At 39.4% G+C, this 144,179-nt stretch overlaps 1 protein-coding gene, 1 long non-coding RNA gene and 1 pseudogene across 2 annotated transcripts; 2 read left to right on the top strand and 1 right to left on the bottom strand.

Annotated features, from left to right (window-relative positions):
* Positions 1 to 14,182: 14,182 nt before the first annotated feature.
* Positions 14,183 to 14,940, bottom strand: LOC101445008 (casein kinase II subunit alpha pseudogene; annotated as a pseudogene).
* A 33,213-nt stretch (positions 14,941 to 48,153) lies between these two features.
* LOC131279443 (uncharacterized) lies at positions 48,154 to 94,480 on the top strand. The gene is made up of 2 exons (XR_009186791.1): positions 48,154 to 48,235; positions 94,108 to 94,480. It is a non-coding gene; the product is annotated as an uncharacterized lncRNA (long non-coding RNA).
* Positions 94,481 to 94,908: 428 nt separating this feature from the next.
* DMAC1 (distal membrane arm assembly component 1) lies at positions 94,909 to 101,301 on the top strand. Its single transcript, XM_004459090.3, has 2 exons — positions 94,909 to 95,263; positions 96,103 to 101,301. Exons 1-2 carry the CDS (start codon positions 94,990 to 94,992, stop codon positions 96,165 to 96,167), a joined length of 339 nt encoding a protein of 112 aa, XP_004459147.1. The 5' UTR covers positions 94,909 to 94,989; the 3' UTR covers positions 96,168 to 101,301.
* Positions 101,302 to 144,179: the final 42,878 nt, after the last annotated feature.

Raw genomic sequence — 144,179 nt, 5'->3', positions numbered from 1 at the left:
GCTAAATATCCTACAATGCAAAGGACAGTTGCCTGAGCCAAGAATTATCCAGCCCCAAATGCCAATAGTGAGGAGGTGGTGAGACTTTAGATGTCAATTCTGCATAAACCTGGCCAAGCTATAGCGATACTGCAGAAGCTACCTCTGAGTTCTGTGTCCTTGCTTTAGTTTTTTTTTATTATTATTATTTTAAATAAATAAACCACAGAAAGAAACATTCAGAGTGGGAAATGTGGCACACTGAGATGCTAATCAAGACTTTTCAAATCTAATCAAAATGGGGGAAGGGTGGTGAGAGAAGGAATCAGTAATTATAGCATTTCTGAACTGGAGGCAAGAGCGAAGCCAGCCAGAGAAGAGTATAATTTAGTGCCTAATCAATTAGCTGATTGGATTTTCCATGAGATTGGGCTTGAGGCCCAAATAGATTATAGTGTTGATCTTGGCACATGTATGAGCAACCATCAGTCATGTATGCAGCTGAAGTGGGAGGATGTCAAATTGTTAACAGCTTCTGTAATAATTCAATGAATTAAAACAATAGGGGCAAAGTATATAAAACTCCTTAACACAAGGGAACTCCAAGGAAAAACTGGCAGATAATTCCCATCTCACTGTGTTGTGTTTGTGGATTGTAGCGCATATGGTCCTGCACCAGGGGTTGTAGAACAGTGAAAGATTCTAACACCATATGTGTGGAATTCCTGAACCTTGCAGAGAGGGAAGGAGCTGGGAAAGCTTGTCCTTGAATCCTGGACTTTATGGTCATTTCCTTCCTGGCTCAATATCAGGTTTTGTCCAGTCCATATGGTATTTTTAACTTATTGTATTTTCCTTTTTAATGCAATTTTCTTGAAGATTTTAATTGCTTATTTCCAATACTAATTTCCATTCCTGTGAATACAGAGGAAGTAGATTTGCTTCCCTTTCAATAATACAAAAAGAAAACAATTATGAAAACTACTCAGCATGAATAGTATTTAGTTATCCAATGAAAGGCCTGTGCTGTGTCAAATATATGCACCTGTATGCATATGCATATCTTTAAAATTCTGTATTCAGATTTGCTGGAAGGAAATGCACTATTTAAAGCTTAAGCAACTATTGTTATTTATCTATTAGTTTGGAACCTGTGGATTTTGAAGGACACAATTTTCTGCCTTTATGGGAACTCTAATACTTCTCCCTTTTTACATTAATCAGAAATAGTTAAGGATAGCAAAAGATCCAGAGGATGAGGTAGTAGACTCTTTAGGGGATACAACCTGGAGATGTTTTTAGAGATTTGGCTATAACAACATACGAAGGGAAAAGCAAAACGTACTGAAAAATTAAAGTGACTGATCATCTAAAGCATTTCTTCCTCCAACACTGTCAACTCTATTGGCCCATTCCTTTTGGCTGTACCAGCCAAGCCAGCAAATTATCACACAATAGTAGTAACTATAGATGCCTTGTAAATTCATGGTCTCTAACCTGAGTTGTGTCCCTTGGCAGTTTCTTCTCCCATTCCCATCACTTGCCATAGCAAACCTTCAGCACCTGCCTCCTCCAGCAACAGATGATGAGATGACTGTCTGTCTTGAACTAATTTGTTCCCATCTCCTCTGAAACCTGCCATGCTCCAACAATAATCTCCTATCCATCCTACAACTTCCATCTACCCTTCTATCAGGCTCTCTTCCCATAGCCTATAACATGTTTAGGTCTAATCCACAGTAAAAGCTATAATCTTCCCTTTTACCTGGGTCTTCCCAACTTTCTCCTTCCCTTCTCATCCACAGTTTGTATTAGAGGACTGTCGTAGTCTCCATTTCTCCTTTTCCCACAAACCATAGCAATCTGACTTTTCTTCCCATCACTCCACTACAGCTGTTCTTGCTAAGGCCACCAATGGCCTCCCTGTGGCCCATTTCCACAAACCTATTGGGCAGATGTTGTTCGTCCTTAAACCCTCTTCTGCATTGTCACTCTTAACCCCTTATTCCCCTTGGACCCTTCTTTTGCCCTGGCTTCTCTGATATTTAGCTGCTGGTTCCCTTCTACCTCTCTGACTATTCCTTCCTAGCCCTCTTTGTGATATTCTCCTCCTCTGTCGTTGACCTACTACTCTTTTTCTCTTCAGCCTCTGTGGTCAATTTCTCTCAAGTTCTTTTTTTATTGCTATCATCTGTATGCTCACAAGTACTGCAATTTTTTCTGGAGTTCCCATACCTCCTTTGAACTTAGACTCATAGAGCCTGTTGCACATCTGGTTCTGTACATCTGAGGCCCACTGGCCTTTCAAATTCAGAAAATTAGAATCTGAATTCACCAAATGCATCAAATTTCTTATAACCTGGCTTTCTCACCTTCAATAAAGTTTCTTCTCCCCCTATATGGAGTCTAAATCCATGTGGGCATCTAAGTTTGACATATGGAAGACCACTTAGATTCTCATCTCTCTCTACACACATCCAATCATTAATTTCAGCTCATTTTAACCTGAAAATATTTCTTGAATGTTACTCCCTTTATGTCTCTACAACCATTGCCATATTTCACACTCGAATCATTGCTCTTGAGGACTACAGTAATGGCTGTCTAACTAGTTTCTTTGTCTGTGGTTTTGCCTCCATAAATCCATTCCACACACTGCTGCCAAAGGAAGCTATTATGCAAATATAACTATGGAGCCTTCAATGGCTCCCTACTACCTGAAAAATTAAGTCTATGCTTCTGAGCATGACACATAAGCCTCTCAATGACCTGGTTCCCACAGATCTCCTCTGAATTTCCTCCTGTTGTTCTCCAATTCACAGTTTATGCTTTTCTGATAATGATGTGCTTATAGATCTCTACACATATGTCATGCTTCATACCTCTGCAGGTATTCCTCCTTTCAGGGACACTCTCCCCACTTTCCTCTTAATAAACTCAAAACTCATCTTTCAAGCTCCAGCTCAGCTCTCTTATTTCCCAGATGGTCTAGAAGACAGAAGGTTGGGCTACAAGTTCCATCCTTTATTTTCTTAACATCCCTGATAATATTTCTATATTACCATTTCATTTTTTAGAAGTCTGCGAAATGTCCTCTAGGCTATAAGGTCCTCAAGAGCAAGATCCATTTCTTACACAAATATCTGTCATCAGCATCACATGTGAACTTAACTATGTCCTGAGGTTGCTTTGGATATGCATTTAAATCAACATCTTCTCATAAACGGACAATAACTGGAAAACTGTCCTATTATTCTATGGGCAATTTTCCCTTTGTAGTTTTGCAATTTCAATGTCTTCCTTTATATCTAGAATAAGAAGCAAGTAAAATCTTCTTAATACCTGCCCTAAGCGGGTTCGGGCCTTGTTGCCCTCATTAAAAGAATACTAATGCTAAAATAATATGTATTTGTCTTTACTAGGTTGACTCCTCTTCATTATTTAAACCTCATTTCAAATTTAACCTCCTCAAAGAAGCTTTCTAGGAATCCTGAATATGAAAATTTTACCTGTAGCCTCCTTATCTCCATCTCATTAATCTAATTCATTTTCACCAGAGAACCTATCAAGTCAGAACTAAACGTATTTTTTTGTATTTTTATATCTTTACTTTTTCCCATCGAATTAGAAGTTCCATGAAGCCAGGACCTTTTCTATCTTGTTTCTTGCTGCATCCCAAATAGTTTAAGCATAGTAGGCACACAAAACTAATTTTGAATGAATGTGCTGATAATTGAAGCATTCATAACTTTATAAGTTTGGTGGGGGAGATTACAAAGACATGATTCTTGCTATTGAAATCTGGCAAGCTAGTTGGAGTGTTGAAGTTAACTGTGATGAAATTTTCCAGAAATAGGTGAGACAATAGAGATGATGGGTGTGTGATGTTGATCAGGCCTGGAGGCCACAGTGGAAAATGTGATTGACCAGGACTTAAGATATCAGGGAAGGAGCAGGTTCCTATTTTGTCCTCACTGAATAGACAGAATTTAAAGGAGTATAGAAGAGAGTGAATGAAGATAGGGAGGCTAACATGAAGGATAAATTGACATTGACATGAGACTGAAAAGATAATAATTCTGACTATAGAGGGTAGCCACAATCAGAAAGTGGTAAGAAAATTAGCTTGGCTAGGCAAGGTGAAGCAGGTGATGAAAAGACAGATTAAAGTATGAGTTAGTAGCAAAGTGGGAGCCATGAATGTTTCAAAGAAAGGATATCTAATAAATGAGAGGTTAGTTCATGAAAAATTCACCCAACAGTGCTAAGCATGGTGGATTCCATGGTAAAACTGGTAACTTATCTCGCCTGTGGTCTGGCCTTACATCAGTTCATGGCTACCTCCTTTCTCATGGCTTAAGGCATTGTTGAGACTCCTCACAAGACTTCATCACTTGATACAAGCTCAGTAGCCATGTCAGGTGGGTGAAGTATATTCAGCATCTTCTTTCCCTTCTCTTTCTTTTCATTACCTCTTTCTCAGTACAGAACCTCATACTGACCCCAGTTTGAACTAGAGTCCAACCCCCAAATCCCTCACCACACACTTGCTACTTAATATCCTAAAATATCAGGGTTCACTTACCAAATCCATTATCAACTCACAATTACTGTCAATTGTCCCTAACTCGATGTCTCATGTCATACAACTTTCTGGGAATAAGCATTCCCTTACTTAGGAGGTCTGGGGATCCCGGTAGAGTAATCAGCTAGTTCAGCCCAAAGTCAGGCTTATTGTCGAAGCAGATGTCTAAGTTCCTATAACCTGGCTTCTACCTTCTTTCCCATGTTATCCTGGGTTGGCCACATGTATCTGTTCATAAGTGTCTTAAAATATTTAATATTATTAGAACCAGGCTGCTTAATTTTAAATTGGCAAGAAATTATTGAATCCATTATGAGCTCTTTTGAGATGACTAGACTACATGTAGTCCAGGTAAAACTAAATCATGAAAACACATAGAAACCATTTGAAATCAAAACTACTTTTCTATGACAAAATTAAGCTATAACTCAGAGGAACTATCCAGAAATATTTGCTCTTGTTAAAACAGGTTCACACTAGAGCCTGCTGGCTTAAAACAATTTAATCCAGTTTTAAATTGGTCATATTTGAACTAGTTCAATGTAGCTGAATTTAGTTCAAAAAGGCAAGAACCAGTTTAAGCCAGTTAAAACATCCCTGGGATATAAAATTATACTTTTTACAGATATCTTTGAATCCCTAGAATATAATTCAGGACTGAACAAAGAGTAGATACTTAATGCATGTAGCAGAAATCATGAAGACCAAAATAGGACTTCTGAACATTAATCAGGGGGCAAGGGCACTACACATCCAAAGACCGGGACTAATCACAAGGCTTCTGCTCACTGAAAGCATAGAAGTACTCTGCTCAATTCAGTAGCCACTACTCACATTGTCTACCGAGCACTTGAAATGTGGCTAGTATGAATTAAGATGACCTCTAAGTGTAAAATACATTGGTGTGGAGAAAGTGGCCATGGTGGCTGCTGGGTGTTGGGAATGGGAGGAAGAGATGAGATGTGGAGACGTTTTTGGGACTTGGAGTTGTCCTGGGTGGTGCTGCAGGGACAATTACTGGACATTGTAGGTCCTCCCATGGCCCACTGGGTGGACTGTGGGAGAGTGTGGGCTATGGTGTGGACCATTGGCCATGAGGTGCAGCGATGCGCAGAGATGTATTCACCAAATGCAATGAATGTCTCATGATGATGGAGGAGAATGTTGCTATGGGGGGAGTAGTGAGGTGAGGGTGGGGGGTTTATGGGGACCTCATGTTTTTTTAATGTAATATTAAAAAAAAAAAAAGGAAAAAAAAGTGTGAAATGCACACCAGATCTCAAAGACTTAGTTAAAAAAATGAATCATCACATTCTTAATTTTTTATATTGAAAGGTAATATTTTCGATATATCATTTAAATAAAACATGCTATTAAAGTTGACTTATGTTTCTTTTTACCTCTTAATGTGACTGCTAGAAAATTTACACTTATCCCTGTGCCTGTGATTATATTTGTTGGGCCGTGTTGGTATAGAACCGAGGCCAGCTATGCAGCATCCTGCCACTGCTCACTCGTTAGAAGTGTCCATCAGCATCAAATCAACACCTGCGCTCACAACAGGCCCGGAACACCTTTCCATAAACATCAGGAACAGACACTTGAGTAAGTGGCATTCTTGGATTCAAGAACTATCTTACCTGTTTTTCTAAAAGAGAAGCACCCCTATCACTCCATCTGTTGACAACTTCTCCTGCTTTCTCTTTATAAACAGTTTCCAAATCTGCTCTTCTCTCTCCCTCATCCACTGTATCAGAGCATTCTTTGCCTCACAAACTCCCCTTCCCATTTCTAATATTTATTTTTCTTTTCCCTCTGCTTTATGAGTATGCTTTCTGTAATGGAAAAATAACAGTACATTTAAGTCAAGACCACAGGCAATTTTTGACCTCTGTGATACCAAGTCTCTGCCTGGACCACCATTTTGTTTTTCATATTTCATTTAACCAACATAGTGATTACTACATGCCAGGCACTCTTCTAAACACTCTACTAACTCATTCAGTCCTTCTAGCCACCTGTGAGGACTGTTCCGTTATTGTCCTCATTTTGTGATGAGAAAACTGAGCACAGAGAGGTTGCCACTTGTCCAAGATCATACAGCTGGTGAGTGACAGAGCCAGGATTTGAAGTGTGCACTCTGGCCCCAGGTGCATGCCCCTACTCAGATATTTAACCTCCTGCTGGAGAGGTGGCCTTCCTCCATGAATGGCTTCATCACTCCAGGACTTGTTCTGTCCCAGGCAAGGATGAGCTACATACCTAGGTCATTTCCAAGCTTTCTCTTGAGCTTTCTTTTCTTTTCTGATTCATTTGTCCTACACCTCACTGTGTCACAGTCCTTCCCTCTCATTTCCAAAATAATCCAGTTAATCCAAGACCTTAACAACACTAAATAATGCCAGTTCCTTGAATTTGTCAAGGGTTTTCAGTTTAAAAAGCACTTAAAGGCACAATTACAAATTACCAGTGTGTTAATGAGAGGAGATGTGTTCCTTTTAACTCTGATTTCTGAGACACCAACTCATCTCAGAGAAGTCCTTCTGATGGTGGGACTTCCGGCATTCTGAAGGGTCACTGAGTGGGAGAGCATTGGCATCTCTGGGAACGTTGCCTGCTCTCCCACATTTTCATTTATTTCTATTTTCTTTCATTCATGTATCCATATCCTGTTTTGTTCACAAAGGGATGTGAGGCAGCTTTCAAAAATAAATCCACTCTAACAGATTAAATAAATAGATGAGGAAATTGTGGCTGTTCTCCATGCCCTCTGTGGCAAGGATCCAAGCCCTTATTCCAGCTGCCTAGCACTGCCATGAGTGCCTGGGGAGCAGATGCACAAGGAAACTCCAGGCACGCATATGCTGCGCGTTTCTAGTAGGTTGCCCCAGCCAATCTGGTGAGCAGAACCAGCACCCTGGTGGGTCCTGAGTAACCTTGACTCCCTTGAAAGTTAAGTCTAGAGGCCGTCATAATCAGCCGATCCACGAGTCCTTACCTCTGAGCTTTATTCAGATTCTTATTCAGATTCTTATGTGGACTTCCAAGGCAAGGGCTATTCTAGTCCTCCAGTCTCTTGAGAGATATAACAGAAAAAAAGGAGAAAAAGAGGACATAAATGTGATGAGGGATAAATGTCTCTCATTGTGTTTTGCCTACAGTTTGGCTAGACGATGCACTGAAATCCCCCCTACCCCAACCCCAACCATGGTAGCCTAATTTAGGAATGTCAAGCACTGACCAAGAATATCAAGAATTAACCGGAGTTCCTTGCTGATTAAATAATTAAATAAGGGGATTCCATTTTGACATTGAACTCTTAGAGCTTCCCCTTCCTGGGGGTGGAGTTAGGCCTTGAGGATCTCTTTGGAATTGCAGCCACTGGAAACATAATGAGGGGCAACTACTCTGGGAAGGAAGAGATTATACATGGACAACAGGGACAAAAGGTGGAATATAAAATAAAGCGGCTCTCCTTACGGGGCGCACTCCTTGCGTGTGGGGCTCCCCTACACAGGGGACTCCTCGCGCGCATCAGCACTGCGCACGGGCCAGCTCCACACAGGTCAAGGAGGCCTGGGGTTTGAACCGCGGACTTCCCATGTGGTAGACAGACGCCCTAACCACTGGGCCAAGTCCGTTTCCCAAGGTATTTATTATTTTTGTAAGGTGCTAAACAACATATTTCCACAACTGATAAATCACTGGAGTCACTAATAAGTGACATTTGGGTTGTATACTTTAGTGATTCACTTTGAAGAAACAAGCTGAAATGGTCAGAAATGAGTGCCATGACCAATCAAGTCCCAGACATGGCAAAGTTGTGGGGAAATAGAAACTATGAGCCCAGATGGGGAAACCAACTCCTCTATGACCTTTTTGCCTCCACTGCCTAGTGTCTTTTTGGAGGGAAGCAGAAGGACATGTTCCCAGGCCAGCTCTCCCTTCCCCAGCCGCCGTGCTCTCAGACAAGTCCTGCCACAGACTTCCTTCCTAAGAACATGGCAGGGAGCCTTGGGACTATTGCCTTGGTGAGGGCAGGGATGAAAAACCAGAGCCCTTGGGAGACCGGTAATTAGTTGCCTGAGGTGGGTGGTGATGGTATGTGGGAGTCTGACGTTTACCCTATTCAATTTATTCACTTATGAAAAGACAGATCGAGAACTTTGGAATGAAATCTTTAAGAGGACCTCATACACTATGAGAGACAATGCCCCAAGGACCTTAAGAAGGAAAATGACACTCAACTCTCCAGGAACCAGGATGTCAAGCATTAACCTGAGCTTTTTGCAGATTAAGACGGCAGTTTGTTACAGCAGGAGACCCAGAAAAATCAATACTGCTACAATTACCTCTACAATATGAAAGCACTGGCCAACAGAAGTGCTCTTCTGAGATTCCATTTCATGCTAAAGGCCAGCCCAAGAGGTGAGCATTTCAGCTCCTACTTCTTAGAGCTCCAGAATGCTAGCAGCCTTGCAAGAGAGACTGCAAGGCCTTCCTTGAGATCCTGCAAAAATGGCCATGGAACTGTCGCTCTCAGACAGTCTCTAGCCAGAGCAAGCCAGGACTACATCAGAAAGTACTGTTTGCGTTGACTGCGACAATGCTGCCCATTCTCTCCAACCACCATCCCGCTGAAGGGCATTCCTCCCCTCCAGGCTAGGGGCTAAAACCTGACATGCACTTTCTCAAATTGGAGAGATTTCAGGACAGCTACACTGTGCCCTGTGCTCTGTGTAGACAGTGCACTGTGACAGAGCTGAAGGAACCTCACTGCCAGACACATCCAGGGGACTTCCGTGCTCCCCACCCGGGACACCCTTGAGGTCACTTGACTCAGCAGACATGACAGCATCAAAGGAAGGCCACACTGTGTTCCTAGTTCTTAGAGCACGGGCTGGGGCATCGTTCCCCTACCCTTTCCAATTGGCAATTTCAGGAAGGCTAGTGACACGTTTCTGACATCTAAATGTCATTCCTCGTGTTCCTGCTATGCTTTCCTTAAATTCCTTCTGGTTTTGATCTTAGTTCACCTGGCCAGTTGGGATGAGGGAGCACGGTGGCCACAGCTGCCCCTTTTAGGTGGTTGAACAGGGACTCCTTTGGTAACCTTCAGAGAGCTGATGGGAGGGCAAGGTGTTTTCAGGGGTGTTGGCTGGTGAGGGAGACATGTCTGGATCTGTTGAAAGTGTAATAGAACTTTCCAGCTGAGCAATTCCACTTGCACTCCATATCCTGTCCTGAATAAATTAATAGGAAGTACTTAGAAAGGACGGTTCCTGCCATCTGACACTAACCCCTGCCTCCCTCATTTCCTGGATGTGCTATGGGACAGTGAAGGAACACTTTCTCTTAACAAGCCAGTGCACTGGTCCGACTTCAATGGTTCATTGTTTAATAAAATGAAAGACTGGTTTGAAAAAAACAGGAAGCTACTCAACAGAAGGGCCACTGAGGAGAGAGGTTATGAAGGCCTTGAGAAGATCCCAAGAGAAGCTGCTGTGGATTTCCTAATCCTTACAAGGCCTGTTGTAGCCTTAAAATAACTCCTCTTTTTATTTAAACTAATTGGAGGGGTTGGTTTTCACTGACACAAATCAGCCCTGACTAGAGCAAAGGTAGTAAAATGGGCAAATATCGGAAAGTCAGAAGAGCCAAGAGGACAATCTGGCTTCGAGTAATGGAAGACTGAGGAAGTTAAACACATTGAGGGACTGGAGTAAAGCTTCGATTGAGCTACATACCACATTACTCTTTTTAGACAAAAGTATATGTCTTCTGGAGAAAGGTAATTTAATTCAAGTGATAAAGGATGTGGGCTCTTAAGCTAGTCAGGGTCTTCAAACTAAGATTCCAAAAGGTTTGTTTGGTTTGGGTAAAACTGTAGTGATAAAATTGCCTTGAAGGAAGCTCAGTCTTTTGTCAAATCAAAGCTTCAAGAAAGAAGTTACTAGATAGACATGTGCCATTTGAGTCCAATAGTCATAGTTTGTGGTTCTATATGATACTTTGGAGCCTAGTAGTTTCACGATAAGATCACAACCAGGGGAACAGGTGGAAATCAGTGGTTGAGCACCTGCTTCCATGCATAAGGTCCTGGATTCAATTCCTGGTACCTCCTAAAAAAATAACAATTGGAAAGAGAAAGAGACATGATTTAAAAAAAAAGAATCACAACCATACCAGTTTCAAGAAAAACATTTTTAAAATCTCAAAAAGTGTGTAAATAAAAAAACAAACAAACAAGAATACCATTAAAATGATTTCTTGACCTACTATTGGGTTGCCACGTGCAATGTGAGAAACACTGATTTCCTCCAGTCAATGGAGGAAGTGCTTCCTGAGCGAGTGGGTGGGAAAGCCTCCCCTTCACAGTCGAGTGCTGGCTCTTCCCCCAGGATCTTGCCCCCTTCCTCTGTCCTCAAGTGCAAAGCATCCTAACATTCTTACTGGCTCTGGATTGCCAAGAGATGCCCTGAGTCCGCAGCTTCTATCACCTCCAGAATCCACTCCCGTCACTCCCAATAACAGAGCGTTTGGGCGAGGTCACCTTCCTAGCAGCAGCTTGTTGTACAATGTTGCTCAACAGCAGCAGGGTCCTCTGGGGAAACAGAACTGATAGGAGCTATCCGTAAATATTATGAGATTTTACAAAATTGCCTCACATGGCCATGGGGATGCACAAGTCCAAATTCTGTAGGGCAGGCTGCAAACCAGGAAGTCCGATGAAGGTCCTCAATGAATTCCCCAGGAGAGGCCAGCTGTCTGAAGCAGAGACAGGAATTCTCTCTTCTTTTTGTTTTAACACTTTTATTTAAAAAAATATTAAAGGCTGCCATGGCACAACTTCTTCCCAGCACAGTTATGTTTTCGCTCAATCAAATATAATTCATTATAATCAATAAATCAAGGGGGAGGGAGGGTCTGACTCAAATTTTTGAAAAGAATGTCTTCAAGCGAAGTTAAAAAATATTTCAAACAACCTGTCAGAGAAATTGCCAACGCAGCTGTCTTATGTTGTGTTCCATTTCCTGCCCTCTAAGCAATGCAGACACGGGTAGTGCTGAGAAATAAAACGTCCCAATACAAGGTATGCAGATGAGGTAATTTATGACATAGAAGTTGTTACTCTGTAAACCCTTGCCCCTGCCATCCCCTTCCCGCCCCCATCCAGTTGGGTCTATTTTTGTTTGTTTTTTTTCATGCTTCAGCGGTCACTTCTTAAGTAGCATTTAAAAAATATGTTTATTTTAAATGGCTCTTGGGTGGCATTTCAGAGTCCTCTGCCTTGACCATCCACTTCTTACAAAGGTCTGATAGGTTTTAGGCCGTCCAGCTGTCTGCAGCTCCCCACATCAGCCTCAGCTCCACCTAGATTCTCCGAACTACAAGGGTGGGGTGTGAAGTCTTGATTTACAACCCCTCATAACCTCCAAAGAAAGAGTTCATTAGTCATAAATGTCCTGTTCAAATCACAATCCCATGCAAACGTAATTACGAATTGCATCTCTGGCATACCTAGTGCTTTTAGCTTCTGCACAAATTCAACATGGTAACCCTCACAGCAGTCCAGGGCATAAAAAGGTCAAGTGCAATAAACATCCACTGTAAATGTCCACAAGGAAGAAAATCACCCTACCTGAACTGTCAGAATGTTTCCCCCTCAGCACTCCCTCTGGTTGAGAAGCGTTATAAAAGGAGGCTTTAACTTGATCTAGTTTTCCATCACATTCACTGAAGTCACCACCTTGATAAATTAATAAAGCAAAGGAGAGTTCCAAAGTTAAATAAGTTCATTAAATTCAATTCCCCAAACAACTGTTTATCTATGACACCCAGGTGAAAAAGGTTTGTGAATCTATAAATAAAGTTAGGAGAATGGGGACCTAAGACTTTAGGCCTTAAAATATGTTGGAAGAATTTTTCCTAGTACTCACAAGCAGGTACTGTAATGAAAGAGGAGGAAATACAGAGCTGATGTATTTGCTATTGTGCTTAAAAAACTAGGCTTCCTTAGTGAAACACCTGAAAAACTTAGGTGGCTGGATTACAGTGGAAAATCCACTTAAGCACAAAACACACACCCAAACTGGTGACTTTTTCTATCCCTAATCCCTGAACTGCTGGGACACAAAATGAGTTTTATGGCAAAGGACCCTTAATCTCCAGAGATGCTTTGGCTTGTGGTGTTTTTTTAAGGTGTCTCTACCCTGCCCAGTGCCGGGGGTCAAATGAGGGGTGTATAAAAATGGGGGCTTTGGGACGCCCCATGGTACAGGGCTTCAGGTCACTCAGATGCCAGCATGAGGTGTCCACCCAGCGAGACCATTTCACAGGGAATTTAACTCTAAACTTGACAAAGAAAACCAAACGTTTATTTACACCAAAGAATTCCAACACTGGATCTTTCCCATGTGCAGGGCAAAGTATTATATACATACACATAGCAAAGGTGGCAGGGCCATAACAAGAGAGTTTATAGTTTTCCCACAATTACAGGTGTACTTTTTCATTTCATTGGCAGTAGTGGCTCCTCATCTGCCCCCAGATGCCATTTGCATGACTGAGGGGGCAGACCTTCTCACTGGATGCCATGAGAAAGACAGGGAAGTTGGGAGGAAAAGAAGGTAGAAAGCTTAAAATTAAACTCTCATTGCCCGTTAGCTCTTCAAGAGTTGCAAGCATAAAACCTATAGAGACAATGTTTGTTTTCTTTTGGAAAAAGCAAGAACAGATGTTCAGTAACTAACTGAATTCAAAATGGCCAAGTCAAAGAAAACTGAGCATGATTTTACCTTCCCTCCTACTGTCTACAGAGCACAGGATGTTGAGGGAAAAAAGGAGGAGAGGACAAGGTAAGGAGTCTGGGATAGAAGGTATTACAACTTTAACTCTACTTTGAAAATTTAAATTCTAAGTAAGTTGGAATTAGGGTTAGTTTGATAAGACATGACTCATAATGAACAGAGGTTTTTAGAACTGCTCTACATGTTGAGTAGATTTTCAATATCTCAATGTAACTAAAAGATGCTTCCACTAGATTCACAAGGACAACCCCACTGACACTCTTTGGAGAAAAGTGATAGAAGCATATAAGTGACTAGCAGCATACTGCTCTTATAGGTTGGGTCCTCTCTTCCTCCTCTTTCTTACCTTCTTCCTTCTTCCCACCTCCCTTGAGAAGCTATGTCTTGATAATCTCTGGAGAAAAGCACGGAATACAAGTCCCTCAAACTGTGGGCTGCTGGGGAAGCAATGGTGGAAACGGGAAGAAATCTCCACCCAAACACAGCAGCTGGGATCGAGGCTAGTTCACCTCTGTTCTTAAGTGATGAGGAACTGAATTTGGAAGGGGAGAGAAAAAATTGTCTATGAACTACTCCACCTGCAGGTAATTTTTCAGGGAGTCCCCTGAGTTGTGAAAAGTTCAAGTTAAAAAAATAAAAGAAAATCGTCCTATTATAATTTTTTTTGACTGAGCTACTATAAATCCATAAGCAACAGTTCAGACAGTGCTTCTGAAGTGTTTCACCCCTCCCCGCCAGGCGCAGGCTGCACCAGGGAGAGGAGTGGGCCGCCCACCTCTGTTCAGGCTGCAGGAGACAGAAGGGACCCTTACTGCTGAGCAGCAGCAGCTGGAACAGGCGTCCCAAGGAGGCTGACAGTAGCAGTCACTGGTGAGCCTGCCAGAGGTCCAAGAGGTGAAGGGGTTGGCACTGAAGACATCCCTGAGAGCATGTGGGCCCTGCTGACAGGCGTACTGCCCCCAGCATGCTGGACGAGCCCATTTGGGCCTGGCCCTTCACGACCATGTAGAAATAGGGGTGCTCCGTGACTCTCTTGCAGTGAGCCGCGAGTGGTTGGATCGCAACAGCTTGTCCAGAAAATCCAAGGCCTCAGAGCTGACAAGATGCTGACTTTCACTGTGAACAAAGCATTCCCATGGCTTCGGGAGTGTCTCCCCAAAATATCATTGACACATGGATCTAATTCAATGCTGTATTTGTCAATACAGTCACAGAAATCTTCTGTCCCCAGTACCTTGGCTATGCTCACCAACTGATTATAATTATCATGTCCATGGAAAAACGGCTCCTTCCAGAAGATCATGCTTGCCAGCACACAAACCAAGCTCCAAGTAGCCAAACTATAATTGTACATCTGATAGTCTACAAGTAGCTCAGGACTTTTGAAGTATCGGGAAGCAACTCGGATATTATATTTTTGGCATGGTGGTAAAATTCAGCCAAGCCCCAGTCTGCTAGCCACAGCTTTCTATGCTCATCATCAATCATGACATTATGGGGCTTCACATCTCTGTGCATAATTCCCATGCTGTGACAATAATCCAGGGTCTTCAGAATCTCATACATGTAAAATCAGATATCATAGCCTGGTATAATTGCTTGAAATTTGTGTTCTAATACTAAGGTAGGGGTTCATGACACAGGGCCTTTTACAATGTCTGCCAGTGTAATGATGTTGAGCCTGCCTCTCAAATTCTCTGAAATTTTTATTTCATGCTTGATTTTCTTCTTTACTGGCTTTAGAATTTTAACTACAACTTTATCATTATTTGTGTTGTTGACGGTTTCAAATACCTCACTGTATTTACTCCAGCCTAATTTTTGGCTGCAGCAGCCAGGACAGTAAATGACAGTACACCACCCTGTCCAGCTTAGACATGTGCTCACTGAGGTCGACCAGAGAATTTGATGGCATTAAGAAATATAAAATTCCCCTAGATCTGCTTCTACTATCTGAGGCATCATGCCCACAAGCTAGGCATTGGCTAATCTCATTGAAATAACCTGGAGAAATTATCATCATCGTCTCAACAAGCTCTAAATTTACAAAGAAATGACTGTAAAAGAATGGATGAAGTACTGCAGGAGCTCAGTCATCTTCTTCAATAGGACAATATTGTCCAAAGGATTTTCCTTGGCATTTAGAAATAGGGGTGAGAATTTTCTCTTTTTGGTATCCTTTTTTTGCATTAGTGGGCCTCCCTGGAGGTCTCAGCATTACTCCATGTTAGGTCCACACCTTCGAAGTTATAGCTTCTAGATTACAGCTTGGTTTGCTCTCTTTTTTTGGAAGAATGAGCATTTTGGGAAAATATCACCTGTTTATCTTCCACAGGGCATTCCTAAGCGATCACATGCACTGAGGCCTCAATAATAAAGACTCTATACTTTTGGAGTTCACACCTCCCTGACCCTGGTTCTGTCTCCCACAAAGATACTTGCATTATGATGTCCATACCCAATCAGGACTGGGAGTCCTTAGGATCCCTCCTTGTAGTAATATTCCTAGGAATGCTTCTTGGTAAGCTTCTTAAAAGCTTTCTCTATCAAACCCTAACAGCCATTTCCCATTACCAAACCACAGCTCGATCTTCCTTCAGTCTATTACTGACATATTTAGTTTCCCTAATATAATTCCCAGGGTATCACAGAAACTCAGACTTCTGAGGTGACTTACTGTGCTCTCCATGAGTTGACAACTCTATGCAACAGCATTGCCCCCATTTAATACTGCCTTAGTGAGAATTAACTAGAAATAAACTTTCATGGACCTGGCAGGATGCCTCCCACCCTACCCCCAGTTATATTTTATGTAAAGTCCTCCCGAGATTCTCTCTGGTATTCTCCCACAACCCTCTGAAAAGGGCACAGGAGATCTTTATACTGTCAATCCTACTAATTTCCTGGCTCTGTTTCTTCCCTGTGATTCGCTCTGTTGATTTGGAACCTTCTCTCTTTTCATTGATTTTTTGCCCTTTGGCCATTTTATCTCAGCTTGAGTCTTTTCTTGCTCCTTCCATGTCTTATCTGCAGAGCTTTGGAAACACCCATCTTTCACCCAAGATGATGGGGGCCTTGGAAGGGAGCACCATCAATGTATCAACATAGCTCTGGCTGTAGTTGATTGCAGAAAACTGATGAGGCTGTAAGGTAACCATCTAGGCAGTGATTTATGTACTCTGGGGGTCCATAATCCCTTCCAAAGTGTACATGGAAACAACTAATTCAAAAAGTATAAATTTCCTGATAATCAACTTCCAAGGATACATGTTCCAAAAATTAATGTGCCTCAGAGTACACCTAAGTCCAAACTTCATGATATTCTCCTTTCCCATTTCCCCTTTCACAATGCCAGAGGATCTCACTTTCTAAAAATAAATATATACATAAGCAAATAAATAAATATAAAGCATGCCTCTCTCTTGTCCTGAACATAATGATAATGTATGACCCTGGATGTGAAAACCTCCAGATAACAAAGAGGTAATTTGAAACATTGGTATCTGTGAAAACTATTTCATAAAAGAACTTTGTAACTTTCCCCTTGTAAAAAGGGTATAAAACCTATTTCTGACCAAGGTAAGGCATGATACTGAAAACGGAATATTTTGGCTGTTATTGGTAATTTCTGAATTTTGGTAGGTTGTGAAGTGGGGTGGTAGGAATAGTAACACATTTCAGGTATGGCTTTCTCTCTCATTTCATCCCTTGCCTACTGTCTAAGAATGCATTTTTCCTGAGAACAAGTCTTCTAAGAACAAAGCAAGGAGAACATCATTGTCTTAGCTTTTATACCCAGAAAGCAGAGCTTGAGTCAAAGTGTGAAGGCAGCCTGTCTAATTTCATCAAGGTATTTGATCAAGGCAATAAACTCACAGCCAGTCTTCATCCCTTACTGATTTTCCTATATACCTTAAAATTGGAGTTCTCAAGATGTGTGTGAAAAGAAAAGCTAAGAAACATAATCTATTAGGAAGCAAACTTTCTCTGCCTTTTCACCATTCTCAGAACTAATGAAGAGCTGGGTGGGTATTCTTTTCTTTTGTTTAAAGATCTATTTATTTATTTATTTATTTATTTATTTCTCTCCCCTCCCCCCGCCCCACTTGTCTGTTTTCTGTGTCTATTTGCTGCATCGTCTTCTTTGTCCACTTCTATTGTTGTCAGTGGCACAGGAATCTGTGTTTCTTTTTGTTGAATCATCTTGTTGTGTCAGCTCTCCATGTATACAGCGCCATTCCTGGGCAGGCTGCACTTTCTTTCGCACTGGGCAGCTCTCCTTATGGGGTGCACTCTTTGCGCATGGGGTTCCCCTACGCGGGGGACACCCCTGCGTGGCACGACAGTCCTTGTGCGCATCAGCACTGCACATGGGCCAGCTCCACATGGGTCAAGGAGGCCCAGGGTTTGAACCGTGGACCTCCCATATGGTAGACAGATGCCCTAACCACTGGACCAAGTCCCCTTCCCTGGTATTCTTATTTTCCTGTGTTTTACCATTGGTCCATGTGCCAGTGGCATATTTTATATACTTTTGAGGAAGAGAATCTAAAAAGCTCTGCTTTTATTTCTGACATATAACCATGACACATCTGAGCAAAAAGAATTTATAACAGAGGAAACTCAGTGTTTCAGATTCTCTTAAAGGTTTATGATCATAGAACATTTCAGCTAATTTTAAATTTTATTAATTAATTAATTTATTCATTTATTCTTTTATTCATTCATTCATTTTTAGGTATGGGGGCAAGTGATTGAACCCATGACCTAGTATGTGGGAAGCTGGTGCTCAACTACTGAGCCACATGGGCAGCCCCAAGTTGATTTTTTCATTGGTTTACTGGTTGTTTGTTTTTGTTTTTAGGAGACACCAGAACTGACCCCAGACCTCCCGTGTGGGAGGGAAGCAGGCACTCAATCACTTGAGCCATATCTGCTACCTAAAATTTAAATATTTATACTTTGTTACTATTTTCCATATACCTTCAGAATTACCCTCCATGGTCCTTTATCTTTCTTTTGATCCTACAATGCTGACCTTAGAGGTTAAAAAAAACAAACAAACAACAACAACAAAAATACTTGACTCAAAAGGCTTTCTGTTCTCCTTAGGCACCAGCATGAGCAGCACTCAAGAGACCAGAAGGAAAGAACAGAGTGAGTCAGGATTTCTTTTCTCCTGTCTCCTGGCCCTTGGTTGTCGCTCAAGTGAGGGGCACAGCTTCTCCCAAAACTGCCTTCTCAACATGAGTCTTTCTCTTCTGGGCTCCAGCCCTTTGGGCCAAGCTCATAATGACTCCATTGCTGCCAGCTCAGAGATCCTGCACTAATCTTGTGGTTCCTGTTACACTCTGCAGACAACTTTGTTCCTAGCCTTCTTCAATCTATCAAAATTTGAGTGCATTACCTACATTTGGTGGGATCTTGAGTGATGCATATACATATTCTTGTAACATAGAAAAATGATAGGGTAATCAATAAAAGGCTTTCAAGCATAAAATATTGTAGAATGGAAATAGGAGTTCAAGGGGAAGGAAAGAGAACAAAATAAAATTATAGTGTGAAATTCTACTTGCATCCTAAAAAGTGCATGAAACATAAATAAGCCACTCAGTGAATACCTATGTATTAATCACACAATGCAAGAAACAGAGTCTCAACAGAATCCGAAAACCCCTTTTGTGGTACTTCCCTAATCACAGCCCCCTCTCACCCCAGAAATGTAACCACTACTCTTTCATTCACTCATGTTCTAGCCCAATGCAGCATGATAATATGAATGATATTTAAATCAAACAAGTTCTTTTTTTTTTACTCATTTGAAGTGTACAATTTAATATTTTTAATATATCCACAGCATTCTGCAAACATTACCACAATCTAATTATTGAACATTTTCCTTTTTAAAAAATTTTTTAAAATTTAAGTTAGTAGATCGCAAGGAATGTTACATTAAAAAATATAAAAAAACAAGAAACGTAAGAGTTTCCCATATAACCCACTCCCCACCCCCTACCACATCATTTTTGTAAATTGTATTTTTTTGAAGATATATACATCACACAAAAAATGTTACAGTAAAGAATATAAGAGGTTCCTGTATACCCCCCATACCCCCTTCCCCACTCCTCCCACACCAACAACCTCCCTCATCATTGCGGCATACTCATCACACTCGGTAAACACATTTTGGGGCCCTGCTGCACTACACAGATAATAGTTTACTCTGTAGTTCGCACTCTCCCCCAGTACATTCAGTGGGTTATGGCAGGATATATAAAGTCCAGCATCTGACCCAGCAATATCATTAAGGACAACTCAAAATCCCAAAAATGCCCCCATATCACATCTCTTCTACCCTCTCCCTGCCCTTAGCAACTACTGTGGCCACTTTCTCCACCTCAATGCTAAAATTTCTTCTATTACTGGTCACAATAATTTTATAGTAGAATATCAGTAAGTCCACTCTAGTCCATATTTTATTCCTCCATTCTGAGGACCCTGGGATGGTGATGTTTCCTCCACCTCTAGATCAAGAGGGGGCTTAGATTCCACATGGATGATGGATGCAATTCCTTTGCCTACAGTTGTAGGCACTCTTGATTCCCTGGTGTGGTGGTTGACCATCTTCACCTCCTGTTAGCTGACCTGGGTAAGTCCAATGAACCAGAGAGTAGGAGTTGCCACTCTGCTGAGGCTCAGGGCCCAGCTGGCACATGGGCAGTCCAGAGATTCAAGTCTCCTGAGTATGGACCATCCGTAGTGCCAACCACAGGTTCAGTTATATTCCAATATAACTGGCCAGAAATTAATTCTATTTATTTTTCCCTTAAGCATGCTTATGGATTTTCCTTATGCTCTCTTTTCTGTTATGAAGGGGTACAGCTCCAAGTATTACACTATGCTTCTCTAGTTTTCTTCCATGATCCTCTGTGTGCTTCTAGTCTACACTTATCAAAATTGTATTGCAAATATTTATTTCCTTGGCTGCCTCTCCCACAGGACTGTGTATACCTTGATGGGAGGCACTGTGTCATGTTTATCTTTGAAACCCCACCACATAGCCCAGAGTGTGACACTAGTAATGGCTAAATGAATATTAGTTAAATGAATGGGTGGTGGATTGGAGGGATGGATGGACCGATGGACTTAAGACCCCGTTGAGCTCCATATTGGGTCCTCCACTGACATTCCTCACACCTGTTGTCCAGAGTATTGTGGTCATGAAAATACATCAACTTATCTTTCTGCACCAGAAATATTAGCCCTCTTTTACATGCTAGTACATTCAAATTGCTTCCCCAGATGATGGGCAGTTTGCTTACCCCCACTCCCCACTGTTCCCTTTTTAATTAACTAGACCCTCTGTGGCCTTTTCAACCTATTACCAGCCTCTTCTCCTTCTCTTCTGTTGCCTTCCCTTCCTTAGCACTGCTTTCCTTTCCCTTTTTCTTTCCTCTGCTTTCTTATTTGCATTTAGTAAGTGAATGAACGCAAGGAGCTGGCAGCTCTAGTTCAAAGTAGTTCAAACTCTAATGCATTGCTCACGGTGATACTAGAAATTACAGGCTATGCCTCACTGTATTCCATCGCAAATAAGCATCTAAATACTACAACAGTCCCTGCTTATGTAATTTTAAGGCTGTAAACCAGAACAACAAGAAACAGACATTGTCCTTTATCTATTCAGCTGACAAGAAAAAGTCTGAGGTTGAATTGCAGCTGGTTGAGCATTCTAGCACAACATTCAAGTTCTGACTTTGGGGCCTGAGTAGAAGGGAGGCATTCAGAAAGCAATCCTACCTGCTATACTTTCAACCTGACAATGTATTTTTGTGATTAAGTGCTTTGTGGTATGTGTTTGTGTGTAACTATTGCATTTGTGTGTGTGTGTGTGCATCTTTGTTGAAATATGAATATTTTCTTTCATTCAGCTTGACTGTAAAAACCAGGTCTCTGAATCGCCTTGGGGTACTTTTCAAATTCCCTGTGATATCACCCAGTTGCAATTATACACACTCATTTTCTAAATTCTGCAAAGAAGATTGTTGAATTCTCTGTGACATTTACCATAACTGTAAATTTATGCTGTGTTTTTCCTTCTCAAATCCTTATTCCCTTTTTGAAAGCCTGCTTCTCCTGCCTCCATGTCTTTAGTGTTAAATGCTTTTTGAAATTGTTCATTTTCATTATCAGCCATCTTGCTCCATTTTGTTTGCCACAGAATTATTCCATATTCTAGGCTGATTCTTGGCTGTAAAAAGAGAATACCATTATCTGAGCTAGGATTCTGTCTCATACATGTTCAGTTTAGTTCAACAATACCAAAATCTTACTCAGATGGATATACTATGCTTAAATCCTAAAGCAAAAGAAATCCAGAGCATGACACTGTCATCACTCCCTCACAATTATATCTTACTAGCATCCCACTTAAACCCCTCTTGTTTCTCTATTACTTAGACATGAATTCTCACATTTTAAGATACCTTAAATCCCCTAGCAAGATTGTGACAATTGCAGATTGCATCCTACTCTTAGAGATTCTGATTCAAGAAGTCTGGGTTGGGGCCCTGGAATCTGCATTTCTAACTAATGCTTCTGGGGGTTGATAGAAGAGGTACATAGGTCATATTTTGAAAAGCACTGACTACTGGGTAAGATCCAAATTCTTTAACATTGTACAACACTTTAATCACACACCCCCTATCTATCCCTCTCTTCTCATTGGCAGACACTGCACTAGACATCTACAATCCGTCTTTGCTGATCTTCTCACCACCCCTCAAAAAGCCCCATACCTTAATCACTTCTTCATCTTTGCTTATGTTCATAATCTCTTTCCCTGAGCTCCAGGGGGATACCTACTTGTTCTTAACCATCTATTTCTGATATCCTCTTCCTTTGTGGCAAAGGCTGAGGCAGTCACTTAATTCTTTGTGAATGAATGAATGAATGAATGAACAATCACTTATTAAATACTTGTTAAAATTGCTCATAATCTCAATTACTTCTCCCAGTCCTACAAATACCATTTATTCTTCTCATTTTACAGATGAGGGCATCGAGTGTTGAGACTCCCAAAGTTTTAATACAAAACTGCTCGGTACTACGACAGAGAATGAAATCTAGCTCCAATTACTCCTTCACATTGAATGTTCTTTTCCCTACCTGTATTCAATTTCTAAGGCTGCTATAACAAAATACTAAAAACTGAGCAGCTTAAAACAACAGAAATTTATTCTTTCACAGTTTTGGAATCTAGAAGACCAAATCCAGGTGCTGGTAGGGCCATCTTCTCTCTGAAGCCTCTAGAGGAGCCTCTTCCTAACTGCTGGCAGTTACCACCAATCCTCAGTGTTCACTGGCTTGTAGATGCATCACTCCCGTCTCTACCTCCATTAGCACATGGTGCTCACCCTGTGTGTCTTTGTGCTTTCACTTGGCCTTCTCCTCTCTGTGTCTGTTTACAAATTTCCCTCTTCTTATAATGACACCAGTCACTGAATTAGGGCCCACTCTAACTCAGTATGACCTTTTCTTAACTAATTACATATCCAAAGACCCTATTTCCAAATAAGGTCACATTATGAGAGTCCAAGTGGACATGAGTTTTTGGGAGGACATGGATTTGGGGGTACACTCCCCTTTCCTGACTTTTATCACACTAGTTTACTGAGTTTCCTTATTTTATTCATGATTCACTGTGACCCTAACCATACTGCATTGTACTTAATCCTTTATGGGCTTCCCTTCCCACCAGATGGTGTCCTCTTCAAGGTCAGGGGTCAGGTTTCCTGATCAGCACTAGGCAGAGTAGACGTGCATTATTTTAGTCAAATTAATCAATGAATGATGTCTGTCTTTCTGAGCTCTTATTGTGGAGGATGTTGGTCAATTTGGAGCCACTCAGTGTGCATTCCTGTTTATAATAGCACCCTGACTTACTTCTGGGATATTGCCTTTTCCCCATTGTATACAGTTTTGTTGGGATTATAAATCTTGGTAACTCCCTTCCACAAATGGAACTCAAGGATTGGAGAAAGCTCGAAAATTCACTCATCTTAGCAATGGTCCTAAGTCCTGACCAGACTGTTCAGTTTGTGAGATACTTGCATGGTTCCCTGACTCCTGTTTTCTAGAACTCTTCTGCTTCTTGCCTGTCCTCAAGCCCCATTCCCCAGCATCCCTGTGGATCCTTCACTCCCATGCAATAAATTCTCTTTTATTAGCCAGAGACAGTTTTTACTGCTTGCAGTCAAGAAGCATAACTGAAAAGCCTGTTCTTCACAGAAGCCATTTTAGCTTTACTTCCTGCATAGCATGTTTTTTATGTGCAACAGAAACTTATGGGATAGAATCAAATAAGTGAAAACTGTGTATTACTCTTAGGACTTGAGCTGTGATAAGCAACCCTTAACATCAAAATGCTTTTAAAGGCTTGTTTTGAGTTGATTGTTCATGATGCCCCTTCTTATAGAAGGGGAAGCAGAGTTCTTACTCACATTTTATGAGTCAGGTCATTATGATATCCACAGGCAAAGTAAATTTGTGATGCATTCTTGTAAATAGCAACAGTGGTCACTGAATTTGACATCATTTACCCAGAGGGAATAATAAGATTTTATGAGTTTTTGCCAATATTTGCTTACTTGTACATGTGATTAGATAAGAACAAGTACTTTCTTGGTGCAGAGATTCTATAGGAGAAAATAAAGCAGTGGAGTTCATTGCATATTAATAATAATAAAAATAAAAATGCTATGGAAATTAATGTACTTTGAAAGGGAGTATTTAAATATCTAGATGGAAAGCTCAGATTTGAAAAGTGTTTTGTTGGTATATGGAATAAGAGATGAAACCATTTTCAATAAACCTAGTGGCTAATAAAAACTCTCAAAGCAAATTTTATTCATCCATTCATTCTCTGAACCAACAATTACTGAACATACATGCTGAGTACTGGGAATGAAAAGATAAAAAAAACACAGTCCTATAGAGGCAGTATTATATGATCTGAGTCTAGATAAATGACCATGTTGTCTCATCTCACATGGCTTGGTACAGTGGAAACCTTTTTAATTCCTATTTTTAATTCCTATTTTTTTCAAACAATAATACAGCAAAAGTATGTAGTTAGCATCTTCTCTGAGCACATTATTATGCTAGATTTTTTTTTTACATAAAGTTATAGACCTATCAAAGAAGCCTAAATCATAGTTCCTGCCTTAGGAAAGGTTATGATTCATTTAGTGAGCTAATACTGAAACATTAAAAAAGCGACAGAGAAGAATTTAATGGAGTTCATATCTCAGTAACCAATTGGGTAATACAGGCCACAAGTACTGTAAGAATTCAAAGAAGTGAAGTTAATTTGTGTGAGGATCTTTAGGGAAGACATCATGATGGATATGGGACTCAACATAGAGTTGAACAAACAAAGTCTCAGAGCTGGAAAGGAGCTTAATGATATCTTGTGACCACCCCATCTGTGGTGACTTGGAGTTATGAACCCCAGAAAAACATGTTCCTAATCTTCACCCATTCCTGTGGGTGTGAACTTATTGCAAATAGAACCCTTTGAAGATGGAATTTTCAGTTAAAATGTGGCCAACTGAATCAGTATGGGTCTTAATTCTGTTACTGGAAACTACATAGTGAAGGCCAGAGAGAAAAAGTCACAAAAAGCCAGAAGCCAGAACTCAATGGAATCCAGAAGGGAAAGGAGAGGACATTGCTATGTGACAGAAAAGCCAAGGATCACCAGCAGCCAGCTGCAGAATATGACAGTCTTCAGGGATTTCTCCCTGCCTTGCTGACATCTTAATGGTGGACTTCTACTAACCTCAATACTGTAAGCCAATAAATCCCTCTTGTTATTCAACCCATAGTATGGCATTTGTTTTAGCAGCCGTGAAACTAAAACACCACCCATGTCCCACATCCTCTCTCCCAATTTTACAGATTAAGAATTCAAGACTCAGGAATATTAAGTGATTTGTCTAATGTAAACATCTAGTGAGATACAGAGCCAAGATCAGAGTCCAAATCTTAAATGAGGTAAATGAGACTATGCAAGGGAAGTATGGGATGTAAGAATGGATAGATGGGATGATATGACTATGAAGGTCTTTGAAAGCAGGCAGAGGAGTTAAGTCTTGAGGTTGTAGGAAGGGAGGCACAATTAGAAAATTCTGAGCATACAATGGTCCAACCAAATTGGGAAGGGGAGTTGTGTTGGAAAAATGAAAAATAGGAAGAGGAGATTAAGGTTAGACAAATTGAATTTGAGGTCATAGCAATGAAAATGTCCTACAAACAAATATTCACCTCTTTTTTTCTTTTCATCTAACAGTTCCCCTTTTAATCATATTCATATATATATTTCAGTGCTGTTAATTGTGTTTACAACATTGTGCTACCATTACCACCCATCCACTACCAAAACATTTCCACAATTCCAAATAGGAACCCTGTACATTTTAAACCTTAACTTCCCATTCCCTATCCCTATCACATCCCCTGGTAACCTAGATTCTAGATTCTGACTCTAAGACTTTGCTTTTCTAATAGTTTCAAATCAGTGAGATAATGCAATATTTGTACTAATGTGCCTGGCTTATTTCACTCCACATGATATCTTCAAGGTTCATCCATATTGTTGCATGTATCAGGAGTTCATTCCTTTTTATGCCTGAATAATATTCCATTGTGCTTATATGCCACATTTTATTTACCTATGCATTGCTTAATGCACACTTGGGTTGCTTCCATCTTTTGGCAACTGTGAATAATGCTGGTATGAACGCTGGTGTGTAAATAGCTGTTCAAGTTCCTGCTTTCAATTTTTTGGGTATATACCTAGTAGGGGGATTGCTGGGTCATATGGTAGTTCTATATTTAGCTTTATGAGGAACCACTAAACTGTTCCACAGCAGCTGCACCATTTTACATTGCCATCAGCAATGAATGAGTGTTCCTACTTCTCCACATCCTCTCCAACACTTACTATTCTCCCTTTTTTAATAGCAGCCATACTAACGGGAGTGAAATTGTATCCCATTGTGGTTTTGATTTGCACTTCCCTAATGACTAATGATGTTGAGCATCTTTTCATGTGCTTTCTGGCTATGTGTATATCTTTGGAGAGATGTATGTTCAAGTCTCTTGCCATTTTTTAAGTGGAGTTGTTAATTTTTTTTGTTAGTTGGAGGATTTCTTTATATATACTGGATATTAGTACTTTATTGGATATGTGGTTTCCAAATATTTTCTCCCATCTTGAAAGTTGTCTTTTTACTTTCATAATGATATTCATTGAGGAACAAAAGTGTTTTATTTTAATGAGGTCCCATTTATCTATTTTTTTAATTTCATTGTTTGTGTTTTGATATAAAATCTAAGAAACCATTGCCTAACACAAGGTCCTGAAGTTTGCTCTCCTATTTGATTTCTTCCAGGATTTGATAGATCTGATTCTTATATTTAGAGCTTTTATCCATTTTCAGTTGATTTTTTGTCTTTCTTCTGTTTCAATATAAGTATTTAGAACTATAAATTTTCCTCTCTGCTCTGTCTTCACTGAATCCCATAAATTGTGGTATGTTGTATTTTCATTTTCATTCACCTTAAGATATTTTCTAATTTTGCTCTTATTTCCCTTTATTCTATTGGTTGTTTAAACATATGTTTAATTTCCACATATTTGTGACTTTTTTCTTTCTCTCACTGTTATTAATTTCTAGCTTCATTCCTTTGTGGTCAGAAAATATACCTTGTATGATTTCAATATTTTTGAGTTTATTGAGACTTGTTTTGTGGCCCAAGATATGGTCTATCCTGGAGAGTGATCCATGTACACTTAAGAAGAATATGTATTCTGCTATTCTAATTTTTGTTGGGTGCAGTGTTCTATATAAACCTGTAAGGTCTAGTTGGTTTAGTGTATCATTCTTTTACTTCCTTATTGATCTCCTGACTAGATGTGCTTTCCATTATTGTTAGTGATGGGTAAAAGTCTTCTAATATTATGTAGAACCATTAATTTCTCCCTTCAAATCTGTCAGCATTTTCTTTATATATGTTGGGGCTCTACTGTTAGGTGCATATATATTTTTAATTGTTATGTCTTCCTGTTGAAATGTCCCCTTTATCAGTATATAATGACAATCTTTCACCTTGTTTCTGACTTAAAGTCCACTTTATCTAATATTTCTATAACCACCCAACTCTTTTTTGCTTACTACTATCATGGTATATTTTTTCCATTGTTTCACCCTCAACTTACTTGTATCTTTAACTTTAAGGTAGTCTCTTGCAGACAGCATATAATTGGGTCATATTTTTTCATCCTTTCTGCCAATCTCTGCCTTTTTGACTGGAGAGTTTAATCCATTTACATTTTTTAAAAAGATTTATTTATTTATTTATTTTTCCCTGCTCCCACCCTGCTGTTTTTGCTATATGTCCTTTGTCTGTGTGATCTTCTGTATCTATTTCTCTTTTTTGTCTTCTCTTCTCATCTTTCTCCTCTAGGATTCAGAGGGATTCAATCCTGGGGACCTCTGATGTGGAGAGAGGTTCCCTAACAATTGTGTCACCTCAATTCCTGGTCTCTCCTACACTTCACTTTGACTCTTCCCTTCATCTCTCTTTGGTTGTATCATCATCTTGCTGTGTGACTCACCTGTGTGGGCACTGGCTCACTGCTTGGGCACTTGCTCCCCTTGTGGGCACTCATGTGGTCACTTGGCTCACCATACAGGCACTCATGTGGGCACTGGCTCACTGCACAAGCATGCTTTTTCTTTTTTTTCACCAGGAGGTCCCAAGGATTGAACCTGGGTCTTCCCATATGGTAGGCGGAGGCTTGAGCTACATCCACTTGAGCTACATCTACTTCCCTAACCATTTACATGTAAAGCCACTATTAATAGGTCTTTCTTCTGCTACTTGTTATTTAGCCTTTTAAGTCTTATATCTTTTTTGTCTCTAATTTCTGTTAGTCTACTTTTATATTTATTTGCTTTGTTCTACTCTACCACATTAAGTGACTTCTCATTTCTATCTGGATATATTTTTTCATCTATTTTCCTGTGGTTATCATAGGGTTAAAATTTAACACCTTAAATATACAATTATATTTGGTTTGATACCAACTTAACTTCAATAACGTGCACATATTCTTTTCCTATACCCCTCTGTCCCTTCACCCCTTATATATTTGTACATTGTATGTACAAAACATAGATTTATCATTACTCTTTATTCATTTGCATATAGCATCTGTAGGAAATAAGAAGTGGAGTTACACACCAAACAATACAATATATTAATACTGGTATTTATAATTACCCATTTTGTTACCTTTACCACAGGTCTTTATTTCTTTGCACTGCTTTGAACCACTGTCTAGTGTCCTTTCCTTTCAGTCTAAAGAACTCCGTTTAGCATTGTTTTAGTGCAGGTCTAGGGTTGATGAACTCCCTCACCCTTTGTTTAAATGAGAATGTCTAAATCTCCCCCTTCATTTTTGAAAGAGAGCTTCACTGGATATAAAATTGTAGGCTAGTAGTTTTCTTTCAGCATTTTAAATATTTCATCCCACTGCCTTCTTGCCTCCATGGTTTCTGATGAGAAATTGGCACTCAATTTAATTGGGATTCCCTTATGTGTAACACTTACTTTTCTCTTGCAGCTTTCAGAGCTCTTCCCTTCTCTGTTACATTTGATAATGTAATCAACATATGATGGGGTGTATTTTTATTCTTATTTATCCTGTTTGGTATTCTCTGAGACTTTTGGAAGTGTATATTCACGTCTTTTGCTAAGTTTGGGGAGTTCTCTGTCATTATTTTTTGGACTATTCCTTCTATCATTTTCTCTCTTTATTCTCCTTCTGGGACTCCAGTCATCCATAAACTGATGTGCTTGATGGTACCCTAGAGGTGTCTTAGTATTTTAGTATTTTCACTTTTAGTATTTGTTTTCTCTATCTGCTCCTCAGCCTCATTTCAAATGTCTTGTCTTCAGGTTCACTGATTCTTTCTTCTGCCAGCTCCAATCTGCTCTTGAAATCCTCCTGGGCATTTTTCATTTCATTTATTAAGGTCTTCAACTCTAGTAGTTCTGTTAGGTTCCTTTTGAAATTTCTATCCCTTTACTTAGACTCTCATATTACCCATCATCCACTCTTTTTCTGATATCCTTTAGTTATTTCTCTTTATGTTCCTTCATCTCCTTTAGCATTTTAAGATCTTTTTTTAAAGGCAGAGATATAGTATCATCAAATAAAAGATGAATCTTGTGGGGTAGACCAGGAAGTAGGGAGGATCTGCAAGGATAAATGTCTTGAAAAATTAAGTCTTGTTGTGAGTTCTAATAAAATATAATGAGATTAAAAGAGGAAGAAAAATTAACCTGTCTTTTACTCAAACAATTGCATTACATTCAACATGCATTTCCATAGTCTACTGATTCTAAGATGCCTTTTATAGTAAGATGCATCATCACTTAATACATCATTAAAGAAAGAAAAAACAATTACTAGTTAAAATATAATACAGGCTAAGATGATATTAACTTAAAAATGTGCACTGATTTTAGAAATATAAGATACAAAAAACTGAACATTTTAGCGTCAATGAGATATCATAAATACCTAGTATTGTTTAAGCAACAATCTTTTAATCTGTAGGTTTCTCTTAGTAACCCTTATAAACTCTGTTGTGGAAATAGCCTGGTTTGGGAGAGCAAAACCTGGTACAGCTGAGAAAGACATATGAATGAGTCCCATTTATACTGTTTAATATGCCAGTAACTTTGGGGAAAGTTAATTAATTTCCCTGAGCCTTAATTTCCACATTAAAAAAAGCAGGTATTTATAACTGCTAGAAATAACATAAGTAAATGCTTTGCATAATATTGGTATCATAAACAGTACTCAAAAATTATCAGCTTAATGGTTTACTTATTCTCACATTCTATAATGTACATGAACTAGAAAAATCTAAAGATGAATTCATTTTTAAATTTGAGATTTCTGACACAATATGGCTCACACTAAGACCTTTACAACTTTGTCCCTGTTTTAGAACATTGGACTGTGAAATTCATGGGAGAAACAAAAGATAAATCAAAGGATTATCATGCACATCATCAAATGAATTCTCACTTTACAACAGGTTGGGTTCTTTAAATGGTATCCCTTGCCCCAAACAAAGCATATTTCAGCTAATATTGATTTAAACAAAAGTTTTCAAAACATTATCTCTTCAAATAAATAGAGGTGAATAGACAAAGTAGATGGGCATCGAGTTTCAAAACAAAAAGCAGGATAATAGAATGGAAAAGAGAAAGGGCTTTTGGGGGATATATACTAAGGTTTGAAAATGGACTATGAAAGTTATTATTGTATTATCTTAGACAAGTTTTTAACCACTCCAAGCCCCAGGTAGTTAATCTGTAACATGAAATTAATAGTCCCTACAAAGTTTGATTGCTATATGGAGTACAAATTTAAATGAAATAAAACATATTTTCCTAGTTGCTAGTGATTTTGAGCAGATTTTCATATGTTTCTTTGTCATTTGTGTTCCTTCTTTGGACAGTTGTCATTTCAAGTCTTTTGCCCATTTTTTAATCATACAGTTTTTCTTTTTTATTGTTGAGTTGTATGATCTCCTTAAATATCATGGATATTAAACCTTTATCAGATATATGATGGCTAAATATTTTCTCCCATGGAGTTAGCTGCCTTTGTACAGTTTTGACAAAGTCCTTTGAGGTACAAAAGTGTTGAATTTTGAGGAGGTCCCATTTATCTATTTTTAATTTTGTTGCTCATGCTTTGGATATAAGGTTCAAAAAACTAATGCCTACCACAAAATCTTGAAGATGTTTTCCCACATTTTCTCCTAGGATTTTCATTGTTGTTTTTATATTTATGTCCTGGATCCATTTTGAGTTAATTTTTGTATAAGATGTGAGATAGGCATCTTCTTTCTTTCTTTTGGATATGTCTGTCCAGTTCTCCCAGCACCATTTGTTGAATAGACTGTTCAGGTCCAGCTGTATGGGCCTAATAGCCTTGTCAAAAATAACTTGATTGTAGATGTGAGGATCTACTTCTGAGTTCTTGATTTGGTTCCATTGCTCAATCCATCAGTCTTTATTCCAGTACCATGCCGTTTTTACCACTGTAGCTAAGTAATATGCTTTAAAGTCAGGAAGTGAAAGTCCTCCAACTTCACTCTTCTTTTTAAAGACATTTTTGGCTATTCAGGGCCACTTACATTTCCAAATAAATTTCATAATTGGCTTTTCCTTTTCTGGGAAAAAAAGGGCTGTTGGGATTTTTATTGGGATGGTATTGAATCTGTAAACCAGCTTGGGTAGAATTGACATCTTAACAATATTCAGTCTTTCAATCCATGAACAAGGAATATCCTTCCATTTATTTACATCATCTGTTTCTTTCAGCAATGCTTTGTAGTTTTTTAATACAAGTTCTTTATGTCCTTGGTTAAGTTTATTCCTAAATATTTGATTCTTTTTTTTCTGATTTCTCCTCAGGTTACCCTTCAGTAGTGTATAGAAGCACTATTGATTTTTGTGTATTAATCTTGTATCCCACCACTTTGCTGAACTCATTAGCAATTAGGGAAATGCAAATCAAAACTACAAGGAGATAACATTGTATACCTTTTAGATTAGCCACTATTAAAAAGTCAGAAAACTGTAAATGTTGGTGAAGATATGCTTGTTTACTGTTGGTGGGAATGTGGAATGGTATAGCCAAGTATAGGACTGTTTGGTAGTTACTAAAGGAGTTGAACATAGACTTGTCATTGGTCCTGGCAATACCATTGCTAAGTATATACCCAGAAGAAGTGAGAGCAGAGACACAAATGGGCATCTGTACACCAGTGTTCATAGCAGCATTATTCATGATAGCCAAAAGTTGGAAACAATCCAGGTGTTCATCAACTGATGAATGGATAAACAAACTGTGGAGTATACACACGATGGAATATTATGCAGCACTAAGAAGAAATGAAGTCAAGAAGCATATGACAACATGGATGAACCTGGGGGGCATTACGTTGAGTGAAACTAGCTAGATACAAAAGAATAAATATTGTATGGTTGCGCTATTATGTACTAAATATATTATGTGAAATACATTTGTGAAATATGAAAATGGGTAAAATTGCATATGTAAGACTGTTTTCCTTTGAAGCTGAATGAATGTTGGTTAATACTACAAAATGTTAATATCAGACCAAAAAAACCCACATTATACTAAGTGAAGGAGACCAGACACAGAGTGGTACATGTTGTATGATTCCATTTATTTAAAAAGTAAATATAAATAACTTTATAAAGATGAAATTAGATTAGTGGTTATGTAGGACTGAGGAAAGAATGCTAAGGAGTATGGAGTCTTTCTTTTTGGAGTAATTAAATTGTTCTAAAATTTTTGAGATGAATGTGCAACATCGTGATTATACTAAAAGCCATTGATTATACATGTTGGATATAGCATGTGGCATGTAACTATATCTCAATAAAGTTGCTTAATAAATAAATAAGTAATTGTGCAAGAATAGCCAGAAATAGCACCTATGTACAGCAGGGGAAACAGAGAGAGACTGAGAGGTGAAGAATTTTCTTGTTTGTTTGATTGTCTGATTTTTGTTTTATTATTACTGAAATAATGAAAATCCTCTAACAAGTGAATGCACAACTATGTGATTATACCAAATACACTGATTGTACACTTTGGGTGAACTGTATGCTTTCTTAATATGTATCAATACAATTGATTTGCTTAAAAAAAAAATATATATATATATATATATATATAAAGGGCAGACACAGGGCCAGGCATATATTATAGGTTTAATAAATGATTAAATGGCAATTTACTAATATTTCACCTGAATCTTAGAAAAGACTGAATCTAAGAGTTTGTCTTATTTAAATGTTGTTGTTAGGGATTTTTTACATGTCAGGCACACAATAATTCTTTAGTATTTCTCCATTTCATCAGTCCATTATTTTAATTATATTTCCTGTCCTTGTTTAGGTGAAGTCTTACTTCATTGCAATTGCTTGAGGGAGCAGACTAGGAGAGGCAATGCTGCGGTGGCACCCATTGCATCCATTTGAGCTACTGTTTTTTGCATCAGCAGACAAATAGCAACCCAGGGGCCTACATTTTGTTGTAGGAGGCAAATTTTAAGTCAGTTTTTAAGCAGTATTCTAAGTTCCATCAATGTACCTATCTAGCCTCCAGTAGCAACAGTATTTGGTTTCTAGGGGAGTAGTCAATGGACCAAATTTATTCACAATATTATGTAGAATTGATCATAATGACTAGTTGAATAAATAGCTATTTGGATGAATGGGTAGAAGGAAGGGATAACATGAATGGAAAGTTATAAGGACCAAGTCTAGAAATTATTTTAAGAAGTCCTTGCACATTATCTTGCTGTAAAGGGCAAATTTTGGGTTTACCCTCAAATGTTAGAAACTTTCTCAAAATTGCTCTTCTGATGGGTAGCCAGAGGAATAGCAAAAATTAGTTTTATTTGGATTTAATTGGTATTTACTAGATGATACTCTCCTAGTTAAGAGGCAAAAGAGGAACAACAAATAAGTTGACTTTGGAGTTCAAAAACATGAACTTTGAAGGAAGATAAAAATGTGTCGAAAGAAAGTAGAGAAGCTTACTATATAGTAATTTACTATTGATTGCTTTTAAGAATGTCAACAGGCACAACACAAAAGGCTCCCAAGATTTCTCTTGAAAATACTTCAGTGTTCCACAGAGAGAATTGAGAATCAAATTTTAAAATAATAAAAAACATGAAAGTTCAAATATTTAGTGACTCTTTTGTAAGATAAATATAGGGTAAAAGTAGATACTGAGAAACCAATATTCTTTTCTCACCATTATATTTTACTTGTTCACCATAAATATTTAGCTTGTTTAGTCACATTTAATAACCATAAAAATGTAATTACACAGTAGTTACTAATGTCATTTTGCGATTATTTCAAGTCAGCCAGATTTATTCTACACTGCATACATCCTAAATCACAATAGAGCTCTTACAGTAATCAATATTTAATTAACTTATAATTGCCCATGGTAACTGCCTTTGAAATGTAAATTAAATGCTACTATGTGACGTTTTAAGAGATTATCATTTTCCTATTAGGTCACTGTATAATATATTTATTGCCATAATTTATTCTTATTGCTGGTAAGGGTATTTGTTGTCTCAGAAGATGTATAAATTTGCTGAACATTAAGAAAAACAAGACACTAACAACTGTGTGGTATTATCTCCTAAAACCATAGTTTAGAGGGAGAATAAATAGCAATTTATAATAATTTAGCAATTCCAATCTTGCTCACAAGGACATACTGACTGCTCAGCGTCACTAGGAGCTCAAAGGAATTCCCTCATTTATAATAAACACTCTGATTACCCTGCAGTGAACACTGAGGATCCAGGTGTGAATAGATTACACAGACCGAGTTTGGATGCTGTTCTCTGCTTGCAGCTTCTACCCCTTCAAGTGACACAGAAATTCTTTCAGGACTCAGGGCACTATTGAAGAAGTAGCTGCTTCATTGCACCAAATAGTACCCTACTGTTTAGAGTCCGAAGGGGCAAGACTTGATAGCTTCAGCTAGTACATTGAAATGGCTTGTAAATAGATTGCTGAACTCTGTAAGGGTTTGTAACCAGTCTTATATCCTTTGGCACCCTCTACAGTGTCCAGATCTGTGCTGGCCGATTACAAGTACTCATTGGCTACTTGATTTCTTATACAATTGGGAAACCCTAAGAGTTTATTTTTAAGAAGGGTTCCTTACAGCTACCACCAAAACCACTTTAGTATTTGAGTCAAGCCACCATTAAGAAAACTTGAATTAAAAAATGGTTGTAAAATCAGGGGATGCCAAAGAAATGCCATGATTTTCAACAGGGAGACCCATGTTACCAATTGAATTCCACCGGAGGTAGTTCAGTAGAGACTCAGTTTGTGAAGATGCCTCAGATGGCACAAATGACCAAAGGTCTATTGACTCTTTACTCCAGTGTTATAACCAAAGAAGGAAGAGCTGGGTAGTGCAGTGACATGGAGAATGCACACCTCATCTATTATAAGCTCCAGCCAACTTTTGGTGGGCAAGAGCATGGGCCAGGCTGGAATATTATATTTTTTCAAAGAATTATGGAAATCCAGATTTTTATCTGCAACCTGATCATATGGCAATTAATTTGAATTTTTAAAAAAATATTAAATGAGTTACTGCAGGCAAAACAAAATACAACTCTGAATTCTATTTGGCTCATGGGTGGTCATTTAGATATCTCTGCTCTATTATATCTAAGATATCCCTTTAAATCCAATCCAACAACCTTCCAACAGGTCTCCAAGCCTTCTATTATTCCAAACCTGTCATTTTTTTACACAACTTCCAGATCTGATCACATCAGTCACTGGCTTAAATTTGTTACAGTGCTTCACTGTTGTCCAAAATAAAGTCAAATTATTTGGTGAACCCACTAGGCTCCATGTACAACCTTGACTGTTAGATGCATATATATTTATAACTGTTATATCTTGTTGAATTGACCCCTTTATCAGTATGTAATGACTGCCTTTGTCCCTTGAAACTGCTTTTGACTTAAAGTCTAGATTAATATAGCTACCTAGGTCTCTTTTAGTTACAACTTGCCTGGTATAATGTTTTTCATCTTTTCACTTTCAACTTATTTATGCATTTGAATTTAAGGTGAGGCTTCTGTAAACAATATGCAGTTGGGCCATGCTTTTTATCCATTCTGCCAATCTCTGCCTTTTGACTGAAGAGTTTAATCCATTTATGTTTAAAGTCACTGCTGATAATGCAGGACTTTCTTCTGCCATTTTGCTATTTAGTGTTGGTAAGTCTTACACCTTTTCTGTCCCTCAATTCTTCCGCTAATGCCTACTTTCATATTTATTTGATTTTCTGTATTGTATACATATTAAGTCCCTTTTCATTTCTTTCTTGACATATTTTTCATACATTTTCCTTGTGATTACCATGGGGCAAAAATTTAACATTCTAAATATATAGCAGTCATATTTGATGTGTTATCAACTTGACTTCAATAGCATGCATACACCATATACCCCTCACATCCTTCCTATCCTTTTTGTGCTTGTTACAAATTTTATCTTTGTATATTTATGTCCAAAACCATAGTTGTAGCATTGCTTTTTATGCATTTGCATTTTACAGCCTGTAGGAAATAAGAAGTAGAGCACACCAAAGAATATAATACCATTTTACAGGCATTTATAATTGCTTATATGGTTACCTTTACCAGAAGTCTGTATTTCTTTATGTCATTTTGAACAACTGTCTAGTGTCTTTTCCTTTTAATCTGTATAACTCCCTTTCATATTGCTTGTAGGGAAGATCTTGTAATGAATTCCCTCAGCTTTTGTTTATATGGGAATGTCTTTATTTCTCCCTCACTTTTGAAAGAAAGTCTTACCAGACATAAAATTCTTCATTGGCAATTGTTTTCTCTCAGCACTTTATTTCAACCCTCTGCTTTCTTCCCTCTATGGTTTCTAATGAGAAAGCAACACTTAATCTCATTGAGAACTTCTTGTACATAACAAACTGCTTTTCTCTTCCAACTTTCAGAACTCGCTCCTTGTCCTTTATATTCGTCAGTTTTATCAGGATATGATGGGGCATATTAATCTTCAAGTTTATCCTGGGCTTCTTGGATGTGCATATCCATATCTTTTCCTAGTTTTGGGAAATCTCCTGCCATTCTTTCTTTGAATATTCCTTCTGTCCCGTTATCTCTATCTTTTCCTTCTGTGTTTTAGTTTGCTAAAGCCTGCCAAGACAATATACCAGAAATGGGTTGGCTTTTACAAAGGGGATTTATTAAGTTAAGAGCTTACAGTTCTGAGAGCGTGAAAGTGTCCAAATCAAGGCATTATCAGAAAATTGCCTTGAGTGACAGCTGTAGGTGATCAGGCACATGGTGGCATCCACTCATCTCTCCCCTCTCCTCTGGGCCTTGTTGCTTTCAGCCTCAGGCTGCTCCATCTTTTGCTTTTCTCTCACCTGGGTACCATTGATTTCAGCTTCTGGAGGTTTCTCTCTGTCTCTGCTTTTGTCCTGTGTCTACAGGTTTTTATTACTCTGTTTATAAAGGACTCTAGTAAGAGGATTAAGACAGACCTTGGGTCATACTCTACTGAAGTGATCTAATCAAAAGAAAGGTCCCTTAACTGAATCTAATCAAAAGGTTCCATCTACAATAGGTATTTTTAAATTACCCCTTCCCCATTGTTATTTGCACTCACTATCTGCTCTCTGTGTCCTTCATTGTGTGTTCTTTCCATGTCTGCTTGTCTTTTTTTCTCATCTTTCTCTTTTTAGGAGGGACTGGGAACTTATTCCAGGACCTTCTGGTGTGGGAGAGAGGCACTCAATTGCTTGAGCCACCTCAGCTCCCTGGTCCACTGCATCTCTCACTGTTTCTCCTCTGCACCTCCCTTTGTTGCATCATCTTGCTGTGCCATCTCTCCCTGGCAAGGGCCACCAGATCTCTGTGGCATGGGCCACCAGCTCTCCATGGTGCAGGCCAGTTTCCCTTCACCAAGAGGCCCTGGGAATCAAACCTGGGGTTTCCCATATGGAAGACAGGAGCCCAATCACTTGAATCACATTTGCTTCCCTAAATAGGTTTTTATGCACTAGAAAGGATTACCTTTAAGAACTGGATTTTCTGGAGTCCACAAATGACTCAAACCACCACATTCTGGGACTTCCATAATGTGTTTGTTGGTATGTTTGTTAGTGTCCCATAGGTCTCTTAGGCTATTTTCACCTTTTGTAATTCTTTTTTTCTTTCTATTCTTCAGCCTGACTCATTTTAAATGTCTTGCCTTTGAGTTCACTGATTCTTTCTACTGCCACCACCAATCTGCTCTTGAAACTCTACTAGGAATTTTTTATTTCATTTATTATGGTCTTCAACGTCAGTAGTTCTGTTTGGTTACTTTTTAAAATATCTAACTCTTTTAAGATTCTCATATTGTTCATTCATTGTTTCTGTGATACCCTTTGGTTCTTTTTGTGTATTTTCCTTCATCCCCCTAAGTATAAAGATTTTTAAAAAGTCTTTGTCCACTATGTCCACAGTCTGGTTTTCTTTATAGATGTTTTCTGGATTTTATCCTCTTCCTTTGGATGGATCATGATTTCCTGTTGCTTTTTGTGTGTATGTGTTGTTATTGTTTATCTTGTAATCTTTTGTTGCATGCACACTGTATTTTTTTAATGTTTTAAGATGTTAACTTTGGGATTGATTCCCTGAGATGCCTGTTTCTTGAGTTTGAATCCAGGTAGTGATATGACAGAGATTTTCTTGAGTGTTGTCAGCTAACAAATCTAATTTAATCTACATAAAAACAACTTTCACTATCTTTGCAAATTGGTTTTGCATTGACTGTGGCTTTCCCCTCAGAATTCAGCCCTCCTATCAGGGCTGTGTCCTTTCCAGGCCTTGTATTGTCCTGGAATTGTGCTTGCCAGTGACCCTAGGCATTCCCCTGTTGACAGGAGTTTGAATGCCCACTCTACTTCCCAAGAGAGAGACCTTTTCTTTCTCCCTGGTGCTCCACTACCAGACTAAAAGCAAGTAAGCCTTTGCCCCAGGCCATCTGCCTCAATTGTTTGTCATACTACTTTTATTTTCTCAAGCTGTTTTCTCCTGGATGACAAATTCTGGGATGTGAGGTACACTGGAGAGGAATTTCCCAAGTCAGTCTTTCCTAGCTGGAAAAAAGTCAGGGACACACAAAGGGAGTGCTGGTAAGATTCAAAGTGCCCTTGGGGGGGGGAGGGGTTGATAAGTGAGGGGCCAAGAAGGGTACCAGGCTCTTCTTCCATACTCCCCAAAGCTGCACTTTCTTGACTCAGCACCTGTCCAGCAAATCCGGGCTTTCAGTTGTCCTCTGCAACTTTGGCAACTCTGAGGAAGTATACCATCTTTAAGTCTCCTCACTGCCTTTGTCTGGGGTGGGCTGGAACAATAGTAACTCTCAGAGCCAGGCCTCCAGCAGTCTGAAGTAGCTAATTGAAAGCCATGATCAACAATCAGACTGCTTCTCCTTCCCTCGCACATGCACTCATCTTGAAGAACTAGATTTTTATGTCCCTCTCTGGCACGAGCAAGCTACACCAGAGGCTGGAGCCCAGTGCTGCCCGCTGTGACAGTGGTGGGGTAGGTGACAGCAATCACCTCCACTGACAGGGTAAAGCACAATTCACTGGTATTTACTTCCAATTATCAGCCTTTTCCTCCCACTCTTCACTGGATGTCATATACTGTTCTACTGGACTCTGGAATTTCGAAATATTTGATTCAGACATTTCCTGCCTGTTTAATTGTTCTGGTGGAAGGACTGATTCCTGGAGCTTCCTACTCCACCATTGTCCACAATTTACAAAATCTCTACCCAGAAATTTAAAAACTGCATCTTGCTCCATTTCCCTAAGACTAAATCTTTTGGAAATAACAACAGCTGGTGTGGAACTTGAATTTGTCCCCACACTATTTGGACTTGGAAGTTTAACCTAAGATGGGAACAACACTTCTGCTGTATACCTATCTGGCATCTGGCCCTTTAAGACAACCCAAATACTCATGTGCCACATACTTTTCAATGGATAGTGATGAGCTGGAGAAACCTAGATTACTCTATTCATGGCAAACCCCCTAGATCCTGCTAATTTTTACCTTACCTACAGGCTCTCTAAACCCTATTTCCACTCTATCCTGAATTCATAGCTCTGAAATTCTTACCCCATGTTGCCTCAGGTTCTATGACCTTGGTGTTGGTTCATGGCTTTCCAGCACCTGATGGGTTCAGAGTTGGCTTGTCTCTCTGGTTATCTTCAACCAAGTACTGTTTCCTGTTAGAACTCTGTCTTTACAATACAGTTGCCCACACAAGCCAGGGCCCTGGTCCAGGATGTGCAAGCCCTCTCCTGCAGGGCTGTGTTCTTATGCTGTTCTTCTTATTTTAGCCCAAATTCCAGCTCAAGTGCAGGAGCTCTCAAAATCCACCACATCAACCTAGGTCATTTCTGACACGAATGGAGTGTCCGAGTAATGACAAAATGAAACTGAACAAGTCTTTTATAAACTCTGAAAAAGAATAGGAAGACTGTGTAAATGGAGCCAAGGAAAGGTAACTGAATTGTCTCTCTTCCAACCTGATGTAACTGTAGAAAGGTTTTAAAGAGGACTTTCTAAACAAAGAATCAGAGAGAACTGAAAACTGAAGATGTGCTATAGGAAAACTTCTAAATATGGAGGAAGCCAATCCACAGATGTTAATACAGTCCTATCAGGCCTACTTGGTGCTATGTTATCTTGAACACAACATGTTTTCTGCTGAGAAAAAAAGAAATCCAAAACTGTCATGCTTTCTAATGCTTTATTTTGAGGACAGTGGTAACTGACATCGCTGATGAATACAGATAAGAAATAACACTGGGGCCTTATTTGTATGACATTTTTCCCAACAGTCAATGAATTAGAAAAGTGCTGTTTACAATGCTCTTTCCTGGTAATAATGATGTACATTTTCTTATCTGGCACTTTCCATTATCTCAGAAAAGTTATTGAATGATTTTTAAAAATTCAGATATTGACAACTCACCTGGCTAGTATTGATCCTTAATTTTTCAGCTAGAAAAGAGAAAGAATGATGGAAAATGGCCTGGGTAGATCTTGTTGCATGTGAAATTCCAAGAATTTATAACTGCATTTTCTAGCCCTAAAAGTCATTCAACTTGTTGTGCAACTCTTTACTCCAGAGTCAAGTAAAGGTAAATAGGGCTTTGGTGTGTCAAAATCACACTCCATTAGAATAAGAAAGGGACAAAGTGGCCTATACTCACAGGTAGCTATCCTATGCTGATTTTATTCCAAGTCTAATGTTGACAAAAGTAGGATGCCTGGCACTTATGCATTAAAGGCAGCACCTGAGTGGCATTTACAATAAATGATTAGCTGAGTGGATTGCTCCCCGCTGGGCTAATAGAGTTTGTTTTGCTTTATGAATCTGCAATATTTAGAGCATGTGACTGCTGAAAGAGACCCAAGATGCACTAATAATTAGAACAATGAATAGAATGGGGTTTGAAAGGCTTGGGGAGTTTTTGCTTTTCTTTCAGAACAATAGATTAGATAGCAGAGCCTTTATCCAACCCTTACTAAGTCTAGACACTGCCCTATGAATTTATCATGGTCATGGCTGTGTGCGTCTCAGATCTCTGACAGCAGGGAGTGTAATTGACCTCAACTTCTCTATTGGGCTCAGCTATCTGAAACCCATCCTGCCTTCTCATACAGGTCATACTTCCCATGGACGGCTTCTAGATCATACAGAGTAGGTTAGTAAGATGGGCCCAATCTTGGAAGATGAGAGTCCCCTCTGATGGGTGAATTTAGCTCAAGGACTGCCCATCCACCTTGCTGAATTTTCTTAGACCTGTGCTGCAGTCTAAGACTCTTCTGCCCAGCCTTCCTTGTTTCACTCTCTCCTTCACAAAAGTCAGACCTACCCCCATGGTCTGATGGTTCTTCCAGTTTCCATGAATTCCTCCCCCTTTTCCCTTCACAATCAATTCCTCTAATAAATCACTTGTATATCTAATCTCAGTTTATGGATTAAACCATAACCCCTACAAAGACATGTTTAAGTCCTAAGCCCCAGTCTTGTGGATGTAAACTTACTTGTAAATAGGATCTTTGAAGATCCTATTAATTAAAATAATGCTGAACTGAATCAGGGTGTACTTTAATCCAATATGACTGGAGTCCTTATAAGCAGAGGAAATTTGGACACAAATTTCTGAAGAGACAGATGGGGAGAGAGACCGCCAAGTGATGGAGGCAGGGCTGGAGTTATGGATTGGTAGCAAGCCACCACCAGAATACTACAGACTTCAAAGAAAGCGTGTTCCTGCCAGCATCTTGATTTTGGACTTGTAGTCTCCAAATCTGTGAGAAAATAAACTCCTGTTTAAGTCAATTAGTCTCTATTTTATGTTACAGCATCCCTGGGAAACTAAGACATTCCATCTTGAAGCCTACTTCTCAGAGAACACAGACTGACACAGGGTTTTTACACACATTGTTTCATTCAGTACTTACAAACATCCCATGAAGTAATTTATTTTTCAGGACTTCTTTTTCAAATAACAGAAAACTGAAATTTTATAAAGTAACTTAAGTGTTATCAGTCCCATCCAATCACATGAACTGAGAATGGAGAAAGAGAGCAGTTGCTGAGCATCATATTGTGAACCAAAGAATATAATGTCATTATACCCCTATTACAGATTTTAAAATGGAAACTCTGAGCAGTTAAACCATTTTCCTAAGGAAGGGGTTCTTACATTTTAGAAAGCATCAGCATTACTTGTAGGGCTTGTTTTTTTCATTTGGTTGTTGTTGTTGTTGTTCTTTTAAAGGTTTTTGCAAACCTGGGTTGAGTTGCAAGAATTTGCATTTCTATCAAGTTCCCAGGTCATGTCTAAGTTGATCCAAGAACCAAACTTTTGCAACCACTGCTCTGAATAAATAAAAGATGTTAACTCTAAGTTCCAGGGACTGTTATAAGGTTAATATACATTAACTTATTTAATCTTTACAATACTATTATTACTATTACTATCTCCATTTTAATATTTTAGGAAACTAGCATTTAAGAGGCTAAGTGACTTTACCAGGGACAAACATTAGAAAGTGTCAAAGCTGGAATTCAAACAAAATGGCTCCTAGAGTAAACTTCCCTAAGACAAACAGCTAGAAGGATGACACCTGCCTATGAAAAATAGCAATCAACTAGTTCTTCACAATTGGGTTACTCATGGCCTATGTGATTTGAAGTTTAAAAAATCAATTAACTACCATTTCCCCAAGAACATCCATGTTAATTATATCCCAAGCACATAAAGGCACATAAAATGGTTATAAAAGTGGTAATGGTTTCATGCCAATTTATAACCCTGAGCACAATCCAGACCATAGAAATACCTAGAAAGGACATACTTCTTTCAGATATTTCTTCTCCTTTAGCTGCAGTGTGAAATTTTAATATCTCATCAGTATATAACAGTCATAAACCACTGTTCCTTTTTATCTAGTTTCTAATTCAAGAAGAAGCACATTCTTAATAATGACCTAAACCTACCTTATGAAATAATGCTTAAGGATGATGAACTCTAAATTTCATGTGATTCTTTTTAAGTTCATTGCAACTGTTTGAGGGGTTTGAATTTTTACTACCTGCTCAATTTCTCCAGAAACCACAGCCATTGTTACATTGCTACTATAGGGAAAATTTCCTAGTTTCCTCAAAGGTTAATTGGATTTTAGAGAATAAATTATCAAGTCAGATGATGATACACTCTTGATGCCAAGCACAATCTCATGTTCACAAAAACTGAATTACAAAACCTGTGCACGGAACTACCACAACATGGAACTACTATGACACATGACTTTTCTCATCCCTCTAAACACGTGGATGGCTATATATAACATGCCCAAGAGTGAGAAGTTTTTTTTAAAAAGATTTATTTATTTATTTATTTCTCTCCCCTCCCCCCCCCCACCCCAGTTGTCTGTTCTCTGTGTCCATTTGCTGCATCTTCTTTGTCCGCTTCTATTGTTGTCAGCGGCACGGGAATTTGTGTTTCTTTTTGCTGCGTCATCTTGTGTCACTTCTCCGTGTGTGCGGCACCATTCCTGGGCAGGCTGCACTTTCTTTCGTGCTGGGCGGCTCTCCTTACAGGGCGCACTCCTTGCACTGTGGGGCTTCCCTACTCCAGGACACCCCTGCGTGGCACGGCACTCCTCCACACGGGTCAAGAAGGCCCGGGGTTTGAACCGCAGACCTCCCATATGGTAGACAGACGCCCTAACCACTGGGCCAAGTCCGCCACCAAAAGTTTGGTTTTTTTAAATGTGAAAGTAGTTAATAGCAATGATGTATATGTGATTTCAGAAAAGTTGTGAATCTTGACCAAGAACCTTAAAAGTTTAACCCATGACCTATCCATGAGAGACACAAAGCCCATTTATTTCACTACAGCTTGTCTCCTACAAATATTTTAATCAGCTTTTGTATTTCATTGGGGGTGATGTGGGGTAATGTTATTATAATGAAGTTGTTTCTAAATAGAAGGTGTTTTTGGCTGGCACTAGCTGGCACTAAGAGGAATTGAAATCAAGGCAGGGCTGGCTGTGAACACTAAGTTGAAAACAATAGCTGAGCTGCATGACATTTGAAATATTAGGGAGTTTATTGTCATTTTGTTTCAAAAGGGCAATTTGATTTCCACAGCCTTTTTTATTCTTCATATTTCAAATGTCTGCCACATGTACCAAAACAGACAGATGTGTGCTCCCTGCAAAGGGAATCCTGGGCTGCCTGACACTTGAAATGTGAAGACAGACAAATGGCTCCTTGTCCAAAAGCGCTGCAGCATGCAGTATTGGCCAATTTCTGGAGGTAACTCATGACCATTGCAGGATTGGAAATACAAAGGGGCAAAGAAAAGGAAGACTAAGAGAGAGCTGCCCCTAGAGCAAAGCAATTAGGAAACTTTACCAAACATGGTATTAAAAAATGTCAGAGTAAACATTGAAGAACTTGACAGGCCATTAGAACAGAACAGCCATTTTGAATATACTTTTTGTGAATTCTTTAAGATGAGAGAGAATTCAGAAACTGATGATTTTTTACCAGGCAGCTCATCTCTTGCTTTCTTGGGCATGACGTCTGCTAGGGCAGCCAGCATTCAGACAGAAAGGAGTGATTCCCTTGTGCTCACTGCACTCTTACCCTACCCACGGCTGGCAAAGTACATACCAGTGAAAGAGCAGCAGCAGCAACATCTCACTGCAGAAGGAGGAAAGGTGTTGGCTGATAAATGACAGAGAAGTTCACATCTGGCCATTCACCATTTGAAAAATTCAAACGGAGGGAATTGCTGAAGATAATGCAATCCTAAGACAGTTCAGGTGAAATAAACCGTCAGACCTCCCCACTGCATATTCCACAGACGCACCCGGAACAACAAACCAGACGCTACCCTACAGTCTTCTCCTCCACCCTGGAGTAGGCATATGTCCACAGGGCCTCAACTCTGTCACCGTGTCCTGCAGTCCTGTGCATAGCCTTGTGCTTTCTTTTTCCGATGACCTCTCTAAGGTTATGGATCCACTTTCCTTGGATAAATCAAATGTCATCAGTGCAACACGAATGAATTCACACAGAATAGGTGCATGCCATTTCTTTAATCACCTACAGTATAAAGGCCTTTCCTTATGACTTACATTGTGCACAATTATTTGCCAGCTGCAGCAGCAGCTTTTGTTTCTGTGTGTCTTTACTAAATTCTACATGGCACAGCTATGTACTCTGAATTCCAGGGCTGCAATAGGAAATGAATACAGCCTCTTTGTGGCTGGGTTGCCACTTGAAGGGTATGCCGACTAGGCTGGTCTTAAGTTCCTCTGAGGGGAAGGAAAGAAAGACACATCATACTCAGAAGTGGTCAATACAGAACCCCAGATTTTCAAGGTCTAAATGTAATACCCACCCCCATCCATTTCTTCCTAATCAGGAAGCATCCAAGAGATGTTGTCCCTTTCTGGGAATAGCTGCATGTAGTGACCAAACTGCCTTACCAGGAGGGGTTGAAAGAGGTAGAATCAGACATATTTTGGGGTCACTTTTTTTTTTAGGCTCAATACATCTTTATTAATCAAAATAGGAACCATTATAATCAACACATTTTTGCCAATGAGAAATAATTTTGCTTATTTCTATAGCATAAAAATCTGTGCTTTGGGATTCTATGAATTCTTGGAAAGCATTTTCTGCATCCTGCTTGGTGTGGAAGCATTTTCCCTGCAAAAAGTTGTCAAGATGCTTGAAGAAGCGGTAGTCAGCTGGCAAGTCGTCAAGTGAATATAGTGGATGAGGCAAAGCTTCATTGTCGAATACATTCAACTTTCGAAGCACTGGTTGTGCGATGTACAGTTGGGCATTGCCATGGAGAAGAATTGAGCCCTTTTTGTTGACCAATGCCAGCTGGAGATGTTGAGGTTTTCAGTGCATCTCATCGATTTGCTGAGCCTGCTTCTCAAATGTAATGGTTTTGCCAGGATTCAGAAAGCTGTGCTGGTAGCAGACCACCAAAAAGTGACCATGACCTTTTTCTGGTGCAAGTTGTGCTTTAGGAAGGGCTTTGGAGCTTCTTCTCGGTTCGACCACTGAGCTGGTCACCACAGTTGTCGTATAAAATCCACTTTTCATCACTTATCACAATCCGATCAAGAAATTGCTCAGTGTTGTTGTATAGAATAAGAGAAAACAACACTTCAAATTGACGATTTTTTGGATTTTCAGTCAGCTCATGGGACACCCACTTATCGGGGCTTTTTACCTTTCCAATTTGCTTCAAATGCTGAATGACCATAGAATAGTCGACCGTTGAGTTCTTTGACAACTTCTCATGTAGTTCAAGAGGATCAGCTTCAATGATTGCTCCCAGCTGGTCGTTGTCAACTTCTGATGGCCAGCCACTATGCTCCTCATCTTCAAGGCTCTTGTCTCCTTTGCAAAAGTTCTTGAACCACAACTGCATTGTACATTCATTAGCAGTTCCTGGGCCAAATGCGTTGTTGATGTTGCGAATTGTCTCCGTTGCTAACGACCCATTTTAAACTCAGATAAGAAAATCGCTCATATTTGCTTTTTGTCTAATAATCATTTCCATAGTCTCAAAATTTTCACTAACCTCTTGCATCATCTTTAACTTTGTTTCATCAGATCAGTTAGAGCTGCCACTAACTGAAGATATTTTTTCATCAGAGTGGTTTGGTTAACCACCGTGGCCCCTTGTGTTGCAACAAAAGTCATTTTTCTTTTGAGCTAGTTTGTTTCTTAAGATAATGGTATCAGTTTCATGAGTTCACCCAACCTGGACCTCGGCTGCCGGCCCCCCGCAGTCCTGGCCCACGACCCTGTGCTCTGATGGCCCCGCCGCAGCCTCAGCTCCCCACTTTTCTTTTTGTGGTAGCAGGGATGGGATTGAACCTGGGACTTCATATGTGAGAAACCAGCCCTCAACCACTGAACCACACAGGCTCCCCCGAGTTGGTTTTTTCATTTGTTTTGCTTGTTTGTTTGTTTTTTCTGGGAGGAACCAGAACCTGAAACCAGGACCTCCCATGTGGGAAGCAGATGCTCAACCACCTGAGCCACACACACTCCCCAAGTCACTTTTTGAGAAGGCTGTTCCAACACTCAACAATACCAGATGTGAGCAATCCATGGCCATTAACCCATCATTGAGTAGCTTTTGCTTTACATGTAAGGTAGCATATTCTGGAGATTAGGACTCAGATGTCTTTAGGAGGCGATTATTCTCCATACCACAGGGACTTAGTGGACTCATACTTAATTCTGGCTAAGTTTTCGTTTTGTTTTGTTTTTAAAGATTTATCATATTTATTTATCCCCACCCCTTGCCGCTTGCTCTCTCTCTGCTCTCTGTGTCCATATGCTGTGCATTCTTCTGTGTTTGCTTGTCTCCCTTTGTTGCATCATCTTGCTGCGCCAGCTCTCCTTGGGCATGGGCCTTCACCAGGAGGCCCTGAAGGAAACCCACAGCCTCCCATATGGTAGACGAGAGCCCAATCGATTGAACCACATCTGCTTCCCTCTTGTAAGTTTTATAAAAATATCCTTGTCCTTCTTGTATTTGACCCTTCTGGATGATAATTCTGTGTACAAGTAGGGTGAAGTTATAGCTCCTGGACTGGTGCACACTGGTTTTGTGGAAGTAGGGGAAGAGCAGCAAACCTGGCTAAGACTCTGGGAGGTGTGGGGAAGAGATGGGCCTTAGTGATCTTTGTCTTTCTGAACCCACCTCTGGATTCTCCCTTATAAAGAAAAATGTCCTGGTGTTTCTCTCTGAACTCTTCAAGTGACTGAAAATTAGGTGACTGCTGGAACTTCCATCTCCTGCCAGACAATTCTGATAACAATGTGATCACTGTTTTTAATCTTTCTGGGAATTCTACCAGAAAATGTAGGGGATGGCCTCAGGTCTTTTGCCTCCCACACAGAATGCCTGGCAACACCTCCAGAGGCCTTCCCTACCCTTATTCCTGTAGCGGTTCTTGGCCATTCCATGGGTTAGATGAACACCACCTTCCCTGATGACACAGGTTGGACTTCATTTCAAGACAAATTGGCCTGATTGCTTTAGACAGTCCCTCCCATACAAAGACTAGTCACAATCAAACTGAACGGAGATTCCTAAGGCCCACCACCCATTCAGAAAACCACACTGGAGGCATTGAACTGTCAACTTGGGCCCCCAACTGAGGCAGGTCCTATTTGCAGCCACAGCAGTTGTAAACACTTCCTTTCCAGGGACACGTGCAACCCAGGGATTGTACTTCTTGTGTGGAAGTCAGGCATTAACTGGACACCCTCCTAAAAATATAGTGACTAGTGTCTTGGGTGTGGTCATAAGAGAACTTCATTTGTCTACATCAAATGTTCATTTGAAACACCAGTTTGGCCCTGGAAGGCATTCAAGTCAGCCTCAATTTGCTAACTAGGGTGGAGTCTGTGCAATTACAATACATCCTACTTGCCTCAGGCAAAGTTAAATGTCCATACGGAAACTTGTGACCGATACCACCTGAATTTGAATTTAGATTCTGATAGTGTATGTGATTTATTTTGCTAAATTTGTCTGAGTCACTGGGGAGAGGAGGGGGGAGGTCGAAGTTGATACTAAAAGCTCCCCTTTTCCAACTGCCTGCGTCCTGCTGATAATAGTCTTAAATGCTGTGTGAGATTAATTGAAGAGATTTTATCTCAATCTCTGTCGGATTAATCTGAGTGCCTGTATTCTTTGGAAACAAGTGGATATTGTTGGAAGACAGATCTCCATGGATCTCTCACATTTCTGCATATCTTGTAAGTAGAGGCACTGGTGGCTTTTGATCCAGACTATCTTTTCAAGTACATTTGTATAGCACAGATGCTTGGAAAATAGAGACAGATAGTTTCTCCTCCTGGAGCCAAGGGCAAACTTGTTTGCTATCCAGTGTAATAACGAAGATAGTATCTCCCACTGGAGCACGGATTGAGCAGGTTTGTTTGCAGCCCATTACAAGAGATTTGTTTTCCTAAATGTGGGGTTCCTCAGCTGTGACACAAACCCACTTCATGCACAACATGTCCTTGGTCCCTCTGCATCACCCCCAGGTATCTGGGCAAAAAGGGGTGAGGCAGGCTAGTTTAGGAAATTAAAAGATGAATCTGGAACCTAGCAGAAAACCACGGTCATGAAATACATGGCCATGGAATTCCATCTGGAAATCCTCTGAGAGAAAGACGCTGCCAGAAACCAGCTGAAAGAACCTGCAAGAATTTTCCTTCATCATCCGGGATCAAGGACAAATCCTGGATTTTCTCAAGGGGCCTTATCATTGGTCCCCTGGGGGAATTGACAGGTGGGGTAATCAATCAAAACAGCAAAAACTGGGACCCCTTCCCCAAACATTAGCAAGTGGGAGGAATAATTAATGGTTTAAAAAGCATGCACAGAAGTTAAACTGACTCTTTTCCTCTCTCTGCCTGGACTGGTCCACAAGTATACCTGGGAACCTGTGATCTATTATTTTCTCCCATTTCTATTCTCTTCTCTCATTTCCTTAATAAACTACTGGCCTAACAAAACCAGCATGTTTTAAATTCTTTTATGTAACACAGCCAAGAACTTAGAGGAAATCCGGTTATAGGTGGAAGTAATGCCAATATGAAGCTCATGCTGCTTCCAGTGCCATGAACAATGAAACTATTTTTCTCTGGCCCAGGAGTCTTGTGTTTTCTTCCTGCATTCTTGAAACTATAGTGGACTAAGTGTTAGCTTGAAAGTAGGGTAAAACCCCAGACTGTTCACAATTCTTGACAACTACCTCTTGGTGCTTTTGTCTACTACTTTATTCCAACTGGACCCCAAGATTTTATTTTTCCCTTATCTAAATACCACTGATATTTATACAAACCCTATCTTAGCACTTATTTTATTGAAACATTTATGGAAATATTTCTCTTACTTGGCTTTGTGCTCCTAAGGCAAAGGTCTATGGCTTATCTGTCTTTGAAGTCTCAACTAGTAGCATAAAATAGATGCTTAAGACAAGAATTGAGTTGGAGTATTTGAAACAGTCAAATTGTGTCCCTTCAGAACTCAGTTGTCTCTTTGCCATGGTAGAGTCTCCATTAGGTCCTTATTTATAGATGAACTTGTAAAATATTTTGGTCCAATCATAGAGCTGGGTATCATGACAATTTCTAGACCAACCCCTCAACTCTTCACAGATCCTCTGGTGGCAGAACTACAAGAATAGCCTATAGATGGGAGCCAAAGAGAGGCTATGCTCTGCCAGAAAGCCATTTTTCAAATATCTTTACCTAAATTCTAGGTGTCTTAGTTTACCAAGGCTGCTATGACAAAAACCACACAACAGGTTGGGTTAAATAACAGGGATTTATTGTCTCAAGATTTTGCGAGCTAAAAGTTCAAAATCAAGGTGTTGTCAAGGTCATACTTTCTCCGAAATTTGTTGTGTTCTGCTGCTGCTTCCCAGCAATCCTCCTCTCATGGTGAGCTCTCTTTCTCTCTAACTTCATTCTCTTCACCTGGCTTACTTTAACTGACTGTTAAAATTTCCTCTGCCAGGTCCATATAGATTAAGGCCCATGCTAATTCAATTTAGCCTCATCTAAATAGGATCTTTGAAGATGCAATTCTCCAAATTAGTCCACACCTTTACTAATAAAAACATCTTCAAAGTCCTATTTACAAATGAATTCACACCAATAAGAATGCTGAATAAGACTTGACTATGTCTTTTGTAGGGGGCATGATTCAATCCCATTTCCCTTGATAGCTTTTGTAAAATTCAAAAGTTCCTAGCTTAGAGAAGATAAGAATACCATGATTTCCAAATCTAACTGTGGTTCCTCTACAACCTTCCCAAGAAAGACAAAATAATTTTTTTACCCTTTGTAGCTCTTAATTCTCATCATCATGTTCTTCTTTTCCCTGCTTATGGATAGAGTTGAGAGACAGGAGTTCAAGAAGTTTAGTGGCTCCCACTGTTACCACCAATGAAATGGGGTTTTTCTTTCTAAAAGGGGCCTTTAAATTGATTAAATTCCCATGGGAAAAGATTTATAGTTAGAGTTGAACCTTTTCTTTTCTCAGAACCTTTATTTTTTTAAGGGAAATAAAAATTCCCTTTCTGGAAGTGTTGTTTTGTCATAACTATATATTTGGCACACTTTAAAAACAACCTTCCACCAAGGTGTAGAAATATATTTGAAACAGCTTCCCCATTCCTCTCCCTCTCAAGAAGAAGCAGAGTATATAAAATTTTGCCGTTACAACAATGTCCTTTACTTAAAAGAAAACTGAGCACATGTGTAAAACAGATTTTTAGAGATTTATAAACACATTTTATTAAAATGGAATCAGAGTCCACCTATACTGAAAAAGATACTGATAAACACTGATGAAAGAAAATGTCTTTATTGCCACCTTTGAATAGAGATTATGCTTGATTATATTTTCATTAAACAGCTCCACCCAGATTAGCATCTTCTAAAAATAAATAAGTAGTCTTTATTGCATCTTCTGTTCCTTACCACTCACTGATAATGCTCTGTGGTTAAAATGATTTGGGAAACTACTTTCTAAAATGAAAGGTGAAAGGAACAAACAAACAATCATTACAGCATAGTAACTTAAGAGCCTGGACTGAGTCTCAACTCTGCCCTTTTCTAGTTTTGAGCAAATTATTTAAGCCTAAATTTCCTCACCTTTAAAGTGGCCAATATGACGTCAAGCTCAGGTTTTGTGAGGATAAATAAAACAATAAAGAAGTGTTTCCATAGTGCTGACACATGTTAATTGTTCAAAGATTACTATGGTTACCATTTTTTGAGCACTTACAAGTGCACCTAAAGTAATAGGAGATAATAACTATCCCTACTTCTGCGATTAATTAAGCATCAAAACTCCCAGGGAAACACCTTATCTTTAGCTGTCTGCTCTGAACCTTAATAAAAGTCCAATGTGAACTTATTTCTTCCACCCTTTTAGCATTTTAAAACGCAACACTTTCCCTATCCAGTCACATTTCTCTGAATACATTTCATGCTTTTTAAATATAAACCACCTTCCTCACAGAGGTTTTACAGATGGTGCCCACAATGGCCAAGGACTCCGTTCCTTACTCTGGTCTCTATGTTCCCATCCACACAGCCTAAAATACAGTTAATCTTGGTGGAGGGGCTCACTAGGGAACATCTGAATATTTGTTAATCAAGGCCCCTTGCAGAAAACTTGAGTTAAGGGAAAAATAACCTCAGGGCCAGCTTCTCCTCATTTTTTTTAGGTCTGACACATGCTGATTGACCATGCTCCAGAGAGCTGTCCTTAACTTTGGCCTTTCTTGTTAGTGTCCAGGTTCTGAACTCTTTCTTGATCTTCTGTATGACAAAAAGAGGAAGTCTATACTCTTACCTGTATTCTACTCCTGGAAAGTGAATACTATTAGCAACTTAGTGTGTATTCTTCTAGATTCTTCTACAAAGAAACATCTACAAAATTGTATATAATTATATAGAGATTTTGTATATACTAACACCCTATAATTTATATTATATACATATATAGATTTTAGAGAAATAGAATTGTAGGTTCTGCAACTTGCTTTTTTCAGTAAATGATATTTCATAGACACCTTTCCATGTCTATATATAGATAGATAGATCTACTTTAATCTTTCAAATAACAGTATAATATTCTTCTACATTAGTGTACTATACTTTTTTAGCCAACCTCTTATTAATAGACATTCAGGTTGCTTCTAGTTTGGGAGCTATTACAACCAATACTACGTAAATATTCTTGTAAATTATACCTGAGTACTTGTTAGAGTATTACTATAAAATGAATTTCTAGAAGTGGAATTGATGAGTCAAAGGGTATACACAGTTAAAATTTTGATACATACTGTAAAATTGCCCTTCTGTCCATTATAGTTAAGCTTGCTTGCTTGTTCCCAACATATCTCCAACTTTGGATGTAATCGACTTTTTTCTTTTTCAGAATCCAATAGGCATAAAATGATTTTAATTTATATTTCATCAAATATTAATGAAACAACATTATCACTGCAGTTCTACTCTTCATGAAGCTCTGTCAGAGCTCTGCCTTAGTTCTATGCCCTGTCTCCTAGGTTATCTCTGTCAGTTTGGTCCAACACTAACAAGTTTAAGACAAATGCTTTGAGACTGTCCACCATCCTCATTTTATAGGAGAAACTGTAACAAAGAGAAATCAGGTCATATGCCAGAGCTCAAGCTTCTATTTAGTGAAAGATTTAAATTTAGAACCCTGTGCTTACTCTAAAATATAGTTTAGAGCTACTGGCCTGGGAAGATATTCTACTAAATCTGGCAAAGGAAAGATCATTGAATAGGGTCAATGCAGTTATCTTCCTACTAGGCCGTCTTTGTCAGACTCTATTTTCTTACTCACTTTTACATCCCTCTATTGCGTCTAGAGTGGTATAGTAAGTACTAAAGAATTGTTTATTGAATAAATGAACTGAAAGAAAAGACAATAGGCCTTTCTGTTCTCTAGTGGTAAGAAGATGGCTTAGTAGATGCCACTAGAGACTACAATATTGAAACCAAAAAGACAATGCTAGATTGTTATTTATTTCATGTAATATGATATGCAAATCATATCTGGGTGTGTGTGGAAAAAACAGAATGTTCAACAGATAAGATTATTTAACCAAGTAGACTAATTTCAAATGCATAATAATGTCACATTTTTAAAAAAAGTAAAGCCCTTAGATGTGGCAGAAGTGACCTGGGTGAGAACCAGAATCTAACACCACTCCAAGAATAATTGATATAAAGGCAGTGGTCATGAGAGGTTCTAAGCAAGGGAGAGGGAAGAATAAGTAAAACATGGGGACATTTTGGGGACCTTGAAATTGTCCTGTATGACATTGCAATGACAGACAGAGGCCATTATACATTTTGTCAAAACCTATAAAATTGTATGGTGCAAAGTATAAACTATAATGTAAACTATAGGCCTTAGTGAGTAGAAATGCTTCATTAAGTGTTCATGAGTAACCAATGTACCATACTAATGAAAGATGATGTTAATGGGGCAAAGTGTGTGAGGGGGAGGAAGTGGGGTATATAGGAATCCCCTATATTTTTTATGTAACATATATGTAATCTAAAGCCTTATTTGAAGTAAGAAATAGTCAAGCTCAGATAGATTTCCCCTGAAGGAAAATTAAGGGAATAAAGAGGAGGGAACCCAGCTATGAGTGAAGAAAGGTAGTTGAACTCTAGCTGAAGAGCTTGGAATTGGGTCTGGGAATCTCCTTCCTCTTTTATTCCCAGGCCTTCTCTTAATCCACCAACCACAGCATTCTCCCGTGTTCTGTAATATTCCATCACCACAGCACTCTTCGCATTTTAAGAGGACACAAATTGTATTTGTTTTCTATTGTTGCACAACAAATTATCAGAAACTCGATGTTTTAAAACAACACCCATTTATTTTTTCACAGTACTATAGGTCAGGAGTCCAGGCATAGCATAACTGGATTCTCTGCCCAGGGTCCCTCAAACCAAAATGAGGTTGTTGGCTGGGGCTGTTCTCATCTGAAGCTCAGGGTGGTCTTCTGAGCTCATGAGGACTGTTGGTAGAATTTGGCTTCTTGAGGTTGTAGGATAGAAGTTTCTATTTCCTTGCTGGCTGTCAGCTGGGGGTTACAGCTTCTAAAGACTACCCTCAGGTTGTATTCATGTGGTCTTCTCACTAAGTGGTAGCTTGTGTCTTCAAATCCAGCAGGTAGGTCATTCTCTCCAAACTAATTTGACAGCAATATATATAACATGAGGCAATCACCAGAGGAACTATCTCATCGCTTTGTCATGTCGTGTAACCTAATCAAAGGAGTGTCTATCCCACCGTAGTCACAGTTCTCACCCACACTCAAAGGGAGGAGACTGTACAAGGTGTATACACCAGGAGTTGGGATTCTAGGGGGCCATCTTAAATTCTGCCTGTCACACCAATATAGGAGATGGAAGCCCAAAGTGATTCTTGGCAAACACACATGAAGCAACCATGACTAACAGACATGAGAGAAAGAGCTCAGCCTCATTAGCAACCTAGGAAATAGAAGTTATAAGAATAAGACTACCCCTTGGTAGGTTTTAAACAAGGGAGAGATGTAGTCAGAAAACTTTGAGTATATTTTAATTTGAAAATGATCATCTCCAGGTACATATCAAGACACAAATAAATGAAATTTCAGATTTTTCAAATTCTAAATGATATTACATCAACACAAGTTTCAGTATTTAGTTACTTTAAAATAACTCAGTATAATAAATTATCAGAATACTAAAAATCAATATTACAATAACAGTCTCCTGAACTTGGGGAAATAAAGCAACATCAATTCTATAAAATGAATCTATCAAAAGAGATACCTAAACATTAAATAAGCATATCCATTTTCTAAATGTACAGTCTTTTTTTCATATCAGTGAAAGTCTGTCCTATTTCCAAGTCAGTTCATATTCTTTTACAGTTGAAAACAGAGCACTTTTTCTTCCTTTCGTACTCTTCCACATTCCATTAAATCTGTACTTTCATTCTCCTCTCTGGTTTTTAATGAAGTCCATCTTTCCCTTTTCCAGTTAATTTTTTAAACAGAATTTAACTGCTGCTGAAACACCCACTGCCTGCTGTTACCTACAGGCAAATCTTGCCACTCATGGGAAATGAATGGTTTTCATATTTCAAACAAATAAACATAAACAGTTTAACTAGTGACACATTCTACTTTGGCTTTCTAATTCATTGCCTCTGATATATCCTTTAGCTGAATTGAGTTTAATGATTTAAACCTGTTGCACAGCTCAGAGTAGAACCATAATGGTGGTTTTTGGAGGTTAGCATAAGAGCCCCCACGGATTGTTCCTTTATTCCCTTTTCCTCAAATAATATCTTACAGATCATGAGGTCTCAAATATTCACTTTTAAACTTTCCAATTTTAAAATCAATTGCTCAAATAACCAAAAGAACTTGGATTACCAAATTCTTGAATTTGGAAAGGGTCTGCAGGCAACTCACATAGCTATGAGAGTCCATAGGACTTGAGAGCAATGAATTTAAGTAGCTGCCCACTGTTGATGCAAGTCTTCATCATTCTTGAACCAGACTATCACAAGGAGCTTCCTGTCCATTTTATCTGACTCCTGTCTCTCACCACTGTGATCCATCTTTCCATTGGCTATAGAGTGATTTTAAAAACTAACTTCATATTAGTATGTGGTAGTGGAGAGAGCAAGGGTTTTTAGAATCAGAAATACTTGGTTGAAATCTTGGCTCTCCTGTTTGCTAAGTGTGGGGAGTTAAGACAACTAATTACTTAAACTGTACAGTTTCATCTTTAAAAAATGAAATATTTGTCTTCTCAGTTAATCCTGTTGTAAAGATTAAACATATAATGCTGTAATTGGTACATAAAAGATTCTCATTGTAAAACTCCTTTTATTCCTTCTTAAAATTGTAGTGACTTCCTCTTATCCATGCAATGATCCCAGAGTTAGATCATGCAATGGTTGCATCAGAATCACCTTCAGATCTTAATGCTAATTATTCCATTATTTGACCAGGCTTGAAAACCACTGGACACTTCTCAGCACATCACACAATCTGGCCCCCATCTACAGTTGCAACTTCATTTCCTACCTCTTCCCACCTTGAACTCTATAGTCTAGTCCAATTTACCTCCTGTCTCCTTAGTTGGAAATCTTAAATTCTAACTGGAATTTCTTCTCTGTCTCCTAAACTCTAATCTTTCAAGACAATGAAGTCTTCCACAAATAACCTCAAGAAAATGACAACCCAATTAGCTTTCATATCTATATATCCTGCAGTAACTAACCTGGTTTTTGCACATAGTTGACACAATCAGAATTTAATTATGGGCTAACCTGTGAACTATTGTTTCTAAGGGCAATAGAAATTTAGAAAAAGATTAAATAAATTTGGTCTATGAAAGTCAGGAAAATATCTTCCTGGAAAATGTAGAACTTCACTGGAATCCTAAGTAAATGAAATTTTATCTTTTCAAATATATTTAGAGGATACGTTTACATATTCACATATTTTAATGGTTAGCAATACTCATCCTCTGCATCTTCCCATCAATTTCAACGCGAATTTAAACCTATTCCTAAGATTCAGTCTTAGGAAGAATAAGGAGAACATACCCATAGCCTCTCTCCATATGTGAAAACACTTATTTAATTATTTACAGCCAATGTTTTATTTTCAGGCTAGTTTCAGCTCACCTCTCCAATTCTCTCTCATGTTCTTAAAACGGCATACTAGGATCTTTCTTTGTCTGGTTCTACAACACTCTCTTAGCCTAGTATAGTTGGATTATTGTATTAATTTGAGAAGTGAAAATAGCCAGCTAATGAAACCTGTCAGTTTAACTGGAAGATTGTACAGCATAAGAGTTCTTGGGAGTCTGTTAGTTTTTTCACTTCCCATAATCTTATTTTTTTATTTCCCCATTTTGAATAATTGTTGGTCATCCAGACTTACCCAAGACTGCAATTCTGCATTTACATCTGCAAGAACTTTCAGGACCCTGATATGTAATTTTTCTGGCTCTAAAGAACTATGTTAATTTAAAGAACCCAGGTGCTCTCCTACATTTAATTTTCTTTAGACTTCAAATATTCCTTAACCATGCTTGTTCTACTCTTTGCAGTTTCAAGTTAATTTCCATCAAGCAAAACAAAAGAAAGCACACACACACACACACACACAAATATCCCCAGTGTAATGATAGGGTAGGCACTTAAGAACTGGAAAATTGGGGGCTAACTTAAGGCTAGTCAGTCACATTGTATGTGTGATGTTGGACAAAGTTTAAAATCAATTTTTAGTCCATTTACTTATCCTTAAAAATAACAAAACTCAGATCCTGCTTCCATATTTGTCTTCAGAAAATGTACTTCCCACCATCATTCAGAGATATACTTCTGTTAGAATATATAAGTATATGTATATCTATATGTTACCAGAGAGATCTTTGTGTGTCTACCCAGTCATATTGCTTTTAATATCCAAATGGATCCAGGTTACCATCCCTATATAAAGTTGGTGTTTGTTTCCTGGCTACTAAAGCAAATATAATGCAATGGGTTGGCTTAAACAATTGGGAATTTATTGGCTCACAGTTTTTTTTGTTTTTGTTTTTTTATTTCATTTATTTATTCTCCCCCCACCCCTTGTTGTTTGAGCTCACTGTCTGCCATCAGCTCACCGCATCAGTGGCACAGGCTATCAATTCTCCGTGGCAACAAGGGCCAGCTTGCCTTCACTAGGAAGTCCGGAGTATCAAATCCCAGGCCTCCCATATGGTAAATGGGAGCCCAATCACCTCAGCCACATCTGCCTCCTGGCTCACAGTTTTGAGTCTAGAAGCTGAACCTCAAGATGTCATCAAGGTGGTGCTTGAAGACTATGGCTCACTGTTGGTGATCTTGGGTTCCTGGCTTTTCTGTCACATGGCATTGCGCATGGTGGCCTCTTCTTACTTCTCTGTTTCATTTACTTCCAATATACAGCTGCTCCTTGTGGTTTTCTCCCTCTCTGGCCTTCCCTTTAGGGCCTTAAATAATAGGATTAAGACCTATCTTAATTGAGTTGAGCCACACCTTAAGGCAAGTAAACTCATCAGAAGATCTTACTTACAAAGGGTTCACATCCATATAAATGAAATTTAGGAACACATTTTTCTGTTGTACATACTCCAAACCTCCACAGTCAGTTTTCTGGTCCTGAGGTTTTTCTTTCCAGGTTAATACTAGGCAACCCAAAGAATGCTCATAAAGCCTACAGATCAGTCATCTCCCTCATTCACCTGTGGTCTTATGCCTAGAAATCACAGAAACTTTTGCAAAGAGTTCTTGTAGACTGCTGACCTCTAGATAACTTAGTATTTCCCACCATTATTACACATCACTGCCATCAAAATCCAAACAGCCTGGGCAGTGTGAGAAAAGCAGCTATAGCTTCTGTGGGATGTCACAGTCCCCTAAAGGGAAAGACTATCTAGGCCTCACAACTGCAAATCCACAATGAATGGCCCCTCATGGGGCAAGGAAGGCTACTCTTCTCTCTGGATCTTGCAGGTTCACAAAAATAAGAGCTGCCTGAGGCTTACTGCAACTGTTCCCTATTAACTCCTTCACATCTCTCTCTCTCCCACACCCTCACCCACACACACACACAGCCCTCACAATGTGGCTGGGTCAGAAGGGGCTCCAAAATCTGACACAAAGACTTCTAAGAATCTCAGAGAATGGAGGAATCCCCTTCTTTTCCTTCCCCCAAAGCCCACTTCATTTTTTAAGAGTAAAAAATAACTGTAACTGACATATAACCAAAATAATTAAAATGGAAAATTTGTTGTTTTGACATACATATATATACATATGTGAAGGCATCATTACAATCAAGATAAAGGAACATATCCATCAACCCAAGAGTTTTCTTATAATCTTTTTTTTTTTAAAGATTCTTCGATTACATAAATATTACAGAGAATATATAGGGGATTCCCATATGCCCCACTCCCCATACCTCCTACATTTTCCCACACTAGCAACATCTTTCATCAGTGTGTTACACTCATTGCAACTGATAAACACATTTTGGAGCATTACCACTAAGCATGGATTGTAGTTTACATTATAATTTACACTCTCCCCCATTCAACTTTGTAGATTATTGCCAGATATATAATGGCCTGTATTTGTCATTGTAATGTCCTTCAGGATGATTCCCAAGTCCTGAAAATGCCCCCCTATTACACCTGTTTTTCCCTCTCCCTAACCCCAGAACATCCATTGGTCACTGCCTCCACAACACTGGTATTTCTTCCATTGCTAGAATCTCAATAAGTTTATAGTAGAATACTAGTAAGTTTATTTTAGTCCATAGTTCATTTCCCAATCCTGAGGACTCTGAGATGGTGAAGCCCACTCCACCATTAATTGAGAGGAGTTTCAATACCATACATCCAATGGATGGGGCTCTCTTGCTTGCAGTTGTAGGCACTCCTTGGTTCCTGTATGTTGTTTGTCCATTATCTCCTCCCTGTTAGTTGTCCTGGGTGAGTCCATTGAACTGGAGAGTAGGTGTTGCAAATCTGTTGAGATTCAGGGCTCAGCTGACACATGAACCGCCCAAAGATTTAAGTCTCTTGTACACCTACCAACTCCAGTTCTAATTATGGATTCAAATAGAAGGGCAGAAGAGTCATGTGTAGGGAAACCACAGCTGAGTCTGTGTTACACTGGAGAATGTAACTACAAGATTAGGGCCCACTGGCAAGGGGCCAAAATCCTGAGCTATCTGCCCTGAGTGTCTCCACATCCCTAAGGAACTTTGCTATTTGGGGTATTATCTACTTTGGCTGTCAATGAGATCTGTTGAGATGTGCACAAGTGCTTCCACTGCAATGGCCTCCCAACTCACTTTGAAGTCTCTTATAATCCTTTTATTTTATTTTATTTTATTTTATTTTTGTCTTTATTTTTTCAATATTACATTAAAAAAATATGGGGTCCCCATATACCCACCACCCCTTTACCCCACTCCTTCCCCCATTGCAACAATCTCCTCCATCATCATGAGACATTCATTGGATTTGGTGAATACATCTCAAAGCACCACTGTACCTCATGGTCAATGGTCCACATCATAGCCCACACTCTCCCACATTCCATCCAGTGGGCCATGGGAGGACATACAATGTCCAGTAACTGTCCCTGCAGCATCACCAGGACAACTCCGAGTCCTGAAAACGCCTCCACATCTCATCTCTTTCTCCCATTCCCCACACCCAGCAGCCACCATGGCCACTTTCTCCACACCAATGCCACATTTTCTTCGATTACTAATCACAATAGTTCATGAATAGAATATCAGTAAGTCCACTCTCATCCATATTCTATTCCTCCATCCTGTGGACCTTGGAATGGTTGTGTCCACTCCACATCTATATCAAGAGGGAGCTTAGATTCCACATGGATGCTGGATGTAATCCTCCTGCTTTCAGTTGTAGGCACTCTTGGCTCCATGGTGTGGTGGTTGACCTTCTTCAACTCCATGTTAACTGAGTGGGGTAAGTCCAACAAACCAGAGTATAGGAGCTGAAGTCTGTTGAGGCTCAGGGCCTGACTATCATATGGTCAGTCCAGAGATTCAGATCCCCTGGGTATATATTAAACCCCAGCACCAACTACAGTTCTGGTAAAAGTAACAGGAGAGGCTTGTGAAAAAAGATCACATCTGAGTCCAGCTTCATCACACTGAAATACAAACTCTAAAGAAGGGCCAACTGACATGGCACTGAACTCCTTCTGCCATGACCATAGAACCTGTGGGTCTCTGTAGCCCTCAGAAGAACCAATACCCAGGGTTGTATCTACTTTATCTGTCTCTGGGACTTTGCTGAGGTGTGCATAAGGGCAACCCCTCTGATAACCTCCTGGCTGTTTTTGGAGACTCATAGCCATATAAACTCATTTGTCCTTTTCATTTACCCTTGATTCAGGTCAAAAAGCATTTTTAACTCCTGGTATTATATGTAGACTGAGATATTCTGCTGGTCCAAGTTGACCCTTTTATTAAAGGTCATTTTCTAGTTACATCATCAGCTAGTACTTGGTAGTAATCCCTCGGCACCAGGGAGGCTCATCCCCGGGAGTCATGTACCATGCTGGGGGCAAGGCAATGCATTTACATGCTGAGTTTGGCTTCGAGACTGGTCACATTTGAGCAACATGGAGGTTCTCAGGAGGCAACTCTTAGGCACCCTGCAGCTCTAGGCCTTGTTCTTATTTCAAGTACAGGCTCACAAGCATAGTCATTAGTGTCAAGGGCTCAATTGTTGGACCTTCATTCTTTTTTGGTCATTGCCGTTGCACTTGGGGGATTTTTGTTGTTCTTTTAGGGACTGTGATAGAGCTCCCCTGGCTAGGAACTCACCACTCCCTCAGTTGTTGTTTTTAATTGTATCCACTATGAAAATATCCAAACATTTTTATGTACCCTGGATATATGCCCTGTAGAACTCCCTGCCAACCATGTGTCCCCTCTCAATAACATCCCACACCAGTATTCCTCTGCTGCCATTGTTGGACCTCTCTGTGATCCAAAACTTCCTGAAAAGTGAAGCCCAGTATATTGCCAGGTTAATCTCACTATCCTGCCCCCTTTTCACCTAACCTTCACCCCTCTCTCCAGGCAACAAATGATCTGTTTTCTGTATTATAGTTTCCATTTTCTAGAATTTTTATAGTAGAATCATACAAAATGTGCTTTTTTTCTGGCTTCTTTCATACAGTTTAATCATTGTGAGATTTATCCACATTGTTGTTTCTATCAATAGTTTATTCCTTTTTATTAGAAAGTAGTATTCTCTTATAAGGATATGCCACCATTGTTTATCCTGTTTATACCTGTTAATAAATATTTGGGCTATAGCAGTTTTTAACTTCTGTAAATAAGGCTTTTTTCATATGGACTTACACTTTAATTCTTCTTAGGTAAACACCTAAAAATGGAATAAATGGGTCATATAGTATGTATACATTTAACTTTTTAAGAAAATGCTAGAAGTGTTTGGACAATTTTACATTCTCACTAACAAGGCATGAGAGTTCTAGTTTCTCCACAACATTGTCAGCCCTTGCTAAAGTCAGCTTTCTAATTTTAGACATTCTAATAAGTGTGTAGTTATATCTCATTGTGTTTAAATTTGTATTTCCCTAAGAACTAATGATGTTACCTATCTTTTTGTGTGCTATATTGTAATCTATATATCTGTACATCATCTTCAGAAAAGTGTTTATTCAAATCTTTGCCTATTTTTATTAGGTTGTCTATTTTCTTATATTGAGTTTTGATAGTTCCTTAAATGTTCTAGATAGAAGCCCATTATTTCACATGTGATTTGCAAATAATTGTTATTTCATTTGCTTAACAGTGTCTTCTAAAGAACAGAAGTTCTTAACTTTGTTGAAGTTAACTTTTTTTTCAGGGATCATATTTTTGGTGTTCTATGTGAGAAAGCTTTGCCTAACCCAAAGTCACGATAATTTTCACCTATTTTTCCCTAAAAGTTCTAGAATTCTGCATTTTACATTTAGGACTATGATTTGTTTTGAATTCATTTTTAATTATGTTGTGAGATAGGATTTAAAGTTTTTAAAAAATTAATTTTATCACTACATATTAATAAAGCATAAATCCATCCAAAATGTATAATCAGTGGTATTTGGTATAATCACTTAGTTGTATATTCATTGCTTCAGTCATTTTTAGAGCATTTTCATTTTTCTAATAATAATGATAATAAAAACAAAACAAACCAACAAACAAAAAACTCATCACCCCTCAATTTGTTTATCCTATACTATACAACTGCTATTCTGTTTTTATCTCTCTAGTATATTTGTATTTATATTTTGTAAAAATAGTCTTATATATGCAATATCACACATACTCATATTTTACATGAAGATGCACTATGTTATACAGTCTCATGTTACATTTTTTAGCTTTTCTTCTAGTAATATACCTGACCTTAGACTTACCCTTCCAACCACTCTCATGCTCATGAAAAGCTCTGTTAGTTACAACACTATGATGTGCTTTCACCATTTCTAGTCATTTCCAAAGATTTAAAACCATTTTGCCATATCTGCACAGATTAACCTTTAGCTTTCCATTCTCTACCTTAATTCTATTTTCTAGTAACCTATATTCTAATGATTAATTCCATGAGTTTATGCAATATATTTGGTTTATAATAGTACAGTCATACAGTATTTTTCTCTTTATGTCTGGCTTACTTCACTCAACATAATGTCCTCCAGGTTCATCCATGTTTTCATATGCTTCCTGACATAATTTATTCTTACCCCTGCATAATATTCCATTGTGTATATATACCACAGTTTATCTATTCATCAGTTGATGGATATCTGGGTTGTTTCCAACTTTTGGCAATCATGAATAACACCACTATGTACATTGGTATGCAGAGTCTGTTCGTGTCACTGCTCTCAGTTCTTCTGGGTATATACTTAGCAATACCATTGCACAAATCACATGGCAAGTCTATATTCAACTTCCTTGGGAACTGCAGAACAGTCCTCCACAGTAACTATACCATTCTATGTTCCCACCAACAGTGAATAAGCATTCCTAACTCTCCACATCCTCTCCTACACTAACTGTTTTCTGACTTTTAATAGTGGCCAGTCTAATAGGTGTGAAACGATATCTCATTGTAGTTTTGATTTGCATTCCCCTAACCGCTAGTGATGTTGAATATTTTTTCATGTGTTTCTTCACCATTTGTATTTCTTCTTTGGACAATTGTCTTTTCAAGTCTTTTGTTCATTTTTTAATCGGGTAGTTTGTTTTTTATTGTTAATTTCTAGTATCTTTTTATATATCATGGATGTTATTGGATATGTGATTGCCAAATGTTTTTTTTTTTTCCCATTGAATTGGCTGTCTTTTCACACTACTTTTTAAAAAATTTAGAAGAGAGAGCAAGATGGCAGCTGAGTGAACTTCCCGGTCATTAGCTCCTGCGGGGAATCGGCTGGGCGGTGTTGGAGACTCTTCGGGACCGGGCTGTTTCAGAATTTTGCTGGTCCAGAGGTGTCTGGACATCGATTTGGAGGGAAGTGAACTTAACCAGCAATAAGAAATCGGAATTGGAAGAACAAAGGGACAAAGAGAAGATATATCACTTACACAAAAACAACAGCTAATTAATCTCCAAGACTAGACAAAGAAGCTAAGGAACTGATTAAACCTGTCTAGAAGACATGATGACAAGACAGCAACAAAAATATACAAACCAAACCAGTAATCAGGAAAACATGGCTGAATCCAATCAACAAACTAAAAATCAGGAAGGGGAGCAGATCTTCGCACAAGCAATGAAAGATCTCAGAACATTTATCACTGACAAATTGGTGAAGTAATGAAAGAGGTTAACAACATGAAGACAACACTTGGAGGGGAAATAGCAGACATGCGCAAAAAAATAACAGATATGATGGAAATGAACACCACAATTCAAGAAATCAAAAATACACTTGCGGCAAATATCAGCAGACTAGAAGAGGCAGAGCAGAGAATTAGTGATGTGGAAGACAGTACATTGGAAATCAAACAGATAGTAGAAGTGGTCAATAAAAAGATAGAAAAAAATCCAGATAGGACTTAGGGACCTGAATGATAATGCAAAACGCTCAAACATATGTATTATAGGCATTCCAGAAGGAGAAGAGAAGGGAAAGGGGACAGAAGGAGTGTTGCAGGAAATAATGAATGAAAACTTCCCAAATCTACTGAAAGAGACAGATGTACATATACAAGATACACAGCGCACTCCACTGGTCATAAACCCCAACAGGCCCACCCCAAGACATATACTTGTCAAATTATCCAATGCTCAAGACAAAGAGAAAATTCTAAAAGCAGCAAGAGAAAAGAAAACCATCACATACAAGGGAAGCTCCATAAGATTAAGTGCTGATTTCTCATCTGAAACGATGGAGGCAAGAAGGCAGTGGTATGATATAGTCAAGGTACTAAAGGAAAAAAATTTCCAACCAAGAATACTCTATCCAGCTAAACTAGCATTCAAAAATGATGGAGAGTTCAAAATATTCACATATAAACAAAAACTGAAAGAGTATATCAACAAGAAACCTCCCCTTCAAGAAATTCTTAAGGGAGCTCTGCAGGAAGAAAGGAAAAAAAACAGGACAGTCAGAGATGGAGGAGAGTGTAAGAGCAACAAAAAAGACAAATATAGAAGGGGAAAATAAAATATTACAAACAAAATATAACAAACACAAATCCAACCAAAATATGGCTACCACAAATAATTCTCTGAACGTAATAACACTGAATGTGAATGGACTAAACTCACCTATCAAAAGATTCAGACTGGGACACTGGATAAGGAAATATGACCCATCTATATGCTGTCTACAAGAGACACATCTTAGATTCAGAGACTCATGGAGGTTGAAAGTGAATGGCTGGAAAACAATCATACAAGCAAACAACAACCAAAAAAAGGCAGGAGTAGCTATATTAATATCAGACAAAATAGACTTTAAATGCAAAACAATTGTGAGAGACAAAGAAGGATACTACATTTTAGTGAAAGGGACAATCGGTCAAGAAGATCGAACGATCATAAATATTTATGCTCCTAACAAGGGTGCCTCTAAATAAGTGAGACAAACACTGAAAAAACTAAGTGAAAAAATAGATGCATCTACAATTATAGTGGGGGATTTTAATACACCACTATCAATTCTGGACAGAACATCTCAAAAGAGAATCACTAAAGAAACAAAACATTTGAACAATATACTAGAAGAGCTGGATCTAATAGACATATATAGATCATTACACCCCAACACAGCAGGATATACATTTTTTTCAAGCGCGCATGGAACATTCTCCAAGATAGACCATATGCTAGGCCACAAAGAAAGGCTTAATGAATTCAGAAAGATCGAAATCATACAAAACAATATCTCTGATCACAGTGGAGTGAAGCTGGAAATTTGCAAGGAATGGAGGCCCAGACTTCACACCACAATTTGGAAATTAAACAGCACACTCTTAGAAAAACAGTGGGTCAAAGAGGAAATCTCAAAAGAAATCAATGACTACCTTGAATCAAATGATAATGATAACACAACATACCAAAATTTATGGGATGCAGCAAAAGCAGTACTGAGAGGGAAATTTATAGCCATAAATTCACATATCAAAAAAGAAGAAAGAGCAAAAATTGAAGAACTAACTGCACTTTTGAAGGAATTAGAAAAAGAACAACAAAGTAACCCAACAGAAAGAAGAAGGAAAGAAATAACAAAGATAAGAGCAGAACTAAATGAAATAGAAAATAAGAAAGCACTTGAAAAAATAAACAAGAACAAGAGCTGGTTTTTTGAGATGATCAACAAAATTGACAAACCTTTAGCAAGACTAACAAAGAAAAAAAGAGAAAATATGCAAATACACAAAATAAGAAATGAGAAAGGTGATATCACCACTGATCCCACAGAAATAAAGACTATCATAAAAGGATACTTTGAAAAACTATATTCCAACAAAAATGACAATTTAGAGGAAATGGACAAATTCCTAGAAACACATAATCAGCCCATACTGATGAAAGAAGAAATTGAGGATCTTAACAAACCAATCATAAGCAAAGAGATAGAATCAGTCATTAAAAATCTCCCAACTAAGAAGAGCCCAGGGCCAGACGGCTTCACAGGTGAATTCTACAAAACATTCCGGAAAGAACTAACACCAATCCTGTTGAAACTATTCCAAAAAATTGAAACAGAAGGAACATTGCCGAACTCCTTCTATGAGGCCATTATCCTAGTACCAAAGCCAAACAAAGACACCACAAGAAAGGAAAATTACAGACCAATTTCTCTAATGAACCTAGACGCAAAAATACTTAACAAAATACTTGCTAATCGTATTCAACAACACATTAAACGAATTATACACCATGACCAAGTGGGATTTATTCCAGGTATGCAAGGATGGTTCAACATAAGAAAATCAATTAATGTGATACACCATATAAACAGATTGAAGGAAAAAAATCACATGATTATATCTATAGATGCAGAAAAGGCATTTGACAAAATACAGCACCCCTTCTTGATAAAAACCCTCCAAAAGATCGGAATACAAGGAAACTTTTTGAACATGATAAAGAGTATATATGAAAAACCTACAGCTAACATTGTTTACAATGGAGAAATCCTGAAATCCTTTCCTCTAAACTCAGGAACAAAACAAGGATGCCCATTGTCTCTGCTCCTATTTAACATTGTCTTAGAAGTACTTGCAAGAGCACTGAGGCAAGAACCAGATATAAAAGGCATTCAAATTGGAAGGGAAGAAGTCAAAATTTCATTATTTGCAGATGACATGATCCTATACATAGAAAACCCTGAGAGATCTACAACAAAGCTTCTAGAACTCATAAATGAGTTCAGCAAAGTCACAGGTTATAAGATCAATGCGCAAAAATCAGTAGCATTTCTGTACACCAATAATGAGCAAGATCAGGAGGAAATCAAGAAACAAATACCATTCACAATAGTAAATTAAAAAAATCAAATACCTAGGAATAAATTTAACTAAAGAGGTAAAAAACTTATACACCAAGAACTATACAAGACTGTTCAAGGAAATCAAAGAAGACCTAAATAAGTGGAAGAATATTCCTTGTTCATAGATAGGAAGACTGAATATTATTAAGATGTCTATCCTACCAAAACTGATCTACACATTCAATGCAATCCCAATAAAAATCAACACAGCCTTCTTTAAGGAACTAGAAAAACTAACTATGAAATTTATTTGGAAAGGAAAGAGGCCCCAAATAGCCAAAGACATATTGAAAAAGAAAAACGAAATAGGAGGAATCATACTTCCTGACTTCAAAACATACTACAAAGCTACAATAGTGAAAACAGCATGGTATTGGCATAAGGAGAGACACACAGACCAATGGAATCGAATTGAAAGCTCTGATATAGAACCTCATGTATATAGCCATATAATATTCGATAAAGCCACCAAACCCTCTCAACTGGGAGAGAATGGCCTGTTCAACAAATGGTGCCTGGAGAACTGGATAGCCCTATGTAGAAGAATGAAAGAGGATTACCATCTCACACCTTATACAAAGATCAACTCAAGATGGATCAAAGACCTAAATATAAGAGCCAAGACCATAAAGATCTTGGAAAGCAGTGTAGGGAAACATGTACAAGACCTCGTAATAGGAAATGGTTTCATGAATTTCACACCAAAAGCACGAGTGGCAAAAGAACAAATAGATAAATGGGACTTCCTCAAAATTAAAGCCTTCTGCACCTCAAAGGAGTTTATCAAGAAAGTAAAAAGGGAACCCACACAATGGGAGAAAATATTTGGCAACCATATATCTGATAAGAGGCTTATAACTTGCATATATAAAGAACTCATAAATCTTGAAAACAAAAAGATAAACAACCCATTTAAAAAAATGGGAAAAAGATTTAAACAGACAATTCTCCAAAGAAGAAATACAAATGGCTAAAAAGCACATGAAAAAATGCTCCAAATCTCTAGCTATCAGGGAAATGCAAATCAAAACTACAATGAGATACCATCTCACTCCCATAAGATTGGCAGCTATGAAAAAAACAGAAGAATACAAATGCTGGAGAGGATGTGAAGAAAGGGGAACACTCATCCACTGCTGGTGGGAATGCAGAAGGATCCAACCATTCTGGAGGACAGTTTGGAGGTTTCTCAAAAAACTAACCATAGATTTGCCATATGACCCAGCAATACCACTGCTGGGTATATACCCATCAGAACTGAAAACAAGGACACAAACAGATATATGTATACCAATGTTCATAGCAGCATTGTTTACTATCGCCAAAAGTTGGAATCAATCCAAATGTCCATCAACAGACGAGTGGATCAATAAAATGTGGCATATACACACAATGGAATACTACTCGGCTGTCAGAACAAATACACTACAATCACATGTGATAACATGGATGAACCTTGAGAATCTTATGTTGAGTGAAGCAACCCAGGCATTGAAGGACAAATACTACATGACCTCAATGATATGAAATAAGCAAACTGCCTCAGAGAGCTAGACACCAGAAAAGAGGCTTACAGGAAATCGGGGGGTGGAGGAAGGATGTGAGTTAATGTCTGGAGGCGTGGAATCTGTGATGAGCTGGTGGTAAGTATGAGCACAAAGAAGGGACAAAATGGGGGCAAGGGGTTACCTTTTGGTGGGGCTTTGTGGGTTTGAGGGGGGCTGGGGATGGGCAGAGGGGTAATATTGTCCAAAAATCGGGGGGAGGGAGGGGCAACATACGAACATGGGAGAGTGTCAGGTGTTAATTGAGAACAAAATGTTGAGAAAATTGTATCAAAATATAAGTAGGAGGGTTACCTGTTTAGGATGCTCAGGGGGTATGGGCTGTTGCGGGATGGACTCTGGGCGAATAGCTGAAGGCTCATTTTGCCAAGGTGGGTTGTACCATTGGGAAGAGACCCAAGAAGTGAGAGTTGGGGTGGACCCACATCCTGGGGAGGACTGATGCCATCAAATAGAGAGAACTGTATCTCTAGTGAGAAAGGATGGCTCCCAGGGCATTAGGGCAGTTGAGAAAGTCAGGCCCTGAATACTGCTGCAAGTATCTCTGGACATGGCTTCTCGGGAAAGGGAGATTGGCTGGCGTTGTGGGCCCCAAAGGGAGGGGAAAATGGATGTGGAATGGATGGAAACAAGGTAAATATGGGGGCAAGAGAGGAGTTTTGTGAGAATACACGAAGATGAATATAAAACATGTAATATTACTCCAAAAACATATAGGGGATGACAGACTAATAATGTAAACCATAAGGCAAAACATAGGATAACTAAAAAATTTAGAAAACTGTACAACCTAAAGTATGGACCACATAGTAAGCACAGATGTCACCTTGTTTGAAAGCTATTGTCTCGGAATCTGTACATCAGTTTCAGGAAATATGATATGAACAAGTTAAGAGATTATCGCTGTGGAAGGGAAAAGGTTTTATGGTGATTCTGGGGAAATACTCTATATTGTATATATGAATTTCGGTGATCTAAGACTCTTGTGAAGCTGACATGCTGGGATTGACTTTACAGGAAGTTTTGGATCACAGAGTGGTTCAACAATGGCAGCGGAGGAATACTGATATAGGATGTTATTGACAGGATATATATGGTTGACAGGGAGTTATACAGGACATATGTCCAGGGTATATAGTAATGTCTAGATATACTCATAGTGGAAACAATTAAAAACAATAGCTGGGGGGGGGGTACTGGGCCCCTGGCCGAGGGGTCACTGTCGTGGACCCTGGGGGAACAGCAGCAGTTCCCCAGGTGCAACGGCAAAAACCAGGAAGGAAGGAGGGCCCAACAGTGGGTTCCTGATACTTATGGCTATGCTTTTGAGCCTATACACCTCCAATAAGAATAAGGCCTAGAGTAGCACTGTGCCTGGGAGTTTCCTCCTGACAGCCTTCATGTTACTCAAATGTGGCCACTCTCACAGCCAAACTCAGCATGTAAATGCAGTGCAGTCCCCCCAGCGTGGGACATGACACCCGGGGATGAGCCTCCCTGGCACCAAGGGATCACTACCACATATCAGCTGAAGATGCAACTAGAAAAGGACCTTGAATTTAAAGGTTCAACACGGATCAGCAGAATATCCCTGTCTACATATAATAACATGACTTCAAAATGCTGTTTGACCTAATGTAAGGGGGAAATGGAAAGGAGAAATGAGAATATAAGGCTATGAGTCTCTAAAAAAGAGTCTGGAGGCTGTCAGAAGGAATGCCCTTATGCACAAATGAGCAGAGTCTGAGAGACAGATAAAATAGATACAATCCCAGGTATTGGTTCTTTTGAAGAATAAAGAGACCCACGGGTTCTATGATCATGGCCGATGGGGTTCACTGCCATGGTAGATGGCCCTTCTCTGGAGGTGGTGTTTCTGCGTGACGGAATTGGTCTCAGAGGGGATCTCTTTTCACAAGACTTGCATGCTACTTTAATGGAATTGTAGTTGGTGCTGGGGTTTTAGATATATTTAGGGGATTTGAATCTCTGGACTGATAATATGACACCCAGGCCCAGAGCCTCAACAGACTTCAGCTCCTACACTTTGATTTATTGGACTTACCCTACTCAGCTAACATCGAGTTGAAGAAGGTCAACCACCACACCATGAAGCCTAGAGTGTCTACAAATGAAAGCAGGAGGAGTGCATCCAGTATCCATGTGGAATCTAAGCCCCCACTTGACATAGATGTGCAATGGACACAACCAATCCAATGTCCACAGAGAAAATGTGGAATGGGTGTGGGAAGGGTAGCCATAGTGGCTGCTGAGTTTGGGGAATGGGAGGAAGAGATGAGATGTGGAGGCGTTTTCGGGAGAAGGAGATGTCCTGGGTGGTGCTTCACGGACAATTATGGGACATTGTAGAGCCCCCCAGGGCCCACTGGATGGAACGTGGGAGAGTGTGGGCTATGATGTGGACCATTGACTAGGGGTGCAGTGATACTCAGAGATGTACTTACCAGGTGCAATGGATGTGTCACGATGAGGGGAGAGAGTGTTGCTGTGGGGGGAGTGGGGGGTGGGGGCGGTGGGGTTGAATGGGACCTCATATTTTTTGAATGTAATTTTTAAAAATAAATAAATAATTTAAATTAAAAAAAAAATTTTTCAAAAATTCTTCTGGCCCCCAAAAATGAATCCTAAATTTCAGTTTCTTGTACATTTTCCTAACACTGTGCTCTTATAAAAAGAGGTTACCTTCTAAAAGTTTAAAAAAAATAAATAAATAAAAATAAAAAATAAAAAATTTATTGAAGTATATTACTCATACCTGAGCATACATAAACAATAAGTGTATGGTAATAGTTGTGAACTTATGAAACAAACATACATAACATCATACAGCATTCTCATACCTTGCCCTTACACTGTTGTTAAACATTTTTAACTAATGATTAAAGAGTATCCTCAAAATATTACTACTAACCAAAGTATTTTTCCCAAGCCCATCATTTTATTTTTATATCATTTATATATGAACATACATACACAATAAGTATATGGTAAAAGTTGTGAACTTGTAAACATACAAAGCAAACATGTATAATGTCATACAGAAGTCCCACACATCAGCCCTCCACCAACACCTTGCACTGTCATGAGACATTTGTTAGAAAGTATGAAAGAATATTGTTAAAATCTGACTACTAATTATAATCCTTACCTTACATATGGTGATTTTCCCCCCACCCCACCCTAGTATTATTTTTTAAAATATATTTTTATGACAGAAGTTATAAACAATCAAGTACATGTGCAGAATTCCCAAACACCTATCAACACACCACACCATGATGGAACATTTGTTATAGATCATGAGATAATATCATCATTTTATTACCAGGTCCATAACATATATTTGGCATAAATTTTCCATACTCCCTCATTATCAACACATTACATCTTTGGCATTGATGCAAGGATATTACATTATTACTATTAACCACAATCCATAGGTCATTCCAATTGTATTTTTTCCATGCTTCTTCACATTTTCACCACTGTACAATAGTGATTATATTTGTTCTAGCTCACTAAGGACATGCTTGTGTCTGTACCATCAACTACAATTCTCATCCACCTCTGGGTTTACTGTGCTGTTCAGTCCCTAGATTTTTCTCTAGCATTCTGTCAATAGGCATTTACATCCCTAGACTACCATTTTGAGCCACATTCCCATTTATAAACCAGCTGTTACTCATTATAATGTGTTACCATCAACTCTGTACATTTCCACACTTTTTCAGTAAAGCTAATTAAAACTTCTACATAGATTAAACCTCAGTAGTCCATCTCAGTCCTCCTCTTATCTCCTTTAGAATTCACCACCTGCCACTAGGGCTTGAAGATATTTTCCTACATTTTCTTCTAGAAGCTTTATGGTTCTTGCTTTTATATTTAGGCTTTATATTCATTTTGAGTTAACTTTTGTATAAGGTGTGAGATAGGGGTCCTCTCTTCTTCTCTTGGCTATGGTTATCCAGTTCTCTCAGCACAATTTGTTGAATGTACTGTTCTGCCCAAGCTGGGAGGGTTTGACAGGTTAGTCAAAAATCACTTGACCATACATGTGAGGGTCTGTTTCTGAACCATCAATTCAGTCCCATTGGTCTATATGTCTGTCTTTATGCCAGTACAATGCTGTTTTGTTTTGTTTTGTTTTGTTTTGTTTTTTTCACCACGTAGCTAGGTAATATGATTTAAAGTCCAGAAATGAGAGTACTCCAACTTTGCTTTTCCTTCTCAAAATGTTTATGGCTATTCAGGACCCCTAACCCTTCCAAATAAATTTGATAATCATGTTTTCCATTTATTTGAAAAATGCTGGTAGAATTTTTATCAGGATTGCATTTGATATGTATATCAATTTGAGTAGAATCGATATCTTAATGATAATCAGTCTTCCAATCTGTGAACATGGAATGTTCTTCCAATTATTTAGGCCTTTTTTAATTTCTTTTAACAATGTTTTCTGAATACAAGTGCTTTTACATTGTTGGATAAGTTTACTCCTGAATATTTGGGTTTTATCTGTCATATTTTATTTTCACCACTCTTTGACACTTTTAGTTAATTTTATTGATATAATCTTCACTCTAGATGCTCTTCCAGGTTCTTGCTCCTGTCTTTTCTTTTCAGGCTGTATCACAACCTTTAGTATTTTCTGCTAAGCCAGTCTCTTGGTTAAAAACTGTCAGTTTCTGTTTACCTGTGAATGTTTTAAACTCTCCCTCATCTTTGAAAGACAAAGTTGCTGGTTATAAGATTCTTGGATGGAAGTTTTTCTCTTGCAGTATCTTAAATATATCATAATTCTGTGTTCTTGACTCTATAGTTTCTGGTGAGAAATCAGCACTTAATCTTATTGGGTATCTCATATATGTTATGCATTGCTTTTCCCTTGCTGCTCTCAGAATCCTCTCTTTGTCTTTGGCACTTGACGTTCTGATTAATATATGTCTCGGAGTTGGTCTATTCAGATTTTTTTGGATGGCCATATGTACTACTTCTTGGACATGGATATCTATGTCCTTCAGTAGCGTTGGGAAATTTTCTACCATTATTTCTTCAAGTATTCCTTCTGCCCCTTTTCCCTTCTCTTCTTTCTCTGGGACTCCTATTGGACACATATGTATGCACTTCTCTAGGTGTCTTTTTGTTCCTGAGACTTTGTTCAATATTTTCCATACTTTTCTTCATCTGTTCTTTTATATGTTCACTTTCAGAGGTGATTTCTTCAAGCTTACCAATCATTTCTTCTGCCTTCTCAAATCTGTTATTATGTGACTCCAGTGTATTTTTAATTTCATTCATTGCAACTTTCATTCCCATAATATCTGCTATTTTTCTATGTATGCTTTCAAATTCTTCTTTTTGCTCGTCCAATGTCTTCTTAATATCTTTAATCTCTTTAGCCATCTCACTGAATTTATTAAGGAGATTTGTTTGAACATCTATGATTAGTTGTCTCAACTCCTTTATATCATCTGGAGGCTTTACTTGTTTCCCTGTTTTCCCTGTTTCTTGGTGTGGACTGTAATTTTTGTTGGTGTCTTGGCACATGGTTTACTAGAGTATTTATTCTGGGTGCAGTTTTTCTCTTTTAGTTTAGGGCCTCCTGGCATTTCTCCCTTGCTGGTTGTGTAGTAGGAGCCAAAGATGTAGTTGATGCTATAAGCTGTGGAGACTCAAGCTGCCCTCATTGCCCCTGGGACTGATGAAGCTTCTCCCAACTATCTTCTTTGCCTGGGGTAGGGACAGAGCCACAGCTATGTGGAATAATCCAAGTTGTGCAGGCCTAGGCTGTAGTTCCCCAGACTGATATGTCTTTATGCCCCTTTCTCCCCTGCCTGGGAGGGCAGAGCAGATATGGGCAACAATCTGTGCAGTGTGGGTCCAAGATGACTGCAGTTGCCATGGTAGACTTCCCATTATTCAGTCAGTGTCAGCCACATGTACCTGCAATTACTAGATAGACTGATGCAGGCCCACCAGCTTCTAGCTACTAGAGATGAGGCTGAAGTCTAGGCTAGGGCTGCAGACCAATCTGGATGAAAGAAACCGGTCTTTACCATCACCCTGATTTTCAGTCAGCCTGGCTTCCCTCATGCTGGGGGCAGAGTAAAAATGGTGGCTACTGGCTTTTTTCTCACTTGGACAGGTTCAAACTTTAGCTGTTCTTAGGGTTATACTTTAGCCAGCCAAGTTTACTAGCTTTAGTCAGTGTCCATCAGTCTCTTCCTCCCCTGTGTTTGGGAAATGGAGCTTTCAATTCCAGCCTCAGAATAGGTCCTGAGGTGTCTTGCACCATCAGAGTAGGATGATCACCAGCCTCTGTATCATGGCCTGTATCCCAGAGAGGCTGGTGTAGGTCTCCCCAGCTTCCTCCCTGCTAGATGGGGCTTATGCTAGAGTTGCAATCTTATCTGGATGGAAAGAAGCCACTCTCTACCAGCACTGTGATTCTTCCCCTCATGCCAGGTGCAGAGTTAAGATGGTGGCTACTAGCCTCTTTCTGATTTGGACTGGTTCAAACTTTAGCTGTTCTTAGGATTGATTATATTTTAGCTCAACAAATTTACTAATCAGTAACTGAAGTTGATGCCCAACCAACTCTTCCTCCCCAATATTTTGGAAGTGGAGCTTCCAATTCCAGCTGTGGAATAGCTCCTGAGGTGGATTGTGTCTCCAGTGGAAGATGGGCACCAGCCTCCATGGTGTGGAGTGCTCTTATGAATCTTCTCTACAGATGGGCAGTCTCCTGCTTCCTTTCTTTCAAGAATGTTGCAGGATGCTCTTCTGGTCTCCTGCAGCCCCCAAACAGGTGCTTTAGATAGCTGTGGGTGATTACTAACTGCCCTGTAGCAGAACTGACTCTAGGAGCTCCTTACTCTGCTGCCATCTTGCTGGTTGTCACTTTTTCATACTTTTGACAAAGTCCTTTGAGGTTCAAAAGTGTTGGATTTTGAGGAGGTTTCATTTACCTATTTTTCTTTTTGTTGCTTCTGCTTTGGGTGTAAGGTTTAAGAAACTACTACCTACCACAAAGTCTTGAATATATTTTCCTACATTTCCATCTAGGAGTTTTATGGTTGTTACTTTTCTATTTACATCCTTGATCCATTTTGAGTTAATTTTTGTATAAGGTGTGAGATACTAGTCTTGTTTCTTTCTTTTGGATATGTCTATACAGTTTTCCCAGCACCATTTGTTAAATAGACTGTTCTGGCCCAGCTGGGAAGGCTTGAGAGATTTGTCAAAAATCACTTAACTGTAGATGTGAGAATCAATTTCTGAGTTCTTGATTTGGTTCCATTAGTCAATCTGTCCATCTATAAACCAGTACCATGCTGTTTTTACCACTATAACTGAGTAATATGCTTTAAAGTCAGGAAGGGAGAGTCTTCCAACTTTTCTCTTCTTTTTAAAGATATTTTTGGCTATTTGAGGCCCCTTACCCTTCCAAATAAATTAAACAATTGGCCTTTCCATTTCTGGAGAAAAGGCTGTTGGGATTTTTATTGGGATTGTGGTGAATCTGTAAATCAGTTTGGGTAGAATTGATATGTTATTGATATTGAAGCTTCCAATCCATGAACATGGAAGGTCCTTCCATTTATTTAGTCTTCCTCAGTTTCTTTCAGCAATGTTTTGTAGTTTTTTGAATACAGGTCCTTTATGTCCTTGGTTAAATTTATTCCTAAATATTTGATTCTTTTAGTCACTATTATAAATAGAATTTTTTTTATTTCCTCCTCAGATTGCACATCATTAGTGTGTAGAAACTCTATTGGTTTTTGCATATTAATCTTCAAACTCATCTATTAGTTCTAGTAGCTCTGTTGTGGATTTTTCAGATTTTTCTAGATGTAATCATTACATCAACAGTAAATAGTACAATTTTTTCTTTTTTCTTTCCTGTTTGCATTCCTTCTATTTCTTTAGCCTAATTGCTCTAGCTAGAACTTCTAATAAAATATTGAATAACAGTGGTGACAGTGGGCATCCTTGTCTTATTCCTGATCACAGCAGGAAAGCTTTCCATCTATCTCCATTGAGTATGATGCTTGCTGTAGGTTTTTCACATATGCACTTTACCATATTGAGAAAACTTCCTTCTATTCTTTCTCTTAGATTGTTTCTATTAAGAAAGGGTGCTGTATTTTGTCAAACATATGTTCTGCATTAATCAAGAGGATCATGTGATTTTTCTTCTTCAATTTATCAATATGGTTTATTACACTAATTGGCTTTCTTGTTTTGAACCAACCTTGCATACCTGGGATAAAACCCACTTGATTCTGGTGTATAATTATTTTAGTGTGCTTTTGGATTTGGTTTGCAAGTATTTTGTTGAAGATTTTTGCATATGTTTCTATTAAGGATATTGGTGTGCAATTTTCTTTTTTTGTAGCACCTTTATCTGGTTTTGGTATTAGGGTGATGTTGGATTCATAGAATGAATTTAGTTGCAGTCTTTCCTGTTAAATTTTTTGGAAGAGCTCAAGCAAGATTGATATTAGATCATCTTTGAATGATTGGTGGAATTCACCTGTGAAGTCATCTGGTCCTGGGCTTTTCATCTTTGTAGGGTTTTTTATGAGTATTTTTTCACTTGTGATTGCTTTGTTGAGGTCTTCTATTTCTTCTACCGTCAGAGTAGGTGGCTCATGTGTTTCTAGAATTTGTCTATCTTGTCTAAAACGCCTAGGTTTTTGGCATACAGTGTTCATTAGTATCCTCTTATTTCTCTTAGATCTCTCTTATTTCTGTGAGATCAGTGGTAGTGTCCCCCTATCATTTCTGATTTTATTTATTTGCATATACTCTTTTTCTTTGTCAGTCTAGATAAGGGATTTTCAATTTCAATCCTCTCAAAGAAACAACTTTCGGTTTTGTTAATCCTCTCTATTATTTTCTGTTGTTGATTTCTTTTAATTCTGCTCTGATCTTTACTATGTCCTTTGGCTTGTTTTGGGATAAGCTTGCTGTTCTTTTCTAGTTTCTCCAGGTATGCAGTTGGATCTTCAATTTTAGTTCTTCCTTCCTTTTCAATGTTAAGCATTGAGGGCTATAAATTTCTCTCTCAGCACTGCCCTTGCTGTGGCTCATAGGTTTTGATATGTTGTATTTTCGTTTTCATTCATTTCAAAATATTTGCTGAATTATCTTATAATTTCTTCTTTGATACACTGGAGTGTGTTGTTTAATCTCCATATATTTATGAATTTTCCTTTTTCCTTTCCATTATTGCTTTCTAGCTTCGTTTCACTATGATCAGAGAAAATGTTTTGTATAATTTCAGTCTTTATAAATTTATTGAGACTTGTGACCCAATATATGGTCTATCTTGCTGAAGTGTCCATGAGCACTTGAAAAGAATGTAATCCTGATCTTTTTGGATGAAATGCTCTATAGATGTCTGTTAATTCATTTATAATATTATTCAAGCTCTCTATTTATACTCTGTCCAGATGTTCTATCCAATACTGAGAGTAGTATACTGAAATCTCCAGCTGTTATCATAGATGCATCTATTTCTTCCTTCAGTTTTGCCAGTGTGTGCCTCATGTATCTTGGGGCACTCAGATTACATGCATAAATATTTAGTATAGTATTTCTTCTTGCTGAATTCCCCTTTTATTAATATATAATGAACTTCTTCATCCCTTATAATAGTTTTTCATTTGAAATCTTTTTTGTTTGATATTAGTACCACTACTTCAGCTCTTTTTTTGGTTACTATTTGCATAGGATACCTTTTTCCAACCTTTCACTTTTAACCTGGAATGTTTATTTCTTTGCATATGGATATCCAGCACTATTTGTTGAATAAACTATTATTTCTCCTTTAAATCTTTGTGGAAAATCAATTCACTATATATACATAAATCTGTTCCTGGAATTTCTTTTCTAGTCTATGGATCTATTTGTCTATCTTTACAACAACACCACATTGTCTTCATTACTGCAACTTTATAAGATATCTTTTTTTTAATAAAGATTTATTTATTTCTCTCCCTTCTCCACCCCTCACCCCAGTTGTCTGTTTTCTGTGTCTTTTTGCTGTGTCTTCTTCTTTGTCCGCTTCTGTTGTTGTCAGCGGCACAGGAATCTGTGTTTCTTTTTGTTGCATCATCTTGTTGTGTCAGCTCTCCATGTGTGCAGCGCCATTCCTGGGCAGGCTGCACTTTCTTTCGCACTGGGCGGCTCTCTTTACTGGCGCACTCCTTGTGCATGGGGCTCCCCTACACAGGGGACACCCCTGTTGTGGCAGAGCACTCCTTGCGTGCATCAGCACTGCGCATGGGCCAACTCCACACAGGTCAAGGAGGCCGGGGATTTGAACCACGGACCTCCCATGTGGTAGACGGATGCCCTAACCACTGGGCCAAGTCCGCTGCCCTATAAGATATCTTGATATCATTTAATCTTAGTCCTCCAACTTTGTTTTCATTTTGGCTATTACGGGTCCTTTGTATTTTCTTATAAATTTAAGCAGCAGATATACTAGCAATAATAATGTCCACCTAAAGATACAAGATACTAGTTCCAGGAACCTGTAAATGTTACCTTATAAGGAAGAAATATCTTTACAGATATGATTAAGTTAAGGCCTCAGAGGAAAAGGAAGCCCAGAGGGGAAGGCTGAAAGATGACAAAGATTGTCCGCCATCTTGCTTTAACATGTGGCAACTGACCTTGTTGAAAAAGTACCCTTATAGTACCTTGAGTTGGATTTTCCACAGTGTGGGAACTGTGAGCTTTTACCCCCAAAAATATCCTTTATAAAAGCCAATAGATTTCTGGTACTTTGCATTGGCACCCCTTTAGCAGACTAATACATAACCCTTCCCAATCATGCAGTCAAAATATCATTCTTTAAAACATACACAGAAGCGGCGGACTTGGCCCAGTGGTTAGGGTGTCCGTCTACCACATGGGAGGTCCGCGGTTCAAACCCCGGGCCTCCTTGACCCGTGTGGAGCTAGTCCATGTGCAGTGCTGATGCGCGCAAGGAGTGCCGTACCACGCAGGGGTGTCCCCCGCGTAGGGGAGCCCCACACACAAGGAGTGCGCCCCGAAAGGAGAGCTGCCTAGTGCGAAAGAAAGTGCAGCCTGCCCAGAAATGGCACCGCACACACGGAGAGCTGACACAAGATGATACAATAAAAAGAAGCGGACAAAGAAGATGCAGCAAACAGACACAGAGAACAGACAACCGGGGTGGAGGGGGAGGGGAGATAAATAAATAAATCTTTGAAAAAAATAAAATAAAATAAAACAGATATAGGGAGGTATAGGCAGAGCAATAGGGAGGTTTGAAGGAAGATGCATGTATCAGAATCACATGTGGGTTTTTTCCACATGCCTTTTGACTCTCCAGTTTTCTTATGCTTCCTGTGTGGAGCATAGTGTCCTTTAGTAATAATCCCTGCATTATTACTGATTAGAATGTAACTTATTGCTCAGTTGATGTTTTTGAAAATGTAGTCAGAACACCTCTATGCTTGTTAAAAAATGAGATTTCTAGGACCCATAGTAGACATTATAGAGAATCTTTGGGAGTGGAACTCAAAAATACTTTCCTTTATTTTATTTATTTATTTATTTTTTAAGGCAAGGGAGTAAAGAGTTTAATGAGAATCAAGGGAAAAGAAAAAAGTACACACCCCAGACACAGGTTCAGGCATCCTACAAGGTGAGACTTGTATGTGGAGCACCAGAGTAAGCCTCTTGAAGGCCTTTCCTCATCCCCTTTCTTAATGTTAGGGAGGAGTCCCAGTGTCTAATGTTCTCATTGTCTTACAATCCCCACTTGTTAGCCAGTGGGGAGGCCTGTTTGGAGTTATTCAGTGCTTCCTCTTGAGCCCAGGGTCTTGGTAGGATCTTTCTGGCTTTATTCTTAGTAGTGGCTTTCCCTCAGGAGTTTCTGGACAGGGTTCTCACAGCCATGTTCTCTGCTGGGTCCAAGCTGTGACTCAGTTTTCCCTCTTTCCCTATACTAACCTGCCTCAACTCCCCCCTCAGAGAATTTTCACCCTTATTCTTAAGGGGGAACTGAAGGGTGATGGTCATTCTTCTGTAGCTGCTTCCTGCTGGTTAGGGGCAATAGTGCCTGCCTCACAGAGTGTAAAACTCCCTGGTTATTCTATTGAGGTTGAGGGAAGACTGGTCTGGCGTTATGGATGAAATCCCCACATGACTAATATCTTGTTCTGGAAGGCATTGATTCTGGAAGAAATAAACTTAGAATTTTGTTAATACATGGTCCTACTAAAAGGATAAAGAATATGGTGGTAAGCAGCTCCAAAAAGGGGTTAGCCATGACTTACTGGACCATGTGAGTGAGAAAGGACAGGTACCTCCATAGGTAGCATTCTCCTGAAGTTGATGGGCTTCATCTTGTAGGTTTTGAATGTTGTCTAGGATTATTCTGGAGCAATTCATGTAGAAACAGCATTCTTCCTTGAGGAACAGACAGGTTCCTCCCTGTGCTGCTGTTGGCATGTTTATGATTGCAATTTTGCAGCACCATTGTGGCATGTGAGTCTATTTGCTGTCTAAGGACTTCTAAGGCATGGATAGTTTCTTCTATGTGGTTGGTTAACTCTAGGGAGAGATTGTGGTAGACCTGCTGGGTTTGGTATAAACTATCAACCCAGTTCCCACAGCAGTGGTTATGCCTAGGTCAGCTAGGAGGGGGGTGAGGAGAGGCACTGCCCTAGATAGAAATACTCCCCAGAAATACTCCCAGAAAGGCACCCCAGGTGAATTCCCTACACACAAATGTTTGAAAACCACAGCCTTACAGGGGTTTGGGGAAGGAATTTCACATTCCCTTTGAACCATATTCCCTTTTGGGACTTTTATCTATGAGAGCATATCTATCTCTCTTTTTCATTTTTTCATTTTTATTTTTTTGTTCTCTAAATGTTCTTAAATCTCCTTTCTTATTGTCTATGATACATGCTCAATTATTCCCAGAAGTCCTTCATTTTATTTTAGGGGAAATTCTAAATCATTACATGTTGCCGTTCACGGCAGCCCCCTCTCAACCGCCCGTCGTCCTCTTCCTCTCACTGCCCCACTTATGCCGCCCGCTCAACTCCGCAAGCGGCAGAGGAGACAGTGGGCGCGTGGGGAGGGCCGCAGGGACCCGACAGGAGAAGTGCGCCGCGCTCCTGCTTCTCTCGTAGCCGCGCAGTGCGTCACGCTGCCCGCAGTGGTGAGCGCCGAGGTTAGTCACTTTGTCTTGAACGCTCCCCCAGGCACTCCAACCTCACAGGGCAGAGGCTCTTGGGAGAGGGGACAGGCCGCGGAGGTATTACACGTGCCACACAGCAACCACACAGCAAAGAGACTCCGGAGACTGCTTAATGGGAGGAAGCAAGTCCGTTTATTGTAAGGGGAGAAGCTATTTTATACTCTTTTTTTCGAAGGATTGTGTAAAAGGTTAATTGGATGATATCGAGTGAGGTGAGACGAATGTCAGAGCTCTAGTGCTGGGTGCCCTTATTGGGTCTGTGCTTGCTTGGTTTCAGTTGCCTTTTCCTGGAAAGGGGCTGGATTATTGCCCCAGGCGCTAGTTGTTACTTTCGTGCCTTTTACTTTGGCATGGTTTGCCTTGGGCACCATTTCGATAGCTCTAGGCGCCATCTTCCATCAGGGCCTTTCCAGTGGAGGAATTCCCACAATTATATAGTTAGAGCCATTATAAATATATAGAACCATAACATATAGTTATAAGAGCCTCTCATTCAATGAGTGCCTCTTGCATGAAATTTTTCCTGATCACACCAATTTGAAATTATGCCTCTCTTCTCCATTGAATATGTTCATAATCTTGTATTTTAGTTTATTTTAAAATCTTGTCTTTCAATTTAGTCCACATTCACTCTCAGAGAGCAGGGGCCCTGATGCCACACCCTCATTCGTTCATTCATTCATTCATTCATTCATTCATATTTATTCACTCAATAGGAAAGATACTAGGTCAGGCATTACGTGAAAAAGAAAAATAAGACACAGCTGCCGTCATCAATATGGTTTTAGTATAAGTGATAAAAAAGACATGTAAATAATTACCATGACATGATTCCTATACATCTAAACATGTGTGAACTTGAGCTGAAGGATTTTCCCAGGATTCCTGTCCCCTGCTTTTTTACATACCTCACATAATTTAACACAATATCATGAACAAAATAGGGACTAAATAAATATGTGTTGGCTGTATATTTGTTGAAAGACGTTTTTAAAATTTCTATGTTAAGTACACTAAATTTCTCTTTTTTTGCACATGCATTTCTTAAAGCTACCCACTGTAATACTTTGTCACATTTGCATTTTCAGATTCTGGTGGTTCATAACTAATACAAGGAGATGGGAATCTTAATAAAAACACAAGGCAGCAATATATAGCTATAAAAGTACTGCATTTCAAATCAGAGCATCTGCTCTTGACTTTGGCTCCTTCATTTCTTAGTTGTGTGATTTGGGTCCTTAGATTACCTCTGTCTCTGGGTCTCAGTTTCCTTATTTGTAAAACAGGGATAATAAGAGCCACCCAACAAGGCTATTGTGAGGCACAAGTGAGGGAACATGTTTAAAAGTATTTGTCAAACTGCAAAGCATTTTAAAAATAATATTGTGAGGTCACAAGCTGCTTATGGTCAGTTAAAGGGTACCAAACAGTAAAATATCTTAAGAAGTTTCCTTGCTGCTATTCTTTTTTTTTTTTTTTAAAGATTTATTTTTATTTATTTAATTCCCCTCCCCTCCCCCGGTTGTCTGTTTTCTGTGTCTTTTTGCTGCGTCTTGTTGTCTTGTTTCTTTGTCCGCTTCTGTTGTTGTCAGCGGCACGGGAAGTGTGGGTGGCGCCATTTCCCGGCAGGCTGCTCCCTCTTTCGCGCTGGGCAGCTCTCCTTATGGGTGCACTCCTTGCATGTGGGGCTCCACTACGCGGGGGACACCCCTGTGGGGCACGGCACTCCTTGCGCGCATCCTTGCTGCTATTCTTTGCAAGCCTGACCTGCACTGATACCTTAGCAATTTAGAAAAGTCATATTTTGTCATTAATCTCAGTCTTTCTAACCACAACGTGAAAAGATGCTTTATATAGGGAAAGGCTGAGTGGATTTCAGCATTCCATGACCTCATGAATAGTTATAAAATCTCCAGAAATCTTTATAAAGGTAATATCTAAGAGTGCATTCACATATTAACAGCAGCTCTCAATTATAGAATGCTTTTTTGGTGCCAGACAGAACACAAAGCACTTTATAGACCTTATTTTAGCATGGTATATCTCAAGGTACAGTCAGAAGATGCCACACTGGCTTAGAATGCTTTATACTATAGTGGTCAAGAATGGGTTCTAGAGGCCAAAGACCTAGATTCAATCCAGGCTTTATCCCTTAAAATAAACAAGCAAAGCAAGCAAGCGAAAAAGCAAACAAACAAATAAGGCTAGTTTTAGTCCCTTTTTTACAAGGTTATTGTGAGGATTAAATTTAGTAAAGCATAAAGAAGATTTGCAGAGTGTCTGGCTTAAGGATATTAAATGATTTTTTTTTCAGCTCCTTCATGCACTAGCAGATTATCTTGGACAAACTACCTTACTCCTGTGGACCTGAATTTCCTTATCTGTAAAATGAGAATATAATACCTGTGTCATTGTATTCGTGGGAGTATTAAGTGAGATAATGTATAAATTGGAAAACACTACAACCATTTTAATTCATATTATCACTTTTTTTTGTTCTGCCACTTTTCTCTTCATGCTAACCATAGTAAACAGCCAGGATATCTTCTGGAAGTAAACTCTGGATTGCATTAGAATTCTAAGAAAACTGAATTTTATCACCAAGAGCAATTTCTCTCTTTGCTGTCACCAGCAGTGACAGTCCCCAAGCCATCTAACTGATGCTATATGCCATGTGGGTCAGTGTCAGCAATCCTTAAGATGCAGTGGGCTATAAAGTATCTGGAGCCCATCCTCTCTTATGCTGATTCACCAGATGGCAGAGAACAGCATTCCCAGATGTCACCTATTCAATATCCACCAGCCCTAAATATGATTACAGGAGGGATCAATACAAGTCTCTTCTTCATGACAGTAGTAAGAAGCAAGGGAGAGGGGGACAGCCCTATTGAAGTGAATGTGTGTAATGGGGAAAGCTTAAATAATTAAACCCTTTTACTTGCTCAGAGATTTTAAGGCCTGGGCTCACCAACATGTATTTGAATAACTTCCTCCTCCTTAACTGCATGTATACATTAGTTATTTGAACTTTAGAAAATTCAAGACATAATGAATTGATTTTTCTTGAATGGAAGCCAAGTTATTTATTCATCTTCTAATTGATACCCGTGTCCAGATAAAAGGAAATATGCTGCTTAATAGCCCACATACAATTCCTAAATTCAATGAGCATAAACTTTAATATTGGCAGTAAGAGTAGTTGATCTTGTAAGAACAGAATTTACTCAAACATTATTTTACACGATATTTTTCTTTTGGGGTCTGGTTAGGATGAGATACTATGAGGAGTCCATATCAGTAGAGAGGCAATGTAGAAATCCAGAGGGTACACTAGCTACCATTTTGCATGACATGAATACCTAGAAATACATATACATGCAGTCATAAATTGAGGAATCAGTAGGAAATTATTGCAATCACTTTTAGTCTATAAATTTTTAAACCTTTAACACTTGAAAATTTTCAGGTTCTAATTACATAAACCATCTATTAACAGTAATACAGCCATATGAATAATGAATGTAACAGTACCATGTAAACTGCAAAACTTTTTTGCCAGTGTGAGTTATTATGCCTCTTACCCCTGCCTGGACACAATGGAGTCAATGATATTTATAGATTATTCAATGGTCTACACATCACCTTTCTTTTAAGACTTAGGTTAAAGCATTCCTCATCTGCTTCCATCCAATTAGGAAAAAATGAGTTTCTTCCTACATACTTACTAGATCTGTTATAACATTTCATCAGTATTTAGGTATTAGATTTACCTATGCATATGCCTCATTTCCAGACAAGATTCCAATTTCCTGAAAGGCAGGCTCCATCTTAATTCACCTTTGGGCAAGTCACCCTTTACTTCTTTATTAGGAGATTGTACCTACTCGGTATTCAAGGATCTTTTTTTTAATGTTTGTTTTTTTTTAACATTGTCAGTCACCTCAGTTATATTTTAACTATGGTGCTATTTATTTTCTGACTCTAAAAGCAATAATAATTATGTTTTTATAAACGTATCTGGTTATCTACTATGGACACATGCAGCCAGATTTATTTTGTGCCTTTCTCTAATCTGCACAGGACATTCCCCCCTATAGTTCTTAGGGTAATACTTTGTCTCTATGTTTCCTCTGGTAAATGGCATGCAGCACTTTTCCCTAGTGAGAAGGAAGTCAATAAGCTGTATTTTACTGTGACAGCTGGGCCATTTGACTTGAGCCTTATTACACTTGATGGTTACCTTTGGGGAATGTCTTTTCAATTGTTTGTTTTTTAAGTTTCTTTCAGTTCAAACTATGGAAAATAAAAGGGAAACCCTGAATTTACTAATGTGGACCCAAAATATGGGAAGCACTTAGTCAAACATGCGCCCAAGAAGATATTTAAGTTCAATGAAATCCACAGATATTTACTGAGTATCAATTAGGTGCAAGGGACTATTGTAAACAGCATGAGAATGATAAAAAAAAAAATGAATAAACTCTAACAGTTCACTCAAGGAAATTGGAATTATATTTTGGAAATAATAAATACACACATGAAAAAAAGTTGAAATTACCCAAATTATTTAAAATGGAAGACAATAATATAAAGATACCTAAAATATCCAATTTGGGCAAGTTTAGTGATGGGCATTCAATTCTGGAAGGCAATTTCACTCCTGTCAAGTCATTTACTGAGTTTTCTTTGGGAATACTATTGGCATTTCAGGCATAATCATCTTTATTGTGCATGACTTTCATAAGCATAGCCAGACACTTAGTATCCCTGACATTGGGCACTGTCATTGTGATAACTCAGAATGCCTCCATATATATGCAAATGACTTCTAGGGGGTTATCCTCAGCAGTGAACCAACTGTATCCACCAGAATAGGCTAGGTTATACTATAGTAACAAACAACTACAAATCTCAGAAACTTGGTACAACAAAAGTTCATTTCTCTCTTACCCTAAATATCCAAAGTAGGTCAAGAAGATTATTCTGCTCATTATAATTCCCAGAGATTCATGCTGATGCGGTTCCATTGCTATATGTAACCTACAATCAGTATGGCAGCTGTGATTATGTCAGGGTGTTGGAGAGAAGACACAGCAGAGTAAAGGCACTGCAGGGGCAGATATTAGAAAGAGTCAGTAAAGTACAGGTTTTGAACGTTAGAGGCACACCTTAAGATACAAAACCTAAATTCCTAGATTCCATAGACCTAGTTTTGTTGCATGAGCTAAAATAAGGAAACCCACCAAGAAGTCATGTATGCATGAAACAAACTGTCTCGGCAGCACTGTGGGGAGAAAAAAAAGACTTTGAATAGTAAAACCCAGAACTGACTCTTCCATTAGCTGGGAAGGAAAAAGAGCTAAATGAATTCAGAGGCCAATCCCTGAACCACAGGCATGGTGGTTTTGGCTTTGTTCTGATGTAAACCTCCTCCTTCTAAAAGCTAGGAAAGCTTACTCTTTCAAAGACGCATAATATAAAAAGGAACTAAAACAGGATATTCAATGATATGCTACTGAAAAAAAAAAAGAATGTTAGAAACAAAAAGAATGGTAGATTTATAATGACATCCAGAAAGACATTGTCATGGAGCATATAAAAACTATATAATATAAAAAATGAACAAACATTGCTCCCTAAAATTTAAAAACATAATGAAGAAATCATTTCTATGAGGCAACAGTTTAAAGCACAAATTTTTAAAATGTAGGAAAGAGACAGTAAGATAACAGGAGAACATAAAAATATGCATTGTCAGAGCTCAAGAAAAGCAGTGGAAGAAAAAAATAAAACCACCATATTTATAAAAACAAAGGTGAAGGAGGAGAAGGGTGAATAGATGTTGATATCAACATAGTAAGGAGAAATGATGAAATAAAGAAAATAAAGCAAATGGAAAGGGTTAGTGAGAAAATGAAAAATGATACAACAGGATATATGATTGGAATTCTTGAAGAAAAAAGAAAAAAATAGAATAAAAAGTTAAAGGGAAGAAGTGACATGGCTGTTCCTCCACTGAGCCCACAACAGGCTCCCAAGGTACGTGAGAGGGGCTACAGAATGTCACGTTCCCCAGTTGTTCCCCTCTTTCTGCTGCAATGAGGCAGCCCACAGTTCTCCGGCCACTACCCATCCCAAGGTCTATAGATATAACGGAAGATCCTCCTAAACACGCTCATCAGCAATGTAGAAGAATAGATTGTTAGCTGCAGGGAAATATGTAGAGGTCATTTCTTTTCCCAAAAAAGCAGGCATCTATCTTTCTGAATCCATGAGCTGACATCGTTTGAACATATCTATTTATCACTGAAATTACAAAGGATCATCACATGAAGCAGTTACTGCTCACTCATTCTGCAGAGGTAGAAAAAGGGAGAGATTTGAAAGTATGAAAGTCCAGCAGAACATGGATAAGGATATAGTTCCTCATTTCCACACACCATCTCCCAAACCCTCTGCTGTGGAAGTTAAAAGTTGAGTCCTTTTTGTTCTCAGAAACAAAGGCCCCCTACAGAGACACACATGCAGAATTTGTGTGTGTTTGGGGGGAGAGGAGGGAGGTGTCTTTTACAGAGACCTATTCTTTACTTCAGCTGCAGAATGAGCCTGCAAAGCCATCACTGGACAAAGCCTCAACTGTATATCTGAAGAGGCATATGGAGTTCCGTGTGGCTAAACATAAAAAACAAGGAAAGGCAACAAACAACTAGAAGCGGAAATGTCCAGTTTTCAAAAAAGTCCTATAAAATAGGAGCCATATGTAGATGCTAATTTTGTGGAAAAAAATTAGATTTATTGAGCTTGCCACCAGATTTAGAAAATTCAACAACCTGGGAAAAGCTTGCAGCAAATACAGGGAAAGTCAAGGATATTCCAATACCCTCTCTTCATTGCTTGAATTTCCTGTTTCCAAAATTTCCGTGCTGGAAGTTGGTTGAGTTTAATCTGACATAACTTATAAATAAGTAAAATGGAAGGCCATATTAGAGGTAAGGAGGAAAATACTATAATTCTCACTCAGCAACAACACATGGAAAACCACCACATCAGGGATAATCAGGGAAGTACATCATTTGTCATTACATCAGGAGAAGAGGCAGAGCAGTGACTTAGAAACAGCCACTGTGAAATATGTGGCATTTTGATTTGTTGACTCAAGCCAAGGATTACATATTTGGCAGATACTAAACTCCTAAAGGTACAGTTTTATCCAACTATAAGCCAAATGGCTACTGGAAAAACTTTTCCAGGAAACATTATTTTTCTTTTCTTAGGAGTGTATATGTTTTATTCAATAATCAATCTAAAATATCATAGAAGATATAAAGTACACTTTAATATGGAAGTCTAGGGCTCTCCGAATGTAATTTTGTGCAAAATTTATTAATTCATATGATGAAACTACCACACTTTGCTCTATTTTAATACAAACATAACCTTCATACTAATAGGACTCATTACATTTTTATTTTTATTTATTTTTTTTATTTTTTAAAGATTTATTTATTTATTTCTCTCCCCTTCCCCCCCCCCCCCGACCCCAGTTGTCTGTTCTCTGTGTCTATTTGCTGCGTCTACTTTGTCCCTTCTGTTGTTGTCAGCGGTACAGGAATCTGTGTTTCTTTTGGTTGAGTCATTTTGTTGTGTCAGCTCTCCGTGTGGGCGGCACCATTCTTAGGCAGGCCGCACTTTATTTCGCACTGGGCGGCTCTCCTTACGGGGTGCACTCCTTGCGAGTGGGGCTCCCCTTCGCGGGGGACACCCCTGCGTGGCACAGCACTCCTTGAGCATCAGCACTACTCATGGGCCAGCTGCACACGGGTCAAGGAGGCCCGGGGCTTGAACAGCGGACCTCCCATGTGGTTGATGGACGCCCCAACCACTGGGCCAAGTCCACCCCCCATTTTGATTTTTTAAAGAAAAACAATGATTAGTTCTGTTCTTTTCTTATTTGCCAGTTTGCATAATTAATCAAGGTGCTTTGTAAATTCAATATTTTTCATTTGTTGTACAGTACATTAGTTTAAAATATCCAAGGAATGATTCCTTTTTAAATGATAAATGAGTGGAAATAATCCTACTTGGATGTATTTTATAATAAGAAAGCAATAAAATAATTGCATTTATAAAAGATATAATTCAGGTAAATATTCTCTGAAATAAAATATAATCTATACATAGAAAAGGTATCCTTTATAGCTGAGAAAACTGAATTAGAATAGTCCTAGTAAAGAAGTTATTAGACTTCAACAATTACAAAGAAAAAGAAGGAAGGAAAGGAGGAAGGGAGGAAGGAAGGAGAAAAAGGAAAGGGGGAGAAATAAATGAGTTCGGGCAAAAATCTCCAGTCCTTACATCAGAGAATAAATTGATCTGCCCTCAGAATTCTCCACAGCAACATTCAACATCAGAATATAGTAGAATAGCACTTACCAAATCCTTAAGGAAAGAAAATGCTGTTTTAATAATTCATATTTTGCACTTAGCCCAAATTATTCATAGAGCAGAATCTGAGACAAATCCTTAATCAAGTGCATGTATTAATTTCCTGTGGCCTGCTGTAACAAATTACCACATTCTTGGTGACTGAAAACAACAGAAATTGTTCTCCTGCAGTCAAATCAGTATCACTAGCTGAAATCAAGGGGCTGTTGGCAGGGTTGTGTTCCCTCCAGAGGCTCTAGGGGGGAATCTACATCTTGCCTCTTCCAGCTTCTGGTGGCTGCTGGCATTCCTTGGCTTTTGGCAGCATTACCTCAATCTCCACCATGGTGGTCACGTTGCCTTCTCATGTATTGTGTGTGGTTTCCCACTGCCTCTTTCTAATAACGACACTTGCAATTACATTTAGGAACAACCCAGGTAATCCAGAAGAATCAACCATATCAAGATCCTTAACTTAATCACTTTTGCAAAGACCCTTTTACCATGTAAGGTAATATTTACAAGTTCTGCCCAGATGAAGAAGAAATAAAAGGAATCTCTAAGATTTGCTTGCTTTCATTGGCTTCTATGATTATCCCCTGACTCTTCTGTTTCATGTATCTAAAGAGGTGTCTTAGGTTTCCAGTAATTTTCTAATGAAATTATATTAGTCGTTAGTCCATTATAGTTTCAATATATGCTATGGGCAATTTTAGGAAAATGGGTTCCGTTGAAACCATTGATGAATTTTGGAGAGAATCACAATAAAATAACAAAAAAGCTTGGAATCACTCACATGAGGCAATCATAAGAGAACAAATACATCTTTTGGAAGGTATTTTAAAGAGATAGAGGTTAAAATAAAATTTTTCCTATTACTGGGGAAACGTGCTATGGGCTATTTTAATGGTATTTATTTGGAGAGTTAAAGATGTCTTCTCCTGGCATTCTGAATTGTGATAAGTGCACTAAAAAGATAAGAAGTGAGTATTCAGATAAATTATGAATGAAGATGGTCTTATTGGCAAGTAACTTTGGTCTCTATGGCAATGCACAAGCTCATATATTGGTATGTGAGAAAATATTAAAACTTCTATTTATATTATTTTACCTTACCCTTCTATATTATTTTATATATCATTAAAGTATATAAATAAGAGTTTATTAATATATCATTTATAAATAATCATGCATAAATGCTAATGTGGACTTAATCATTTTTATACATAGAGATGTGAAAACAAAAAATGTTTGGTGACCACTAGCAAATGTTTTTTTTTTATATAAATAAGGAGAAATTACATGCATTCTAGAATGTTCTGTCAGTCACAGTGAGAAAACAAAGTCATGAATTTTGAATTTCTAAGTGAAATACTGTTGAGCTCATTTGATATGGAATTTATCAACAGTGCTATCTGAAGAGGGATTCCTAATAAAAAGATTTTCCAGTTAGGAAAAAATCTTAGAGACAACCTAGTCCAAATCTCCTTATTTTAGACATGATGTAACTAAGGTTCAGGGAAGACAAATAATATTCTGTTTCATGGCTGACTCATAGTGAGAGTCAGGTATAGAACCGAAATTTCCTAAACCTAAGTCTTCCTACTATACAACACATGAATATACATGAGAGTAACAAATGGGGATGGTGTTTGAAATTAAGTAGTAGGCCAACTCAGTTTTCTCACTATTTTATTTTCTCCTATTATTTTGGTTATCCATATCTTTATCTTTGCCTTTTTTAACCTTCCCAATATCATATCCCATTTTACAAAGTACAACTATGAACTTCCTTTTATCATGTTAATTTCTCAAACCCATCTAAAAGAAAAATGTCTAAATCTGAAGTTCTATTTTTACCCATCTCCTTTAACAGAAAGGAACCAATGAACTCTAAATGTCTTTCTTTCTTATAGGTAATCCTCTGAGAACAACACCGTGCAAGAAATAGGAACTAGTATCAAAAGAAAATGAAAGGTGAAATGAATGGGGAGCAGATGATATATAGAAGCCGGTTTACAAAGAAGCAATCAGAATTAAAAGGTCATACTTAGGGGATAATAAGAACGTAAAGCAACAAGAAGAAATCCTTTGTTAACTCCTCAAACCTCGGATTTTGACTTGATTTTTTTTTCTAGGGCTCTCAAAGCAAAAACAATACAATGAACATGACAAAACAGAGATCTTAACTTTAAGAAACTAGAGAAATTGAAAGCATTTATCCAGCTATTTCAAGCCAATTTTTAATGTCTTGATTACGTTTGACTGCATTAAAGACACTGGTTTCAACCGTGGCTGTCACTTAAACATTTTGTCATATGTAAAATTGAGAAAACTGTATCTGCCACATTCGGTTGGTGGAAGATTGAACAACATAAGGCAGATAATTGCTTATAGTAAAGTGTCTAGCGTATAGTTATGCACATATAAAAATTGTCTCGAGTAACACATCTACAGTCGGGTTTAGTATCATGCCCAAGGTTTCAGTTTGTGCTAGGCAAGATATTTAGACACCTGGACTTCTCCTCTAAGCTGAAAGAATTAAGGAGTTGAGTAAGTGAAAATTCCTGGGATTTGGGGGAACTAGGTCCCTGGCATGGCCTAAACTGTTGTCAAAGAAACTCAAATCTGCAAGGCCCCACCTCATCAAATTTTCATCTTCCGAAGCAGACGGCAACTACATTTCCCAGTGGCCTTCGGGCTACTTCCGGCGCAGCACATTGACGTTATACTTTCCGGCCGCAGCTTGCACGTCAGTTTGCTCAGAAGGCTCCTGCAACTAAGGAGGGGTGTCGAAGATGGGGTCTTTGATGTCTCAGCCTCTCGATCCGGGCAATATCACTGCGCTGCCCGAAGTCACCTCGCCCGCCAACCCCACGCCCCCGGCTGCACCCGGAGCGCCGACTTCTCCGGCGCAAGCCCGGCTGTTTAATGACTGCTGGAGCTGCCGGGTGCTCTCCGGGTCGGGGCTGCTAGGGGCGGGCGGGTACGTGTACTGGGTGGCGCGGAAGCCCATGAAGCTGGGATACCCCCCGACTCCAGGGATTATTACGCAGATGGTCATCGGCATCAGTGAGAGTCGGGTCGCAATTACGTGGGAGGGAAAGATCGGGGACCTTGGCAAGGTTACGTGGTGGGGGTACCAGGGGGAGAGGAAGTTGTTAGGATGGCTTTCTTTTTTAAAAATCAGTGTTTCTTGATGCTTCTCTTTAGAATCTTTCTACTTAATCCTCATAATAGCCACGAGAGTATTCAAGTGCAGTTATATTATTCCCATTTTACTGCTGAGCAAACTTCACAGTAAACTGAAATTAAGTATCATGTTCAAGACCAGATAGCCAGGTAGTAACAGAGCAGTTATTTGATCCCAGGTTTATCTGGAACCAAAGCCCGTGCTTTTTCTCCAAATTAGGAGAAAGCCTGAGCGGGTGCACTTCGTCTTGGTTCAGAGCTTGGTCTTTTGAAGTCAGATCTTAGATATGCGTTCAAAGCCTACTTGGTTTGCCACTGGGTAATGTGACCCATAGATTTCCCTGTACCATTACCAATTGATTGTCAAGATATTTTCTATTCTAAAATGTAGTGATTGTTTTAGCTTTTCAGACCAAGTGAGTGAACAGAATTTTATATCTTCAGATTTCTAAACCAGACAGCCCAGATTATATATCCTTTTTTCTTTGGGGGAAGTAACAGGATTTTTAAAAATTTCTCTGAACTCCGCTCCTCTCCCCTTCCCCCCGTCCCCCCTTTTCTGAGCTGAGCTTGTGTTTCTTCTTTTATAAGAAAGATAAAATGTTGATATATCTTCCTGGAGTGTTGTAAAGGCTAAACAAGCTGGCATCTGTGAAAGTACTTTGTAAACTAAAGTACAGAATCTTTGTAAGGTATTGTTTTCCTTGTTTATTTCCTAGGCATTGCTGCTTGGGGTGTAATCATCTTGATAGACCCCAAAGGAAAAGCCTACCGCACTGTTTGAAAGTATTACCAGTGAATTTGTCGTCTCTGATCCTCATCTTCATGACACTCAGAGCTGTTGTGCGGCTTGTGGAGATTCTGGACAGACTTCAATCCTACAGATACTACAAGACTGAAAAGACAACCAATGGGTTGCTGTTCCTTGGCCATGAGTGCTTGTGGCCTTCATCATGGACTCCCCAGGGAATAATAAATCCCTTAGAGTAAAGAACAGGTTTTTGGTCTTATCTGGGAAAAGAGGGTATAATAATAGTAACATAGGGAATAAACCAATGCTGAACTTCAATTAACTGAACTTTTTTTTCTTTTTCTTTTTTTAGTTCTTTACCCATATTGGGTCAACATCTACCATCAACCTAACCCTGGATAGGTGCCATGCAATTTCTAGAAGTACTGAAATTTTATATCTGTATCCTCATACTTTGCAAAGTGTTTTCAATTCCATCATCTTATGGGAGTTTCACAGCTACTCTAAGGTGGTTATTTCATTGGTGATGAACCTTAAAACATAGAGTTCAAGTGATTTACCCAGGATCATTCAGCCAGTCAGTGAGAGTCAGGACTCTAAGTTTCCTGGTCTTTCAGAACTATCATGTTTCCAAGGAAGTGAGACTTGCCTTTATGAAAGGGAATCATAAAATTCATACAATAAAAGACTTAAGTGGGAAAATATTTGAGATAATCAAAACCTTTTATAATAATAATAAAAAGGCATTTTGGTCCTTTTCCCACAAGCATGGAAATGTTCCTGGTTTGGAATTGAGATGCTTTTCAGATCAGGACTTTTAAATTTGACAAGTCATTTCTGAGAAGCCTATGGTTACTATAGTTTTTTTTTTTTTTCCCTTTTTTCCTGAGATACCTTTTCTTTAGATTTTTCAGAGTAGAATGATACTCTTCAACTGCCAATTTTAAATTCTGAGTGATAAGTGAGCAAGTAGTATCTTTAGGGCTGTTACTCTTGTATTAAGTGGAAGTGCATAAGTCTGTTAAGCCTCACAAATGGCATACTCTTGCTTTACCTACATCAGAGTTCATGGAATGGGTGCTGGTATATATATCTATAGAACTGAGAAGACAGACAGCTTGAAGTAGAAAACATTTATGTGAGATGTACAATTCAACTACATAATGTCAGTGAATACAGAATTTTTCAGTTGGAACTTAGCATAGATGTGGTGACTCTAAGCCTCCCAAAGCAGAGTACCTCCTTGAGGAACCATGACACATGGTCATTGATCCCCTAAACTACCTATGAAGATAAGTTGCTTCCTGCTTTAACACTGCCGATTTATAAATGTGATTGTGGCTGAAAGGGGATAGCCTGTGGACATAAATGTCAGTGAAAGAAAGGATAATCTCGGGATTGTAGGACTGATAAAGAACAGGTGGTGGATGAGGATTATGGTTAATAGTACACATACACGAATGTTGTATTACAGAGTGCTAGGAATATGGTAATACATCAGAAAAATTAAAACTAACTTAAAGACTTCGATACTGTAATATTTTTGCAGCAATGGCAGACTACTATATTCTAAGGGTCAACAATAAGGAAGGATAAGAGGGTATGGGAAATTTCCTTTTGGAGCATTGAAAACTTTAAAAATTGACGAGGTGATGAAAGCACAACTCCAATAAAACTGAAATACACTATGGATGGATTGTACAAGGCATGGGACTGTATAACCGAATCCCATGGTGGATGATGGGTTGTAATTAACAATACAGTTATGAGAATATTTGTTCATAAACTATAACAAATATATAATATTAATGCATGTGTTAATTATAGGGTGGTTGGTTAGTGGAAAAAACTCACCAAATGTAAGATATGGACTATAGTTAGTAATATTTTGATGATGTTCTTTCATCATTTGTAACAAATGTTTCACAACAATGCAAGGTATTGGTGGTGGGGTGATGTATGGGAATCCTGTATGGTATGCATGATTGTTTTGTAAACTCACAATTTTTTTAAAAAAATCTTATTTGAGAACAATTAGAGACATTCTTAAGGTGGTGATGTCTTCACAAGTGGAGCTGGAGGATAGCTTAGATTGAGTGTCTAACGCAGTCTCACACAGGAGAAACGAAAACTTAAGAGGGTAAGTAACCTGGCCAACCTTACACAGTCTTTGAGTTAGCTCATATACTTGTGTTCTCCTGCCAGAGCTGGGGCAGGAGGAATCCTTTCTTCTGTCTCTTTACTGAAATCTTTATAGGTTACTTTCCTAGTGATTACAAGCACCTCCGCTACCTATGCCTCAGATGATTAAATCCTATCCTTTGACTTGTGTTTTGACTTGTTCCCTCAAGGAGGCCCCCACTTTCTGGTTGATTGAGGGGAAAAAAAAAAGGGGGCAAGCCATTCTCTTAATGGACAGTTGTAGTCTGGACCTTGTCTTAGGTTAAACCAAAAAGCCAAATCTAACTATCTTGATTTGACCTTCTAATAAACATAGAACAACTCTTAAACATATTATAATGTAATTTTAGGAACTTTCTCAACTTCTCTTAGTTTGAATCTATAAGTAAATAAGAGCTTTCTTCAAATAAACTTGCCTGCTTAGCAGATGAATTGCCAAAATATGTTTGGTCCTTGGAGCAGTTTAACTGGGTGTGAGCAAAGTATTGTTCTACCATGACTATAGGTAGTTAAGTGGGAATAAGCTAAGAAAAGTCTAGTCCTTAGAGCAGTTTAACTGGGTGTTAGCAAAGCATTGTTCTACCATGACTATAGATAGTTAAGTGGGAATAGGCTAAGAAAAGTTTAGCATTTGTAACTAAAAGGTTTTTGTTTTTATTGTGTTTTTAATGGTTATTCCAAAAATTCCTTTGATTCCTACCAGTGCAAAGCCAGACATCTTAGTTTGTTCTAGTGATTATCCTGATCTTCATAAACATTTCAGAGAGAAAAAAGATATAACTTCAGTGGCGTAGTACAGGAAGTGCGCTTAGTGCCCACATTATCTCCCTTTTGTTGAGGATGGGGTAGGGTGAGCAGGATAAACAGGCTCGAGTCAATGGATTATTGCTCAGTAATGTAAGAAGACCAGCTTAATTATGATTTATGGGCTTTAGAATCCCTTTACAACATGAAATGAGAGTGTAAAGGCTCATAATTAATTTATTTAGTAAAGAAACAGGAGGGGGTGGAGATTGCAAAAACTGGATAATTTGAAATGCACTTAAACTTTTCCTCAGAACACCAAAATGTGTAAATACCTGTGAACACTGACATTTTTAACAATTGTCCAAGATACCATTTGCATAATTGGTATTAACCTTGGATTCTCAAGGTAATAAGGAAATCATTTTACAATGTCTTGTTTCCATTGTATATTGTATTGACTAGTCTGGAATCTTGTGACCAGCTAATGTGAACATATTAAAGGATCGTAATATAGATTGTTCCTCAAGGATTTTGGTGGGGGTGGGCACACCTCTATTTTTCTTAAGCCAGTTGTTGAACCAGCTGTTCCTGAAGGCCCTGAAGTGGCCCAAATGCTGATCACCCTCAAAACTTCTGGAGTTTGGGAAGCAGACTTGGCCCAGTGGTTAGGGCGTCCGTCTACCACATGGGAGGTCCGTGGTTCAAACCCCAGCCTCCTTGACCCGTGTGGGGCTGGCCCATGCGTAGTGCTGATGCGCGCAAGGAGTGCCCTGCCACGCAGGGGTGTCCCCCGCGTAGGGGAGCCCCACGCGCAAGGAGTGCGCCCCTAAGGAGAGCTGCCCAGCGTGAAAGAAAGTGCAGCCTGCCCAGGAATGGCGCCGCCCACACTTCCCGTGCCGTTGACGACAACAGAAGCAGACAAAGAAACAAGATGCAGCAAATAGACAGAGAACAGACAACCAGGGGAAGGGGGGGAATTAAATAAATAAATAAATCTTTAAAAAAAAACAAACACAAAACTTCTGGAGTTTCACCTGACCAAGACCAGTTGCAGAGACAGCTGTTTCTGGTGACTGTAGGTTGATCATCCCAACCATGATTGGTACCTTACCTCCATCAGCAGCTTAGCATTTGCCCCTGGCTCCTTTTTATTACTGGCTTCTCAGCCTGACTGTGACTGAATTAGGGGCCTCTTGAATGAAACCAGTTGATTTGACAACATAAAATATATTGCTCCTAAATATATGTTCAGGGCAAGCATACATTCAAGCAGCTGCTCAATGCTCAAACCAGGATTGGCCTTGTCTGATTTATTGCTGGGACTATATTGATCAAACTGACACCTCAAGTCTTGAAGTCAGAAATAGTAAGCAATTTTGAGTTAAAAAGCCACTTTTTTTTTTTTTTTAAATGACAAATCCTTGCCTTGACCCAATGATTATATAGGCATCAGGGGCACAGAGTCAGGTGAAAGACCCATAATGACCCATCATTCAGAGGTATTCCAGGAGCGTGGGGCAAAGAAAATATGTCACTTCTAAGATGCATGTCTCTTGGCCTTTGAAATATTCAGCTACTTGTCATTCAACTATAAATGGAATGTGTGGAGAAATAGCCAGAAGGGCAAATGTTAAATGCAGCTGTGCCACTAAAAATCACTGCTTGGTCCTGTTACTGAACTTGAATGTGGTAGGCATGATTGATAAGAATGTCCCCAGGGTTCCAGGGTCCTAGTGTACACACATTATCCTGGTTATTCGATCAAATATCATTCTAGGTGCTGCTGTGAAGGGATTTTGCACATGTAATTAAGGTCCAAATCAGTTGGCCTTCGATTAGGAGGATTATCCAGGTGGTTTAACCATGGGAGCCCATTAAATCTGCATCTAGAGGTCAGAGATGAGGATGTCAGGGATGCAGAACTTGAAAAGAACTCTCTGGCTGACCTGGAAAAAGTCAAACATTGTGAACTGTCTTTGGGGGCCACATGGCATGGGACAGAGTCATCCAGATGGCCAACTAGAAGGAAGAGGAGGACCTCAGTCCAACAACTGCAAGGAAATGAATTCCACAAACAACCTTGGAAGATGGCCTGCTGAGAACAGAGAACTGCAGATGTGGCCAATCCCTTGATTTCAGTGTGCTGAGACCTGAGGCAGAGTACACAGCCATGCTGTGCCTAGACTTCTGACCTTCAGAAACTGTGAGATAATAAATTTGTGTGGTTTACAATTGCAAAGTTTGTGGTAATTTATTATGCAGAAATAGAAAATTAATACCAGGAACCAGTAGTGTTTTATGGAATCACAGTTATAGTAGGTGGCACTCCAGACTGACACTCAGTCCCATTCTGGGCATGCAGAAAATAGTGAAACAAAGTTATCGTTTGAATTGCTTTTACAGTTATTATCTTCACTTGTTCTTTCATTGGTGAGTTTCTTGGATGGTTTTAATATGAATTGGGCTTTTTTTTCCCACTTTTTTTCTAGCATGATTTTTCAGTAGCTGAAGACAACACACAAATTTAGAGTCCTTTTTATATGCCAACCATTATGCTAAGGGCTTTAAACAGGAATTATCTCATTTAATCCTTTAAGCAACTTTGTCTTAATATATGAGATAACTGAAGCCTGTAGCAGTTAAGAATTTGCCCAAGGTCTCAAGAGACGTAGTAGTAATGGCTTGGCTAAAGCACTAAATGGCAATTTATATTCTAAGTTCCTTCTCTTAATATCCATTATCAAAATGTTTGGGTATCAAAATTAGAAATTTTGAATTCTAATTTTCACTTCGTCCTTGGGTTATCCATTAGTTTAATATATATCATTTAACTTTTGGTTTCCAATTCTTTATAATTGAGGTTATAGAACTTATCACTCTGATAGCAATATGCTGATTAATCTAGGACAAGAAATTTGTCTTCCTGGGGAGGCTCATACCCTTCCATGCTTCCTTTCAATCTCTATTCTGACATTGGACCATTCTCCTGAATGTTAGAACATATTTCCTAACTATAAAAGGGCATCACCACTTGTATCCTCCAGACGCCAGAATCCCAACACATCCCAAATGAACTTATTCTCTCCCTCCAACCTTCTCTTAATAGCAGTTCTATCTCAGTTGGCCAAGCTAGAACTATAGAATCATTTATGACTCCTTCACTTCTTTCATTCTTTAATTCTCATCTATTATTAAGTCCTGGTTATTTTAACACTAGTGTTCTTTCCTGTCCGATCCCCTCACTATTGTCTTAGGCCAGCCAACATCATTTCTCATGTACATTACTATCATAGAATCTTCATTGTCTCTGTGATGGTTACTTTTATGCATCAACTTGACTAAACCAGGGAAGCGGGTGTGGCTTAAGCAGCTGGGCTCCTGTCTACCATATAGGAGGCCCAGCGTTCAATGCCCAGGGCCTCCTGGTGAGAGCAGGCTGGCCCATATGGCGAACTGGCCCACATGGAGTGCTGGCCCACACAGAGAGCTGGTGCAGTGGGACTATGCAACAAAAAGAGACATAGAGAAGAGATAATGAGAGACACAGCAGATCAGAGTGGTAAGGCGGCACAAGAGAATAATCGCCTCTCTCCCACTCCAGAGGGTCCCAGGGTCAGTTCCTGAAGCCACCTGATGAGAATGCAAGCAGACACACAGTAGCACACAGCGAATGGACACAGCCGACAATCGGGGGGGAGGGGGAAGGGGAAGGGGATAAATAAATAAATCTTAAAAAAAAAAAACTTGACTCAGCCAATCTACTCAAATACTTAATCAAATATTACTCTAGGTGTTGTAAAGGTATTTGGTAGATATGTTAATATCTACAGTCAGTTGACTTTAAGTAAAGGAGATTAACCTCAAAATGATGAGCTTCATTCTGTCAGTTCAAAGCTGTAAGAGCAAAAAAAAAATCCTGGAGAAGAATAAATTCTGCCTCAGGATGAAATAATCAACTCCTGTCTGAGTTTCCAACCTGCTGGCCATCCCAATGCATTTCAGACTTGCCAGTTTCTACAATTGTAAATTCCTTAGAAACAAATCTCCCATTGATTCTGTTTCTGGAGAATACTGACTGCTCTGCCTTGCTTCCCAGATCCCCTCCTCATCTGCCCTCCATCCTATAGCCAGAGTAACCTTAAAATACTTCCCTGCTTAATACCCTTCAGCATCCCTGCTGCAGACAGGATGAATTCCAGAATCCTTGGCAGAGTATGGAATGCCCTCCTTAGGTCACTCTCCGTATCTTTCCATCTTCATTTTCTTCCACTCCCCAACTTCTGTTTCACAAACCTGCATTCCTGCCACTCTTAGCCAACTCTCCCAAAAAATGCCATTCTGCATGCTTTTGCACATGGTGTTCCTTCAGCCTAAAATATTCTTCCATCATTTCATCTGGAAAAATCCCACTTGTCCTTCAATGTCCAGCCCAAATGTCACTTCTTCTGCAGAGCCTTTCCCCCAAATCTCCCATTTTTTACTTTAAGGCTGTACAACCATTGCAATTTGTATGGTCTTCTATAACTGCCCCTGAAAGATTATGTGGTAATTTTTCATTTATGTGTCTATCTCCTCAGTGATTGTAAGCTCCTGAAGGAGACTGCTTTTGCCATCTTCATGTTTCTAGTCCCCAGTAACAAGTGTGTCAGGGACATAGTGGATGTTCAATAAATATTTGGTTAATGAGTGAATAAAGGACTGAACAAATGGATGAGAAAAGCAAGGGAAACCTGTTCTGTTTGAAGCCTTATTGTATCTCAGTGGTTCTCAAGATATGGTCCTTGGACCAGCAACATCACCATCATGGGATACCTCATTAGAATGCAGATTTTCTGGGCATGGCAGACCTACTGCTAGGAGTGGGGCCCTGTAATATGTGTTTTTACAAACCTTCCAGGTGATTCTGATGCATGCTTTAGTTTGAGAACTATTGTTGGAGCTGAATCTGACATCGGTACCCCAGATCTCAGCTGTAATGTGGTGTAAAGAACCCAGGATTGAAGTTATGAGACCAATTTCTAATCCCAGTTCTGTCACCAACTCCTAATATGCTCTTGGGCAAATCACTTAATCTTTGAGCACTTCAGGTTTTCCTTCTGCAAAGGAGATCAGATTAGGTAATTTCTAAGTTCTTTTTCAGCACTATGATTCTCTCTTCCTATAATATTTGTATAAAAAAGGAGATGTACCCTCCTTGATTCAAAGGGGCAGAGAAAGCAGTGGGGAACTGAGAGAGAAGAAACTGCAATAGCATTCTACAGTAAGTGTGGGGAGCATCCACAGAAGATTCAACCATTGCTTGTCCAGTCCACTCCCTAGCATCTTGCAGCCGCAAATGCTTGATGCCTCACAGGAATTTAACAACTTGTCACAACAATTAGTGCATCCGACCAACCAAACAATTCTACTGGGGAGGGAAGGGGTCACTCCTGACCCTCTCTTGATCAGATCATGCCCTGAAGCATGAAATGGATTACCTTCTTGTAGTCTGAATAACTGCCCAGGCATTCAAAAGAAATATGGGCAGTGGGAAGAAAGGTTACGATTGGTGATGGTTGTGTGTGTGTATGTGTGTGTGTATGAGTGTTCCCTTTCTGTTTTCTAAGAACCCAAATAAGAAAATCCCTCCTTCAGTTTCACCCTGCATAATACTGGTTTAGTGATGTGAATTACATTAAACACTTCATGTTATGCAGATTGTGACTAGAATAACAACCAGCCTCAGCAAAGGAAAGGACTCCATCAGAGAGTGGGCAAAGCAGACCCGTAAAAATGCACACGCACTCCTGTGCCTGGAGGTGTCAGATTATATACATACATACATATATACACACACATACATATATATTTTTTAAATGGCATCCCTCCTATATGTGAGGCTGCGTAGACTTTATCACTGTGATGACCACCTACAGAAATTGCCACTGAGCCTGGAACCAGGAGTTAGTACTGACCAAGGGCTAAGAGTCTCTTCATGTTATCCACAAAATTTCAATAGCTAGAAGAAATTTGGTTTAAAGGAATTACCATTTTCAGGTAACTCAGGTACATTGTATTAATATTCAGTCCAATAAGCTTTTATTAAGCTCTTGCTATGTGCTAGGCATTCTGCTAGGTGGGTTAGGAATATTGCAGTGTTCCTGTTCCAAGAAACTGAGAGACTAGTGGGGGAGACAAACACTTGAAAAGATGATTTTGATAAAAAGAAGGATTTTATGCAGGGTACATGGGAGCAAGAAAAAAGGCCATTTTAGCTTTTTTTTTTTTTCCCCCGTTATGCCAATGCTTAGTTTATTATTGTGTAATAAACTGCCTCTTAGAAGCTTGTAGGCCACCCTTTTTTTTATATTCTTTTTTTTTTTTTAATTTTCAAAGAAGCTTTAGATTATATAAATTCTACATAAAAAATAGAGGGGCTATTTTAGCTCTAAATGAGGCACAGAAATCAAAGTCTGACACCTCACCCAGAGCAATGCCCAGTCACTAGTCTGACAAACTTTTGACCTACATGCCCAACCATCAGGAGGTTGAAGAAAACAGACACGCGTCAAGAGGACGGACTACCAACACTCACACTGGAGGCATGTCATCAAACGGAAACTCTTAAGAGGGAATTCTCTGAGTTCCTTGACTTGGGGCTGCTTTAAGCAGCATGCTGTGCAGCCATGCTTAGAACTGTGTGACAGAGAACTGCAAAATGCCTGTCAAAACCCTTGACAAGTGAAAGACAGGCAAATTGAGGGGAGGAGGGATTGGGGGAGGCCTGCTCTCCATCCTCACCAGCCTGTGAACACCTGTTACTGACAGAACAAGCTGAGAGACACATTTGGCGTATGTTGGCAGTACTAGCAGATTCAGCCCCTCTTCCTGATTTAGTGAAAATGTGATCCTCTCTCTGTGGCTTCTGCTGCACCATCCCATTTCAGTTTCCTTTGCCATATAGGTATTAGAAGTGAGAGGGAAAGTAAATGCCTCGAGTAGGTGTTAGCATGGCTGAGTACAGGGATGTCAAAATTGTTGGCAACATTATCTTTTAGATAAGAAGAACAACCCTAACCCCCTTTGCAGAGAGCTTTGCAATTGACAAGGCACTTCCCTTACATTTGTATTTTGGCTAGCACCACTAACCTGGGAAGGTGGCTGGGGCATTTAGGTTAGTTTCCATTTTACAGATGAAGAGATGGAGGTAGTTTCAAATGTTTCAGGAACTATGAAGTCAGCCTCTTGTGACTCCTTTGCGGGATGCTCATTCCATGTTGCTTCTCAAAGAATGAAAGGAGACACGTCTACTCTAACTCAGCCTTCTGAGTTTAGGTAGTGCTCTTTCTAAAGCAACAGGAATTCAGTTTGTCTCTCCGGATTGGAAGTTCATCAACTGTTGTTGAAGTCCAAGGCTCAGAGGGACTAGAACATGCAGGCAAAAGGTGTGCTGTCAGAATAAGCCTGTTGGAAGCTGTTTGTCCCTGATCAAGTTGTCTTCTGTTAGCCTTAGTGGCCTAATTTGTAAAATCTGAATCTTCATACCCACCTTGCCAAGGTTTGGTGGGGACTGCGTATGCAGTGAGTGACAAACCATTCTAGGCAGTAATATATAGTCATCCGTATCATTGTTTTTAGTGGTATAAATAATATGTCACCACTCATCTTGCCAGCTGGTTGAGGATTCAGGGTGTGGAAGTGTAGGGAGGGCTGGGATACCAGTGTCTGTGTGATTGGGTGCTTTCAGCCACATCATGCATCACAGACTGATGCCAGAAAAGCAGAAAATAGAAACATTTAAAACCTGCACATGGCTCAAGGCATGTTTTTGTTTGCAATTTGGCTCAGTTCACCCAGTTTTTCACTGTAAAATGGTTCACTTAGTTAGAAAATTTTAACTAATTTTTTTTTAAATTTAACTTAAAAATACAAAGCATATGGAAAATAAGAAAAAGGAAAAACTATCTAGAAAAAAAGTTTTCTTCTGAGGGGGCTCCAGAGTTGGCACCACAAAAGTGCCAGCTGCTGATTTGTTTTATTATTACTTGGTTCAAATATATCCGTGGCTGAGGGGGAGGAGGGCAATTGACAACAGCTTTGGCTTCCTAGGATGCTTGATGCTTATTTCACCAAGTTGGTTGTGGGACTGACATTCTTTCCCTTGGCACGAGCAGTAAATGAAGATTTTTGCTCTGAATGCTATCTCCTCCACTTATTAACTGTCTGCTTCCTCATCTGTGACAAAGGGATGGTCTTATCCATCTTGTCCATCTCGCTTTTTTTTAAATGTAGATCAAATTTTTTAAATGGACATGTAAGTCTTTAAACCTGTACATAACAGATTTCTCCTGTTTTCCACTTCTCTCATTCAGTTGTAGTTTCTTCAAAAGCATTCAGTGTAATTCCTGGAAAATGGAGTTACCCACCCAGTGTACTGTTAGGCATCCCAAGTCCAGGATCTTCCCAATTACTCTAGAACTGTATACTATTAGATATTCTTTCTTTTTGCAACCAATTTAGCTTTTCAAAAACCTCCCTTATGATACTGATTCTGGAGTAAATATCATAATTTCTTGGAACTTGTTTTCTGATAAATTACCTTGTTAAATAAGACATTTAGCTTTGGATCAGAGAATAAACTATCAGGTCTGCTCCTTCCTCCTTCCAATAGTTCACGTGACATTCTATAACTCCTCTTCTCCTTCCTGTGAGCTTCAACTTGTAATATGGGCAGCTCTTTTCATGAAGAGTCCATCTAAAGTCCCAGCTATTATGGGGCAGAGCCACTCTTTCTCTTAACATTTGGATCAGATGGAACATCCCACCTGGCCTCAGAAGGCCATATATATATCAGGTACAGTTCAGAGAAATTTGACTTACTCTATAAAAGCCATTTATGATCTTGACACCAGTTCAGTTAACACTGGTATTTCTCTAACTCAACTTTCTCCTAGGGTCAAGCTCTGCTAAGGCACTCCAGCTGGTTATTCTGTTTCTTTATATTTTAACTTTAGCAAGAACATCATTCCTTGCTGAGAGCTTTTCTTTCATTGTTCAGAAAATTCTGCTGACCTTCAAAGATTAGAACAAGGTGCCCTTTTACATTCAGTATTTTATCCTACTGAAAATAGCATTTATTATTTTCTTGGAATGCATATTTGATACATATATACATATATTTTAATTAAAATTATTCTTAAATAATATACCAATTTCTGCCAGGTTTGTTTGTTTTCATAAGCATCATCCAGAGATAGCCAGAATTTGGAGACAAAAAGAAAAGAGGCAGAAGTTTAGGTTTCAAGTCTCAGGCTTGCCAAAGGTGAACTAAGATAAATCAATGATAATAATGCTCCAATGATTATCTCGAGACCCAAACTTGTCCTGACCTCTACACTCATATATGTAACGGCTTCTTGTCATCACTGCTTGAATACCTAATAAGGTGTGTCAAATTTAACCTGCCCAATATCAAACCCTTGATTTCTTCCCCTGCTTCCCAAATCTGCTTCATTGCTCTATTCCCTATTTTGAGAAGTGGCACCTCCATTCTCCCAGGTGCATGAGTCAAAAGCCTTGGAATCATCTTTGACTCTTCTCTTTCTTTCTCACCCTGCACCCAATCCCACAGCAATCCTATTAACTCTATTGCCAGAATATTCCTAAATTCTGACCCATTTTACCACTTATCGCCTACTTCAAACCACCTGCTGTTGTCTGGCTATTAACGTTTTCTCCTGATTGATCTTTCTGCTTCTTCTCTTTTACCTCCCCCAGTTTCACTCCATACAGCACATGGAATGATCCATTGAAATGTAAATTGGATCATGTTATCCCCTTTCCTAGATCTCACCAATGTTTTCCTATCACACTTAGAGTAGATTCCAAGCTTCTTACCATGGTCTTCCAGGCCTTACTTCATTGAGTCCTGGCTACTTCTCAGACCTCCTTCCAAACACTTCCTCTGGTGCTCACGTAGTTCAAACCACCTTGCCCTTGCTGCTGTTTCTCAAACACTCATAACACCCTCTCACCTCAGTCTCCACACTAACTATTCTCTCTGCCTGGACCACCTGCCCCAGGCACATAGCATGCTCCCTCACCTAAGTCAGGGACGGCTCATACCTCATTCCCTCGGCTCAAAGCTCGGAGGTTTTTCCATCATACCCTGCGGAGTGCCCACTTCCAATCCAGTCACTTTGCTTTTTTACTCTTTTTCTTCCCAGCATTCATCACTACTGACATCTGCTCACACACATGCACATACATCTTCACTCCTCACCTGAATGTATTAATCATGAGGACAAGAATTTAGTATGTTTTGTTCACAACTTTGTGCCCAGTATCTAGAACAGTGTCCCATATATAGCAGTTCAACATATGAAAGAATGCAGGCTATGGGCAATCTGCAAAGACTTTTCAGCCCCATGATCTATAACATCATCACAAGCTTTAAAAGCCCAGGATTCTTTTCTCAAATTTTCTGCTGGTGAAGTCTCTTATTCACTAGAATTTGACTGTGGAAATTCAATTTGACTAGAAATTTTATTTGACTGTGGAAATTAAATTAGTATAGTTAATGCCATGGGCACAAGGAACCTGGGATTGTCAAATTGAGCAAAACATGACCTGGATGACATCTGGAGGCTCAGGGCCACCCTTCCCATCCCCAGAGAGCTTTACACATGAAATCATGTAGCCAAGGAACTCCCCATAATTCTCCATACCAAATTTGTAGGTACTACCCAGGGAATTTATTATAATCAAGTTAGGAAATCTGATTCTGATTAGCACATCTCATGGGTGTAGACAAATCATTAATTACCTGAGCATCTATTGAAATAATTGAGATAATGAAATAGTGTCATACAAAAATTGATCTGTGTGTTTAAGGTGTGTGTGGGGGGGAGGGGAGAGAGAGAAAGAGAGAGAGAGAGAGAGAGAGAGAGAGAGAGAGAAAACCCTTCCATATTGTTCATGGCAACCAGCCCTTTTTGGCTATCTCTCAACATGAAAATGTTTCAATTAAAAGTAGCCTCAGTCCTATCCTTTACTAATGGACAAGATGGCTGGGGTGGTATGGTCCATTGTTAAACACCCTTATACTTATCCAAGTCCTCGAACAGAATACAGGAGGATTTGCAAATCATTCTGTACTTTGAGGGAGACCTCCCATTACATATTCATCCACCAGGGTTAGAATTTTGGGAATGGCTTCTCACACTTCATAATTGCCTCCACTTTCACCCTCTGCGACACCAGGAAAGCAAACCCCTCTCTCTATGGCCAAGTGTATTTGACCCCACTGCACTTCTCTTCCCACAGCCTTCCTCTTCTCAAACATCTGTCACAAGTTACCAGTTATTTGTGGGGAGTGGGGAGTACTTAGGATCCTGAGGATGAAGAATCGGTAACAACAGCCTAACAGTTTTATACTGTCAAAATAAGTCTCTTCTTTGTATAAAGTTTCTGTTTCTTTCCTCATTTGATCTGCACTACTAAATTCCTCCTTTTGCTATTTTGGCTTTAATGTGTTTAGTTTCTAGGAAGGAGGAAGAACGAGAGATAAGTATGTTTATGTAAACACAATCAGTCATATAAAATGGCGTGTTGGAGGAGCATTGTTCTTGAAATACATTAAGGGGAAATCAAGGCAAGGGCGTTAAGCAACAGTGGCAAAACACAAATTGGAGACACGAAAGAAACAAAGTATTAGAACCCAGCTTCTCTTTCCCATATTATGATGTTTAGTTTATGGACATGTTCTATGCTTTAGCCCAGAATTACACCTGAAGAGATCCTAGAGATCTCCATTCTGGGTTGCTACAATTACAAGTAGTAAGTGAGATAGACAAACAGCAATTGAAAGGATTAGATCTGCTCTTGACTGACACCTGTTGCCAAAATTACAGCCAAGTTTGTACCTCAGATTCACCAGATATATTGCTGCAAACTGAAAAGAAAAATTTACCAATGCTTCTGAGCACCTGATATTAGAATGTGCAAACTATTGTGCTCAGCATTCCAACTGTAGTCCTGAACTATAATGTCAGGCAGAGTAGGGACCATAAAATGTGAAGTCAAAAGGCGGGCTGAATTGTCAATGGTAGGTTCATTACTAAGTCGGATGTGCTCCTTGGCATTTACCCAGACAGTCGGAGGCTATGACATTAACATGTGGTTCTTTATGTGAATTCGAGCCTTGCTGCATCCCCAGAAAGAAATGGGAGGGGAAAGAAAAACTAAACTATTTTAATTTCTTCTGCAGTTTCACTAAAAGCCCATGATAGTTCTAGATATATTTGATGGACACGATCCAAAATAAAAATTTGTGGGATTTTGTTTGTTTCATTCATGTACTTGTTTTTTTTTTCTTTTTTAACACTTTTTATTAAAGTTAATAGATCACAAAGAATATTACATTAAAAAACATAAGAGGTTCCCATATAACCCACTCCCCGCCCCCCACCCAAATCATTTTTGTAAATTGTATTTTTTAAAGACATATACATCTCAAAAAATGTTACATTAAAAAACATAAGAGGTTCTCCTATACTCCCACCTCCCCACCCCACTCCTCCCACACCAACAATCTCGCCCATCATTGTGGCGCACTCATCGCACTCGGTGAACACATTTTGGGGCACTGCTGCACCACATGGATAATAGTTTACCCTGTAGTTCACACTCTCCCCCAGTACATTCGGTGGGTTATGGCAAGATATATAAGTGCAGCATCTGACCCAGCAATATCATTTAGGACAACTCAAAATCCCAAAAATGCCCCCACATCACATCTCTTCTTCCCTCTCCCTGCCCTCAGCAACTACTGTGGCTACTTTCTCCACCTCAATGCAACAATTTCTTCTATTACTAGTCACAATAGTTTTATAGTAGAATATCAGTAAGTCTAGTCCATATTTTATTCCTCCATCCTGTGGGCCCTGGGACGATGATGTCCACTCCACCTCTAGATCAAGAGGGGGCTTAGATTCCACATGGATGATGGATGCAATTCTCCTGCTTGCAGTTGTAGGCACTCTTGGTTCCCTGGTGTGGTGGTTGACCATGCTCACCTTCCTGTTAGCTGACCCGGGGTAAGTCAAATGAACCAGAGAGTAGGAGTCACCACTCTGCTGAGGCTCAGGGCCCAGCTGGCACATGGGCAGTCCAGAGATTCAAGTCCCCTGAGTATACACCATCCCTAGCACCAACCACAGGTTCAGTAAAAGTGACAGAAGAGGCATGTGTAGAAAGATCACACCTGAGTCTAGCTCCATCACACTCAGGAGCACAAATTCCTCCCCTGCCATAGTTGAACCTCACTGTGGTCCAAAACTTCTTCAACAATGAAGCCTAATATAATGCCAAATTCAGTCAATAGGAAATTGAAATATAGTGATGGGTTTAAAGTTTAGAAATAGAATACATCCTAATTTAGAAATACTAAAATAAAGTAAAAATAAGTTGATGTATTTAAAAAATGAAAATATTATAAAGCTTTGTTTTTAATGTTTTGCCTTTCATCACTGTAATAGGTGCTTTCCTGTATGTAGAGTGGCAAGGCACTTTCATTTCTTCCTCAGTGTCTACATCCTATCTTTCTTTTTTTTCTAATTTTTAATTTTGTCTTCAAAAAAGTTTTAGATCACAGTAATTCACACAAAAAATATAGGGGACTCCCACATATCCAACATCAAACTCTTTTCCCCTTTCCCCAGCAATGATCTTTTTACATGTTCATGTTGTATTTGCTATATAGCTGATGTGCCGATTTTGAAACATAACTATCAAACATGGTTCCATTTTGGTTTACATTATGGTTTATCTTTTAGACTGTACATATTTTTAAATTTTTAGTTTCCTTATGTTTTACATTATGGTTTACATTTTAGCTTATAGACTTTTATACAATTTCGGTGTAAGTTAACATGTCTTATATCCATCATTACATGAACTTGTGGAGCACTTCCATTGCCCCCAGTTGCCATGCTTTCATCTATTCTATACCTCTCTCCCCCTTCCCTCCAGGCCCACAGTGACAATCAATCTTCACTACTTGAGGGACAGATTTACAGATATTTGCAACAATGCTGAGGGCTTGACATACTAGACTGCCCTGATTAGGAGCCCCTGATTCTCTCAAGAGACACAATTCCCTCTGTTTGAGAACATCGGGTCTCCCCAGGATGTGGGTATACCTTCAAACTCACAGTATGGGTCTCCACCCAATAATATGGCATACTATGACAAAATGAGCACCCATACACTCCCTTGAAGCGTGCCCCTGTACCAGATGCCCCCCTTAAGCACCTTAAACATGTAATCCTTCCTTATTATATTTTCTAAAGCGTTTTCTCAACATTATAGTTTCAACTATATAGCTGACAGTCTCCCATATCCAACTGTTCCTTCCATCTCCCCCCCAGTTCCTTGGGCCATCTGACCCATCCTCCCAACCCTAGCCCCTTGCAAGCCCGCAAAGCCTCACCCAAAGGTATCCTTATGCCGCCATCTTATCCCCTCCCTGTACAAATACTTACCTCCAGCTTATCATGGACTTCACCCATGTACATGTCAGCTCATAACCTTCCTCTCCCCCCCAAATTCCTTTAAGCCTATCTTCTAGTCTTTAGCTCTCTGAGACAGCTTGGTTTGCTTGTTTCATATCAGAGAGGTCATGTAGTATTTGTCTTTCAATGCCTGGCTTGCTTCACTCAACATAATGTCCTCAAGATTCATCCATGTTATCAAATGTGTTTGTACTGTATTCCTTCTTATAGCTGAGTAGTATTCCATTGTATGTATATACCACATTTCATTTATCCATTCATCTTTTGATGGGCTTTTGGGTTGATTCCAACTTTTGGAAATAGTGAATAATGCTGCTATGAACATTGGTGTGCATATATCAGTTTGTGTCCTTATTTACAGTTCTTGTGGGTATATACCCAGGAGTGGAATTGTCATATGGCAAATCTATAGCTAACTTTTTGAGAAACCATCAAACTGTCCTCGAGAATGGCTGGATCCTTCTGCATTCCCACCAGCAGTGGATGAGTGTTCACATTCCTCCACATCCTCTCCAGCACTTGTAGTCTTCTGTTTTTTTGATAGCTGCCAGTCTTATGGGAATAAGTCATTCATGTATTTGTAATGATAAGTGCTGTCATATTTTTCAGATACTTTTCAAGTAAATCTGCATGTGTATCTTAAAAAAGATGAAATGACTGAGAAAGAGTGAACTAGTCCCTAAAACCACTGAGGATTATTAAGTCTTTTGTTTGTTTTTTTCCTTAAAGAGAGAGAAAATGGCCTTTCTGCTTATTATAACAGAGCCATCCTATGGTCTTTTTCAATTGAGAAGAGCAACTTCTAAGCAGATATCTAAGTGTGTATCTGTATCCAAAGTTCGGACTGCTTTTTGACAACACACAACATAAATCCTGCTTAGGGAATAATTGCCTGGGACAGTGCCGAGTTACCAGGTCATTTAAATCGATGCTGTGTGCTATTGCACACTTAAAATTATTTACACTGCTCTTATCCTAGCTACAATCTGTTCTCTTTCACTAATGCAGTGGAGAGCAATTTACTCCAGAACACCAAAGTCCTTCTGATTTCATTTTTGCTCCCACATCTGCTGCTGCAAGCGTAAGGCCTAGAAATAAAACTAAATAAAGAAGCACATGGGAGCCTTGGGGAAAGTGGGTTTAGTTTAAACATCAAGGAATTTTCAAAGTTCTGTTTCTGACACTTTGTTCTAATTAACTTTAATGGTTGGTCGCAGTTGTTCTTTTGGGAGATTTGAAGATCTTTGTTTCTTTCTCCTCTCTCACCCTGCCTTTTTTGACACAACTCTTTAGGATTGAGGCAGAAGGTGTCTATTTAGCAGTTTTCACTTAAAATGAGGCTATGGGCCGTTGTCCATGTCAACTTGCACCAATGAGGCTGTAGGCTGTTTGCAAAAGGCAAGAATTTTCTGATTCAACAGAACTTATAGCACACAGAAGCATCAATGTGTTCTTTAAATCTCCATTGCTTTATTATTAACCCATCTGCTACATATATCCACCTGAAAAGCTGTTGAAAGTTCTTGGGTATCTCTCTCTCTCTTCTCTCCTCTCTCTCTCCATCTCTCATCTATCTTCTATTTATCCATATCCCACCCTATATGGTTAGAAATGAACTAAGAAACCAGATACTGTAATGGGAAAAATTAAATAACTTTCCATTATTGTAAACCAAGGTCTGGAATGTGCATACTTCTGGCTATTCTGGAGTTCCAAAGTGGGCATCAAGGCATTGTAAACAGGTCAGAGATTTGGATATGAATAGCTCCATTGGTCTGGGGAATTCTTAACTCATGGAGGACCAGGAATCCTTTAATGAAGATGATTGGTGGCTGCTGTGTCAGCCAGGGTTCTCCAGAGAAAGAGAACCAACAGGAAGGACATACATGTGTGTGTGTGTACTGTGTGTGCATGTTTCTCTACACACACACACAATCACTAAGAGATTTATTTTAAGGAATTGGCTTGCATGATTGTGGGGGCTAGCAAAACTGAAATTTGTGGGGCAGACTGACAGGCTAGAATCTCAAGCAAGATTTTATGCTATAGTGTCAAGACAGAAGTTCTTCTCTGAGAAACCTCAGTTTTTGCTTTTAAGACCTTCATCTGATTAAATGAGTTCTATTCACATTAATAATGATAATCTCCTTACTTAAAGAAAACTGTTACATACAGCAGTATCTACATCTTCACAGGAACAGCTAGATTGCTATTTGATTAAACAACTGGGTAGAACAGCCTAGCCAAATTGACACCTAAAATTAAGCATCACACCTAACTAAAGCCTATCTATTTTCTTCTCTGCTAACAACTCGTCTGCTTTATATATGTGTACAACCCTCAACAAGTAAATATTGAATACAAAAATAATACAAATGGATTCCGTTTCAATGACAGTGATTGGTTTAGGGGTGAGCATGTGACTCAGTTCTAGCCTATGAGATGCAAGGGGCAACCTGTTGGGGAACTTCTGGGAAATGTTTCCTCAGTATTGAAAGAGACACATAGGATGGGTTGGCCCCTCTTCTTTTGGCTGCCAGGTCTGTAGGTGATGGCAGGCACTGCTGCAGCTATTCTGTAACCATGGAGTGAATATACACATGTCCAACATGGTGTCATTGTATTGGGAGCCAGGAAAATGAACTCTAGTCTCAGGAGAAATAAAAGGGAAGAAGAATCAATGGCATGATCATAACTCACTTTCCCCCTTAGCCCCTCATGCATTTTAGAGTTTCTGGTAAATGTTTTTCTTTCTCTGCACTGCCTTAATGCCTTCATGCATTAGGAAAAGCTGGTACCTGCTGAATTGTGGCTCTGTGATCAGAGGACTGTGACTTCTACTCTGTTTTACTGGAAGCTATTTCAAATGAGGAAAGCTTGGGTTTAAATTAAAATGTCACTAAGAAGCATGAGAAAGTGTTTAATTCATGTAATGACCTTCTGTTAATAGGAGAGAATATGACCTCTGATATATTGGAAGAGGCTATCTGGAATATGGTGAAATCCTTAAACAAGCTGATTCAGAAAATAGTTACTGGTCATTGTTCCCTCTGGATTTGGCAGGAGAAGGATTAAGGGAAGAGAACTAATACTGACTGAGCACCTATCATGTGTGAGGCACTGGATTTATTTTAAAGGTGTGATAATATTTAGATCTGTTACTCTGTGAAGGAAGCATTGCTTTTCTCATTTTACAGGTTAGGAAAGTGAGGCTTAGATCAGTCCAATGACTTGCCCAAGGTCATGCAGCTTGGAAGGAGGTGAAGCTGAGCTTTGCACTCAGTTCTGCCTGACTTTCCATATTCTACATAAAAGGACACACTGTTAATTTTAGTACATGTCTCATGATGAAGGTGAACATGTACAGATAAGGCTTATATGATATACTTTAAGGATTCAGAGGAGGATCCTGCTCCAAAATAACCTAATGCTTGTCCTAAAATTCTACCATCAGAGATTTATTCCTTGGGTTAAATCTCGACTGTTTAAAATGTCTGGAAGAAAAAAAACCAAAAACCACATATTAAGGTCTTGATGCTTTTAGGTTTGATGCTCGGTGCTCTTCTGAGAAAAGGCAAATTTCATCTCTTTCCAAATCTTGAGGAAATCAGGAGCTGATACTGGATAGAGGCGGGGGCTTTGAGAGTGGAGCTGTAGTGGTGAAGGCAATGCCAGAGCAAGTGTAGAGGTCAACAAGCATGTTAAGAGATTGAAGAATCTGTGAGAGAAAAAAGTATTAGTTTGATTGTCATCCTCTTCCTACACAACCTCCTCAATCCCACCATGAATGACTAGTGAGCAAGTCCGATGAAGAGGAAGACATGACCCAAAATGAACCACATCCCTTCAATCCCTGGCACGACACTGAGGGTAAAAGTGGACCCATTTAAAGCCTCTGAGGTAGAGAACAACACAAGTCTTATAGAAGAGCACATTCCTTCCTAGCAGGGCAGCCTACTGAAACTTGAAGCATGAAAGCAGGACCAAACTGCTCCTGGTTGGGGGAGGTGGAATTAAAAAAAGAACAATACAGCATCCTGGGGAGCTGCTTTCATAGGCAGTAGAGCAGTAGAAAGCCACAGGTGCACTGTGAGAGTCTCGCAGAGACATTCCTGCCATGTAGGATGCAAGCACACGTGAGATGCTCTCCAGGGAGTTAGTTCCTGGATGCCTTGGAAGAAATTTGAGAATGGGTTTGGTGGGTATCCAGCCAGAGCTGCTGTTATTTTATTACTTTACTGTATCCCCAGAGTAACCAGGGCAAACAATGGTCCTCTGTTACCAAGCCAATGGTCTCTTTGATTCTAGTTAAAACTGAAAACTGTTATGTGGAGAGAAACTCCTTAGTTGCTACCATGCCAAAAATATCTTGATTACGGGTATATTGGTGAGTTGTTTTTAAAGAGAAGCTAATTAATATGGTCTACTTATAGCACAATGAATATGCACTCAAATTATTCCAGAGTATGATTGGTTGCCTATTTGAGATATTATACAACCTAAGTTTCTGAAACACCTTTTTCTGAAACATTCACATGCCTAAGATTCTTCTAACATGATTGTAAAATTGCTGAATTCTACTTCAGCAGATTCTGATGCAGAAGATCTGAGGTGAAGCCGAGGAACCTGCATTTTTAACATGCTCCCCAGGTGACTCTGATAGAGGTGATCCATGAAACACACTTTAAGAAATTCTGATCTAAGAATTCTAAATGAAAATGCAGGCATTATAAATAAACACACATAGCTTTTCTTTCCAAGAAGGCTTTGAATTTGAAATACTGTTCCATTATTAGGAATGAGGTTGACACTAAACAGCCCTCTTGGGATCTACAAATACTCCATGAGTCCTGATTTAGCCACCCGAGAGTATTGTATTGCTACCACCTACAGGTGTTACTTAAACTTTAAGGAAGAAAGAAAATGGGGGATGGGGGGAGGGGAAGGAGATAAGAAAAATGGAAAACAACTCTTACTTCAATTTTCCTCACTCACTGGAAATGGAAGCATATGAAGAGGTCAAAAGTCCACTAACCTTGAGACCCAGAAGCAAAGTACCGATTTGTGATTTTCTGAGAGAAAAGTTTGCCCTTCATTTTTGCGTTTTCAGTGCCCATCCCTGACACTGCCTCACTTACTACTTTGTGCGTAATAGGAGCTTATTAAATAGCTGTCAGAGATGAGTGGATTTGGGACACAGTTTCTGGAATGGGTTTATAATGACCCCGAAACAGAGATAGATATATCCTAAACTCCTAGCTCCAAGAGAACAGAGAAAGGTTTGCTTTGCTCACCACTGTGTAGACAGTAAACAAATATTTGTTGAATGACTGAATGAATGCATGGATATATATACAGTCCTGGAAATGTGTAATTACAGCTTTCCCTTCTGCATTACGGGGGGTCAGGGCCGCAGGGCCTCAGCGACCTGGAAAATCCACATACAATTTTTTGGCCCTCCCTTAGTACCAGAGAAGAAGTCTGAATTTTTTCTCTCACTGTGGAGGACCCTGAACTTTGCCCAGTCCCTCCACCTCCTCAAGCTCTCTGAAAGTGGAGGGTTGAACTTTCTTTAGGACCACTTCTGTTAAATACGGCCCAAGGGTGGCTACTTTCACTGATGGATTAACCACTAAGCACCCCCGCGCCCACCCCATAACCCTCCCCTCCTTTTCCCCTTGCTTAAACTGATTTCTAATGTCTCTAAAGTGCACTTTTTCTGGGCCTCTCTACATTCCCGCAAGCCCCCCTCCCTCCCCCCATGGCCTTCCCTGTTGGATTCCTGTCCCGGTGGCCACCCGCTGCACTCCTCTCCCACCCACATTGCCTTTCTGAATCGCCCCCTCCCTCAGCGAGGCCCTTCACCTTTGCCGGACTCGGCCTCCCACTCACTCCGCGCAGGCCTCGCCCCTGCACTGTATTTCTTTTATGGTATCCCGTTTCCCAACTAGTTTTCAGCAACAAAATCTCCCTTCAAAAAAAAAAAAAAGCTTACACACGAATCCTGTACAAAGAGCAGATAAAACCAAATTTGGGAGATGGGGGGACTGGAGACTCCTCTTTGCTTCTTCACCATCCTTCAGGAATAAATAGTCCTCGAACAAATGCCTCAGAACCTAGATTAAAATCATTATTTTATAGACTCTTCATAAAGTTCTCGTTTACTCTTCCAGCTTTTGTACTTCAGTATCATGGATTATTTTTTTAAAGTAAACTTTTGCGCGGCCCATCCTTCTAACAAACCAGAATGATTTTTCCCCCCTCATAGGTGGCAGATACTTCAATCTTCTAGCCCTCAGAAGCTTACCCTGAACTTTTGTCCTTTATGAGCTCTAAAATTAAAATGTTGTAAATATAATCAGGGAACATATTTATTCTAAATATTTCTTTTTAATGCATTTTACAGCATGCTTCTGTCATACCACTTACTAATTCATAGCAGACTAGAGTACCATACTTTTTGCTTGCCCCACATACTTTCCCACAAGGTTTCTTGTGGTTACTTCGGTGAGCTGGTGACAATAATCATCATAGTGCACCCTGACTCCCACCCCACTCACCACCACTCACCACCGCCATCATCGCTGTCATCTCGGGGCCAGGCGCGTGGACCAGGCTGGTCAGAGGACCCCTCTCTACAGTGATTGCCACTCCCTCTATGATTTGGGGTTGATACAGGGGTGCTAGGAGGAAAGGGGCTCTTTCTATTTCACTGCTAAGCTATAGATGTGTGTCTTGGGGTGTTGGTGACCCTTTGCTCACCATATGGGAGAAAGTCAAGGAGAAACAAGCAGAAGCAATGTGGGAAGAGATGTGAGCTGTCAGCTGTTTCCTCCCTGTCAGCTTTTTTAAGGGAAAATGGAGGGGAGGTCGGGGTGCTTTTCTTCAGTGAATTTGGCCAGCAGAACACACTTTGAATCTCCGATGTGGAGATTCAACAAAGGAACACAAGAAAGCCCAGAATGAAACATCTCAGTGGAAAGGTACATTGACTAGCATTAACTGCTGGCCCTTCTGGAAACTGCATGGACCCAAACTTCTCCACTCTCTGTATCCAACGCCTGAGAGAAAATCTGTGCCCCATAGTGAATCACTGACTCGATTTTGAAAATTTAAGGTGGGCAATATCAGCAAAAAAGTATAAGCCATACTAGGAAACAGGAAGAGATGGCCCAGCCAAAAGAACAAACCAAATATCCTAAAGAGATACAGGGTTTAATACAATTAATCTGTGATAATCACACAACTCTCCTAAATCACTTCAAAGAATTTAAAGAAAATATGACTAAAGAAATAAAGGACATTAAGAAGACACTGGGAAAGCATAAAGAACAATCTTAAAGCCTGCAAAGAAAATTAACAGACTTTATGGAAATGAAAGACACAATGGATGAGATTAAAAATACATTAGAAGCACATAAGAGCAGATTTGAATTGCCTGAATACAAAATTAGTGATTTCAAGGGCAGAACATCTGAACAGAAAAGGCAGGAGAAAAGGAAGAGAAGAGCATGGAAAAATGGAACAGAGTCTCAGGGAATTGAACGACAATGCAAAATGCACAAACATTTGCATTATTGGTGTCCCAGAAGAAGAGAATGAAAAAGGGGCAGACAGAATATTTGAAGAAATAATGACTGAGAACTTCCCAACCCTTATGAAGGACCTAAATATCAATTTCCAAGAAGAATAACGTACCCAAACAGAATAAATCTGAAAGACCTACCTAGAGACACCTATTAATAATATTCAGAATGAGAAATATAAAAGACAAAGAGAGGATTCTGAAAGCAGCAGGAGAAAAGCAAAGGATCACATAAAAGGGAAACTCGATAAGATTAAGTTCTGAGCTCTCATCAGAAGCCATGGAGGAGAAAAGAAAGTATTATGATGCATTTAAGGTACTGAAGACAGTGCCAGCCAAGAAGTCTGTATCTGGCAAAGCTTTCCTTCAAAAATGAGGGTGAGTTCAAAGTCTTCACAGACAAACAAAAACTGATATAATATGTTACTAAAAGACCAGCTTTGCAAGAGATACTAAAGGGGGTGGTGCAGCCTGAAAGAAAAAAACAAGGATGAGAGATTTGGGGAAGAATTTATCAAAACCTGATGAAGGAAAATGCTTAGCTTGAATTATTTGAATCTGTCTTTTTTGTTTATCATTTAAAGTTTTAGACATAGGGGCATTTATTCTGGAGAAATAGGGAAAAACTCTTGGTTTGTAAGATGTCTGTCAGATGAAGCATATAAATCTAAATGTATAAATTATTGTATAGTATTTGGACTATGCTTTGAAAAGTTATGGTTTATACTTAAAGATTAGAATTCTGAGCATGTTTTTGATGTATAAATTTAGTTTAATACAAATATATGTATGGATACATTTTAAAGATACAACTTGCAAAGCAAATTCTTGAATAGAAAATAATTTGGTGAGAGTTATTAAAATGTTGACTCATTAAATTTTGTTTAATGATAAAGGAAATAAGTGATTACTTTCTCCCCTAGAAATATACTGCTGTTCTATTTTAAAAAATCAGCTGGTGACAGGGAGTGGGTGTAGCTTAGTGTATGAGCACCTGCTTCCCATGTATGAGGTCCCGAGTTCAATCCCCAGTGTCTTCTTTAAAAAAAGGATCATCTGGTGGAAATGTAGGTACCTGCTCAGCTTTGCCTTTCATGGCCACCACATTTGTGAGGGTGCTGGGTCTTCCTTAGGAAGCAGAATAGGATCTTGATCAAAGCTAATTTAAACTTTAAGGAGCATTGACCCAGCTGATTCTTTTAAGAAATTGCATCTCCATGTGGTTTTTAAATTTATCCTAATCCAAAATATTCACATATTATTTTGCTTCAAAAAAAGAAGCATGTGGCAAACAATAAGTTAATGGTTGGCCATTTAGACTGGAAATATTGCTGGGACTCTAGGCTATTGTTCACCACATTAAGAAGTAAACCTTTTATAAATGCTTAAATTAAAGAGACTACATCTTAATCCAGGAGTCTATAGGGTTCACATCCTTATTTTTAGTTCAGGAATTTCTAGTTGTGAAGCTCTTTTCACTTAAGATCCCTTAAAAAAGTGGAGAAATTTCTATTTTAAGAACTTTTATAGGCCCAGATCTTTATTTGCACTTAAAACATGATTAAAGCAATGCATAAAAGAGTTGCCCACTCTCACTCTCTGTTTAACCCACACCTCTAAATATCTCAATCTAACTGAAAATGTGTACAATAAAATGAAAGGTCTTCCCTTTCTCTATTGGTTATGCTTCTAAGCTGCAATATATCTTTCTGTAGATCACATCCTTTCTATGAGTGTTTGCTTAACAACACAAAGGAATGGGGAAGAGTAGGAGAGCAGACAGGAATGGAGCTAATGTTAGTGAGCTCCTCCTTTGTGCTGGCTATCATGGATGCCCTTCATATATTATTTCATTAAGTGGATTTAGTCTTCATTACATTTTCCAGAGACAGATATTGTTATCCCCATTTAAAAAAAAATAACTAATTTGGCCAAGATCACATAAATGGTAAGTAGTAGTGCCAGGTCCATTTAGAACTATACCAGAGTTTTTCAAACTGCTCAGGTGGATCTACTATGTATGCCCCAAAGAAACTAATATTTGTTTGGTCAACTAAGTTTGACAAATGCTGCATTAAATAATATCAAGCAAGTTTCTTTAGTATAGGACTTACCTGAATCATTAAGATAATAATGTTTGTTACTTTACAAGATGGTAAATAGTAAGTAGAAACTGGAATTCGTGTTCATTGAATTACTTTGGGAAATAAATACTACACCAAATGATGTCACCTCCAACAGAGAAAGGATTTGATCGATCTAGAACCAGTACAATGACATGATCACAATCTGCCAGAATATAGTTCAGGCCAGGTGGCTGGTAACACATCAGACAGTGCCCTGCAATTCTGAGTACAAGCAAGAAGTCTTTATTGATTTTCTCTGGTTGCTTGACAGTCTGAGCCCATGGGTGATGTAGGGCTACAAATCCCATCAAATTCACAGGAACTTTTCGACAGACTTTGCCTCCAGTGCTGCAGTCAAATGGTTGAACCTTTCTTGGGTTTATATGTTGATTATAACTTTGGATAACACTCTATCTCTTTTCTGACTTTTTGGTTTAAGAAAGGGCACAACTGAGAAAAATAAAAAGCAAAAGACCAATGGCATTTTCCTCCTTTCTGGTGCATTTTTATTTTTTTAATTCAATAATTATATTCTTGTTGAAAAGTCATTTTATTATATTAATTATTTTAATTGAAAAAGTAATTTCTACTTTTCTATAATTATTTTTTCTGGAAATTCTGGTAAAAATTTCAGTAGTGTAAAAGTTTAGGCAATCAAAAGTAACTTTTCCATCCAACTCATTACATTTGCCTTCTTTTCTAAAGTCAGCTACTGAGAACAGTTTCTTGGAAATTCTTCCAGATTTTTCTGTGTATACAAGTATATACACGTGAGTGTGTCTATGCATCCTTTTTTGGAAGAGGTACACTTATTGAGGATTACTATATATATTGTTCTGTTCCTAATATTTTAAAGATTTCCTGAATGATGACCTTTTACATGTAACTTAACTGAAGATAGAATCACTAAGATGCAGTCTGCCTCAAGTTAAATACCAAGTTGGACTAGCTTGACTAATCATTTTAATACAGTCATGTCAGCAGATACATCTTAAAACCTCAACACCGTTCTATAATCTGAGTGTTAATTTTCAGGAAAATACAATATTGGATGATTGTGAGAGTTGTATTTCCAAACTCTAGCCCCATACTGCCCAGTATGGCCACTAGCCACATGTGGCTATTGAGCATTTTTCCTGTGGCTAGGCTGAATTGAGATTGCTGTAAGTATAAAATATGTGTTAGAATAAAGACTTAGAATTAAAAAAAGATTATAAAATATCTTAAGTTTTTATATGGATCACATAATGAAATAATATCTTATAAATACAGGATTAAATTAAATATTAAAATTAATTTCACCTGTTTCCTTTCATTTTTTTTAATGCGACTACTAGAAAATTAAAAATTACATACAGTGCTCATATTTTCATTGGGCGGTACTGGTACAGCAGTCACAGAGACAAGAAGATCTAAGTAAATGCACACTGGAAATGTTACTTGTCTACTGGGTTTCTCATTGTTCTGACACTCCATTTGACTGCTTTTCCCGAGGAGCTATCAAGCATAAGGATGAGCCAAAATTTATAAGTGATTGGTTTCAATGATAATAAGTCTCTTTGAAATGAATTCTTTTTGCTTTGCATCTGGGGATTACTTCCTAGTCTGAGAAGCAGGGTAGCGCAATGGAAAAAGGATTAGATTCTGTGTTATAAGAATTTCAAATACTGTCCATGGATATGTCATCCAATGTCAGTTTTATCACCTGTAACCTAAGAATTATGTTACACTGTTATCCCAGTGTTATTGAGAGCATCAAATGAGATAGATAAACATTTACAAATATTAGGCACCCCTCTAATAATTCATTGAATAGTGTATTAAAACAAAGAGCATAGATTATTATTGAAAGTTTAAATTCAGAAGCTCCTTAAGAAACTATGTAGTCTAAAACACTTCTGTCTTTCCTTCACACAACTCTTCCATTTTACAGATGAAGAAACTGAGTTTGGACTTATCCCAAAGAGGTTAAAACCAACAGCAATTAGTTGGTTAATGGTCACGTTAGGATTAGAACCCAGATCCAATTTATTCATTTGCTCAGCAAGCACTAAATGGGTTCCCATCCATTCATCATTTATTCCATAAACATTTATCAATTACTTATTATGGACCAGGACTATGAAAGATTATAAAGATAATAATAGGTAAGGTTCATTGATCATTTACTGAGTACAGAATACAGTATATATTATCTCATTAATCCAACCATTCTTGAAATAGGTGTTATTAGAGCCTTTTAACAAAGTGAGAGACCTGGGCTCTACAAGGCTGAGTGACATCCACAAGGTCACACAGCTAGTAAGTGACAGAGTGCAGATTTGACTACTGTCTACTATTGCAAGGTGGGCATCCCACCCAAAGGGGCTCAAAGCTGGCTGGAAAGGCAGTCAGGTAGACAATGAAAGAAAGTAGAGTGTGGCTCATTTCATAACAAAGTTATGTACAAGAGCTCAGGGAGCCCAGATAAATGTTGGCTTGTCCCTCTGGTTTTCCCCAAGTCTTTCCTATACCAGTAACTAGCACCACAATTCATTGGTTCCATTTAAACCTGAGAGTCATCTTTGATCGTGCGTCTTCATTCTCTCACATTATCCAAGCCCATACTCCCTCCATGTTACCCCTCATTGTTTTATTTCTTGTCACTTGCGCTATCAGCACTGCATCACTTTCTTCATCCCATCCCCTTCGTTCCATGCCTGGAATATTGAACATGCCTAGTAGTTGGCCACAGATCTTTTGCCCTCCCCACTCAGGCCTTTCTCCACTGAGTGATCTTTTAAAATTATAAACCGGATTACACTATTACCCTGATGCAAACCTTTACATCATTTCATACTAACCTTAAAATAAAAGCCACTTTCTGTACATGAACTGTCAACCCCTTCTTCCCTCTCCAACTTGCTTGCTTTGCTTTAGCAACACTGGCTTCCCTTCAGTCCCAGAACAAGCCAAGCCTTTCCCTTCCTCAGGGACTTTGCACATGCTTCTGTCTAGAGTGTCCTGCCCTTGACTTTTTGCATAGCTGGCTCCTTCTCATCTTGTAGGCTGAGCTTAAATGTTAATGACACTGAAGCCTTCCCTGGCCACTCTAAGCAGGGTTCTGCTGTTTCTTACCCTCACCGCACTTTTGTCAAATTGAAAATACATGTTTATTTCTGTAATTGCATGTTTATTGTAGTCACACTAGGCTGCAAGCTCCTAAAGGGCAGAGATCATGGGAATCTCACTGCGCTCTGAATACCGTACTTAGCCTGGCAGCTGGCAGACAGCAAATGTTTAGCAAATATTTGTAGAATAAATGAATGATAATTAATTCTTATTGGGGGGGGAGGGGTGGGAAATGAAGGTGCCCCGAATGGAACACACGGTCTATTCCACTTTACCACATTTGTTTGAGAGGCTACAATTCTTTTGCTTTCATGCTCCCACTAGAAAAATTTCAAGTAGATCATCATGCAGTTTCCAAGAATTGGAAAAGTCAATGTGCAATGCTTGTAACACTCACAGTTTGGGTGATTTGCCTTCTATATAATCCTGCAGCCATGCATTATGGATGGTTCTCAAGTAAAAACTGCCAGAAAAATGAATCAGCAAGAGCTGGAAGCTTGTTGCCTCAATCCAGGGATAGCTGTTTTTCTAGCTCTTTTCAGTTATTACTCCCTGGTCACCTAATTCAACCAATCGTTTTCTGGAGAGAATAGCACAGTAGTTGGTATTTAATAAGCCCTACAATTCTCTCCCAGAAACAAACAGGATCTGAGAGTCTGAGTTGGATTTTTACTTCATTGTCATTGTTTCTTCCAAATCCAGGAGTTACATGCTAAAAGTGCTGCCAAAATTTAAGTAAAACAGTAAAAACTTAGAGCTGTTGGCTGTTATTGTCTGAAAACACACACGTATACATATATATATTGTCAGTGTCTTAGTTTCCTGGATGCTAGGACCAATACCACACAATGGCCTGGTTAAGCAACAGGAATTTACTGCTCACAGTTTTGGAGGTTAGATGGCTTGCTTCCTCCTGGGGCCAGTCACATTCTGGCAGCTGGCAATCCTTGCTTCTCTGGCTTTCTTGTCACAAGACAATGCCCTCTAATTTCTTTTCAGGTTCCCTTGACTTTTGACCTCCAGCTCTTTACCATGACTTTCTCCTTAAATGGCTTCCAGTAATAGGACTAAGACCCACGCTGATTCCTTGGTCACACCTTAACTAAAATAACATCTTCCAAAGGTCCTATTTATAATGGATTTGTACCTGTGGTAATGGATTTAAGATGAAAAATCTGTCGTTTTCTGGGGCATGTAACTAAGTCTAGCATAGTCAGCTACTTACTCCCTAGACTCTCAATCAGGATAAGTGGGTGGGCATTAGAGGGCATAGAACTGAATATAACATTTGTTGACTCCTGGTGATGACAGGAATTTTAAAAAATATTTTACATACTGCTTTTTTCATCTTCAAAAATAAATCCTGTCAACTGAATAGCGCAGTGAACCATGTGGGGGAACATGGCCTGTGGTTAGCAGTACAAATAGAATTTCTCTCATGAACTATAGCAAATGTACAATACTAACACATAGTGTTAATAATGGGGAAAATATACGAGTGTACCCCATGGACCATAGTCAGTGGTACTAGTCTAATGATGTTCTTTCATAATCTGTATCAAGTATTCCACAACAATGTAAGGTGTTGGTGAAGGGATGATGGGTAGGAATTCGGCACACTATGCATGATTGTTTTGTAAGCTCACAACTTCTCTAAGAAAAAGGAAAAAGAAATGCTATCAGATAAATATGATCTGATTTACATTTATCTCCCACCTTATGTTGATGGGACAGATAGCTTAATAACTTGCCCAATGTCACGTAACTGGTCAAAGGCAGAACTGGGATTTGAAATCATGTCTACCTTCCCCTCCAGCCCACTCTCTCTAAGGGAAATAAAAAGTGAAATTCAAGTTTATTGTGGACCTTGTTGTCAGGCAACTCAGTTCAAATTTTGGTCAAGGAGGAAACAGAAATTATGGCCTTAAATAGAGTGTCTGGAGCATCTGAGTAGCAGCTGTGGAACATCCATACCCGCTCCTCAATTGAAAATGAAAATAAATCAGGTAAGTTTTAATATAGATGCAAGTTTGAAAGAAATATGACATATTTTGCCCTTATTTATTCAGGATTTCCTTTCCCTTTGGTTTCTGATTTAGCAGGGAGCAGAATATAACACATTCGTGTCCCAGAATGGAGAGAACCACAGCTGGGGACAGTCAGCACAGAGCAAGAGGGGCAGTGGGTTAGAGCAGTTTTCAGACTGGGGAGAAATTCCACCTACTGTTCAAAAAGCTGGCCTAGGAATTCCTTGTTGACTACAAATGCATCTTGGCCCCAGTGATACCCATAATGGTGCCCCACAGGGCAAATCTTCAACACACTGCACAACACGCTGATAGCATGAAAGAGGGTGATCTTTCCAAGGAGGACCTGATGCTGGCATTAACTGCTGCAGACAGTAGGTGTTTAAGAGAGGATGGGTGCTAACATCAGACGGCTTTAGATATTAATACCTACTCAGGCGCTGTGTATGGGCTCCTACTCGAGTTACCTAGCTCTTCTGAGTTCCAATTTCCTTACCTATCAAATGGCAGTGATGGACACTTCCTGTCTTTGCAGCACAGTTTTCACTGTCCATTTCCTTCCCCTCTGTGTAAAACTCAGCAACTTTCCAAGTTCCCACCTTCCAACTCAATCTGTGCTTTGAGCTTCATCTCCACACCTTCTAAGGACCCCACCCCTTTTCGCTATCTATTTCAAGGCCCTGGAATTTCAAAGGATTTCAAAGGGATTTTATTAAGTACCACATCCAGACTCCAATTATTGTCGGAAGCCGCTGCCTGCCTGCCTTCTTCCTGCCTCTTCTCAAGGTTAAACCCCGTTTTCCAGCTGAGGATTTGGGCTCTGATGAGGCCTGGAATTCAGAGTGCTGAGAACTCTCCTGGTCACATTTCCCTGGTTTGTAACTCTCGACCAATCCCTGAGTCAAGAGCTCGCTGCTCTGCTCCCAGGAATACACCTCCTGGATGAAGCTGTGGCCTTGTGGTGAGATGAGAGCCCCCTGGACAGAAGCAGCGACAGTAGGCTAATCCACTGCCCTCTCCTGTGCTCCTTTGACCAGCAATAAGATGCAATTTGCTCCAGTGATTTGTTGTTTGTCCATGCCTTCATGTGTACATTTATTAAAGATCTACTATGTATCTGGTATATTTTAGGCACTGGAGATAAACAACAAACCAGAGGGAAACACTCCAACCCAGTCTCCCTCATGCTCCCTTCCTACCCTGGCCTCCCTGCCTTTCAGGAGGTCCTCTGCTGCAGTATTTGCTTAAAGCTTGTTACCTGGGTTCTTCTCAACAGTTGCCTTCCCTCCCACCAAATTAAACTTACCTGTCACTTGACCCATCCTATTGGCTCACAACTGATATATTATTCTTGTTCTGTCAGTGGTGGCTACAAATGGCTTATTGGAGTGTTTTCCAAGATAGTTTTCTGAGGGACATTAGCCTTTCCAAATAAATAATAATTTAAATACACAGTGTGCTGGACAAAGCTAGACATATTTTTGCAGGATTACTTAGAGCCTATAAGTGTGATATATATTATGACTCTAATTGTAGTGTTTGTCAAACTTACTCTGGTCACTATGTTATACCTTACCTACCAAATCTCCCACAAGAATTTTTCTGAAATCTCCATTCAGAAATGATAGTATAACAAAAGAGAGATTGTCAGTCTCCACAATTCCAGGGCTTGACCTTTTCAGCCTCCACTTCCAGGGCCTGCGGTGGTGGCCTCGATAAGTCCCCTTATTTTGTCCATCGCTCCTTTCCTGTGTCACTTTCCTTACTCCCTCACTCCTGGTTTCTGGAACTGACCTGCTAAGTCCTTGCCTTAGGGTCTGAGTTTTACAATCCCAAAGTAAGGCACCTTACAACATTAAACATCCTACCTGATACACAGTATGACTCAACCTGCCATTACATTAAACATCCTGTGATTTTGTATTTTTACTGTAATCTAGCCAAATTATTTTAATACATCAGGTTTCCCAACTACAAAATGGGGTAATAATAATTCCTACCTCCCAGGGGGTTTTGAGGGTATAAGGAGGCAATGCATATAAAGTGCTTGGTAAAGTATCTGACACATAAAGAGCAATTTAAAATGTTGTCAAGTATTGGTTACAGTCATCATTTTTTATTATTAAATTAATAGTAATGTGGCTTATGGGTCTCCATTTGCCTTGTTGACTTTACTAAATATTCTTTGTCCTTTCAGCCAGTCTTAAGCACATACTGCCCTCTCCCCCACCAGACCCCCCAAAACTCCACACACATTTAGTCTATTACAGTCAGAGAATAGTAAAACACCAGCTTTGTACTGTATCATGTTACTCGGTTTACCTTTACTCTCCTTCATTTTTTTGTGCAAGCTTTTGTTTGCATTTGTTTTTGCAGAGAAATCTTTGTGAGGATTGAACATCAAAAGATTTAGCTGGGAAAAAAACGTGTAGAGAATGGATTTAAAGGAGAATCAGGTACTGAGTGGGTGAAAGATCAAGAGAAAGGGTTCATCTCAGCTTAATGGATAGCAGTGAAAGAAGGAACAAAAGTAAAACCGAGATAAGAAGATTAAGGGTAGCCAAAATTGGATAAAGGGAAGGAAATTAAATCAGGAATACAGGAAATCAGGTAACTCAGAATGTCAAAGAGGCCTGAAATTAAGCCCAAGAAGCCTGTTTCTTTAAGGCAACTAGGAAACAGTCATAACAATATAGGATACTAGTCCTGAGAGGGGTTTAGAGATTATCTAGTCCAACCATTCCATTTTTTAAAAAAGATTTATTTTTTTATCCCTCCCCCTTCCTCTCACCCTCCCCCCATGCTGCTGGTTTTGCTGTCTGTGTCTATGCGCTGTGTGATCTTCTGTATCTATTTCTTTATTTGTCTTCTCGTCTCATTTATTTTCTCCTCTAGGATTTGATCCTGGGGACCTCAGATGTGGAGAGAGGTTCCTGTCAGCAGTACCACCTCAGTTCCTGGTCTCTGCTGTGCTTCATCTTGACTCTCCCCTTCATCTCTCTTTTATTGCTTCATCACCTTGCTGTGTGACTCACTTACGCAGGCATTCACACCGGCACTCGGCTCGCCATGCGGGCACTTGACTCACCATGTGGGCACTCATGCCAGCACTTGATTCACCACGTGGGCATTGGCTCACCACGCACGCATGCTTTCTCTTCTTCTTTTTCACCTGGAGTGGAGGCCCCAGGGATTGAACCCAGGTCCTCCCATATGGTAGGTAGAAGCCCTATCACTTGAGCCACATCTGCTTCCCACCAACTGTTCCATTTTACAAGCAAAGAAACTGAGACCCAGGGTGGAAAAGCATCTTACTTTCCTAAGCCTGTGCTACTCATAAGTAGTCAGTCTGGGCTTAAACCCAGGATTTCTTGCTTTTAGCTTAGTGATTGGCTCTACTCTATTGTTTCTGATAAGGGACCTTAATGAATGGGAGTGATTTGATCTAACTGACAAATGAGGCATATGATTAGCAAATTAGTTAATCTGAGGATTTAAAAGGATAATCATTAATAAATCTTGTTAGAAAAACAGGTTCACTTGAAATTGTTTATAATCACACAATAATTGGAAACAATATAATTATCCAATCACAGTTAAATAATGTTACAACCATAAGATGAAATGCTGCAAGTCCTTTAAAATTAAAGTTCCTAAAGGATTTTGATGAGTTCAATAACTTGATATGATGTTGAGAAACAAAGATACAAGATATATAATTATGGCAGCAGTAAGATTTCAATTATGTAGAAAATGTGAATGGAGAAAAATTAAGGAACACAACAGAAATGTGCTCTAATAGCGGCCATCATTCTTGGTATTTTGGTCATGGATGAATTTTATTTTCTTCTTAGAATTTTGTGTTGCCCATGTTTTGCATGATAAACATTCATTGCTTTACAAACAAATATTTAATTTTTTTTTCTTTGAAAAACTTGCTTGGAAATTATAATGTATCTGAAATTACAATTTCAGATCATATTTTGTTGCTACTTCCAGAATGATGATTGGATTTTAACACTCCTTTATTCCATCTAAATACTTTAGACTTATCCCCTTTCTAAGATGGCTCCTTGTTCTACACATTTTTTTTTCAGTTTCTTCATCAACAAGGAGAACTTGGTCATGTCATTTAACCAATCAGTACTTATTTATTCATCTTTCTAAACACTGGAGAAACAATTGAGCTTGTTTTCAGGATTAAGTAAGATAAATGTGCCTGGACAGGATTTTTTAAAGTAATGCTTCAATAATTTGCTAAGTTGCCTTTTGCCTGTTATTTTATTTCTTTGAATTGAAATAAAGTTTACCAATTAAAAAAAATTCCTAAAATTCTTCATACCATTTCACCAGATCACTCATTATTTTTCAGAGCTGCATAATATTTTTTTTGTAGGTGTACCACAGGTTATTGAACTAGCCTCCTAAGTGTGACCACTTTTGTTTTTTCCAATAGATAGCTAATATATACAATGCTGCTAATAAATAACATTATACACATGTATTTTGATATTGTTTGAGGTATAGTTTAAAGCAAAATTCCTAAAGTTTAGTGAATGGGTCAAAAAATAAATGCATATATAAGTTTGTCAAAAATGTTTCTGATGTGCCAGAAGAGAAATAAACTTAACAGGGTCATGTGATAGGATACAGTGGGGCAGGGCGGGTTTGGTAATTGGTACAGCCTGGTCAGGTACATCCTCCTAGTGGCAGTTGTTCTCCATCACCCTCCTCCCCTTTCCAGACCTAAGGCTTTCATTTGCCCTGCTGCTGGAGTGCTGGTTACCTCAGGCTTACAGCTGAGTCTTTCTGGCACCTGCATTTTGCTGAAGGGAGCTGCCTTGCCCAAGGGTACACTCCCTTCCCAGGGTATCCTGTATCCAATGACTGACAGATGCGGTATGCAGATGCTCGGGCCCCTTGCCTGAATACAGAACAATTCTGAAGGGGTATTCCAGCTCCAGAGCGCCCCATGAGATTGGCAAAGGCCTCTGTTTTGGCTGCATCCCAACCTCACTCTGTCCAATCCTGCTTCTACCACACCTTCACAGGTATTATCCCCAAGGGCATTCTCCTTTCTGCACAGACCTCTGATCGTCCGAATCTGTTTCCCAAGGAACATGATGGGAAACAGCCTTTCCTGGGAAAGAATATATGATTTGAAATCTGAGGGATGAGAAGGCGCCAACCATGCACAGGGGCAGGGAGAGAACAAAGCGGGATGCTTGTGAATTTCAAGGAAAAGAAAGGAAGCCAACCTGGCTGAAGCAGAGCAAACCAGGGGCAGAGGGCTTTGAAATGAGGTGGGCAGGAATAAGTCCAGGTCCACAGAGCCGTTATGCCTTGATAAGGAGCTTGGGTTTTTAATCTATGCGCAATGTAGGGGTCAGCAATCCAGTCTGCAGCCGTTTTTGTATCTTCTTTCCTGTAACACAGCCATGCCATTCATCTACACACTGTCTAAATAATTGCAACAGAGTCTGTATGGCCCGCAAAGCCTAAATGCCTACTACGTCACATTTTATAGAAAAAGCTTGCCAACCTCAGGCAATAGAAGCCAGCGAAGGATTTTAATCAGACACAAACCAATTTATAAATGGGAAGTGTCACTCTTGCTATTCCATGGAGAGTGGATTGAGGGGGTGTAAGTGTGACATAGGAAGACAAGTTGGGAGGTTAATTCATTCATCTGGGTGAGAGGTGAGAGTGTTTGACTCAAGGTGGTGGGAAGACTGACTGGATTTGAAAACATTTTTGAAGAAGAATTGTCCAGTGGTTTGGATGTGGGTGTGGGGAAAAAAGAGGAATCAAGAAGAACTCATTCAGTTATTCAACAAATGTGCATAGAGCCCCTAGTGTTTTCTGGGCACTTTTTTTTTTAAGATTTATTTATTTATTTCTCTCCCCTTCCCCCCCACCCCGGTTGTCAGTTCTCTGTGTCTATTTGCTGCATCTTCTTCTTTGTCCGCTTCTGTTGTTGTCAGCGGCACGGGAATCTGTGTTTCTTTTTGTTGCGTCATCTTGTTGTGTCAGCTCTCTGTGTGTGCGGCACCATTCCTGGGCAGGCTGCACTTCCTTTCGCGCTGGGCGGCTCTCCTCACGGGGTGCACTCCTTGTGCGTGGGGCTCCCCTACACGGGGGACACCCTTGCATGGCAGGGCACTCCTTGCCCACATCAGCGCTGCACATGGACTAGCTCCCGGGGTCAAGGAGGCCCGGGGTTTGAACCGCAGACCTCCCATGTGGTAGGCGGACGCCCTAACCACTGGGCCCAGTCTGCCACCTTCCGGGCACTTTTAAGACTCAGTGAACAAATACACAGGAGAAAACTCCTCACCTAATGCCTTGAGGAACTAGGTGGATTGTGGAGCCATTCAATGAGATGGGGAAGACTCCGGGGAAACAGGCCATTTGCACCCAGAGCAGTCCATATGGCTAAACTAACTAATTGAGGAATTAAAGAACACTAAAGGTAATTATATTTATTTTATAAACATTTTTCAATCAATCCAATAAAAAAGTTTTAGAATAATTCATTGAATGTGAAAGACTGAAGATAAAACCACGTGAGTGGAGATAGGAAGGCAAAGACAGTCACTGATTGACCAGGTCCTGGGGGAAAAATGGCAAGGAAAACAGCCAAGCCAGGGTAGAGTAGGGTGGACTGTCCTGATTTCTCAATGAAGGCAACACTTTCCAAGGTAAAGGCCAGGGGCTGGGCACTTGGTTCCATTCAGCCTCTGAAGGCCTCACTCAGCCCACTGTTATGTATACATTCCGAGAGGCACCAAGTAGCAATATTAATAATAGCTAATGTTTATTAACACTTACTTTGCAGCACACCAAGTTTATGAGGTAGATATCATTATTATCCCCATTTTGTAGATGAAGCAAATGAGACACAAAAAGGTTTAATAACTTGCCTAAGGGCCCATAGGTGATAATTCCTAGAAAGCAAGTAACACTTTTTGAGAGTCTACTATATGCAATTAGTTCATTCAATATCAATTCTCTCAAAAAACTTTTTGACCTCATTTTTCTGTTAAGGGGAAAAAAATGTTTTCTAGCTTAATTGACTTACCTAAGATCCCACAGTCTTTAAATTGTATAACCAGGATCCAATACTAGATCTCTCTAACTCCAAACCCAGTGCTATTGTCACTATGCAACAAGGTGTCTGACCAGTGTTCCATACTCTTTGGATATGAGTACTAACTAGTTCACTAGAAACGTATCTATGCAGGGAACAGTCTTTCTCTGAGCATTCCAGCTTTAGGCAGCTCCAGCCTAGCTCCACGGGCCAAGGTGTGACTCTTTTCTGTTTCCATAAGGCTTCTGAAGCCATGCTGCTATTCAGATCTGTTATTCTTTGCCCCAGTGCTCTCAATTCCCTTGAGTCCCCTCAACCACAACCACCAGATCCAAATGCTTGCGTCTTCAGTGCAAACTTAAGATCAGAGTCCCTAGAGCCTCCAAATGTCTTACTAATACCACTGCATACTAACAGAGTGCTTTATGCTTCAAGGCCACTTCTCCTCATTTTTCCCCATTGTATTTTATTAACAACCTGTTGAGTTTAGTGGACACTACTACAGATTTCTTTGGGGGCACTAATACTGTATTCCTGAGACCATGATAAGCTGATAAGAAGATGTCTCCTCACGCTTCTGTCAGAATAATCATACTAAAAACTCAGTATGTGTTAGAAGCTTCAATGAAATTATTCCATTAAATTGTCATAACAATAACATCAGATATGGCCGGTTTTCCCTATTTTCAACTGTGAAAACTGGGCCTCAGGAAGGTTAAGTGTCTTTCCCAAATTCACACAGCCAGAGAGTAGTAGAATCAGGATTCAAACTTCAATTTGTCTGACACTGACTGATACGGTGTTCGTTCTGCCAAATCATGAGCCTTTCCTAGAGAATGTGGGCCTTTGTTGTGTGAGATGTAAGTATTCTATTTTAATCATCAAGCATTAGCTCTGCCAATATAATCACTGAGTTTTAAGTTCTTTGAATTGGCACCTCAGATACTCCTATGAGTTTATTCTTAAAGTATCATTATTTTTAAGAATCTTAGTCATTGAATTATACCCTATTAAATACTCTTTCATATTATCTTCATGTAGGAAGCATTTGAAAATCATGAACACACCACAAATTATACCTGCATCCTCTTTGAACATATTTATAGGTAGATAATAACTATCTTAGGTCCTTACTTTAATCATCCTATTAATTTAAAAATTAGCCTAAGTTTTATTTTCTTATCCTGGAAAATACATTTCATAAATGTTTTCATGGTACACTTACAAATTTGCTTTTGATACTCATTGAAAGGTTATTTTTACCTAGATTTAGCAAATTTATGTGATAAAACCTGCAGTACTTTGAGCTCTAACAGTCCTCTGCTGCCTTCAGGGCCCAAGCACACTCCATCTGAGTTTGCTAATTCACTCATTTTACCCATTCATCAAACATTTCATTTACCCAACAACATTTATTTCGCACCTTCCTTATGCCAGGCACCATGACGATCACTGGGAATATACTCTGAAATTCCCCCTTCCCGGGGGAGAGTGTAAACTACAATGTAAACCACTATCCATGTGGTGCAGCAGTGCTCCAAAATGTACTCACCAAATGCAATGAAGGTGCCACGATGATGAAAGAGGTTGTTGATGTGGGAGGAGTGGGGTGAGGGGGATTGGGGGTATATAGGGAACTCATATTTTTTTATTGTAACATTTAAAAATTTTAAAAATAAATAAAAGGTTATTTCATGAAAAAAAATTTAAGGAGTGGGAGCAGATGTGACTCAAGCAGTTGAGCACCTGCTTCCCACATGGGAGGTCCCAGGTTCAGTCTCTGGTGCTTCCTAAAAACAAACAACAAGCAAATAAATGAAAAAAATTACATCAAGGGAGCCGATGTGACTCATATATGAGGTCCTGGATTTGATCCATGTCCTGGTACCTCAAAAAAAAAAACAATTTAATGAGGTAGGTGGGATGATCAAACACAGAAGCACACTAATGGATGCAGAGTTACAAAGTGAGTGGTTGGAAGAAACAACAGGGTTCTATGAGCTCTCATTACAAAGCAACATAATCTGGACTAGGAATGGAGGCAGGTGAGAGGTGAAGGGGGCTGTAGGGGTTGGGATGAGGTGGAGTCATAGATGACTTTCTTAAGAAAGCGAAATGTAAAGTGAGATCTTAGAAGATGGGGGACTAAGATGGGAAATTTCTGTTTGGCAAGTGGGACTGTCACATTCAAGGAATCGAAGGAAGTAAATATATCTGCATTTTGAGGAATGAGCAAGAAGAAGATGAAGATGAGGAAGCAGGCAGAGGTAAGAAGTTACGGGGGCTTGTAAATTTAGCTTGAGGACTTTCATTTTAATTTTTGTTAATAGCAATGGAAAGCCATTGATTCTTCAAATGTCAGGCTTCAGACTAGCTTCTGGGTTTACAAAGGCTAGCAGACCACTCTTTCACTTACAAGGGGCTCCTAGACTAGTGGAGGATAATGAATCATTAAATAACAATTGAGCAAAATCTTGGAAGTGTGACGGAGACAAGTCAAGAATACTACGGAATGCTGTGGGGGTACCTAACTCAGACAGGGAGGCCAGGACAGGCTTCTTGGAGGAAGTAATGTCTGAGCTTAGTCTCAAGGGCACATTTTCACACACATGGCTGTCCACTCCAATAGGCCTACCCAAATACAGATCTCTTGGGTAAAGTGTGGGCTTGAGCCTGAAGCTCCTTGTTTTGCCTCCTCTTGTCTACAGTACTAGTTCCTATGGAACCAAAATGCCAACGTTACTGACATTCCTTTCCAAGATTTGTTGTCATCAGGAGACTGAACCAAAAGGGAAGTCATTGTTGAGCCTTTACTGTAGGTTCAGCACTGGGAAAGAATGACAACTACTAGCCCATGAATACACAGAGCTGCTTTCCTGCAGATGAGTTCTGCAGAATAATAAGGAATGCTGGCTGAGGTGATGCTGAGGATCATAAACATTTCCCAAATGGGACCTGGAGCACTTCTCTGCTCCAATTATTTGGAAAAAAAAGAAGTGATGTTTTTCTTTCTTTCTTCCTTTTTTGGAAGAGCACTAAAGCAGAGGTGTCAATGGAACGGACAGTATGGCTTCTGTCCTTCCTAGGGGGCTGGCATCTGTTTATTTGATTGACTCCTTGTTTTAGTTGGGATGGAGGGAGGAAAAACTAGTGTCAGAAATTGAAAGAGTTCATGGAAAAAGTGTTAGAGTTTGGGCACAAGTAGCATTGCTTCAGGGCCTAGGTGAGCTTGTGTGAAACTGAGTGCGGAATCTTTCCCCACCAGCCAAGCTCCCAGCAGGTCTCAGCACAGCAGTGGCCCCTGCAGGCTCAGCAAGACCAGCACAGGGTGCTGTGCACAGTTTCCTGACCTGCCTGGAGATAGGTCGATGAGGAGAGGCCTAACACAGGACATTTCAGGATGCGTCCCTGCAGGCTTGGAAGCCGATTATCCCTCCTCAGTTCTCTTGAAAACACTCAGTAGAATCTTCTGGAGGCAGTCAGCTAATATCCTGCAATTATTCAGATGGTGGCTACAAGTAACCTGTATTTGGACATTAATGCTGGTATATTCGAATTTATACTCACAAAGTGGTGACATCTAAAATGTTCAATTTATTTCAGATTGGCTTGTACAGCGTAAAGCTGTGAAGGGAAGGGAGATGGGGCAACTAAAGCATTGTTGGCTGACCTGCAAGGTGACTTTGGACATTTTTACCTCTTTTGGCCCCAGTATACTCACCTATAAAATGGGATGGAAGAGTGAAGTAAATTAATGCTCCCTAACTCAGAGGCAAAAGGCTCAGGGCCAAGTTGGGTTGGGACTTTATCTAAGTATATTGAAAATCATTGGGTTTATCAAAATTTGAAGCTCACCCTACACCTTGACTGCCAGTAAACAAGAACATTTCTTTTCATCTGTGCTTTATCTGCCCAGCTTTGCTTCTCTGAGATGTTTCTGACTCCACACTCTTTCAGTTGCTAGCATATTCCCAGAGCAGGTCCAAGCTTCACGTCTAGCAGAACCAGCCTCAAAAGAAAACTTTAAATGCTAATTCCATCAGGTCTGGCTTCTATTCCAAAATCTGCAGTGTTTCCTGTGACATTTGCCATTTTTCCATCACTTTTAAAAGCCTAATGAGGCTGTTACAGATATCAAAGAGTGAAAAATCAATAGTACCTGGTGGCTGATGGGATCGCATGACAAGGAGAGGAGTGAGTCAAAGACGTGAGTGTGGTTAATTGAGAAAATGGTGGTGCTATTAACAGAAAGAAGTTGAGAGAGAGCTGGTTTAGAAGTGAAGAAAATGAGCTTGTTTTCAGGTCTATTGAGTTTGAGATGCCAGCAAGACAAACAAAGATGTGAGTTCCCCATGACTAGGGTAGTAGAGGAAGCCGAAGGCTTACAGGGAAAGGGAAGAGCAGAATATTATTTATTGAGCACCTACCACATGCCATTTCCAAAACAGACCCTCTGCCCCAGCATTCTTAGTTAATACACAACAATGAAGTAAGTACTCTTATTGTAATTTTACAGATGAGGAAATCAGGGTTGTGGGTAAGTCAGTCACCTGCTCACCTGCCCAAAGTCACACAACTCAAAAGAACTGATCTGAGCACAGATCTCCTTGATATCAAGCTGCCTCCCTTGTTAGGGCAAAAGAACAAAACTGGAACCCAAGGTCTTGCTGATTTGGGCATGTGTAATGTTTAATTTATATTTTAAGCATTTGGCTGTGCAGTTCACGTAATGTATAAAATACTCTTACATCCTATTTTGACACAGAGCTGAGTAGCAGCATTACAGACCTTGAGACACAAAAGGTTTGAGCACTCTTGGGCAGCCAGGGTCACAGTTTTCCATTGGGAACCAGTGAAATGCTGAAATTAGGGCCCACTCATCCAGTGGGTCTCGCCAGCTCCTGTCTGTTCTGCAGCAGCCACATCCTTGTGACCGCAGGGAGGAGACCCAGGACACACCCCGGACCCACGGCCTGGGACACTCGTACCCACAGCACTGGCTGCCGAAAAGTCCATTCCAGCACGGGAGCAACCTGGGCTATTCACTTTGTCTCCTTTTGTCCGATGATCAGAGGATAATGGAATTGCTTTTGGGTTTGTGCTTTCTGCCGTGTCTGCCAGGGCTGGCACAGAGCAGCCAAGGCCACCAGGGCTGAGCAGAGCTCCTGCGGGCCTTGTGGTTCTCCCGGGACCTGGGGGCAGCCACATTTCAGTTGCTGTTGTCAGTTCGAGGGTCTCTGAAAACAGATATCTTGGTACTGAGATGAATATAGACTCACCTGCTTTCAGAGGCATTTTTCTCAGACTCCAGCAGCTTTCAAGTGAGAAGCCAATCACATCCTTACTGCTTCACCTTGAGGTGTGGGAATTAAACCGAATCCAATGGTGGGTTTGTATTAAGCTGCCTTCACTTCTTTGGCTGGTGGAACAACAGCTACTGCAACCCTTAGGGGAGTGCTTGGGGAGCAGTTACATGACACTTTACAAGGTAAGGTGTGGCACAAAAAGGGACCATTTTCTGGAGGCTTCCCCTAAAAGGGAGCTGTGTGAACTGGACCATGAGACGAAAGAGGATGTCTTCTTCCCGCCCAAGCAGCCATTTGCTTCAAATGCCCCAAGAGCCACTCTACACACAGCTGGCTCTTGGCAGGCTGCCAGTTCTCTCTCCACATTTTTTTGGTTTTCCTTTTCTGGATTTGTGTCTCTTTTAACACCCTCTCCTCTTTGTCTGGTTAACACCTATTTATTCCTTCAGAATCATCTCCAAGGACTCAGCTCAAGTATCACCTCCTGACCCCCTGTTCTATGACCCACCTCTAGCCGAGGCTGCTTCTGTGGTCTTTTCTGGTCTTTTAGCACCTCCTGTGTGTAACCAACATTGATTTTATGTACTACACTGTTTTATAAGTGTCTCCCTAGTGCCTGCCTTGCCCCTTAGGGCAGAGATTGTCTAGTTGTTGCATAAACTGACTTTCCCTTTTCCTCCTGAGCACGTAATTAGGCTCTACTTTTCCGGTTCCCTAACAGATATGACCGCATGAGTGGTGGTGATACATGCCACGCCCAGCATTGCCCATAAAATCTCCTACATGGTCCTCTAAATCAGGGGTTCTTAACCTTTTTTGTTCCACGGACCCATTTGCCAGTCAGGTTAAAAACACGGACCCCTTTCTAAGTCCACACTATACTGTGTATTATTTAATAAATATATCACACCCGCACCAACACATCCCCACAAGAATAATGTTTTTTTGAATTCCAATTCAAGTTCACAGACTTCTTGTTAAGAACCCCTGATCTAAATGGTCTTTCCTTGTCTGCTGGCTAGATGATGAGAGAATGGAGGATTCCAAGGCCCTAGGGATGGTGAAGTCATTACATAAACTAAAAGAAGCCTGAATCCTCAAAGTCTGGTTGAAAGAAAACCCTCTTACCACTGACCCATATTGTACTGGGACTTGATCAACCACGAAGATTTCAGGGAGGGTTTTGCAGTAGTTACTCTGCCCTGAGCTACATACTTGTTCTTAGCTATAGGCTCCTGGAGGGATCACAATATTTTTTATGTGCTCATCAGCGAGCAGAGTACCTGGAAAATAGCAAACAGTCAATAAATATGTGAGGAACCAAAGAATCTTGCCTTTACTTTGTTAGTCAACTTTCTTACAAGAACAGCAATCAAGCTAGATCTTGCCCACTTTGTATAAGCATTGATATTTTTTTGATAAATGAAGCCCAAAACAATCTTGCAACAAGGTCTTGACCTAACAACCTATATCCTTTGGATTTAAATTTAAATTTAAAATTGAAATGGAATAAGCCACAGGGCCTGAAAACCTGATGGTCAAGACCTCCGTCCAGACTGGTGTCCATTGTTAATCAATTTTCCTTGGACAATAGATCAGAATTAAACCAGCAATTATTTAACCAGAAATTTAGCCAGTCCACATTTTCCCGTATTTGTTAGCAAGAACTGCCTTTGTTTAATGCCTTGATCACTTCTGCTCCTCATCTCTACAGCACACCCCTGTTTACCAGCCTAGCAGCTACATATAAAATAAAAATGATGGTGATATGTTAGGTCTAGTTATGGAATCTATGTTGGTTTCTTATCACCTCTTATAAGCTGCCCATATAAAATCTATTGAAGAATTTGGGGGGAATCACCATCTAGCTTAGCATTCTGGCAACCAGAGACCTTTTTCTCCTTAGCAGAAACGTTTGCAGTTGTCAATCCCCACTTCCATAGCACCTCTCCTAGTGTCTGTGATTTCTCAGAGATGACCAATAGTGGTCCCACAATCACATCAGAAAATTCCTTTAGTCCTTTGTGACATTATTCACCTGAGTTTGACAATTTAAACTAACTTCAAGAAACTAAGTATGTCTTATGATTGGTCTCCAAGTCTCAGATATTTTTTCCCTCTAAACACATCAAACACCTCAGTAAAGGACCCTTCATTGTCTTTTGAAAGCCTTGTGATTTCCATATCATTCTAGACTTTAGCATTTCTGACACTATTTTCTTTGCATGTTGTCTTTATGGTGTGCACTTCCTCCATCTGCACATGCTTCTTTATGCACAGCAACTCATCAGAGCCCTCCCTGTGCTGTAATACAGATACCTCCCATTTTTTCCTCTCTAGAATCTACTGGGACTATAGTCAGTATTTCTTGTTTAGAGCTTATCAGTCCTCTGTAAGTTCTGTGAGGATGGAAATACATGTCTTTCATTCAGCAAAAGGGATGCATAGCACCTTGTACTTCGCATGGCACATGTAAACCTAAATACACACTTGACTGATAAGTAATGACAGGGACACCAAGTGAGCTCTTATTATGAGCCAGAGACTGTTCTAAGCACTTTCCTCCAGAAACTTAAGAGGTAGGCGCTATGATTTTGCTCATTGGACAGATGTGAAAATTGAGGCACAGCAGTGTTTATTAACTTGCCCAGTGTTGTAAAGCTAGAAAGTGCCAAAGACAGCACTCAAACCCTGGTTGTCTGCCTCCAGAGTCCATTCTCTTAACCATTGTGCTCTTCTAAATAGACTGAGTAAATAAAGGAGACTCAGGCCCATATGTTTATTCATATCTTTACTCTGAACATTTTATGGTCTGGATTCCTAAATATAGTTTAAGGCACATGGCTGGTTATGCCTGCTGTTCTCTGCCTTCCCTGTTATAAAACCCTGTTCTCGCTGCATTTCCCTTCTCTATTAATTATATCCTTATATATTTAGGCACTCATACTTGCATCAACTCATTCCTCCCCCACTGCCCTCTCACAAACACCATCAGGCATTAGTTACCAAGTTCTGAGGATCAGTGGTTCCAACTCAATTGGCATGACAGACTTTCCTGTCAATCAGCTACGAAATAATTTATTATTGCTAATAAAAAAATGCCAACATTTATAAATGATTTACTTTTTATAACAGATAAATAAAGTAGAAAGAAGTCAAGCTCAACCCTTTAAATTATCACTATCATGCATATGAATTCTAAAGTCTTTTTTCTTTAACGCTAGGGGCCTGGATGAAATTGTGGTTACCATGCTGGGAACTGTGCATGTCACTACTGATGCCCATGGGATTGGATAGCGCAGGTGAACTTTATTCATCAT

This window comes from Dasypus novemcinctus, chromosome 8 (assembly GCF_030445035.2).
Source record: "Dasypus novemcinctus isolate mDasNov1 chromosome 8, mDasNov1.1.hap2, whole genome shotgun sequence".
Lineage (NCBI taxonomy): Eukaryota > Metazoa > Chordata > Mammalia > Cingulata > Dasypodidae > Dasypus > Dasypus novemcinctus.
The sequence above is the reverse complement of the archived record's forward strand: the minus strand, read 5'-3'. Positions and strand labels throughout refer to the sequence as shown.

Coding starts and splice junctions, on each gene's coding strand:
- DMAC1 (XM_004459090.3), top strand. CDS start 94,990: ATGGGGTCTTTGATGTCTCAGCCTCTCGATCCGGGCAATATCACTGCG. Junction 95,264..96,102: donor GCAGATGGTCATCGGCATCA/GTGAGAGTCGGG, acceptor TTTATTTCCTAG/GCATTGCTGCTTGGGGTGTA.